The sequence below is a fragment of the Triticum urartu genome, chromosome 2A (genome assembly GCF_056163025.1).
Source record: "Triticum urartu cultivar PI428250 chromosome 2A, HENAU_Tu73, whole genome shotgun sequence".
NCBI lineage: Eukaryota > Viridiplantae > Streptophyta > Magnoliopsida > Poales > Poaceae > Triticum > Triticum urartu.
The window spans coordinates 331,162,674-331,306,852 of NC_141874.1; the positions used below are offsets into that span (position 1 = coordinate 331,162,674).

Here is a 144,179-nt window from a genome sequence, read left to right on the forward strand (position 1 = left end):
GCTAATACCTTCAAATATTCTTGGGCTCCCCTTGTGTCGAATCTATCAATTTGGGTTGAATACTCTACCCTCAAAAACTGTTGCGATCCCCTATACTTGTGGGTTATCAAGACCTTTTTTCTGGCGCCGTTGCCGGGGAGCATAGCTATATTTGTTCAGTCACTTGGGATTATTATCATACTATCACTATGAAGAATCAGAAGGATTCTAAAACTAAGATATTTCCGTCAAAGATGAGGGGAGGTAAGGAACTGCTATCCAGTTCTGCTTTAGATTCACATTCTGTTATAAGTAAACTTGCAACACCACCACATGCTATTAATTCTGATATGTCGCAAGTTATTGATGATGCTACTTCTTCTATGGATAATGCTTATGATGATGCTAGTACCTTGCTTAATGATGATGTGCCACTAGGTGACTTTCTTGATAAACAAATTGCTCGAATAATACAACATGATGTTGTTGAATCTGATGATGAGCTTGAAACTAAAATTCCTGAAACACCTGCTAGAACTAGCCCTCCTAGATGTGAACTGCCTAAGGTACCGGAAGGTTATGTTATGAGTGAGGAGACAACTAGAGATATTCTTGCTTGTAGAGATTACTGTTCAAGATATCTTCCGATATTCTGATAAATCGACCGATTTATCTCTTATCGTGGTCTGAACGATAAGATAAATTGGCCGATAAATCAACCGATACGGCGATAAACCGGCCGATATGCCGATAAACTGGCCGATTTACCCCTTATCATAGGTCGACCGATAAGTTCTCGATAAGCGATATCCCCAACATTGGCAGAGATAGAGATGATCTACACAAATTATTATGCAAGTATAAAGAAAAATCTCTGAATGCTAGAATGAAATGTGATCCTAAGTTTGCTACTTCACCTATCTTTATTGATGATAAGGATTATGAATTCTCTGTCAACCCAGAGTTAATTACTTTGGTTGAATCTGATCCTTTCTATGGTTATGAAACTGAAACTGTTGTGGCACATCTTACTAAGTTGAATGACCTAGCCACCCTTTTTACTCATGATGAGAAAACTTGCTATTACTATATTCTCAAATTATTTCCGTTCTCATTAAAGGGTGATGCTAAAGCTTGGTACAATAATCTTGCTCTTGGTTGTGTGCGTAGTTCCTAGGATATGATTTATTACTTCTTTGAAAAATATTTTCCTGCTCATAAGAAACAAGCTACCTTGCAGGAAATATTTAACGTTGTTCAAATTAAAGAAGAGAGTCTCTCACAAGCTTGGGGGAGGATTTTCCATTTACTTAATGCTTTGCCTGATCATCCTCTTAAGAAAAATGGAATACTTGATATCTTCTATAATGAACTAACCGATGCTTCTAGGGACTTCCTAGATAGTTGTGCTGATTGTGTTTTCAGGGAACGAACTGTTGGACAAGCTGAAGAATTATTGAATAACATATTGAAAAATTATGATGATTGGACTCCTCCTGAACCACCGGCTAAACCCACTCCGAAGAAGAGGGGTATATTATATCTCAGTCCTGAAGATATGCAAGAGGCAAAGAAATCTATGAAGGAAAAAGGTATCAAAGCTGAGGATGTTAAAAATTTATCTCCTATTGAAGAAATACATGGGCTTAATACACCACCACCTCCTAAGGTGGTAGAGGTAAATTCTCTTATGAAATTCAATGATAATGACAATCCTCACAATATGCATCCTAGCCAATACCTTTATGAGTTTGAAAATTATATTAGAAAACAAGATCACTTCAATGCAAATGTTATGAAACAATTGAAATACAATTCTGATATGATTGCTCGCTTGAGTGACTTGTTATTTAGAATATCAAATGATGTTAGAGGTGTTGGAAAGCATGCTTCTATGGTTCAAATTCAGTTAGAACAAGTTGCTAAATCTCAAAGAGAATTGCTTGATGAAATGAATAATAATATGCATGACTTTGTTGTTAGAGTTGCAACTAGAGGAGGTAAAATGACTCAGGAACCACTTTATCCCGAGGGACACCAAAAAGAATTGAACAAGATTCACAAAGAGCTAACACTAGTGCACCTTCTTCTAAAAACAAAAGGAAAAAGAAAAATGATAGGACTTCACATGCTCCTAGTGAACCTGAAATAGAAAAACCTCCTGATAATGAAACTTCTATCTATGATGCTGAAACTCAGTCTGGTAATGAACACTCACCTAGTGATAATGAAAAAGATAATGCTGTTGTTCATGAAGACTCTCAAACAAATAATAAAGAACCAGACAATGATGTTGAGATAGAACCACCTGTTGATCTTGATAACCCACAACCTAAGAATAAAAGATATGATAAAAGAGACTTCATTGCTAGAAAACACGATAAAGAAAGAGAACCATGGGTTCAAAACCTATGCCTTTTCCACCTAAGTCAACTAAAAAGAATGATGATGAAGAATTTGAACGCTTTGCTGAAATGTTGAGGCCAGTATTTTTGCGTACTCGCTTGACTGATATCTTGAAAATGCCTCCTTATGCAAAGCATATGAAAGACATCATCACAAATAAGAGAAAAATACCGGAAGCTGAAATATCCACTATGCTTGATCACTATACTTTTAAAGATGGACTACCTAAAAAACTTGGAGATCTGGGAATACCAACTATACCTTGCACTATCAAAATGAATTATGTGAAAACTGCTTTGTGTGATTTAGGAGCTGGTGTTAGTGTTATGCCTTTCTCTTCATATAAAAGACTTGATTTGAATAAACTCACACCTACTGAAATATCTTTGCAAATAGCTGACAAATCAACTGCCATACCTATCGGTATCTGTGAGGATGTGCCCGTTGTTGTTGCTAATGTTACTATTTTGACTGACTTTGTTATACTTGAGATGCCCGAGGATGACAACATGTCGATTATCCTTGGTAGCCCCTTCTTGAATACTGCAGGGGTTGTTATTGATTGCAATAAAATCAAGGTCACTTTTCATATCAATGGTAATGCGCATATGGTGCACTTTCTGAAGAAACAATTCCAAGTGAATGGTATTAATGTTATTGAAAAATCTTCGACAATCACTATTGGAAGTTTTCAAATACCTCTACCTACTGTTAAAAATAAATATGAAATGCTTATTGTTGGGGACATTCATATTCCCACTGAGGTAACTTAGTGATTTACGAAAGTTCTTTGGTTTCATGCTAATCGAAAGTGGTTGTTAATAAGACTTGATCAACCTTATTAATGGATCATTTTTGAACGGTATGAAGTTGATGAATTTAGTAAGCACTACCTCTGTCCCTACTTTTTACTCTCTGTTTTTAGTGGTTAAATAAAATAAAATTCCATGTTTTGTCTATTTTCTGTTTTTTCCATGCAATAAAAAATGACCCAAAAATAACGTTCTCAGAATGCCCTGAAAGTTTAATATGATTTTTTCTGAATTTTTCTGAATTTTTGGTACAAATAACATCAGAGGGAGGTGCACTAGGTGGGCACAACCCACCTGGGCGCGCCTTGGTGGGCTGTGGTCCCCACGTGGGCCCCCTCACTTATCTCTTTACACCACATCATCACCTACCTCCAGAAAAAAAAAATTCTCCATTGCTCTCTCCCCCATGTTCTTGCTCTCAAACCCGCGGATTTCGATCTCTTTGCTCAAAGCTCCGTTTCCGAAACTGTTTCGGCGGATTGTTGCTTGGTATGTGAGTCCATCGTTTGTCCAATTAGTTTTTGTTTTAGTGGTTTATATTTTTAATAATTAGCTACTCTTGGTGCTGCTGTAGATGAGCTTGCATGTTGAATTCTCAGTGTTCTAAGTAGTTTGAATGCTTACTATGGCCTCTATGTATCCCTATGAGTAGTTGGTATCATTTTTGTGAAGTTTTGTTGAGAAAATTTTGTGGGCTAATAAATTTCAGAATTTTGTTCATAGGAAAACCATGAATATCTTTAGGAAGTTTGGCTCTAAGAAGAACTCCAAGGGTGTTATTGGGGAGTCATCTGATAGTGATCTTCATCCTCGGAGGTTGGCGGAAGTACGGCCGTGTGAATGGCCGCACACCCCGTTCCTGGAAGAGGCTGGAATCCTTCAGGAGTTCACGCAATATGGTGCTAATGCCGGCCACACCAACTTCATCGCAGATGAGTGTGAACAGCACCAAATCCTCACAAACATCTTTGTTCAAAGCTTTACTTTCCTACCTAGGAATAATCCTCCTGAAGTGAGTTTTGATTTATATGCTGAAAACCATCAGATACCACTTACTGAATTTTGTAATATATGCATGATCCCTTCTGATGGGAGCTTAGCCGAGCCTAGGCCGGCTGAGTTCGAGGCCTTTTATCACACTTTTGACAGTGCGAGATGAGAGAGGGGTGTCAGCTATCACTGCCGCTGGCTTGCATTTTCCTGCGCTTCCTTACTTTGCTCTTTTCATTGCAAAATGCTTACTTGCTTGAGAGAAGGTGGGTGCGCTCAGATCACCAGACTTTGTTGTTTTGCATCGTGCATTAGAGGGCGAAAACACTTATAGCTTGGGAGCTATTGTGGCTCGTCGCCTCCACCTTAATAAGTCCAAGGGTAAAGTTCATGGTGGGATTTATGCTACTCGTTTGGCAGCCCACTTCAAGATTGAAATACGCCCTCATTATTACCCTCTGACCAAGGTTTACCTAGACCGTGCTGCCATGGATTACCACCATTTTACTAATGATAGATCTCCTGACATTCCTATTCCTTATAACCTGGTTTTAGTATTGAAACTCGTGATATTATTCCACTACCTGCTGCTGCTTTGTTTTATTCCATTACCAGGGGCGGATATAGGATCATGCCTGCAGACATCATCGCCTACCGGAATGCTCAGGTTGCTGCAGAGGCAGAGGAGGAGCCTCAGAAGTGGGATCAGTGGATGCCCGCTCCTCAGTACCCCTACTACCATCCAGGCTACTGATTGACTACCAAGTTAGGCCAAAAGCCTAAGCTTGGGGGAGTACGTGTTCTCACCGACATTACATTCATGTCCACTTATTCATCTTGTCAGTGTTCACACTTTTTATTGTATCATCCATGTTTAGATTTTATTTTCTTGCTTTCTTCTTGTGTGTTTGAAAAACTTTAGAAAAACGAAAAAAATTAGTTGTAGCTAGTTTACTTTCTATGCATGCTTAGCTGTAGTATTAAAAAGAAAACCCAAAAAGATTTCCTTGTTCTTTTTTGCTTGTTGGGAGCTTTCCCGTGTATATAGTTTTTCTCGTTTTTGCTTTTCTCTTTTATTTGCATGTTCAAGAAAACCAAAAACTCCAAAAATATTTCATTGTGTTTCTATGAATTACTTTTCCTTTTATTCGAGTTACACCAAGGAGAAGACCATGATGACAATGTTGAGTGGCTCTCATATGAATAATTGTTGATCTAATAAAGAGCACATTTTACCTTGTCTTCTCCTGTTGAATAAAATATTTGCAGATTGCAGCCTACTCCATGGCACTCTTGCACTATTATCATTTTCATATCGTTTGGTCGTACAAGTGAAAGGCAATAAAGACGATATTCGATGAACTGGCCGTGGCAGAGAGAAACTGGTATGAACTCGACTTGTTCTGTTTGTGTAAATATGTTTAACCTAGTATCCATGATTCAGCCCATTATGATTAAACATGTTTGCAATGACAATTAGAGTTTATAGTTTCTCATGCCATGCATAAGTAGATGGGAGTGGATAATGATTTATCTGGGATATCAACATTGCGTTAAAATGATTGTGATGTAGTATGATGATATCGTATCCTCCTCTGAATGCTCAAGTGGCTTTAGTTGGCACATGTTCATGCATGTAGTTGAATCAAAACCAACATAGCCTCTATGATATTTATGTTCATGGTGATCATATCCTACTCATGCTAGTGTCCAATGTTAATTATGCATAATGCATGATCATGATCGTTGTTGCTCTCTAGCTGGCCGCTTCTCAATCTAATTGCTAGCCTTCGCCTGTACTAAGTGGGAATTCTGCTTGTACATCAAAAACCTTGAACCCAAAAGTTATTCCAGATGAGTCCACCATACCTACCTATATGCGGTATTACCCTGCCGTCCTAAGCAAATTTGCATGTGCCACCTCTAAAAACTTCTGAAAAAATATCCTTTTTGTTTGCCTAGATCGTTCATGGAATGACAGGAGGTGGTCGGTATCTTCCATGCTAAGCAGGTTATTCTCAGGTTGAGTGTTTATTCACTCGCCATTGCATGAGAAAAGGGCGGTAATAGGGATGCCCAGTCCCAAACTACAAACACAAAAAGAGTTAATCTCTCAAATAATCAAACAAAAACTCCCAATGGAGTCAAAACCTTTACTTTTTATCGCTTGGGAACCGCCACTAGCTTGTTTAGCATGGGAGATATTGATAACTGATAGTCGTGAAGTAAATGAGAAGGGTGCATGTCTCAAAATATCATTTATATCTGTTTAAAAAACTTGAGCTCTGGCACCTCTGCAGATCACTGCTTCACTCTACGAAGGGACTATCTACTTAATTTTATGTTATGGCATCACTTTCTAAAACAAGTGCTAGAACCTGAGAGCACAACTGTCATGACTTATGCATTGTGTGTAGCTAATGTTGGGTGCATCATGACTGGATCTTTTCTACCATGAATTACAATGTTTAGCCGCTTCTTGGACTTTGGAGGTGCTCTGCATTTATGTTTTGTGGTCTCGGAAAGGGCTAGCGAGATACCACTATTGTCATATTATATCATGGTTGTTTTGACAACGTGTTGCCGTTTGAGATGTCTTATTATTGCTCGCTAGCTGATTATGTCATTGCTATGAGTTAATATAATCTTTAAGAGTTATTGTCGGCATGGTTAGTTATAATGTGGCTGAAAACCTGGGTGCTGTTTAAGCTTATTTATGCAAAAAAGAGCAGAAGAGTTTGTAAAAGTTTTTCTTTTTCACTTTCAGTTTATCAACTGAATTGCTTGAGGACAAGCAAATGTTTAAGCTTGGGGGAGTTGATACGTCTCCAGTGTATCTACTTTTCCTAATGCTTTCCCTCTTGTTTTGGACTCTAATTTGCATGATTTGAATGAAACTAACCCCAGACTGACGCTGTTTTCAGCAGAACTGCCATGGTGTTGTTTTTGTGCAAAAATAAAAGTTCTCGGAATGGAACGAAACTTTGCGAGGAATTTTTATATAATAAAAGAGAACTTCTGGAGCCAAGACCTACCGAAGGGGGGCACCTGGGTGGGCACAGCCCATCAGGGTGTGCCCCCCTCACCAGGCGCGCCCAGGTGGGTTGTCCCCACCTGGTGGCCCCGCAGACCCTGATTCCATCTCCATAAATACCTACTTTTCCAGAAAAAACCAGGGAGAAATAATTATCGTGATCCACGAGACAGAGCCGCCGTCACCTCCTGTTCTTCATCGGGAGGCCAGATCTGGAGTCCGTTTCAGGCTCCGGAGAGGGGGATATTCCTTCTTCGTCATCACCAACCCTTCTCCATTGCCAATTCCATGATGGTTCCCACCGGGAGTGAGTAATTCCTTCGTAGGCTCGCTGGTCGGTGAGGAGTTGGATGAGATTCATCATGTAATCGAGTTAGTTTGTTAGGGCTTGATCCCTAGTATCCACTATGTTCTTAGATTAGTGTTGCTATGACTTTGCCATGCTTGATGCTTGTCACTTTGGGCCCGGGTGCCATGATTTCAGATCGGAACTGTTTATGTTATCACCATTATATCCATGTTCTAGATCCGATCTTGCAAGTTATTGTCACCTACTACGTGTTATGATCCGGCAACCCTGGAGTGACAATAGTCGTGACCACTCCCGGTGATGATCGTAGTTTGAGGAGTTCATGTATTCACCGTGTGTTAATGCTTTGTTCCAGTTCTCTATTAAAAGGAGGCATTAATATACATGATGTAGATAATTAATCTTCAGGTGTGGTTGAATTGACAACTCAACTGCTAATACCTTCAAATATTCTTTGGCTCCCCTTGTGTCGAATCTATAAATTTGGTTTGAATACTCTACCATCGAAAACTATTGTGATCCCCTATACTCTTGGGTTATCAATCATATGCTAATCTTATGCTAAGTAATGACATCACATAAGGAAAACTGCAAGTGGTAAAATTTATTGGAGATTGACAAACATAGCATTGGTCAATGATGCAATTTAGGAAAGAATTAATAAGGGAAGAGAAGATTCACATGCAGATACACTATCTTTGACATCTTTTATGATTGTGAGCCCCCATAAAAATATTATATCCAAAATTGTTGACTTTGGACAAGGAAGACAACGTAATGATTTATGTTTGTTCATATTCACATAGAAGTTATATTGTCATAGATCCTTTAAGATGTGATGTTTGCCCAATATCCTTGCTAGCCAAAAATTCCGCACTAAGTAGAGATACCAGTTGTGCATCCAAAAACCCTTAAACCCACAATCTTGTTTGAGAGTCCACCATACCTACCTATGGATTGAGTAAGATCCTTCAAGTAAGTTGTCATCGGTGCAATAAGGCAATAATAATTGCTTCTAAACGTGTTGGATCATTTAGTGTAAGAGAAAACTTAGCGTTGTATGAACTTGTGATGGCAAAGTAATAAAGGCGACATATTGCATAATAAAGGTTGCTATCATAAGGGGCAGTACAACGTGACGCTCTTTTGCACTAAGAGTTTGAGCATACAAACCAAAAAGCGCATGACAACCTCTGCTTCCCTCTGTGAAGGGCCTATATTTTACTTTTATGTATTTACTTTTATGCTAGAGTGTAACGCCCCGTATGTAACTTGCCATATTTGTATTCCAACTCTTGCCATTTTCGGCTCTAAGTTATGTTATTCCCTCGTGGTTGGGTTTTGTCTCCGTTTTGCATTTTGTCCATGTCATGCATCTCATATCATGTCATCATGTGCATCGCATTTGCATACGTGTTCGTCTCATGCATCCGAGCATTTTCCCCGTTGTCTGTTTTGCATTCCGGCACTCCTATGTCCTCCGGCGTCCCCTTTTGCCTCTTTTCGTGTGCGGGTGTTAAACGTTCTCGGATAGGACCAAGACTTTCCAAGCGGCCTTGGTACACCACGGGTAGACCGCCTGTCAAGTTTCGTGCCATTTGGACTTCGTTTGATACTCCAACGGTTAACCGAGGAACCGTAAAGGCCTCGTGTGTGTTGCAGCCCAACACCCCTCCAATGTGGCCAAAAACCCATCCAAACCCCCCATCCTCTCGGTCGTTCGATCACGATCGCGTGGCCGAAAACCGCACTCCATTTGGAGTCTCCTAGCTTCTTCTATGTATAAATAGCCCCCCCCTCTGAAATTTCGGGTCCAAACCCTAGCTCCCTCTCCCATCCACGCCGCCGGACGTGTCCAGGCGCCGCCGGACAAAATCCCGCCACCGCCTGCCGCCACATGTTGCCTCCGGATTCACCGCCACCCTGCGCCCACATCCCCGCGCCGCCACCCGCGCGCCAGCCCGCCGGGCCCAAGCGGGGCCCTCCCGGCCTGGGTCGCCGCCCGCCGCCGCCTGGCAACTGCGCCTCCCGAGCGCCGCCCGCACCCGCCTGCCCCGCCGCCGCACGCCCGCCGCCGGCTGCCGCTGACCTCGCTGGGCCCCGCCGCCCCGCCGTGACGCTGTCCAGCTCCTCCGCCGGTGCCGCTCCTCCTCCGGCCAGATCCGGCCACGGGAGCACCGGATCCGGCCACTGTCAACCTCCCCGGCCATCTCCGGCCTCCTCCACGCCCAACTCCGGCATGACTCTGACGGACATCGAAAACCGTGCCAGATCTGGTTCGGGCAAACCCTAGGTCAATTTTGCCCAAGTCCTTTTCCCTACATATTTTTTTAGCTATGTTCATTGCATCATATCTCATCATCCGTAGCTCTGTTTTGCGCGTGTGAGATATCAAATTGTTCGTCTGGATGTGCTATTCATTTCATTCCATTGCATCATGCTTGTTTGAGTCCATCTTGATGCCTAAAATGCTGTTGCAAGAGTGCTATATAATGTTAGTTTCTGTTTCTTATCAGATTATGGACATTTGTCATTTTTGCCATGTTTAATGTGTGCCTCCTATGAACTTGAGCCCTACACGTGTTTTGGGCTATGCCATGCCATCTTTACAGGGGTGTATGCCATGTATTTTTGTGATCAATGTGGTGACTAGCACAAGCATGCAAAGTAGCTCTCGTGATGTTGCTGATTTCGGGGACTTAGAATTCTTCTAAGTCATTTCCTTGATGTTATTTTTATGCCATGTATTCATGTTGCTACAGAGTGATCCATGCCTCTTTTGAGCATGTTTAGTAAGGATGATTTTGATATATTGTTATGTTCTATCCATCCATGTCTTTGTTTGCAATTATGGAGTACCCTAGCATGACTCAATCTTGCTCTACGTTTGCTATAAAATGTTCCTGGCAGGTTGTTTACGTGTTAATCAATTTTGCCGAGGTTTTTATAGTTGATACGTGCATGCTATGAGATTGTTCTTTGCATGGTTAGCTTCTTGAACATGTATTGATGCTGGGTGTATTCTTAGTTTGTCATGCAATGCCATGTGGTGAGTGCATGGAGCTCGCAAACATGCCTACGTAACTCTGTTTTTGCCATGTCCAGTTTTTCTGCTAAGTCTGAATCTGTTAACGAAACTTGCTATGTTTACATGGGTGCCATCATATCTTCTGATCCCTTTTGGCTTATGGTCAGTAAGGGACTTTTGTTATATGCTTTGAGTAGTTTCATTCCATGCCTTGCTTTGCCATGATATGTTCCTGTAGCATGTTGTTATCTTGCTCTAAACATTGCTTCCTGATGTTAATTCCTGACATGGTATTTTCACCAAGTCTGTGAACCTGATATCTTTTGCACTTTTGCCATGCTTGTTTGAACCTGCTATTGTGTCATTTAGCCGTAGCTCAGTGTTCATCTTTTGTCAAGCATCTTGAGTGGATCACTTCCATGTGCTTTATTGCTATGTTAGAGTGCATTAGCTTAATTTCTTGTTGCATTCTAGATGGCATCGTGCTGTTAATCGCAGAATAGTGCAATTATTGTTTTGCTTGCCAATTGCAAACCGTGCATCCGATTTCGGTGATCTTTATATCAATTTCCATCGAAATCAACTCATCTTTGCAGCGGCACTCTTGGTTTGCCAAGTTGAGGCCTGGTTCAATCTTTCCTTTCCGAAGCACGCATATGCATTGCATATTACTTCCCGCATATCATGCCATGTTTTGCATCATGTTCCTTGCGCATTGCATCGTGGTTGATTTTGGTTCCCTTTGCTTGTGTTCTTGCTTTGGGTAGAGCCGGGAGACGAGTACGTGATCGAGGAACCCGTTGAGTACGCTTACGAGGATCAAGCTTACGTCAACTCGCAGAACTTTGCAGGCAAGATGACCATACCCTCGAAATCACTTCTATCTTTGCTTGCTAGTTGCTTGCTCTATTGCTATGCCTATGTCGCGATACCTACCACATGCTTTACCATGCCTCCCATATTGCCATGTCAAACCTCTAACCCACCTTGTCCTAGCAAACCGTTGTTTGGCTATGTTACTGCTTTGCTCAGCCCCTCTTATAGCGTTACTAGTTGCAGGTGAAGATTTGAGTTTGTTCCTTGTTGGAACATGTTTATTGTTGGGACATCATTATTATATCTTGTTTACTTTAATGCATCTATATACTTGGTAATGGGTGGAAGGCTCGGCCTTATGCCTGGTGTTTTGTTCCACTTTTGCCGCCATAGTTTCCGTCATACCGGTGTTAAGTTCCTTGATTTTGCATTCCTTACACGGTTGGGTTATAATGGGAATCCCTTGACAGTTCGCCTTGAATAAAACTCCTCTAGCAAGGCCCAACCTTGGTTTTACCATTTGCCACATAGCCTTTTTCCCTTCGGTTTCGCGGACTCAAGGGTCATCTTTATTTTAACCCCCCAGGCCAGTGCTCCTCTGAGTGTTGGTCCGAAACGGGCAGCCTGCGGGGCCACCTTGGGGAAACTCGAGGGATGGTTTTACTCGTAGCTTGAACTATCCGGTGTGCCCTGAGAAAGAGATACGTGCGACTCCTATCGGGATTTGTCGGCACATCGGGCGGCTTTGCTAGTCTTGTTTTACCATTGTCGAAATGTCTTGTAACCGGGATTCCGATTCTAATCGGGTCGTCCTGGGAGAAGGAATATCCTTCATTGACCGTGAGAGCTTGTGATGGGCTAAGTTGGGACACCCCTGCAGTGATTTGAACTTTTGAAAGTCGTGCCCATGGTTATGGGCAGATGGGAATTTGTTAATGCCCGGTTGTAGAAAACCTGAAACTTATTGTAATTAAAATGAATCAACAGCGTGTGTAGCCGTGATGGTCTCTTTTCGGTGGAGTCCGGGAAGAAAACACGGTCTCGTGTTATGCTTGAACGTAAGTAGTTCTAGGATCACTTCTTGATCGTATATTCTTGAACGTGCTTTGATTTCTCTTCTTGCTCTCATTTGCGTAAGTTAGCCACCATACATGCTAGTGCTTGCTGCAGCTGCACCTCTCATACCTTTTACCTACCCATAAGCTTAAATAGTCTTAATCGCGAGGGTGTGAGATTGTTGCGTCCCCGTGACTCACAGATTACTTCCAAAACCAGATGCCAATGTCGATGATACCATTCCAGGAGATGCGACTGAGCTCAAGTGGGAGTTCGATGAGGACTCAGGACGTTACTACGTTTCCTTTCCAGACGATCAGTAGTGGAGCCCAGTTGGGGCGATCAGGGATCTTATGCATTTGGGGTTGTCTTTACTTTGGTTCCGTAGTCGGACCTTGATTGTACCTGGATGATGTAATGCTATATTTATGTATTATGTGAAGTGGCGATTGTAAGCCAACTATGTACCTCGTTCTTATTTAGTACATGGGATGTGTAAAGATTACCCCTCTTGCGACATGCCTACAATGCGGTTATGCCTCTAAGTCTGCTCCGACACATGGGAGATATAGTCGCATCGTGGGTGTTACAAGTTGGTAATCAGAGCCTTCCCCGACTTAGGAGCCCCCTGCTTGATTGAATCATTGGCGTTGTTGAGTCTAGAAAAATGTTTTGAGTCTTTTAGGATTATATATATCAGAGAGTAGGCTTTTTTTACTCCTCAGTCCCTTCGTCGCTCTGGTGAGGCACCCTGACGTAGAGTTTTGACTCTTCTCTTCTCAAATTTCACTAAAAAAAATTTAGGATCACGCGGGTATGTTGGAATCGTTCTGATGGTTTTGTGACGAGAACATTGTTCTTGGTGCCTCCTGACATTCAGGGGTGTCCCGGGGAGTTGAGCTCTGAGGTGTTGTCATCACAATTTTATCGTTACAGTTGTGGAATACCTGAGTTTCGCCGACATCGAAAATCTCTTTTATGCAGTTGTTGGTGAGATAACCTCGATGCCACCCAGTACTGGGGCGGGAGTTCGGGAGTATTGCCATAACTTGTATAACGGATGCTTTTCGAAGGTTGAGGTCAATGATTTCCGAAGGTTTCTCGGTTGTGTGTTGAAGGATGGATACAGCTGGATGTAGGATTTGCTAGTTTGGGTGAGATATTATGCTTCCCCTATATCCCCAACACCTGATTGCATAACCAGAAAATTTCGGGAGTTTCATAGGTGGGAATTCATGTAGCTCTAGTATTTCTTCCGCAGATATTTGGTGTGTGCTTTGGTAATCCTTACTAAGTATTTGTTCATATCCATACCTTGTTGTATTATTCATCTACCTCTATCTAAGTGGCTTCTCAATTTATGGAAGTGTGATCATTTACTTTGGAATTCATTCGTTCATTCTTGTTCGAATGTTAAGGCTATATGTTGCAATTTCGATCCATTTGATTCAGCTTGAATATATGTCTGTCAAGATGCTAATGGATGTCACCCTCTTCAGGATGGCTCCTCCAACGCGTCAGAATCTGGAACCACCGTCACCACCTCCACCTCCGAAGGCATGGCAAGCCATGATGGACGCTACCAACGCCAACACACAGCTGATTATGCAACTCTTGCAAGAGCGCAACCATGGAAATCAAGGCAATGGCAACAATCAAACTCAGTTTGCTACCCTTAACCAGTTCCTTGCAAACCAGCCGAAGACCTTCAGTAACTGTGTCGAGGCCACAAACGCTGATGATTGGCTCGTGGATATCTGCAAACATTTTGAGTGCAGCAACGTCAGGCCTCAGGACTTTGTCAAGTTTGCTTCGTTCCAACTCAAAGACCAAGCTGCTGAGTAAAATCAACAATACAAAGATTCCAGAGGAGGTCGTGTGATTACCTAGGATGATTTCAGCCAAGACTTCAAAGCTCACCACATTCCTCAGAGTGTTGTGGAGAGTAAGCATGAGGAGTTCCGCAATCTGAAGCAAGGCAGCTTGTCTGTTTACCAATACAACATCATGTTCCAGAAGCTCGCTCGTTTCGCCAAGCAAGACGTCCTTGACGAGAAGAGCATGATTTATCAGTTCAGAGGTGGCCTCAGATAAGATCTGCAACTAGCCCTTGTGCTTTTTGAGCCGAAAAAGTACGATGAGTTCTACAATATGGCACTAAAGCAAGAGGCTGCTCAGCTCAAGTGCGATGCTTCCAAGAAGAGAGTCAGGAATGCAACTCCTTCTTCTTCTTCTTAAACTTAAGTGGCAGCTAAGCAGCAAAAGTACTGGTTGCCTCCTCCTCCTCTGTTCCGTTAGCCTTATCAGCAGAAGAGCAAAGGTGGCAATGGATCTTCCCACCCACCCAACCCAGGCTTTCAAAACAAAGCTTCGTCTCATGCTCCAAGATCAAGTGCTCCGTATCACCGGCCGCTCTCAGAGGTCACGTGCAACAAGTGTCAGCAGAAGGGTCACTATGTAAACAAATGCTTCAACCAGAGGCGTCTTCCTCCTCCTCCTGTGAGATCTGCTAGCAATGCAGTGGTCAAGCATAATCCCAAGCATACCAAGGTCAACATGATGAACGCATCTTAGGCAGAGGACTCGTCAGAAGTGATCATGGGTAACCTTCCTGTTAATTATATTCCTGCAAAAGTTCTTTTTGATACTGGTGCATCGCATTGTGTCATGTCAAGACCATTTTTTGCCAAGAACGAATTCACTTCTTCTCATTTGGGCAAATCCATGGATATCGTTTCTCTGGGTAAACGGTTGAGTGCCAGTTTGGTGGTTCCAAATGTTTCTATTAAGATGGGTGACTATAAGTTTCTGTCTTCTCCAATGGTCCTTGGTAACTCGGATATTGATCTAATTCTCAGCGTGACTGGCTTTCTAAGCACAAGGCTCAACTTGATTGTGCTGCCAGGCAGATTCAGTTGACACACTCGTCTGAGGATGTGATCGTCTTTGCCGCTCGTGATGATACAATTCGACTGTTTTCTCTCAATGAGAAGGGCGAGTTGGATGCCATCTCTCAGATTCCAGTCGTTTGTGAATATCAAGACGTCTTTCCAGAAGAGCTTCCAGGAATGCCTCCTCACCGGGTAGTTGATTTCGTCATTGATCTTGAGCCTGGCACGGAACCTATTTGCAAACGTCCTTACAAGCTTGGACTAGAAGAGTTGAAGGAGCTGAAGAAACAACTCGATATAGAAGAGCGTGTGGGTCTGATCCGACCAAGTTCTTCTCCATGGGGTTGTGGTGTTCTTATTTTCAAGAAGAAGGATGGAACGGACCGACTTTGTGTCGACTACCGTCCATTGAACAAGAAGACCATAAAGAACAAGTACCCACTTCCCAACATCGATGAGCTTTTCGAACAACTCAAAGGTGCTCAAGTATTCTCCAAGCTTGACCTCTGTATGGGTTATCATCAGATTCACATTCGTGAACAAGATATCCCCAAGACAGCATTCAGGACAAGCTATGGTTCCTATGAATACACTGTCATGTCTTTCGGCCTTGTCAACGCTCCTCCAACATTCTCTCGCATGATGAACTTCATCTTCAATCCCTACACAAATGACTTTGTCTTGGTCTATCTCGATGACATTTTGGTCTTTTCCAAGAACAAGGAGGATCATGCCAAGCACTTGAGATTGGTGCTGGACAAACTCAGAGAACATCCGTTCTATGCGAAGTTTTCAAAGTGCGAGTTTTGGCTCGATGAGGTTCTCTACCTTGGGCATATCATCTCCGCCAAGGGCATAGCTGTTAATCCTGAGAAGGTGTCTGCAATTGTGAATTGGGAACCACCTCAGAATGTGAAGCAACTCCGCAGCTTCCTTGGGCTCGCAAGCTATTGTCGAAGATTCGTTGAGAATTTCTCTAAGATCGCGAAGCCTCTTTCCAACCTTCTCCACAAGCATGTGAAGTATGTCTGGACGCCTGAATGTGACATCTCTTTCAACACCCTCAAAGAGAAGTTAGTCACAGCTCCAGTTCTGACTCCTCCTGATGAATCCAAACCATTTGAGGTTTTCTGTGATGCTTCCCTTCAAGGTCTTGGTGCTGTGTTAATGCAAGAGAAGAAAGTTTTGGCCTATACCTCTCATCAGTTGAAGCCCAACGAAAAGAACTACCCCACTCATGACCTCGAGTTGCCGGTAGTTGTCCATGCTCTTTTAACATGGAGACATCTCTTGTTGGGAAGAAAAGTGGACATCTTCACTGATCATAAGAGTCTCAAGTACATCTTCACTCAGCCCAACCTCAACCTCAGGCAGACTCGTTGGGTAGAGATGATTCAAGAGTATAATCCGAGTATTGAATATACTCCAGGCAAGGCCAATGTAATTGCTGGCGCTTTGAGCAGGAAGGCTTACTGCAACAGTTTGATTCTTAAGCCCTTCCAACCGGATCTTTGTGAAGCTTTCCGCAAACTTAATCTCCAAGTTGTTCCTCAAGGATTCCTTTCCAACCTCCAAGTCTCTCCTACTTTGGAAGATCAGATTCGTGAGGCTCAGCTTCTTGATGCTATGGTGAAGAAGGTGAAGATTGGGATTGCCAAGAGCCAACCCAAGTACAAGTGCTATCGCCTTGATGACAAAGATACTCTATTCTTCGAGGATCGCATTGTTGTTCCTAAGGGTGACCTTCGTAAAGTCATTATGAACGAGGCTCACAATTCACTCCTTTCTATTCATCCTGGCAGTACAAAGATGTACCATGACCTCAAGCAGTCGTATTGGTGGACTCTAATGAAGCGCAAGATTGCTCAGTTTGTGAATGAATGTGATGTCTGCAGAAGAGTGAAGGCAGAACACCAACGACCAGCTGGTCTCCTCCAACCTCTTGCCATTCCAGAATGGAAGTTTGACCATATTGAGATGGACTTCGTGACTGGATCTCCCAAGTCCAAGCGTGGCAATGATGCTTTCTTCGTTGTCATCGACAACCTCACTAAAGTGGCTCATTTTCTTCCTATCAAAGAATCTATCACAGCAGCTCAGTTGGTAGAGCTATATACCTCCAGGATTGTCTCCCTGCACGGCATTCCGCAGCTGATATATTCAGATCGTGGAAGCATCTTCCCTTCTAAGTTCTGGGATTCTTTTCAGAAGGCCATGGGCACCAACATTCGCTTCAGCACAACTTTTCACCGTCAAACTAGTGGACAAGTCGAGTGAGTCAATCAAATTCTTGAAGATATGCTCAGGGCATGTGTCATTTCTTTCGGTATGAAGTGGGAAGATTGTCTTCCATATGCCGAGTTCTCCTACAACAACAGCTTCCAAGCGAGTTAAGGCAAGGCCCCATTCGAGATTCTGTATGGCAGAACGTGCCATACTCCTCTTAATTGGTCAAAGACTAGTTAAAGCCAACTTCTTGGCAATGACTTGATCACAGAGGCTGAAGAAATGTGCAAAGTCATTCGTGAAAATCTCAAAGCCGCGCAATCGCGCCAGAAGAGTTACTTTGCCAGGCAGCGACGGGCGGCGACCCGGGCCGGGAGGGCCCCGCCTGGGCCCCGGCGGGCCGGCGCGCGGGTGGCGGCGCAGGGATGTGGGCGCAGGGCGGTGGCAAATCCGGAGGCGACACGTGGTGGCAGGCGGCAGCGGGATTTTGTCCGGCGGCGCCCGGACACATCCGGCGGCGTGGAGGGGAGAGGGACCGCGCCTCCCAAGCGCTGCCCGCACCCGCCTGCCCCGCCGCCGCTTGCCGTCTCGCCCGCCGGCCGCCGCCGCCGACCTCGCGGGGCCGCGCCGCCCTGCCGTGACGCCGTTGAGCTCCTCCGCCAGCGCCGCTCCTCCTCTGGCCAGATCCGGCCACGGGAGCACCGGATCCGGCCGCTGACAACCTCCCCGGCCATCTCCGGCCTCCTCCACGCCCAACTCCGGCGAGACTCCGGCGGACATTGAAAACCGTGCCACATCTGGATCAGGGAAACCCTAGGTCGATTTTGCCTAAGTCCTTTTCCCTGCATATTTTATTAGCTATGTTCATTGCATCATATCTCATCATTCGGAGCTTCGTTTTGCGCGTGTGAGATATCAAATTGTTCGTCTAGATGTGCTATTCATTTCATTCCATTGCATCATGCTTGTTTGAGTCCATCTTGATGCCTAAAATGCTGTTGCAAGAGTGCTATATAATGTTAGTTTCTGTTTCTTATCAAATTATGCACATTTGTTATTTTTGCCATGTTTAATGTATGCCTCCTATGAACTTGAGCCTTACATGTGTTTTGGGCTATGCCATGCCATCTTTACAGGGGTGTATGCCATGTATTTTTGTGATCAATGTGGTGACTAGCACAAGCATGCAAAGTATCTCTCGTGATGTTGCTGATTTCGGGGACTTAGAATTCTTCTAAGCCATTTCCCTGATGTTATTTTTATGCCATGTATTCATGTTGCTACAGAGCGATCCATGCCTCTTTTGAGCATGTTCAGTAAGGATGATTTTGATGTATTGTTATGTTCTATCCATCCATGTCTTTGTTTTCAATTATGGAGTACCCTAGCATGACTCAATCTTGTAATACGTTTGCTATAAAATGTTCCTGGCAGGTTGTTAACGTGTTAATCAATTTTGCCGAGGTTGTTATAGTTGATCCGTGCATGCTATGAGATTGTTCTTGCCATGGTTAGCTTCTTGAACATGTCTTGATGCTGGGTGTGTGCTTAGTTTGTCATGCAATGCCTTGTGGTGAGTGCATTGAGCTCGCAAACATGACTACATAACTATGTTTTTGCCATGTCCAGTTTTTCTGCTAAGTCTGAATCTGTTAACGAAACTTGCTATGTTTACATGGGTGCCATCATATCTTCTGATCCCTTTTGGCTTATGGTCAGTAAGGGACTTTTGTTATATGCTTTGAGTAGTTTCATGCCATGCCTTGCTTTGCCATGATATGTTCCTGTAGCATGTTGTTATCTTGCTCTAAACATTGCTTCCTGATGTTAATTCCTGACATGTTATTTTCACCAAGTCTGTGAACCTGATATCTTTTGCACTTTTGTCATGCTGGTTTGAACCTGCTATTGTGTGATTTAGTCGTAGCTCAGTGTTCCTATTTTGTGAAGCATCTTGAGAGGATCACTGCCATGTGCTTAATTGCAATGTTAGAGTGCAGTAGCTTAATTTCTTATTGCATTCTAGATGGCATCATGCTGTTAATCGCAGAATAGTGCCATTATTGTTTTGCTTGCCATTTGCAAACCGTGCATCCGATTCCAGTGATCTTTATATCGATTTCGACCGAAATCAACTCATCTTTCCAGAGGCACTCTTGGTTTGCCAAGTTGAGGCCTGGTTCAATCTTTCCTTTCCGAAGCACACATATGCATTGCATATTACTTCCCGCATATCATGCCATGTTTTGCATCATGTTGCTTGCGCATTGCACCGTGATTGATTGTGGTTCCCTTTGCTTGTGTTCTTGCTTTGGGTAGAGCCGGGAGACAAGTACATGATTGAGGAACCCGTTGAGTATGCTTACGAGGATCAAGCTTACGTCAACTCGGAGAACTTTGCAGGCAAGATGACCATACCCTCGAAATCACTTCTATCTTTGCTTGATAGTTGTTCGCTCTATTGCTATGCCTATGCCGCGATACCTACCACATGCTTTACCATGCCTCCCATATTGCCATGTCAAACCTCTAACCCACCTTGTCCTAGAAAACCATTGTTTGGCTATGTTACCGCTTTGCTCAGCCCCTCTTATAGCGTTGCTAGTTGTAGGTGAAGATTGGAGTTTGTTCCTTGTTGGAACATGTTTATTGTTGGGACATCATTATTATATCTTGTTTACTTTAATGCATCTATATACTTGGTAAAGGGTGGAAGGCTCGGCCTTATGCCTGGTGTTTTGTTCCACTCTTGCCGCCATAGTTTTCATCATACCGGTGTTATGTTCCTTGATTTTGCGTTCCTTACACGGTTGGCTTATAATGGGAACCCCTTGAGAGTTCGCCTTGAATAAAACTCCTCTAGCAAGGCCCAAACTTGGTTTTACCATTGCCACCTAGCCTTTTTTTCCCTTGGGTTTTGCGGACTCAAGGGTCATCTTTATTTTAACCCCCCCGGGCCAGTGCTCCTGTGAGTGTTAGTCCGAAACGGGCAGCCTGCGGGGCCACCTCGGGGCAACTCGAGGGTTGGTTTTACTCGTAGCTTGACCTATCCGATGTGCCCTGAGAACGAGATACGTGCGACTCCTATCGGGATTTGTCGGCACATCGGGCGGCTTTGCTGGTCTTGTTTTACCATTGTCAAAATGTCTTGTAACCGGGATTCCGAGTCTGATCGGGTCGTCCTGGGAGAAGGAATATCCTTCGTTGACCGTGAGAGCTTGTGATGGGCTAAGTTGGGACACCCCTGCAGGGATTTGAACTTTCGAAAGTCGTGCCCGCGGTTATGGGCAGATGAGAATTTGTTAATGTCCAGTTGTAGAAAACCTGAAACTTAATGTAATTAAAAATGAATCAATAGCGTGTGTAGCCATGATGGTCTCTTTTCGGCGGAGTCCGGGAAGAGAGCACGGTCTCGTGTTATGCCTGAACGTAAGTAGTTCTAGGATCACTTCTTGATCATAGATTCTCGAACGTGCTTTGCCTTCTCTTCTCGCTCTCATTTGCGTAAGTTAGCCACCATACATGCCAGTGCTTGCTGCAGCTCCACCTCTCATACCTTTTACCTACCCATAAGCTTAAATAGTCTTGATCGCGAGGGTCTGAGATTGCTGAGTCCCCGTGACTCACAGCTTACTTCCAATACCAGATGCAGGTGCCGATGATACCATTCCAGGAGATGCGACTGAGCTCAAGAGGGAGTTCGATGAGGACTCAGGACGTTACTACGATTCCTTTCCAGATGATCAGTAGTGGAGCCCAGTTGGGGCGATCAGGGATCTTATGCATTTGGGGTTGTCTTTATTTTGGTTCCGTAGTCGGACCTTGATTGTATCTGGATGATGTAATGCTATATTCATGTATTGTATGAAGTGGCGATTGTAAGCCAACTCTGTACCTCGTTCTTATTCAGTACATGGGATGTGTAAAGATTACCCCTCTTGTGACATGCCTACAATGCGGTTATGGCTCTAAGTCGTGCTCCGACACGTGGGAGATATAGCCGCATCGTGGATGTTACGAAGAGTCAAAGTATTCTTCCCTATTCCCTTTTATTTTTCTCTTTTTGCAAGCATCATGTGGTGAGGAAAGATCTAGGCACATATATCTAGTTGGATGTGAGTGAGCATGAATTATTATTGTTGACATCACCCTTGAGGTGAATACGTTGGGAGGCGAAACTATAATCCCCTATCTTTCTATGTGTCCGGTTGAAACTTTTTCTCATGGGCATGCGATGAGTGTTAGCAATCACAGAAGATTATATGATGGTTGAGTATGTGGACTTGCCAAAAAGCTCCGATATGAGACCCTTCCTGAAAAGATGATGAATTGTAGTTGCAAAGTTGACTGAGAACATAGTTTGTTGTTTTTTAATAGAGTTTATGCTTTTACTTCGATGTTGTGATGAATTATTACTTGTTCATGAGAAGTTATATGACAAATGTTATGTGATAAAGTTCTATGATAAAGTTTGTTGTTGTTATAATAATAAGCACGATGCTTCTATGCTCATATTTTGTTTTTACGGACACCTCTCTCTCTAAGCATGTGGACAAGTTTTTCGATATCGGTTTTTCGCTTGAGGACAAGCGATGTCTAAGCTTGGGGGGGGGGGGTTGATAGGTCCATTTTGCATCATGTTTTCCTACTGTTATTTACATTGTTTTTTATGCATAATAATGCTTTATGGAGTAATTCTAATGCATTTTCTCTCATAATATGCAAGGTTTACACAAAGAGGGAGAATGCCGGCAGCTCGAGTTGTGGACCTGAAAAAGCTATGTTAGAGTTACCCATTATGCGCATCTCCAAATGAGCTGAAAATGTATGAGAGTTATTTTGGAATATATAAAAAATACTCTAGCAAATAACTACCAGAGGGGGGCTACCTGGTTAGCACAAGACACCAGGGCGCTCTAGGCCGCCCCCCAGGCGCGCCCTGGTGGGTTGTGCTCAGCCCAGCCCACCTCCGCTGCCCATCTTCTGGTATATAGGTCATTTCGACCTAGAAAAAAAATAAGGAGAGGTCTTTCGGGATGGAGCGCCGCCATCTGGAGGCGAAACTTGGGCAGGAGCACTTTTTCCTCCAGCGGAGCGATTCCGCCGGGGGAACTTCCCTCCCAGAGGGAGAAATCGAAGCCATTGTCATCACCAACAACCCTCTCATCTTTGGGAGGCCAATCTCCATCAACATCTTCAACAACATTATCTCTTCTCAAACCATAGTTCATCTGTTGTGTTCAATCTTTGTACCAGAACCTCACATTGGTACCTATGGGTGATTAGTAGTGTTGATTACATCTTGTAGCTGATTACTATATGGTTTATTTGGTGGACGTTTATATCTTCATATCCATTATGGTATTTAATACCCCTCTGATCTTGAGCATGATTATCATTTGTGAGTAGTTACTTTTGTTCTTGAGGTCACGGGAGAAATCTTGGTGCAAGTAATCATGTGAACTTGATATGTGTTCGATATTTTAATGACATGTATGTTGTGATTCCCTTAGTGGTGTCATGTGAACGTCGACTACATGGCACTTTTCACCATATTTGGGCCTAAGGTAATGCATTGTGGAGTTTTATTAGATGATGGGTTGCTAGAGTTATAGAAGCTTAAACCATATTTTATGCGCTACTTCGTAAGGGACCGATTTGGGTCCAAATGTTTAATGCTATGGTTAGATTTTATCTTAATAATTTTCTTGTAGTTGCGGATGCTTGCGAGGGGGTTAATCATAAGTGTAGGTTTGTTCAAGTAAGAACAACACCCAAGCACTGTTCTACCCACATATCAAATTATCAAAGTACTAAACACGAATCAAACCAACATGATGAAAGTGACTAGATGAAATTCCCTTGCACCCTCAAGAATGCTTTGCTTATTATAAGAGACCGTTTTGGCCTGTCCTTTGCCACAAATGAACTGGACTACCTTGTTGCACTTTAATTACCGTTACCATTACTTGCTCGTTACCAATTATCTTGCTATCAAACTACCTGCTACCGACAATTCCAGTGCTTGCAGAAAATTCCTTGCTGAAAACCACTTGTCACTTCCTTCTGCTCCTCGTTGGGTTCGACACTCTTACTTATCGAAAGGACTACGATTGACCCCTGTACTTGTGGGTCATCAAGGGGGGCTGCCAGGTGCCCACAAGACACGATGGTGTGCTAGGCCCCAGACGCGCCCTAGTGGGTGGTGGGCACCCTGGCCCACCTCCGGTGCCCATCTTATGGTATATAAGGTCTTTTTACCTAGAAAAAAACAAGGAGAGCACTTTTGGAAGGAGCACCGCCGTCTCGAGGCGGAACTTGCGCAGGAGTACTTTTGCCCTCTTGTGGACCAATTCCGCCGGGGGAACTTCCCTCCCGGAGGGGAAAATCGAAGCCATCGTCATCACCAACAACCCTCTCATCCGTGGGAGGCAAATATTCATCAACATCTTCGACAACACCATCTCATCTCAAACCCTAGTTCATCTCTTATGTCCAATCTTTGTACCAGAATCTTAGATTGGTACATGTGGGTGACTACTAGTGTTGATTACATCTTGTAGTTGATGCCATATGGTTTATTTGGTGGAAGATTATATGTTCAGATCCATTATGCTATTGAATACCCCTCTAATCTTGAGCATGAATATTATTTTTGAGTAGTTTCCTTTGTTCTTGAGGCCACGGGAGAAGTCATGTTGCAAGTAATCATGAGAATTTGGTATTCGTTCGATATTTTGATGATATGTATGTTGTGATTCCCTTAGTGGTGTTATGTGAACATCGACTACATGAAACTTCACCATCTTTGGGCCTAAGGGAATGCATTGTGGAGTAGTTATTAGATGATGGGTTGCTAGAGTGACAGAAGCTTAAACCGTAGTTTATGCGCTATTTCGTAAGGGGCTGATTTGGATCCACATGTTTACTGCTATTGTTAGATTTTATCTTAATACTTTTCTCGTAGTTACAGATGCTTGCGAGGGGGTTAATCATTAGTGGGAGGCTTGTTCAAGTAAGAACAACACCTAAGCACCGGTCCACCCACATATCAAACTATCAAAGTAGCGGACGTGAATCAAACCAACATGATGAAAGTGATTAGATGAAATTCCCATGCGCCCTCAAGAACGCTTTGGTTATTATCTGAGACCATTTCGGCCTGCCCTTTGCCATCAATAAGGATTGGGATACCTTGCTGAACTTATTGTTACTATTGTTACTTGTTACTTGCTACAAATTAGCTTGCTACCAAATTACTTGTTACCGAGTATTTCAGTGCTTGCAGAAATTACCTTGCTGAAAACCACTTGTCATTTCCTTCTGCTCCTTGTTGGGTTAGACACTCTTACTTAACAAATGGACTATGATTGATCCCCTATACTTACGGGTCATCACACCCCATGGGATGACTAGATGTTGATGTCCCATGCGCAAATATGAGGTCTGATCGGCCTATGTTATCCCCACACCCCGAAAGGGGGAGTGAGTGATTTTTGTTTCTCACCTCATCCGAGGTCTCGGCTTCCCTCTCCATCCCTTCTTCCAGGGTCTCATGTTTTTCTATGGGCTCCGGTTCCAGCACCTAGCCCCGAACTCAATCCTCCACATCGCCACCTACATTACCTTCCATGAGGCCTTCCACCGCATGGAGCCCCACTTCGTGATCTGGCCGAAGTTGTTATGCGTTAAGCCGAACAACAGTGACTCTAATCTTGTGGAGTATGGTGGGGCCATGATGAGAAAGGTCCCCATGGTATCTTGGCCCGAGGGCACATTTATCGAGATTGTGAAGCTTTGGCAAGAGGAATGGTTTTACATGTCCGACATGCCATCATGGAAGCATGAGGGGGTCCCCGCCTTCTCGGCGGCGCCCCTACAACGGTTGCACTCCTGGACCGACAAGAACCTCGACCGGGAGAGGTGGAGGAGCTCCAGCACAAGGTCAAGGCCATCGGCAACACGGGTGTCACCTTAGTGGATGTAGTCCATGTGATGCTCCATTGCCAGATCCCACCCCTCTAAGCCTGAGCTATTCCAATGTGGGGGGTGAAGAAGACCAGGGCAAAGAACTTGGCCATCCAAGACAGTGCCTTGGATGCCCCTACCGAGAGTCAAGAAAGCTTACCCTATGAATCCAACTCTGACCAGTAGGAGGATTCCAGCCATCCATGCATGCTAAAACTTAGGGCGCTAGCGCTTCATTTATTTATGCTCAGGGTCTGCGCCTGGCACTGTAGAAAGGGTTACATGCCTTGCCGGCAAGGCTTGTACAAAAGGTGGTTTGCCGGGAGGCCCGACAACCGCGCCTCATGGGTAAAACTTATGAAGATGTTCGATGTTCCAGGAGTTGCTCACTGGAATACCATCTTCGGTCTCCAGGCAGACTGCGCCAGGCCTGGTGACTCGCATTACCTGATAAGGGCCTTCCCACTTCGGCGCCAACTTGTTGGAATTCTTGGCCGACTGAACGTGCCGAAGAACAAGGTCGCCTTCCTCAAAACTTCGGGCATGAACCTTGCGGCTATGGTAGCGGCGCAAGGCTTGCTGGTAGCGTGCAGCTCGCACAGTCGCCCGAAGACGATCTTCCTCAAGGAGCATCGCTTCATCTTGCCGCAACTGCTCTTGCTTGAGCTCATCATAAGCGAGCACTCGAGGTGACCCGTATGTGTGTTCCGTGGGGAGAACTTCTTCTGCCACATATACCAGGGCAAAGGGTGTCTAGTCGGTGGCTCGATTTGGCATCGTTCTAATCGACCAAAGAACTGCCGATAACTCATCAATCTAGCGCCTTCCACACTTGTGCAGCCTGTCAAAACTCTTTGTTCTCAGGCCTCGCAGTACTTCAGCATTTGCCCTCTCCACCTAGCCGTTGCTCCGTGGGTGCGCCACTAAAGCGAAATAGACCTTGCTGCCGAGGTCCTGGATGTACTACATGAAGGTGCGGCTTGTGAACTGTGTGCCGTTGTCGGTGATGACCCTGTTCGGCACACAAAAATGGCAAACTAGCCCCTTGAAGAACTTGACGGCTGACTATGCTGTCACCTTCCTCACCGCTTCCACTTCGGGCCACTTTGTGAACTTGTCGATTGCGACGTACAAGTACTCAAAGCCCCCGACAGCGCGGGGGAAGGGGCCCAGTACGTCGAGCCCCTAGACCGAAAATGGCCAGGAGAGAGGGATTGTTTGAAGGGCTTCAGCTGGTTGATGAAGCTTCTTTGAATGGAACTGGCAAGCTTCACACTTGGTTACTAGTGCAGCTGCATCCTGGAGGGCTATGGGCCAAAAGAAACCTTGCCGGAATGCCTTGCCGACACGGGCTCTCGACCCTATGTGGGAGCCACATACGCCTCTGTAGCGACCCGACCTCAGACGGTCAAGTCTCTGTGCTTCAGTGTCATCCCTGGATCGGTAATGCTGACACACACAGTACTCGAAGGATTTATAATAGAGTAGCAATCACACACTTATTCAAATGTCTCAAAAGAGAACTTATTACAATAAATATGGCATAAGGCCATCTAATTAAGATAACAACGGAAGACTTGGAAGATAAAGCGAGTCCATCAACTCCAACAGCATAGCTGAGTGCACGACAAAAGACCTAGCGCACCTTACTCTTCATCTGAAAAGTCTGCAACATGATATGTTGCAGCCCGAAACGGGTCAACACATGGAATATGATGGCAATATAACACAAGAGAGCAATGAACAGATAAATGCTATCACTACATGCATATATGGCTGGTGGAGGCTCTATGGTTATATTGTTTTGTGAAAAGCCAAATTTTCCCTACAACAAAGGAATATATGTTATTTAGCTATCATGGTAGTTGAAACATTGAGAAGGTTCCTCCAACTCAATCCCAATTAAAGTAGTCATTAACATCCCAACAAATTAATTTAGAGTGATGAGATCAAATCAATAATTCAAGTACCAGATACTCAAGATGTCCATAACCAGGGACACGGCTAACCATGATTAGTTTATAGACTCTGCAGAGGTTTGCACACTTTTCCCCACAAGACTCGATCTCCTGCGTTGGATTTCTCGCACTACAGGGTGTTTGAGAAAACAGATGACCGAGACATAGTCTTTCAGAAGCATTAACTCTTTACTCTAGGTGGACAGTTACACCTACTTTCCCCTACATCTGCTAGCCCACCACTGAAAGAGGTCACGCAACATACTCAACTATGCTAGAGCCCATAATGGCTTGTGGCTGCACACAGAAGTTTCTAGCATGAATAATCTTATGATCCCTTTGAGCCTGGGTGGCGGACCGTAGGATGATCACACGGGTACTCCGGGATATCCTTGGACAACACTGGATTCTCCAGGTGCCCACAAGCAATCCACCCAGATGTGTATTAAAGTTGCCACCTTAAGTTCAACCATTAATTAACAACTCACATCTGTCATGGAAACACTCAAACCCAATCCACCTCTACGACATAGCATGGCAAAATAAGCATAACATAGAAGTAACTCCCAAGGGTTTGATAATAAAACAGGTAATAGGTTCTACCACATCATCTACTTCCTAGACCCACATGCTAAGAGATCCTACTCATGTAATGTGTGAGGGTTGAACTAATGCATAAAAACTAGGTAATAAAGGGGTATGATCAAAGTTTTACTTGCCTTCCTGACGATCTGCAAATCCTAAAGACTCGTAGTAGCACGCTTCGCACTCCGGGAATTCTATCGCAAAAAACAATAGCATACATAAGCACTCAAGCAAAGATGCAAGGGTAAAACTCAAATAAGAAGATCTAACGAGAAAGTTCAACTGAAGAACTCCGGTTTGCAAAAATAATCAAATCAAACAAAGCAACGAAACTCAAACTACGAAAGAAACAAGATTCGATTACTAATCTAGACTAAAGTAAAATTTTACAGTACCAAAATCTTGTTCAAGTTGTTAAACAGAAAGAGGACTTCGAGACGAAGATCTAGGCACTTGTTTCACCTGATTTGGATAAACGAGCGAACAGATATACTAAAATGAAGATTAGGACAGAAATCACGATAAAAAATAATCGCAGAAAAACCCTGGGAAAAAAACAAGACGAACAGGCTAACAAACGAACGTTCGCTGTCTGCGGCTAACTAACGAACAGCGTTCGTTAAAACGAACGTACGGATGAACGTCCGAGATTTAACTAAACCGAAGAAAAACCGAACGAAACCGATCTAATAAAAAAACCAATCTAGGGTTTTTCTGAAAAAGAAAGAACCGGGGTTAACCGAAGAAAACCGACCGGTCAATGGCGGGGTCAACGGCGAGGTCTGACGCGGCGGCGGCGCCGCCGGCGACGGTGCGAGCTAGGGTTTGGGCGACGGGGCTGGCGGCTTGGGCCTTCAGGGCAGCCGGATTTGGAGGGTCCTAAAGGCCCCGGGCGCAGTGTCCTGGACGGATACGGCCCGTTAGGTCGGTGACTTTTTTTTATAAATCCTGACACGGAAAAAGAATAAAAGAAATACTAAACAAAGTCCAAAAATTCTGAAATAAATTTTCACGGTCCTCTAATAATATTGCGCACGAAGTGAACATTTATTTGGGCCTCTAATGTAATTTTGAAAAACACATTTTTTTCCTAATTCAAATAAAATAGCAACAAAAGTCCAAAAGAAATATTTATTGGATTTTAATATTTTCCTCCAATATTCCCTTTATTTTGGAGAAGTCATATTATCTCCTCTCATATATTTTGATATGAAATATTTTCGGAGAGAAAAATAATTAAAACCAAAGTGATCCTTGTTTCGATATTTGATAAAATTCAAATATGAAAAATGTGAAATCCCCAACTCTCTCCGTGGGTCCTTGAGTTGCTTAGAATTTCGAGGATCACAAAGCAAAAAAATGCAGTAAAATATTATATGCATGAGTAACCTATGTATAACATTCCAAATTGAAAATTTGGGATGTTACACACCTACCCCCCTTAATATGAATCTCATCCTCGAGATTCGGGTTGGCTAGAAAATAGGCGTGGGTGGTCTTTGCGTAGATCATCCTCTCGTTCCCAGGTGGCTTCATCCTCGGTATGGTGGCTCCACTGGACTTGCAAAATTTAATAACCTTGCTGTGGGTAACTCGGCTGGCAAACTCGAGAATCTTGACTGGTTTCTCCTCATAGGCCAGATCACTATCCAACTAAATTGCTCCCAGGGGCACTGTATCTCCCATAGGAATCTCAGCCATCTTTGCATGGCACTTCTTCAACTGGGAAACCTGAAACACATCATGAACTCCGGACAGTCCTTCGGGTACCTCCAACTTGTAGGCTACCTCTCTCATACGTTCCAAAACACGGTACGGTCCTACAAACCTCGGGGCTAACTTTCCCTTAACTCCAAAACGTTTAACACCTCGCAGTGGTGACACACGGAGATATGCTCTGTCTCCAATTTCATAGACTACCTCCTTGCGTTTTGAGTCTGCATAGCTCTTCTGTCTGGACTAAGCTACCTTATTTCTATCTCGAATCAGCTTAACCTTCTCTTCAGACTCCTTAATCAAATCTGGTCCAAACAACTGACAGTATCCAACTTCATCCCACATCAATGGTGTCCGACGTATTCTTCCATACAGGGCTTCGAACGGTGCCATCTTCTAACTAGCCTGGTAGCTGTTGTTGTTTGAGAACTCCGCGTAGGGCAAGTTGTCATCCCAACTAGATCCATAGTCTAGCACACAAGCTCTCAACATGTCCTCCAGAATTTGATTGACTCTCTGGGTTTGTCCATCTGTCTGCGGATGAAAAGCGGTACTAAACTCTAGCCTGGTACCCGAGGTCTGGTGCAGCTGGTGCCAAAACTTTGAAGTAAACTGCGTTCCTCTATCTGATACGATGGTCCCGGAACTCCATGCAGACATACGATCCTGGTCATATATATCTTGGCGAACTTCGCACTGGTATAAGTGGTCTTCACGGGGATAAAGTGAGCTACTTTGGTCAAACGATCCACCACTACCCAGATAGAATCATATCCCGGCCGGGTCCTGGGTAATCTGGTGATAAAATCCATGCCAAGCTTGTCCCACTTCCATTCGGGTATCGGCATAGGCTGTTGTAATCCTGCTGGCTTCTGATGTTCTGCCTTCACTCTCTGACATATATCACACATGGCTACATACTCGACAATGTCCTTCTTCATTCCAGTCCACCAGAAACGCTCCTTCAAATCCAAATACATCTTGGTGTTTCTGGGGTGTATCGAGTATGGTGAGTCATGAGCTTCCTGTAGTATCAACTTCCTGATCTCGGCATTATTAGGCACAAAAATACGGTCCTCAAACCACAAGGTGTCGTGCTCATCCTCATGAAAACCTTTGGCTTTACCTTCACTCATATTCTCCTGTATCTCGGCAATTTCTTTGTCATCCTTCTGAGCTTCTTGAATCTTTCCCAATAATGTTGACTGAACTTCCGTTGTTGTAACCAAACCTCTAGGAACTATCTCCAAACGAAGCTCCCTGAGATCTTCTGCTAACTCTTTGGCAATCCTTTGCTTACGAAGGTATTGACATAACTCTTCCAGCTCAAAGCGTCTGCTATGATGTTGGCCTTGCCGGGAAGATAGTGCAACTTCATATCATAATCCTTTATGAGCTCCAACCATCTCCTCTCCCTAAGATTCAAATCCTTCTGAGTAAAAATGTACTTCAAACTCTTGTGATCTGTGTACACATCACAACGGTTTCCAATAAGAAAATGTCTCCAGGTCTTGAGTGCATGTACCATAGCTGCTAACTCCAAATCATGGGTGGGATAATTCAAATCATGCGGTCGAAATTGTCATGAGGCATACGAAACAATTCTTCCGTCTTGCATAAGTACACTTCCAAGTCCTAAGCAAGAGGTGTTGCAATACACTTGGAAATCCTTACGTATATCTGGCAGAATCAGCACTGGGGCCATAGACAAATGTTTCTTCAAATCCTGGAAATTTTCTTCACATTCTTCAGTCCAATGGAACTTGGTGTCGTTCTTCAACAACGCCGTCATGGGCTTCGCAATCTTAGAAAAATTCTCAATGAATCTCCGGTAATATCTTGCGAGTCCAAGAAAACTGCGGATCTCTCCAACTGAGGTGGGTGCCAACCACTCAGTGACTTACTGAACCTTGGTAGGGTCTACGACTATACCCTCTCCTGATATAACATGTCCAAGGAATCCTACTTCCTTCAACCAAAACTCACATTTGCTAAACTTGGCGTATAACTGATGTTCCCTGAGCTTCTCAAGAACTAAACACAAATGCTCCTTATGCTCTTCTTCATTCTTCAAGTATACCAAGATATCATCAACGAACACCACGCCAAACTTATCTAGGAACTCCATGAACACCTTTTTCATCATACTCATGAAATAGGCAGGGGCGTTAGTCAATCTGAATGACATAACCGTATACTCGTACAACCCATACCTGGTGGTGAAAGCTGTCTTAGGTACATCTTGTTCTCGAATCATCAGCTGGTGGTATCCTGATCGAAGATCGATCTTGGAAAAGACTTTTGCTCCTTGCAACTGGTCAAGCAGATCATTGATCATCGATAGTGGGTACTTGTTCTTGATTATTACTTCATTCAATGCTCAATAATCAACCACCATTCTCAGAGACTTGTCCTTCTTCTCAACCAGGAGCACTGGGGCTCCCCATGATGACGAACTTTGTCGAATGTAACCTTTCTCCAATAACTCCTCAATCTGTTTCTTAATCTCCTCCAGATCATTTGCGGGCATCCGGTATGGTCTCTTTGATATTGGTCTGGTGCCTGTCAATAACTCTATCAAAAACTCAATGTCTGGAACCGGGGGCATGCCTGGTAGTTCCTCTGGAAATACATCTGGGTAATCCTTCACTACAGGCACTTCCTCCTGAACAACTCCCGAGATGGAATTTACGTGAGTACTCTTAGGAGTATACCTGGATACATACTTAATCCTTTTCCCTTCCAGTGTGGTGAGCAAAATTGACTTACTGGCGCCATCGATGTTTCCTCCATACATCGATAGCCAATCCATACCGAGTATCACATCCAATCCTTGGGATTCCAAAATTATCAAGTCTAAGGGGAAAACTTGCCTACCTATGATCAATGGCATCTGAAAACATCCCTGACAAGCCATATACTCCGCTCCTGGTGAGCTTACTAACATGGGTGTCCTAAGTACCTTGGTGGGCAACTTATATTTATCCACGAATCCCCTTGAAATGTATGAATGTGATGCACCAGTATCAAAAAGAACTATTGTGGTAAATGACTTAACCAAAAACTTACCGACAACTGCATCAGGCTGCTCTTCAACCTCCTCCACATTCACGTGGTTCACTTGTCCCTTGTTTAATGGGTTGGGATTCTTCCCAGAGCTTCCATTGCCATTCCCATTCTTTGCTTCAGAACACTCAGTGGCGTAGTGTCCAGTCTTCTCGCACTTGAAACAAGTAATGTGACTCAGGTCCTTCTTGGCGGGTGTTGCTGGGTTAGAGCGGTTCTGATTGCTTCCTGCTCCACTCCCATTTCCATTCCTAGGGCCGTGGTGGTTATGCGGAATTCATCCATTATGGTTTGGTCTCCATGGTTATGGGTAAATCCTCTCGGGTTCGGGGTGAAACAGGGTTTCTGTCGAGCTCCTGAATTGTACTTTCCTTGCCCATACTTCCTCTTGCGGCTCTCAATCTGCTGTTGCTTCCCTTCAATCATAAGAGCCTTGTCTACCAACTCCTGGTAGTTGTTGAATGTTGCCACCATGAACTGCATGCTCATCTCATCATTTAGCCCTTCCATAAATTTCTCCTGCTTCGCGGCATCTGTGGCCACATCATTAGGGGCATAGCGAGATAACTTACTAAACTCCTCCACGTACTGCCCCATAGTATGGTTGCCCTGGCGTAAGTTGCGAAACTCACGCTTCTTCATGCTCATAGCTCTAGTTGAGACATGGGCGGTGCGGAATGCTTGCTGATACTGCTCCCATGTAACATTGGCTAAGGGAAAGTGGCTGTGTAATTCTCCCACCATGCAGCTATGGGTCCATCCAATTGGTGTGCGGCAAAATGCAACTTCTCAGCATCTGTGCAACCGGTAGTGGCTAACTCCCTTCCAATCCTTTGTAGCCAATCATCCACAACTATGGGCTCGGTGCTACTGGAAAACACCGGTGGTTGTAACCTCAGAAAACGGGCTAAGTTGTCAACTTGAGGTGGTGGCGGTGGGTTGTTGTTGTTGTTGTTGTTGTTGTTGTTGTTGTTGTTGTTGTTGCTGCTGCTGCTGTTGTTGTTGCTGTTGCTGTTGTTGTTGTTGTTGTTGTTGTTGTTGTTGCTATTGTTGTTGTTGTTGTTGTTGTTGTTGTTGTTGTTGTTATTGCACTGATTCTGAACTAGCAACTGCATCAGTGTATTCTGCTGCTAGATCAACTGAGTGAGCTCCTGTGGGAAAGCAAATCCGGGGTCATGTCTCGGAGGCATCTGATGGGTTTAGAGGGGATATATTAGAATAGAATGAGGTCTAATGAGAAAGCACTACCCATATGCACATGAGACAAACACAATCATATCATATCACTCAATCAATCAAGCAAGGGCATACAATCGATCTAACTATCGTTACAATGCTCGTACTACTAATATTTACATGGGGGAATACTACTAGTAACATGGTGGTCTACTAGAAATTTTGATCGGTGGAAGACTCCATGATATCTGCTCCAGCTTCGTCTTCATAGTCATCATCACTACCATCGGGGTCGGAGTCGGTGTCGTCGATGATGATGTAGTCTTCAGAATGAATCTCCTTAGGTTCGTCGTCTTCTCCTCCTGGTGCGGGGTCTCCCATGAAAACTCCTAGCTTCCTTGTCAGGTTGTCATTCATCTCCACAAGTATCGTCATTTCCTCCTCATATCCATCGCGTGTAGACTTGAGATCCTCTTCTAGCTCTGTGATCCTAGTCATCGCCTTCTTCGAATCTATCATGCATGCGCATATCTGGTTCTCCTAGTGACGTATGACAAAGGCAAAGGTGTCTCGTCTTTTGATGAGATAGTGGCTATCGTTTTAGAGGAAGTCAACTTTGACGATCCGACTACGAACGTGCGAGGACGTCGCGCATTAGCAATCGCTAAACCAACTCCGAGGGGTTATTGACCACGCCGGAGCATGATCAACCTGACCACGAGGGCCTGTTTCCTGCGAGCAAACGAAGAACAATCAAGAAACTAAGATTGCAATCTGGATATTGCGAATATAAGATGAAAGCTTTATTGATCAAGGTGGGGTTCTGTGACATCTTGGTCTGGTTGTTGGACACAAACGAAGTACGAGAAGTTGCAGCTATGGCGAACTTTTAATCTAAACAAAACCCAAAGTCTAAACGACGCCCTAAGGGTTGTATATATGGAGGAAGAGGGGGGAATTTCGTGGCCCTTGGAGGAGGGGTCCGAAACCAACCCTAACTCTTGTTTCCCCACACATACGAACTCTAAAAATAGCCTATACTTAAGTATTTCGAAAATACATGGGCCTGGCCCAATAATAAGGTGACGCAGCACCTAAAATAGCTTCTGGACGAAATTTATGAAGTGGAATCTTGTATATTTCGTCCAAGGCTTCATGCACTCCTTATGGTGGCTTCAAAGTCCTGAAATCATCACTTGTAACTCCGTTCTGGATCCCCTTGCGCATGCCATCATCTCCACGCTTGAACTTGTTCCAAGGTTCATCTTTCTTGTCCAAGCTAGGCCCTTCATTTGTAAGCAAGACAAATGTATCAAATTTAGGCAGCATCATATTCTCACGAACATTATAATCGTTACCAAGAAACGAAAGTACCTGATAATTCAATTGGCGTGCGCGAGCTCTAGTAATTGGTCCAGTATGTATAGCAGCAGGGGCTGTGGGTGTAACAATGGTATTGATGTCCTCATCATCCTCCCCTTCTTAAAATGAAGTCGTCCTCGACAAAAGTTCATCGTCCTCACCCAAATAAGGCTTCAAATCTGCAATGTTAAAAGTGGGACTAACCCCAAAATCTGCAGGCAGCTCAAGTTTATATGCATTATCATTTATTTTCTCTAACACCTTAAAAGGACCATCAACACGTGGCATTAGCTTTGATTTGTGCAAATTAGGAAATCTATCCTTACGCAAATGTAACCAAACAAGATCTCCAGGTGCAAACACAACATGTTTTCTACACTTATCTCTAGCAAGTTTATACTTAGCATTCATACGCTCAATGTTTTCCTTAGTTAACTCATGCATTTTTAAAATCAATTCAGCACGTTCTTTAGCATCAAAATTAACCTTCTCCGAAGATGGAAGAGGCAACAAATCAATAGGTGCACGAGGTAGGAAACCATACACAATTTCAAAAGGGAACATCTTAGTAGTAGAATGCAATGAACGATTATAAGCAAATTCAATATGAGGCAAGCATTCTTCCCACATTTTCTTGTTATTCTTCAAAACAGCTCTAAGCATAGTAGACAATGTTCTATTGACTACTTTAGTTTGTCCATCAGTTTGGGGGTGACAAGTAGTACTAAAAAGCAGCTTAGTCCCCAACTTAGCCCATAAACATCTCCAAAAGTGGCTAAGAAATTTAGTATCACGATCTGAAACAATAGTATTTGGCACACCATGCAAGCGAATAATTTCACGAAAGAACAAATCAGCAACATTAACAGCATCATCGCTTTTATGACATGGTATAAAGTGTGCCATTTTCGAGAACCTATCCACGACAACAAATATGCTATCCCTCCCCTTCTTTGTTCAAGGTAAACCTAAAACAAAGTCCAGAGATATATCCTCCCAAGGAACACCAGGTACAGGCAAAGGCATATATAAACCATGAGGATTAAGTCGCGACTTAGCTTTTTGACACGTAGTGCAGCGAGCAACAAAGCGCTTGCCAAAAGAAATGTGTAGCAAGCATATCCTCCATCTTCTTGACGCCAAAGTGTCCCATTAATCCTCCTCCATGCGCCTCCTGCAACAACAAAAGACGAACAGAGCTAGCTGGAATGCATAGCTTGTTAGCACGAAACACAAATCCATCGTTAAGAACGAACTTGTTCCAAGTTCTCCCTTCCTTACAATTCTGCAATACATCTTTAAATTCAGCATCATGCACATATTGATCTTTGATGGTCTCCAAACCAAATATTTTAAAGTCAAGTTGTGAAAGCATAGTATAACGACGAGACAATGCATCAGCAATAACATTTTCTTTACCCTTCTTGTGTTTAATGACATAAGGAAAAGTCTCAATGAATTCAACCCATTTAGCATGTCTACGGTTCAGTTTTGCTTGACTTTTAATGTGTTTCAAAGATTCATGATCAGAATGTATAACAAATTCCTTGGGCCATAAATAATGTTGCCATGTTTCTAAGGTCCGAACAAGAGCATATAATTCTTTGTCATAAGTAGAATAGTTCAGACTAGCTCCACTCAATTTTTCAGAAAAGTATGCAACAGGTTTGCCATCTTGTAATAACACACCTCCTAATCCAATTCCACTAGCATCACATTCAAGCTCAAAAGTCTTATTAAAGTCAGGAAGTTGGAGTAAAGGAGCATGTGTCAACTTATCTTTCAATACCGTGAAGGCTTCTTCCTGTGCGGTACCCCAAACAAAAAACATCCTTCTTGGTAAGCTCATTGAGAGGTGCAGCAATGGTGCTGAAATCTCTCACAAAACGCCTATAGAAACCAGCGAGGCCAAGGAAACTCCTCACTTGTGTGACCATTTTGGGCTGCGGCCAACTCTCAATAGCTTCAATCTTGGCTTTATCAACTTCAATTCCCTGTGGAGTAACAACATAGCCAAGAAAAGATACTCGGTCTGTGCAAAAGGTGCACTTTCCAAGGTTACCAAACAAACATGCATCACGTAGAGAAATAAAAACAGCACGTAAATGTTCCAAATCTTCCTCCGAAGATTTGCTATAAATCAATATGTCATCAAAGTAAACTACCACAAATCGTCCAATGAAAGCACGTAAAACTTCGTTCATTAACCTCATGAAAGTACTAGGTGCATTAGTTAACCCAAAAGGCATGACTAACCACTCATATAATCCAAACTTAGTTTTAAATGCTGTTTTCCATTCATCTCCCAATTTCATACGAATTTGATGGTATCCACTACGCAAATCAACTTTGGAGAATATTGTAGAGCCACTCAATTCATCAAGCATATCATCTAGCCTAGGAATAGGATGACGATAACGAATAGTAATATTATTAATGCCTCTACAATCAACGCACATAAGCGACGTACCATCCTTTTTTGGCACTAAAATGATAGGAATAGCACAAGGACTAAGGGATTCGCGTATATAACCTTTGTTGAGTAGTTCTTGTACTTGACGCATAATCTCCTTCGTCTCCTCAGGATTGGTATGGTATGGTGCACAGTTGGGTAATGATGCACCGGGAATTAAGTCAATTTGATGCTCAATCCCTCGAATAGGTGGTAATCCCGGTGGCACATCTTCTGCAAAGATGTCGGCGAACTCCTGCAAAATGTTAGTGACAGCAGGAGGCAAAGAGGAAGGCACGTCCTCGAATGAAAATAATGCCTCTTTGCACACAAAAGCATAGCAAACAGATTTGCTGAAATCTAGATCATCAATATCAGATTTTGTGGCAAGTAAACATGCACTTTTCAATTTAATTTCAGAAGCAACACTAGATGGTTTATTATTAGGTTTCATTTGTTGCTCAAATTCTTTTGCCACAATCTGATTTTCACTCTTATTTTTCTCCTGTTTTGCTTTATTAGCTCTATTAATATCATCTTTCAAAATGGATTCAGGAGTCATAAGAAGCAAAGTAATATTTTTATCCTTATGAAGAAGAGTATACTGATTGTTTCTTCCATGGTGTATAGAATTTTTATCAAATTGCCATGGTCTACCAAGTAATAAGGAACATGCTTGCATAGGTACCACATCACAATCAACATAATCAGCATATGTAGAGATACTAAAATGCACACTAATAGTACGTGTTACCTTAACCTTGCCGCTGTTGTTGAACCATTGGATGTAGTAAGGATGTGGATGTGGTCTTGTGGTGAGAGATAGCTTCTCCACCATCTCCATGCTAGCCAAGTTATTGCAGCTCCCTCCATCTATGATGACACGAACAGAACGTTCCTTCACAACTCCCTTTGTATGGAACAAATTATGCCTCTGATTTTGCTTAGCTTGTGTAACCTGCACACTCAAAACACGTTGAGCAACTAAACATTCATACCTGTCAGCAACTTCAGCAGCCATGTATTGCGTCTCATGATCAGAATCCTCTCCTCCGTGTTCTTCATGTGTAATAAGAGCCAAAGTCTCCTCATCATAGTCACTAGCGGACTCATACCCACCATCCTCAGTAGCAAACATCACATGCTGAGATTGGCATTCTCTTGCAAAATGTCCTCTTCCCTTACAACGAAGACAAATAATATCACTTGTGTGCCCTGTTGATGCCATGGAAGAAGAAGAGCTCTGCGCAGGCCCGACAGGTGTGCTCTTGGCAGATAGTGGTGGTTGTGCCTGCTTTCTTGTATCATGGCTAGAGGTGGCACCTGATGGAGGTGCTGGTGGAGTGGAAGTAGAAGATGCACGTGGTGTCCATGATGAAGACCGACCTGCAGAAAAGTTAGTTCGCGCCAATGCCTGTCGATCCTGCACTTCACGTTCGGCTTTACTAGCAAGATGGAATAAACGAGTGATATTAGTATACTCCTTATACTCTAGAATGGTCTGAATCTCTCTATTTAATCCACCCATAAAACATGCAAGCATAGCTTCATTCTCCTCAACAATACCACATCTAATCATGCCAGTTTGTAATTCCTGATAATATTCTTCTACATAATTTTTTGCTTGTCGTAAACGCTGCAATTTTTGAAGTAATTCACGTTGATAATATGGTGGAACCCAACGAGTACGCATAACAGTTTTCAAAGCAGCCCAAGTAGCTGGAATAGGATATAATCTACAATGTTCAGACCACCAAACACATGCAAAGCTAGTGAAAGCACAAACAGCAGTAGGAACACATCTCTCCTCAGGATATTGTAAACATGTAAATCGTTGTTCAGTTTCTAACTCCCATGTAAGATATATATCAAGAACATATCTACCCTCAAATGGTGGAATATTCAATTTTAGTTTAGGAAGATGGTCATGTACCTCAGGTGGTGGTGCAGCCCTACCGTTGCGATGATATGCATGAGGACGACCTAGTGGTGGTGGTGCTGGTGGTTGCACGTAGTTCTGATTTTGTTCAACCTCATCCTCGTAATGGTCCTCCACCTCTGCAGTAGCAGCAGGAGCGGCAGAAGCAACAGCGGCACCAGAATTTTGCCCAGGGTCAATGGGAATGCGCTGTGCTCGTCCCACTTGATTTGGAAAGCGACGTTGTTGTTGTTGTTGTTGTTGTTGTTGTTGTTGTAGAGGTGCGTTAGGGGAAGCCGGTGGTGGTGGGGGAAAACGCGCGAGCAATTCATTAAACCTGTTATTGAGCTTTGTTTCGAACGTCTTCTCCATGCCATCTATCTTCTCCATGGCCTCTTCAAATCTTTTTAGCACATCTTGCACCTGTCCACTCATCATTTGCTGAAATTTATCATGCAACTCCTTATTCGTCAGGTTCTCCCAGTCAGTCTCGTCGGCTTGTGATCCTGCCATGGTTAGCAGCAATAGAAACACACAAGAATATGATCCTACAGACTGCTAACAAGAGGTGGTGGTGGATGTCACAAATCTGTCAAGCAAATCTCAAATTCTTACCAGTTCTTACCTAGCAGCAGGCGGTGATCGGCAACCGTCGTAGTCAAAACTCTCAAAGCTTGGATAGAGCGATTACCAGGGAGAGTCAAGCGCACGAGTAGATGTATGTGGAGCTGGGAAGGCTTATAATATGGTAGCAAAAAGGGTCAGCAATAATCAATTCAGAGATGCAAAGTTGAGTAAACGCTTAACGACGGTACCGTGCTGGTCCTAGGCTAGACCGTGCTAGAGACCCAAGCCTAGAACACTAACAAAATCACGGCGCTGCACGTAAACAATGGAGGAGCACACTCTGAATTTTTTTTCTTTTTTTTCACTTTTTTTTTCTTTTTTTTCCTCTTTGTTTTTGCTCCGCAACAATTTTTTTTGAAGAAGTCTACAAATGGTCTAAAAACTGCCTAGCCAGAATTTTCCAGACTTAGTTTTTTTTTAGTTTGGAACTATTTTTCTTCTGCGGGTAGCACGTAATCTCGGGAGTCCTACTCTGTCACGACTTGGAGTATGACGTGATCTGGAGCTCGAAAAAAAGCAACAAATACTGGACTCGGACTGGTGGCGGAGATGAATCTAGTGGAACTCGGACTATGGTGGTATATCTGGACTCGGACTGGTGGTGGTATATGGCGATGGTATATGTGGACTCGGATTGGTGGTTGTATATGGCAGCGGCGATGTATATGGTGGGGTTGTTGTATATGGTAATGATGATGACGATGGTGCAGCGGCGACGTGACAACCTGCGAATAGAACTCGAAACTCTAAGGGACTAGACGCTAAGACCAGCAACTCGACACGACGATGCAACCGCATATTCAACAAAGCAAAAACTCTAAAAAGACTATGCAAAGGCTCAGGTTGGTTCGGATATGATGACCTAACCCTAATTTTTTTTTGACTTTTTCGTGGACTATAGGTATGAAGAACAAACTCAACCTAAACTACAAAAAACTATAAAATCTCACCGAGCAACCTAGAAATCTGATACCACTTGATAGAGGCAAAGGTGTCCCGTCTTTTGATGAGATAGTGGCTATCATTTTAGAGGAAGTCGACTTTGATGATCCGACTACGAACGTGCGAGGACGTCGCGCCTTAGCAATCGCTAAACCAACTCCGAGGGGTTATTGACCACGCCGGAGCATGATCAACCTGACCACGAGGTCCTGTTTCCTGCGAGCAAACGAAGAACAAGCAAGAAACTGAGATTGCAATCTGGATATTGCGAATATAAGATGAAAGCTTTATTGATCAAGGTGGGGTTCTGTGACGTCTTGATCTGGTTGTTGGACACAAACGAAGTACGAGAAGTTGCAGCTATGGCGAACTTTTAATCTAAACAAAACCCAAAGTCTAAACGATGCCCTAAGGGCTGTATATATGGAGGAAGAGGGGGGAATTTCGTGGCCCTTGGAGGAGGGGTCCGAAACCAACCCTAACTCTTGTTTCCCCACACATACGGACTCTAAAAACAGCCTATACTTAAGTATTTCGAAAATACATGGGCCTGGCCCAATAATAAGGTGACGCAGCACCTAAAATAGCTTCTGGACGAAATTTATGAAGTGGCATCTTGTATATTTCGTCCAAGGCTTCATGCACTCCTTATGGTGGCTTCAAAGTTCTGAAATCATCACTTGTAACTCCGTTATGGATCCCCTTGCGCATGCCATCATCTCCACGCTTGAACTTGTTCCAAGGTTCATCTTTCTTGTCCAAGCTAGGCCCTTCATTTGTAAGCAAGACAAATGTATCCAATTTAGGCAGCATCATATTCTCATGAACATTAGAATCGTTACCATGAAACGAAAGTACTTGATAATTCAATTGGCGTGCGCGAGCTCTAGTAATTGGTCCAGTATGTATAGCAGCAAGGGTTGTGGGCGTAACAATGGTATTGATGTCCTCATCAATGTATGTGATGATTTAACTCCTGGATGAATGCTGCAATGGACCTGTCCTTCCTGGTGCTGATCATCTCCCATTGCTCATCTCGGCTCCCACATATCTAGTAGATAGTGTCCTTTAGCTCCTTGTGCTAAACTTCGCCGATGCGTCCCATAGCAATATGTGCTGCCATGCTCTTTCCTAGACTCCAGGTCGGTGCATCAGAAGAAAACTCTATGGGTTCAGTGAATGGCATGAATGTCCTTCCTGGAACTTGAAATCGAATCATCCAACGCTCCTCTTCTGGTAAAGTGGCGGTGTAGGTCCCGGTGAAGCTTGGTATTCCAATGTTCGGATACCTAGTGACATCCTTCAAGTGTCATCCAAAGGGTGTGTCTTCATCCGGCTGTGTAAACTTATTCCTTGAGTCCGCCATCCTAAAGAGTGGAAATGGAGAGGAGTCAGAAATGAGTAGGGAAGAGTGACCTATGGGTTATCTTAGTGGTCGTGTCCTACATTCAGCGTGTGCTTTGATACCATCTTGTAGCGACCCGACCTCAGATGGTCAAGTCTCTGTGCTTCATTGTCATCCCTGGATCGGTAATGCCGACACACACAGTACTCGAAGGCTTTATAATAGAGTAGCAATCACACACTTATTACATCGAATGTCTCAAAAGAGAACCTATTACAATAAATATGGCTTAAGGCCATCTAATTAAGATAACAACGGAAGGCTTGGAATATAAAGCAAGTCCATCAACTCCAACGGCATAGCCGAGTGCACGGCAAATGACCTAGCGCACCTTACTCTTCGTCTGAAAAGTCTGCAACATGATATGTTGCAGCCAGAAACGGGTCAGCACATGGAATATGCTGGCAATATAACACAAGAGAGCAATGAATAGATAAATGTTATCACTACATGCATATATGGCTGGTGGAGGCTCTATGGTTATATTGTTTTGCGAAAAGCCAACTTTTCCCTACAACAAAGGAATATATTTTATTTAGCTTTCATGGTAGTTGGAACATTGAGAAGGTTCCTCCAACTCAATCCCAATTAAAGTAGTCATCAACATCCCAACAAATTATTTTAGAGTGATGAGATCAAATCAATAATTCAAGTACCAGATACTCAAGATGTCCATAACCGGGGACACGGCTAACCATGATTAGTTTATACACTCTGCAGTGGTTTGCGCACTTTTCCCCACAAGACTCGATCTCCTCCGTTGGATTGCTTGCACTATAGTCTTTCAGAAGCATTAACTCTTTGCTCTAGGTGGACAGTTACACCTACTTTCCCCTACATCTACTAGCCCACCACTGAAAGAGGTCACACAACATACTCAACTATGCCAGAGCCCATAATGGCTTGTGGCTGCACACAGAGGTTTCTAGCATGAATAGTCTTATGATCCCTTTGAGCCTGGGTGGCGGACCGTAGGATGATCACACGGGTACTCCGGGATATCCTTGGACAACACTGGATTCTCCAGGTGCCCACAAGCAATCCACCCAAATGTGTATTAAAGTTGTCACCTTAAGTTGAACCATTAATTAACAGCTCACATCTCGCATGGAAACACTCAAACCCAATCCACGTCTACGACATAGCATGGCAAAATAAGCATAACGTAGAAGTAACTCCTAAGGGTTTAATAATAAAATAGGTAATAGGTTCTACCTCATCATCTACTTCCCAGACCCACATGTTAAGAGATCCTACTCATGCAATGTGTGAGGGTTGAACTAATGCATAAAAGCTGGGTAATAAAGGGGTATGATCAAAGTGTTACTTGCCTTGCTGGCGATCAGCAAATCCTAAAGACTCGTAGTAGCATGCTTCGCACTCCGGGAATTCTATCGCAAACAAACAATAGCATACATAAGCACTCAAGCAAAGATGCAAGGGTAAAACTCAAATAAGAAGATCTAACTAGAAAGTTTAACTGAAGAACTCCAGTTTGCAAAAAGAATCAAATCAAACGGAGCAACGAAACAAGATCCGATTACTAATCTAGACCAAAGTCAAATTTTACAGTACCAAAATCTTGTTCAAGTTGGTTAAACAGAAAGAGGGCTTCGAGACGAAGATCCAGGCGCTTGTTTCACCTGATTTGGATAAACGAGCGAAAAGATATACTAAAACGAAGATTAGGGCAGAAATCACGATAAAAAATAATCACGGAAATACCCTGGAAAAAACCGAGACGAACGGTCTAACGAACGAACGTTCACTGTCTGCGCCTAACTGACGAACATCGTTCGTTAAAATGAACGTACGGACGAACATCCGTGATTTAACTAAACCAAAGAGAAACCAATCTAATAAAAAACCGATCTAGGGTTTTCTGAAAAAGAAAGAACTAGGGTTAACTAAAGAAAACCGACCGGTCAACCGCGAGGTCCGACGCGGCGGCAGCGGCTCCGGCGATGGCGGGGCAAGCGAGCAGCGGCTGCGCGGGCGGCGACGCGAGCTAAGGTTTGGGCGGCGGGGCTGGCGGCTTGGGCTTTGAGGGCGGCCGGCTCGGGCAGGTCTTAAAGTCCCCGGGCGCAGTGTCCTACACAGACACGGCCCGTTAGGAAAAACAAATGAAAGAAATACTAAACGGAGTCCAAAAATCCTGAAATAAATTTTCACGGTCCTCTAATAATATTGCGGACAAAGTGAACATTTATTTGGGCCTCTAATGCAATTTTGAAAAATGCATTTTTTCCTAATTCAAATAAATAGCAACAGAAGTCCAAAAGAAATATTTATTTGATTTTAATATTTCCCTCCAATATTCCCTTTATTTTGGAGAAGTCATATTATCTCCTCTCATATATTTTAATATGAAATATTTTCGAAGAGAATAATAATTAAAACCAAAGTGATCCTTGTTTCGATATTTGATAAAATTCAAATATGAAAAACGTGAAATCCCGAACTCTCTCTATGGGTCCTTGAGTTGCTTAGAATTTCAAGGATCGCAAAGCAAAAAAATGCAGTAAAATATGATATGCATGAATGACCTATGTATAACATTCCAAATTGAAAATTTCGGATGTTACAGCCTCCATGTATCTCTGCCAACAGCTCTAGTCCGTCCTCTTGAGGAATGCACTTCAGCTTCACGCCGTTTGGCCTCCTTCTATACAAGGTATTATCCACAAACTGGTACATGTTGGACCGACGGGCTACTCTTTCTACTTCTTTCTGTTCCATAGGGAGTTCCCCTATTTGGAGGAAACGGACGGTGTGCTGCGCCCATGCCAGAACCTGGGGCTCGACGGCGAGGACGAAAAGCTCATCTTTGGCCGTAGGGGAAGCCGTCTCTATGGTCAGGGCCTGAGGCCCAGCCGGAGGTCGTTGCCCCTCGGCAAGCTTGGGGTACCCGGCAACCTCCTTGCCGGCGGCTCCTGGGAGCTCGGTGGGAAGGTACTTGCCAGGGCTTGTCTTCCTTCGCTTGTTCTGCCCTGCTGATGGCTCAACGGATGGTTGAATTAACTGAAGTACAAAGGTACCTGGTTCCACAGGCAACTTGAGGGCAGCGCGTTTCGACAGGTCGTCGGCAATGCTGTTCTCCGCTCGGGGAACATGCTCTGCCTGTAGGCCGTCAAAATATTCTTCCAACTTCCTCACTTCCTTCACGTAGGCTTCCATCAACGGGCTCTAGTAATCCTTGTTAACTTGCTTAATGACGAGCTATGAATCACCTCTGATGATGAATTTCTTGATTCCGAGGTCTGCCGCGATCCTGAGACTGGCAAGCAATCCCTCGTACTCTGCCGTGTTGTTCGTTGATTTTTCCCGGGGAAAGTGCATCTGGACTACGTACTTGAGGTGCTCTCTGGTGGGCGCGACGAGTAGCACGCCGGCACCAGCACCTTACAATGAGAAAGCACCATCAAAGTACATAACCCAATCGCGGCAGGTCTCCTTGCCGGGAAGGGTGGTTTCTTGAACCTCTTCGTCGGGCATTACGGTCCATTCCGCTATGAATTCTGCCAAGGCACGGCTTTTGATCATTGAAGTAGTTTCAAACTTGAGGCTAAAGCTCGACAGCTCCAATGCCCATTCCACAATCCTCCCTGTCATATCTGGGTTGTGCAAAATCCGTTGCAAAGGGAGGCGGGTGACAACAGTGATCTCATGTGCTTGGAAATAGTGACACAGCTTTCTCGAGGCCATGAGGAGGCCAAAAAGTAGCTTCTGTGTACCAGAATATCTTGATCTAGCCCCCTGCAAGAGGGAACTGACAAAATAAACGGGGTGCTGCACCACCTTCTTCTTCTGTCACACTTTGCCCATCTTCTCAGACTCTGCCTTGCCGGGATCGGACCTTGCCGGGGGTTCTGCCTTGCCGGCGTCAGGCTCTGCCGGGGAGGGCCCCAGCCCGCCATCTGACAGCTCTGCGCCACCAGTGCAACACTGACTACTTGATTCGTTGCCGCTAGATACAGCAGCAATGGCTCCTATGGCTTAGGTGCAACGAGTGTTGGCGTGGAAGAGAGGTACCTCTTCAGATCTTGCAGCGCTGCCTCTGCCTCCAGAGTCCATTTCATTGGACCCGCCTTTTTCTTTGAAAAAGGGGAGGGCGCACTCAGCAGATTTGGAGATGAACCTACTTAGGGCAGCAGCGCAGCCGGCGAGCCTTCAGACGTCCTTGCCCTGTCTTGGCGCTTCAATCTGCTCGATCGCCTTGATTTTGTCGGGGTTTGCTTCGATCCCACACTGTGACACGAAGAACCCAAGAATCTTGCCGGACGGAACACTGAAGACACACTTCTCTGGGTTCATCTTGAGGTTGATCTTGCGCAAATTTGCAAATGTTTCTTCCAAATCTTGCATGAGCGTGGCCCTGTCCTTGGTTTTGACCACTATGTCGTCCATATAAGCTTCCATGTTTCTATGCAGCTGGGGCTCAAAACCAATCTGGACTACTCGGGCAAACATTGAACCAGCACTCTTCAACCCGAAAGGCATTCGTACAAAATAGTACGTACCACATGGGGTGATGAACGCGGTTTTTTCTTCGTCTTACTTCATCATGAAGATCTGGTGGTATCCTAAATAAGTGTCGAGGAATGACAGCAGAGCACACCCGGCAGTGGAGTCCACAATCTGGTCGATGCGTGGCAGAGGGAAAGGATCCTTTGGACAGGCTTTATTGACATCTGTGTAGTCAATACACATCCTCCATTTCCCATTTGCCTTACGCACCACCACCGGATTGGCCAACCACGTAGGGTGGATCACTTCTCTAACCAAGCATGCCGCCTACAACTTGCTGATCTCCTCGATGATGAACTCTTGTTGCTCCAAAGCTTGCTTCCTAACCTTCTGCTTGATGGGCTGAAAGTGTGTTATATCGACTAGAGGGGGGGTGAATAGGCGATTTTTATGAATTCTTCACTGAGGAATTTCAGGGTGAGGAAATTCCTGAGTGAAGAACTACTTGCAGCAGAATACGTACTCAGAAGTAAACATAACAATGCATGAGCATGGTCTTCATGATGAAATGAAAACAAGCACAGAGTATAGAAAGCGTAAACACAGGATAAGACAAACAGACTGAAGAAATTGAACTGAGGAAATAGAGAAAGTCTTCAGTCAAAGTCTTCAAACAGATATGAACAAGCACATAACACAGAAATGAGGAAATGGAAGGGTTGAGGAAATGGAACCATGTAGCTTGGTGAAGACAATGATTTGGTAGACCAGTTCCAACTGCTATGACAGTTGTACGTCTGGTTAGGGCGGCTAGGTATTTAAACCTGAGGACACCCAGTCCTGAACACGCCACTCAGGACACTCGGTCCTCACCGTATTCCCCTTGAGCTAAGGTCACACAGACCTCGCCAAATCACTCGTGGTAAGTCTTTAGGTGACTTCCAAACCTTCACAGACTCGGTAACTCGGTGATCCACAATTTCCTCTTTGATGCTCTATACCATGACGCCTAATCGTCTGGAAGATGCACAGTCTTCAAAGGTAACAAGCGTCGGGTCCATGCAGGATCAATCTCTTCAGTGATGCTCAATCACTTTGGGTTTGTAGGTGTTTGGGTTTGGGTGTTCCTCACTTGATGATTTTCACTCAAAGTCCTCGGAGGATGGGATGCTCTCAAATGACAAGTGTCAGTTTCTCTCGGAGCATCCAACCAGCTAGTGGTTGTAGGGGGCGGCTATTTATAGCCTAGGGAGCAGCCCGACATGATAAGACATATATGCCCTTCAATGATATGACCGTTAGGTGGGTAGATATTTTGGGATAGCTGGCGCATAGCACAGCAACGGTCAGAATTTTGAGTATCAAATTCCTCAGGGCTATCATGTTCCTCACTGTGTAGGCAATCCGCACTGGCGAATTCCTAACTCCTCAGTTAGAACAAATTCCTCAGAGAACAGAAGAACTTCGTCTCTGTCACTGAAGAATATGACTGAACTGTATGAGATTTCCAATGGCTTCACTCGAAGGGATTGGGAGGTGTAGGATTTTGAGTTGAGCATCACATGGAAATTTTTCCTTAGTATTCCCTCGACCCCCTTTAACAGTACGGTGTTTCCTATGACTCAAGAAAGAGAAAATGAAACTATGAAAACAAAAGTCTTCATGCTCCATGTTCCTCGAATGAATACCAAGTCTTTAGGATTACACCAATTTGTTCACTTACAAAGTCTTCAGAAAGTCTTCAGAAATCCAAAGTCTTCAATTGAAGAACTTTATTTTTAGGGGTCGAATTTCACTGTAAATATCAAACTCCTCATAGACTTATAGACCTGTGTACACTCACAAACGCATCAGTCCCTTAACCTATAAGTCTTCAATACACCAAAATCACTAAGGGGCACTAGATGCACCTACAATATCCCCCTTTTTGGTGATTGATGACAATATAGGTTAAGTTTTCAACGGGGATAAACATATGAAGTGTAAATAATGGAATTGAGGACTTTGATTGCAAGATAGGGAAGAACTCCCCCTGAAGATGTGCATAGTGAGGAATTTGCTTTTGAAGCAATGCACACTTTGAAGAGTAGTATCATGGAGATCTCCCCCTATATCTTGTAATCCATACACGCATTGACATATAACATGAAGAATTTGAAATGCATGATGAAATATGGTGACTAATGTAATTCAGCATGCGTGAATTAACATTAATGAGGAATAAGCATGGAGGAAAACACAGCAAAAGTATCAGGCCACCATAGAGTTTAAGATTACAACTCGATCCAGCAAAGTCTTCAAAAGAACGAGAGTTGTATCTCAGAGAAAAAACCGCCCATATAGGTAGACCCGCTTGAAGATTAACTCAAATTTCTCCCCCTTTGTCATCGAATGACCAAAGGGGTTGAAAATGAGGACTAACGCCCCTGAAGAATATCAAGTTGATGGAGGAGCGCCAGCGTTGTTGGGGTCGTTTGTCGTTGGAGGGCCCGCCGTAGTGTCGTCCAAGTCTTCATACTCGTCGGTTTCACGCGATGAAGAATATGAGCTGGTCACCAAAGAAGGAACCTTGACCTTCTTGAATTTCTTCGGTGGAGGTGCAGACCAGTCAAAATCTTCCTTGAGACCCATTTTCTTCAGATCTTCTTCACCATACAGATGTGATAGGACAGCCCAGGTGCGACTGAAAACTTCATGGAGGTAGTAATGGTTTTTCTTCACTGCATTATGAGTAGCAGTCATGTTGTGAAGAATAGAACCAAACTGACGCTTAACCCATTTATGGTTTCGATCCACCTTCTGGTGAAGACTAAGAAGCAGCTCACGGTCAGTCATCACACGTGGAGTTGTGCCTTGAGGAGTAGACTTGGGTGCATTTGCAGCAGAATCATGAGTGGCAGAGTCATCATTGGTGGAATAAGATGCAGCTTTGCGAAACTGACCATCCAATGGACGAATGCCTTCATCAATGACCAGAGGTGCCTTGCCCTTTTCATCAGTGGAGGTATAAGTCTGCTTGAGGACTTCAATCGGGGGCAGGTAGCTGAGGTGATTCTGAAAATCAGCCTTGTAGTTGAGTGAAGACCTTGTTCTGAGGAATCTCATAATCCAAGGAGCATAAGGCTTCAACTCAAACGGAGAGAGAGCAACATTGGCTAGAGTCCTCATGAAGAAATCATAATAATTAATAGGAATGCTATGAATGATGTTGAATAGCAGATTCTTCATGATGCCAACTATTTCCTCATCAGATGAGTCGTGGCCTTTGATGGGACTCATTGTCCTCGTCAGAATGCGATAGACTGTTCTGGGCACACATAGTAAGTCCTTTACGAGGAATTTGGTCCTTGGGGCTTGACCGGGCTTCAGAGGCTTCATTAACACTTGCATGTAATGAGTAGTGAGTTCAGGTTCTTGGTACAGGCAGCGAGCTCCTTCACTGGGTGGACTGATGGGCAGGGCGTGAAGCAATTCAGAGGCCGGTGCCTTATAATGAGTATTATCGGTCATCCAGTCCAAGACCCAGGTGTTGATGTCTTCAGGATCACCGGTGATGTGCAATGTCGCATAGAACTGAAGAATGAGCTCTTCATTCCAATCAACAATGTTAGAGCAAAAGTTGAGGAGGCCTGCGTCATGAAGCACACCGAGCACAGGAGAGAAACAAGGCAATGATTCCATGTCCACATGAGCAATATGCTCATGATAGAAGAGTTTGTCCTTGTTGAAAAGAAGTGAAGAATAGAAGTTGGTCTGGCTTGCAGTCCAGAAACGCTTCCTCCTTAGACGAGCAGAGTCATAAGGGTTGTAGTCAGTGAAGAATACATGCTCGCCAAAGAAGTCATCAGCCTTGAATTTTTGTTTCTTTGAGAAGGGATCCTTTGGCTTGGGGTGAGGAGTGTCAGTCAATTGCATCACAACCTCAGGGATCTCGATCTCAGGTTCCACAGGCTGAGGAATTTCAGGTAGTTCTTCAGTGGCAGCCTGGGACTTCAATTCTTCATTTACATTTTCATCAGCACTAGTGGCCGGAATTTCTTCATGGATGGATGGAGTTTCACGAGGATCTTCCGATCCCATTTGATCTTCAGTAGTCACTGGGGACTGAGGAATTTGTTGCAAAGGAGTGAACAAAGGAGAATTGGGTTGCTGACTTTCCCAAAAGTCATCATTCAGCACTTGCGTGGTGCATCCAATGTCCACATCGACTTCTTCATCCATTTCTTCAACGCCGGCCTCTTCAGCAGTAAACTGAGGCATGGGCGAGGACACAATTAGTGTTGAAGGGATTGCATCCACTACAATTTCTTCATCCAACTGCTCTGACGAAGCAGCAGAAGGATTCTCTTCATCGGATTCACTTAGAATCACATAGTCTTCATCAAAAGGAACAAGGTCCTTTGATGGCATGGTTGAGATAGGAACAACATCAATTGGGTTGTCAAATGAGCTAGTCAATGGCTTCATCTTCTTCAGGGCTGAAGAATCTGATGAAGTTGATGCCTTCCTTTTCTTCACTGCTGCATGCTCTGCAGCCTTGGTCTTCTTCACATCTGATGCAGATGGAAGGATCAAAGTTGGTGTAGGCGCAGGAGGAGAAGAGGAATTTGGTTGAATTTCTTCAGGCGCAACTGATGCAGTTGCCCTAACATCTTCACTTTCTTCACGCACAACACTAGTGGTTGCCCTGACAATTTCTTCAGTGCTGGAATGTAGTCATCAGCCTGGAATTAGCATTTTCTTCAGCAGCCTGAGTGTCATCAGCGGTGCTGGCATTTTCTTCAGTAGGCTGAGCAGATACTTCAGCCTGAGGAATTTCTTGTTGCGTTGGGGCTGCAACAGTGGAAGTGAACTTTTCAGTCAATTTCACATACCTGACTTTGGCTCCAAGCTAGTCAGCACGGTATGCGTCAAATTCATCATTGAGTTTCTTGATCTCTGATTGAATTGTGGCAAGTTCTTCAGTTTTCATAGAGACAACGTTCTTCTTCAAGAAGCGCTCCTTCTTGTACTGCGCTTTCTTGATCTGCTTGGCCTTCTCAAACTTCCACTTTTCTTCCTGAATGAAGTGAGTCAACATATGACTTTGGCCAGGAGTCAGCTCAAAATTAGGCATAGGAGTATTGGGGTCCTTGTGCCATAGATCAATGTACTCAAGGATCAACTTTGGATCCAAAAGCAGAGGCACACTTGTGCCCTTGGCTCTAGCGGCCCTAACTTGCCTATCTCTGATGATTTCTGCAAGTTCATCATCATCAGCTTTGTCTTCATCGAACGGCACTTGGAAGGCGACTTGCCTCTTGTGAGGACTTGGGCGATAACCTCGTCCAGCAGTGGCCTTTTTCTTCAGCAGAGAGGGGCCTGCTAAGGAATTTGGTGCAGCTGAGGAACTAGTAGAAGCTCCTGAGGCAATAGAGATGCTTGTCATTCTTTGGCACGTGGCAAGATGCGCAGGTGCTGAGGATTTGGTCGGAGCAGCTGGGGACTTTGGGGGAGGAGCTGAGGACTTGGGAGCAGCATGACGAGTTGGCCATGAGGGCTTTGAAGAGTCTGGTCGTGAGGGCATTGTTGAGGAACTTGGCCGTGAGGGCATTGTGGGTGAAGCACTTGGCTTGGGAGCAGGCTTCTTTGGCATGGCCTTCTTTCACTTGCTTGCAGAGGCCTCAGCAGTGGCAGCAGCAGCAGAATCTTCATTAAATTTCCTCACTACTTCCTTAGCTACTTTGGCTAGCTTGGCCTGGCGCTTGGCCCATTCATCAGGATAACCCTCACCGCGCTTGAGGCTGGTGGGATCTGCTTCTTGGCCAGGTGCCAATGGAGGTCTTGGGCATGGAGGATTGAGAGCGAATTTCTTCATGTACTTGGGAGTAACATACATGTACTCCCTCCACTCTCTTGCCCATCTCCTCTCTATCTTTTGAATGCGCACCTTGCGCTGATTTTTGTTCTCCTCAGTGGGTGTGCAGTACCCAGCATAAATATCATCAAGGATTTCAAACGCTGTGTTGACCTCAGGCCTGTTTTCTCCTTTGTGTGGCTTCTTTCCATCAGCCATTTTCGTCAGATGAGGAATTTTAAAAACGGAATTCTTTGAAGATGTATGTAACTTTTCTTCCAGGAGCGCTGCAAATGAGTTAAGTTGATGAGAACCTAGTCATTCAGCAGCTGACATGAGTACCTGTGAACAGAGTATAGTTGCGAGGAATATGGAGAGGTCATATGCGTTCTCAGAGGTTTTTCAAAAAGAACAAGTTTGAGGAATTTGACTAGATGAGTCTTGAAGAATTTCACTAGGCATTCTTTATCTTAGGTTCTAGAGTTGTATAGATCGAAAATCCACACAATTGAGGAATCTTGAAGAAAAATATAGCTTAGAGAAATGAATGAAGAACAGATGACATGTGAGGTGTTATTGTGTGACGAATTTGAAGAATAAATACCTTTGAAGATTTTGTAGAAATTTGTCGAATCAAGGAGGGTAGTAAAAGTAACTTTTAATTACCCTGGACGAAGAACACGACGAACTGAGAGGTGTAGATGTGAAGTTCGTCAGTTTAGATCTTCCACGCCCTAACTTGGTAGAGGAAGACAGCTACGGCGGCGCCGGCGGAGTGAAGAAATCCGCAGCCGGCGCGAGTACGATGGTGACGAGGTCGAGGCAGTGAAGCTCTTCCTCACCGGCGACGATGAAGTAGCGGCGGCACTAGGGTTTGAGAAGCTCGATCTGGAGTGAGAACGAGCAGAGTAAAAGTGAAGTGAGGAAGGGAAGGGGTATTTATAGCCACCGTGAAAAAACTATTCGCCCGAAGAAATTGGACAAACGTGCCCCTGACCCTTCTCATTCGCTTGACATGTGTCACCCACGTACTGAGAAGTGGAGATCGTGTGAGATCATGGGTGAATAGATAAGTGTTGTCGTGGGGTGTGGAACGGTTTGAGCGGCAAAGCCGAAAATTTAGATAGGATAAGTCAAAAGTCCTGTTCGCAAATTCTTCAGCCGACAAGGACACAGTGAAGATTTTGAACGAGTTTATGTCCTCTACAACATTCACTTATATCTATTTCTTCGTATTGCCTTTTCTGCTATGTGAATCTGATCGGACCCTTCCCCCTCTATGCTATACTCAACCCAATCTATTCACAAATTCTTCATGTGCATTCTATTTGGAACTCGTTCAAAATCTTCACTGTGTCCTTGTCAGCCGAAGAATTTGCGAACGAGACTTTTGACTTATCTATATATATAGCCAATGAAGAAAAATGAAGGAAATAGTGAAGACAATGCAAGTTGAAAAACAACAAAGGAATTTCAAAGAACTGAGGAAAAACTCAATTGAAGATTTTCAACATTTTATGGTGGCGTGACCCACCGTATAAGAATGATGATTTCAGACACTGCGTACAATTGCCGTAGGGTTCCGAGAATCAAATTCTTCGTTAATTTCTTCACACTTAGAGTGTTATTCTTCATTGATTGAAGAAAAATGTTTCTTCATGTGTTGCACATCTAAGTCATCAATTTTGCATAAGTGTTAGGATGAGTGTCCTTCTCAAAGAACATTCAAAGATTCTAGGATATTTAGCTCACACCGCAACTTACTAAATCTCTTCTCATCCAAGGGCTTAGTGAAGATATCGGCTAGCTGTTCTTTAGTCTTCACATGCTCAATAGAGATGTCTCCCTTCAACACATGATCACGAAGAAAATGATGACGAATTTGAATGTGCTTTGTCTTCGAGTGCTGAACTGGGTTGTGAGCAATCTTGATGGCACTCTCATTTTCATAGTAGAGTGGCACATTATTCACGTTGACGCTGTAGTCCTTGAGAGTTTGCTTCATCCATAGTAGTGGAGCACAACAAGAACCAGCAGTGTCGGAGTAAATGACCACGGGTAGCCTAGCCGGCTTACCCTGGTTCTTCAGAAAAATTATAGGCCAATTGAGCCTCCAAGCGTCCAAGACGTGGGGCCGCCTTCCCCCAGCTGGCTACCTCTCAGGCCGGCTGCGTAAAGGTGGCCCTGCCCTAAAAATCCTTGAGAAACTAAACCACGAGAAGGCCGACTCCAAGAAGCTGGCCATGAGAAGGCCGACTCCAAGGAGCCGGCCCCTCAGCAGGCGGCCAAGACCGTGCCCTCAGAGTCCGCGCCCACCCAACGGCGACGGGATGGGGCGTGGCTACAGTGAAGCCTGCCACCCCCAAATCCCGGGATGCACACGGCCACAGTACGTCGTACAGGGCGACCATCACCCGTCCGGCGCGACACTGTTGCCATGTTGATCATGACGTCACCCACGACGAGCAGTCAGTACGACCCGTGGGTGGCGGGCCCCCTCAGTCAGGGAGACACCCAAAGGCGGCCAGGCCTCCCGCAGTCGGCCTGGGGTATGGCCGGCTCCCAATAGCCGGCCAGATCTCTCCCTCGAAGGAGGTGCCTCATTAAGGAGATGAGACGAGGTAGGGCAACAGTGATGAGCCGCCCAGCGGCGGCGCTGTAGCCATGCTTCCCACGGCGAAGCCCTCGTCACTAGGGGCAAGGCAATAGTAACCAGCCTCCGACAAGACTCCTGAGCGGTGGGACCGACCTGTCGACCAAAAGGCCGGCAGCCGGCGGGGTCCACCAGTCGGCGGGCCCCATCGGTCAGCGGAGAAGCCCGCGAGCGTCGACACAGACGGCTAGGGCCCACGCCCAGCCGAATTACCGCTGTACCCCTGGGGGTAGGCCTATATAAACCCCCCAGGGCGCCCATGCAGAGGGATCCCCCTTTCGATAGTTCCAGACACCTCATCAAGAGGAGAAGCGGGCTAGCCTTGCCCTTCCTCATCCTTTCACCAAACGTCTCAAGGAGCCTCTTGTAGCGACTTGTCAATCTAGTGACCATGTGGAGACCCCGCAGAGCAGCAGTAGGGGTGTTATCTCCACGGAGAGCCCTGAAGCTGGGTAAGATCCGCCGGCGTGCATGTCTTCGCCTTATCCCGTTTCCAGGCACCAGCGATGTTTTATTGGCTCCCACAATGATAAGCCACCCGTTGGCATATGTCGCACCAACCACCCGACATTTGGCGCCCACCGTGGGGCCAGGTGCACTGTCATCCGGAGACCTGCTCTGGACAGGAACCCTCTTCCTCCCCAGCATGAGTAGCCAGCCCGGCTCGCCTGATGGCACTTGCCCCGACGCGCTACAAGGCGTCGCTGATGCATGCGCGGTGAGCTGCCTCGCCGATCTTCTTGGCAAGGCTCGCATCTCCGATGAGCCCGCATCCGACGCGGGCACAGGCTGCCCCGAAAGCCACCTCGTCAGCCTCCTCGACCAACTCCACGTCTCCGGCGAGCTTGCCGCAGACTTGGAGTCGGTTGGCTCCACCGACTCGATGCTTGTCGATTCTGACACGGCATCGCTTGACGCCTTCCCCTCCAACGTGGTAATCATCAACGGCCCTCTTCCTCGAGCCGACAGCAGCGGCAACGCCATCACCGAGGTACTGGTCATCAGCCACGGCGCCGCCTCTGGCGAAAACACCCACGACGCCCTGCAGGCGGTGCTGCACGACTTGTCCGCCCCCATCTCGGCTGACGCCGACGCCCAGACACTAGAGGCGCGCCGCCTCACCCTCGTTGCAGAGGGCCACAAGCTAGCCTCCATGAGACGCCTCACCGAGGCTCACCAGGGCGAAGTCGACCACGCCGTCTTCGGCATGCCGCCTCCCGACGAGCCGAGCCGCGTCGGTATCATCAAGAAACGCGGTGTAGCTATCGCTGGCGCGCTGGGAGTAGATCGCGCAGTCTATGCCACGCCTCTCGAGAACCTACACGCCGCCCAGGCGGCCGTAGACGAGCTGGACGGACTGAGGGCCGACGAGCTCCCCTACATGACCAAACGCATCCAGCAGCTTATCGACGCGGCCACAGAGCGGCATGAAGCCGGTGTCCGCGCCGAAAGTCCTCCCCCGCGCCGAGAGCACGGTGCGACGTCCCGAACGTCGACGGCGGGCAACACCCACGCAAGGAAAGAGAAGGAGCCAGATGCCAGCCGCAGCCGGACTCGAATCTCCATCGAGTGTGACGCAGAAGGCCGCCCTCGAGCTATGGAATGGCGGGGCGATCCGCCTCACAGGGAGAGATATCCTACTCCGGCGCCTGTCACGCATCCGACTCTCAGTGGCCGACTAGGCTGCCGCGAAGGAGTCGGCGAGAATGATGCCTGCCACCGGATCGACTGCCTAGCACGATCCCTGGCTCTGGAAGAAGAAGATGATGTCGGCCCGCCCTGCTTTGGCCCCCGCATCCGCGACGAACCCTTCCCTAAGGGGTTCTCGCTCCCAAGAGACACGCCCAAGTACAACGGCTTTGTGAAGCCGGAAGACTGGTTGAACGACTACCCCACTACAGTTAGCATCGCAAACGGCAACAGGCGCGTCGCCGTGAAGTATGTTCCCCTCATGCTCCAAGGCACGGCGCGTACCTGGCTCAACAGCCTCAAGCCTTACAACGTCAACAGCTGGCTGGACTTCACAGAAGCCTTCATCTGCAACTTCACCAACACCTACAAGCGGGCTCCTAAGTCCCGACAGCTCTCCTTGTGTGTGCAAGGGCCCAATGAATTAACTCGCGACTACCTCACGCGTTGGGTCGAGCTCCGCAACTCCTGCGAAGGGGTGCACAAGGTTCAAGCTATAGAGTACTTCACCGCCGGGTGCCGAGAAGGCACCCTCCTCAAGCACCGACTCCTCTGCGACGAGCCGACTACCCTCGATAAGCTGCTGGTCATAGCTGATAAATACGCCATGGCCGATTCCTCGATGAAGACCGAGCTCCGAGTAGACGCCTCTGGGAAGGTGCTCGCTCCGAGTCCCAAGACGCCGGTCGGAGACTCCAGCCGACGCCCGTACCATAACGACCACAAGCGCAAGGCTCCCATGCCGCCGTCCACCAGTCGGCAGGTGGCCATAGTCGAAGACGAACAACCCGAAGGGTGGCCCATGCCCAAGAAGCAGAAAGGCAGTAGGCCGGCTTGGCAGCCTGCTTTCTCCTACGAGCAAGCACTCGATGCCCCTTGTAAATTCCACAGGGGCGCAAAGGCTTCAAACCACACGACCCGGAAGTGCCACTGGCTCACGCGGATCTCCAAGGGTGAGGGGATAGCGCCGCCTCCGCCTGACAGTCAGCCGCCTCCGGCCCCTCCGCAGCCGGCCGCTCAGCCAGTAGTCGGGGCCGTTCAAGGCGAGTTCCCCGACGAGCATGCCGCCTACGTCGTCTTTACAAGCCAACCAGAAGATCGGCGCAGTCGGCGCCGACAGCACCAAGAAGTCAACGCAGTCGCCTCCAACAACCCCGAGTTCATGCACTGGTCAGAAAGGCCTATCAGCTGGAGCCGGACAGATCACCCAGAGGTGATGCCGTCTCCCGTCTCTTATGCATTGGTTTTGGATGCCACCCTCGCAACAGAAAGGCGAGCTGCCCGTTTCTCCCGCGTGCTGATAGATGGCGGAAGCAGCATCAACATACTGTACTGTGACACCATGAAGAAGCTGAGCATCAAGACGAGACAGCTCATGCCTAGTCAGACTGTGTTCCATGGGATCGTACCCGGCCTGTCTTGCTCCCCAATCGGCAAGATCAAGATAGATGTCCTCCTCGGGGACAAGGATCATTTCCGCCGAGAGGAAGTGTGGTTTGAGGTAGTGGATCTGGAGAGCCCTTACCATGCGTTGCTTGGCCGACCTGCTCTGGCCAAGTTCATGGCTGTACCCACTATGCCTACCTCAAGATGAAGATACCGAGTTCCAAGGGCATCATCACCATAGCCGGAGACTACAAGAAATCCTTCGAGTGTGCGGCAGCAAGTAGCCGGCTGGCCGAGTCCCTCCTGATTGCCGAAGAGAAGAAGATATTGGATCGAGTCATGGCCATGACCGGCAAGCAGCCGGCCCTGTCCCCCGATCCCAAGGAGTGTGATGCCCAAGGCTCTTTCCAGCCGGCCAAAGAGACAAAGAAGGTACCTCTGGACCCGGAGCACCCAGAAAGGTTTGCCACCATTGGGGAAAACCTGGACAGCAAATAGGAAGGCGAGGTCGTCGATTTTCACCGTCAGAATCGGGACATCTTCGCATGGTCCCCCAAGGACATGCCGGGTGTTCCGAAGGAATTTGCCGAGCACAAGCTACATGTCTGAGAAAGTGCAAAACCAGTCAAACAGCCCCTCCGCCAACTATCAGAAGAGAAGAGAAGGATTGTAGGAGAAGAGATAGCCCGGCTTCTAGCAGCCGGCTTCATTATGGAAGTTTTCTTTCTAGAGTGGCTTGCCAACCCGGTCCTCGTGCTGAAGAAAAGTAACAAGTGGCGCATGTGTATAGACTACACTAGCCTCAACAAGGCCTGCCCCAAAGATCCCTTCGCCTTGCCAAGGATCGATCAAGTAATAGACTCCACAGCCGGATGCGAGCTGTTGAGCTTCTTGGATGCCTACTCAGGCTACCACCAGATAAAGTTGGACCCAGCCGACCGCCTGAAGACCGCCTTCATCACACCATTCGGAGCTTTCCACATAACAACATACGTTGTTCCCTTTGTCATCGGTATGCCTCCTCAAGCAGCTCGGCAAAAATGCCCATGTTTATGTGGATGATATTGTGGTGAAGACGGAGAAGCGCGGCACCTTGCTGGAAGACCTTAGAGAGACATTTGAAAACTTGCACCGGTTTCAGATCAAGCTCAACCCCGAGAAATGCGTGTTCGGAGTACTAGCCGGCTAGCTTCTAGGCTTCCTGGTCTCCGAACGCGGCATCAAATGCAACCCGATGAAGATCAAGGCCATAGAGAGAATGGAGATTCCCACCAAGCTGCGAGACGTCCAGAAGTTCATCGGATGCTTGGCTTCCCTGAACCGCTTCATCAGCCGGCTCGGGGAGAAAGCTCTCCCCCTCTACCAACTCATGAAGAAGTCCACTCATTTCGAGTGGAACGACAAGGCGGACCAAGCTTTCCACGAGCTAAAAAATATGCTGACCACGCCGCCTGTCTTGGCGGCACCGACTGAAAACGAGCCCATGCTCCTTTACATTGCCGCTACTAGCCGGGTGGTCAGCACAATTATCGTGGTCCAGCGCCTAGAAGAAGGCCGAGCTCAGCTGGTCCAGAGGCCGGTGTATTATTTAAGCGAAGTATTATCCACCTCAAAGCAGAACTACCCACATTAACAGAAGATGTGCTACAGTGTGTACTTCGCTGCCAAGAAGCTCAAGCCCTATTTTCAAGAGCACCCCATCACGGTCGTATGTACTGCCTCGCTCGCCGAGATCATAGGCAGCCGGGATGCATCCGGACGGTGGCAAAATGGGCCATCGAGCTAGCTCCCTACACGATCTTCTACCAGCCCCGCAACACCATGAAGTCCCAAGCACTGGCCTACTTCCTAGTCGATTGGGCCGAAACCCAGTACCTACCACCGGCCCCCGACTCCACTCATTGGCGGATGCACTTTGATGGGTCCAAGATGCACACCGGCTTGGGAGCCGGCATCATCCTCACCTCTCCCAAGGGCGACAAGCTCAAGTACACATTGCAAATTCATTTTGCCGCCTCCAACAATGTGGCCGAGTATGAGGCGCTCATACACGGGCTCCGGCTAGCCAAGGAGCTCGGCATCCGCCAGATCCTGTGCTATGGCGACTCGGATTTGGTGGTCCAGCAGGCATCTGGCGACTGGGACGCCAAGGACGCGAACATGGCGAGCTACCGCTTCCTCGTTCAGCAAATCGGTGGATATTTTGAAGGATGCGAGTTCCTTCATGTACCACGTGCCGACAACATGCAAGCAGATGCCCTGGCACGAGTAGGCTCCACCCGGCAAGCTACACCAGCCAGCATTTCTCTCCACCGCCTCCTCAAGCCGTCTATCAAGCCATCTCCAGAATCCGATTCCATCTTCGTGCCACCTGACCCCGATGTAATCGGATCCGACTTGGGGAACCAAGCAGGCGGCTCAGGGGCTTCGACAAGCGGCCCGGGGACTGCCGTAGTCGCGCCCGTCCCGGGGACTTCGGAACTCGGCCCGGGGGCTACTGCAGCCGGCCCAGGGACTGCATCGACACAACAGGCGGTGGCCGACTCCAACTCTTCACCACCCAGCCCACCCGCCCTGGTCACAGTAGCAGTTCTGACAATAGAAGGAGTCAGAGCTCCATCATGGGCCCAACCCATCCTTAACTTCTTGGTAAACAGAGAGTTGCCAACCGACGAGATCTCAGCAAGACAAGTTCAATGCCGAGCCGGAGCATACACAATAGTAAACCGAGAGCTTGTTAGGCGCAGTGTCACTGGAGTCTTTCAGCGCTGCGTCAAGCCAGAGAAGGGCATGGCAATCCTCAAAGACATCCACCAAGGCGAATGCGGCCACCACACGGCCTCACGATCACTCGTCGCCAAAGCTTTCCGCCATGGATTCTTCTGGCCGACTGCTTTGGATGACGCCAAGGAGTTAGTCAAACACTGCAAAGGGTGCCAAGTTTTCAGTTCCAAGCAACATCTGTCGGCTTCTGCACTCAAGACCATCCCCCTCACCTGGCCTTTTGCCGTCTGGGGGCTGGACATGGTCGGCCCATTCAAGATGGCACGCGGCGGCATGACACACCTGCTCGTCGCCAGGACAAATTTACCAAGTGGATTGAAGCAAAGCCGATCAAGAAGCTGAATGGGCCGACTGCCATCACTTTCATCGCAGATATTACAACCCGGTACGGCGTGCCGCATACATCATCACCGACAATGGCACAAATTTTGCAAAGGGAGCACTGGCACATTTTTGTGCAACACACGGCATCCGGCTGGACCTAGCGTCCGTTGCCCACCCGCAGTCAAATGGCCATGTCGAGCGAGCAAACGGCCTCATCCTCTCCGGCATCAAGCCCCGACTGGTCGTGCCACTGGAGCGTTCGGCCGGCTGTTGGCTCGACGAGCTGTCGGCCGTCCTCTGGAGTTTGCGCACTACCCCAAACAAGTCAATCGGCTTCACCCCTTTCTTCCTTGTATATGGTGCCGAGGCTGTCATCCCAACTGACATCGAGTTCGACTCACCTCGGGTCACCATGTACACGGAGGCGGAGGCCAAGGAAGCACATGAAGACAGCGTCGACCTGCTGGAAGAGGGTCGGCTATTAGCCCTCAGCCGGTCCGCCATCTATCAGCAGGGTCTGCGCCGCTACCACAGCCGGAAGGTCAGGCCAAGATCCTTCCAAGAGGGCGATCTTGTGCTCCGGCTGATCCAGCGAACAGCCGGCCAACACAAGCTCTCGGCCCCTTAGGAGGGCCCCTTCGTCATCAGCAGAGCTTTAGGAAACGACTCCTACTACCTAATCGACGCGCAGAAGCCGATGGCACGCAAGAGAGATGATTCCGGCAAGGAGTCGGAACGACCATGGAACGCCAATCTCCTCCGAAGATTTTACAGTTAAAAAGCAGTCTGTATCATGCTAACTTTTGTACTAAGTACGAGACAAAGGGTCCCCCGAGGAGCACTCGGGGACTACCCTCTTTTATCTATGAATGATGGGTATCATGCTTATGAATATGTTACTACATTTGTTTTTTCGTTTGGCACCGGGCCTGACCAGTCGGCCCGGGGACTCGCCGCCTTAAGTTATATATAAAGTTCTGCCTGCAGTCAGACAAGTAGTGTGCCGGCACCCAAGCCCCCTCTTGCCAAAAGTCGCAGCTCGAAGAATCGACTGTCCGACTGGCAAGAGCCAAGGGCAGGAAAGGATGCCCACACGAAAAACAGCTAAGGACCAACGAACTTATATAACGCGAGCCGGCCTCCCGCCCCGCCAGCCGGCTACCAGAGCAGCCGGCTGGCCGGCTTCCCGTTCACCTTGCTGCAATCTAAGAAAGCTCAAGTACTTGCCTTCCCAAAACGACCAAGTCCTTCTCCAGCCACAGACTGCAGAGCAGCTGTCCGCTGAGAAGGCGGCGGCCAAGGAAAGGCGGCAAAGGAAAAAGCTAAAAGGATGAAAAGCAAACATGAATGGAAGCCAAACACATGCATAATATTTACACAAAAGACCTTCGAAAGGCCAGCATTCAACATAGTCTGAATACACCCCTAGTGGGTGGAACTGCGTAAATTTAAAGATTGTTCAAAAGAGTAACAAGGAGGAAAGCAAGGACGGCGGATCAGGCCAAGGGAGCGACGGGCGAGTTGGGCAGGTTGGTGGAGTCGGCAGTGCCGGCTGGAGGAGTGACCGGCTGGCGAGTCTCGGCATCGTTGGTGGAGGCACGATCAGGCTGAGGCGGGCTGGTCACTTCGCCGTCTGGCACAACGTCTTCACCATCCTCTCCCTCTTCTCCTTCGCCCTCATCGCTGGAAGCAATCTCCTCCGTCGAGTCCTCACCTTCTGCCGGGTTCAGCCCGAACCACTCCTCCGGCTGAGCGGCGCCGGCATCATCCACCTCAGGGGCAAAGGCGCTGGTGTCGGTGTACTCGGCGATCGCCGAGGCGCGCTGGACGATAGCCGGCTGCACCGCATCCAGCTCCTCGTCAGCCTCCTGCCGCCAGGTGCTCAGCTGGTCCAAGTTCAGCCCAGGATAGCAAGCTCAGACGAACTCCAGTGCCCGCCCAGCGCCGGACCGGGCCGCTGACACCTTCCAAGCCTCGAAGCGGCCGACTGCGACCTCCAGCCAGTCGGCAATTCGACTTGGGGTGCGCGGGATCACCTCGCCGGGCCAGAGGGCGGCCAGCACTTGCGCCCTGGTGTGCTGAAGACGGCGGAGCATGCGGTGGGCCGGCTGCAGGCGGGCTTGAAGCGCCAGAAGCTGCTCCTCAAGTAACCGGCTGGCACCCAGTGCGACCTCGTCCCCCACCTGCCGTCACGCGTCGCGGTAGGCCTCGATGGCTTGGGTGGCGGCAGCAGAGTAACCGGGAAAGTAATCTACACAAAGAAGAAAGCAGTAGCACAAAATCAAAAGACGAACCAGATGGCAGGACGCAGGCAAAGAAACGAAGAAGAAGGCGGCCTACCGTCGATTAAGTCTTCCACCCAGCTGTAGCCTTGACACAACACCTGCCTTGCCTCGGCCCAGTTCGCCACCTCGGTCTCATATTCGGCTTTGAGGGTGGCCTCGCTGTCCTGCGCCGCCTTCAGGGCCGCCTTGTGGCTCTCCTCCTGGTCGGCCAGTTTGTTGGCCAGGAGGTCGCGCTCTTGAGCCAGGGCGATGCACTCGGCCTCCTTGGCGCGAAGGGCGGTCTGGGCTCCGCTTAGCTGGCTCCTCAAGTCAGCATTGGCCCCTGCAGATATGAAGAAAGAAGTCGTCAGGAAAAGATCCGACCCGACTGCTCAGCAGTCGGCCCGAATCTCGAGGACTACACCCAGTGGGTGTGCTGACGCGCCCCCACTTGAGACAAAAGATGAAGCACTTACTCCGGCTCTTGGTCAGATCGGTGGTTTTCTGATTCAACTCCTGGGCCTGGGAGTTGAAGGCAGCCGCGCGGAGGTTATGATACTCCTGCAGATAAGATAAGTGATACAAGTAAGAACAAGACGGCAATCGAAGTCTACCAAGAAGTTCCAAGCCGCCTGCTCAGCAGCCGACTCGGAACTCGGGGACTACACTAGTGGGTGCGCTGACGCGCCCCCATGGAAGAAATCAGGAGCAATCAACGAAAAGCGGAAGGACTCACCCGGATCTCCGTTCGCGTCGTGAGAAATTCTTGAGTGTACTGCTTCAGCGCGGTAGCTTGGGCCTGAAGCCGGTTCCGGACGTCCTACGCCGCCATGTTCAGCACGGTCGTCCCGCCGCCCGGCATCCACCCGGACGAGCTATCGCTAGCCGCTTCTAGGTCCTGGGCGGACGGGCCAGCGCCAGCGGCGTTTTGCGGATCCGGCGCTGAAGTCGCCTTCTTCGCGCGCCGACGAGACGACGACAGGACCACAAGGTCCGCCCCGACAGTCGGCTCACCTCCGGCCGGCTGTGCGGGCGATGCGTCGGGCCGGCTAACTTGGCCCTTTCCAGTCGGCGGCGTCGATTCTGTCTCCTTCCCCTTCGCCAGCTGGCCGCGGCTGGTCTCCTCCGTCGGGGGCACCGGAATGTCGGGAGCCGCGGCGCGAAGGGGGATGACGAGTAGCGGAGGCTGGTTCCGCTGGGCCTCCTCCTCCTTCTCCGTGGTTGCAGCCTCTGCCTGGGCCTTGGCAGCCGCGTCGGCCCGCGCCTCTGCCGACTTCTCCCTCGCATCCCGAGCCGCCCTCCGCTCCTCCGCCTCCTGCTCCTCCCGCGCTTCCCGCGCGTTTCGCTCCGTCGCCCCTAGGAGATCGGCACGGGGATCCACACGGCGGGAGCTTGAGGACCCTCCCGCGGGTCCGACTACGGAGGCGGCAGGGCCCCGTTCAAGAGAAAGTGGGGCCCTGTTTGATAAGTCAATAAGAAGGCTTAGAAGAATATCAACCGAAGAAGAAAAAGAAAGGCGTAAGAAAAATAACACTTACGCTGAAACCGACTGCGGCTGCTTCACCACCTTGCGGAAGCGGGCCGCCTTCGCGGCCGCCTCATCTCGCTTGGTCGCCGCCGCGGTACTCTTGGGCTTCTTTGGCCGACTGCCAAAGTGGGTCGACGTGGCCCGGCGTTTTTGTGCGCCGCCACGAGCAGCCGGTGCGGCGGATGGGCCCGCGCCTTGATGATCGGGCGCCGGCTGATGGTGCGGAACAACTTCGGCCTCATCATCATCCAGCCAATCCTCGAAGGCAGCCCCGAGCCCAGTGCCGCCTGCCTCGCCGCCTTCCCCTGCGATGTCGTCTTCCATGGCGGCCGCCCCCAGGTCCGGATCGTCTACGTCGTCCATCGTGCGGTCAGGGAGGAACCGGCGTTCCACCCCCGCAGCCCCGGTTGCCGGCGGAAGCATGGGGTTCTGCCAAAAACAAGCCAACTGGTCAGGGGTCGGCCATCATGAACCCGACAACAAGGAAATAAGAAAAGAAGAGAAACTTACCATAGGCGGAGGATTGGCGTGAGAGTACGGCTCCTTGCCATACTGCCACTCCTCGGTGAGCTTGCAGTTGGAAATATAGTTCACCATGTAAGACAGCTCGGTGTGAGGCATCTCCTTGGTGCTTAGCTGACACGGGTCGAAGCGGACGCTCATCTAGCAGATCATGTGAGGTCGGCCCTGGAGCGGGAGCACCCGGCGCTCCACAAAGACGGCCACTAGGTCGGCCCCAGTCAGACCCTCCGACTGGATCATCACCCGGAGTCGTGCAACGGAGCCGGCCCCACCCTGAGACAGCGATCTGGCCCGGAAGGACCATGAGGGCTGCCTCGCAGCCGGCGGGCCGGCTACGTAAGCCAGCAAATTGACGAATTCACCTTGCGGAGCGATGTTCTTCACATAGAAGTAGGATTTCTGCTAGAGCTTCACCGACTGTATCAGCGGGATGGGCGGAAACGGGTTGTTGTCGCTCGTCCGCCGCATGGCGATGAAGGCACCGCATGGGGCGGGCACGCCCGCGACGATGGTGCCGAGCTTGCACTGGAAGAATTCCCCCCAGAGTTCGAGGGTGGGGAGGACGCCAAGAAAGCCCTCGCACAGGGCGACGAAGGCCGACAGCAGCATCACCGTGTTTGGAGTAAGGTGATGCGGTTGGAGATGATAAAACTCGAGGAAGGAACGGAGGAACCCGCTCGTCGGCAGGCCGAAGCCACGTAGGCAGTGCGAGCGGAATATTACCCGCTCGTCCTCCTCCGGTGCCGGCGAGATCTCCCTCTCCGGTGCGAGACGGGCCCGCACGAAGTCCGCGCCTGGCAGCCGCCACGTCCGGCGGAGGAAGTCGACATGGTTGTCGTGGACGTTGGAGCCGTCCCAGCAGCTCGACAACGCCATGGGAACGGCGCGGCGATGAGAAAGGTGTGGCGGAAGAAAGGCGCGTGACCCTGCTACGACGAAGCAACAGCAAGCCAAGAAGATTGGTGGGAAGGCCGAGCGGCGGCGGGTAGCTGTGGCGATGGAGAGGAGGAAGAAGAAGGAAAGGGTGGAGCGAGGGCGAGCGTGCGAGCGTCTGGCGCTCCCCTCCTCTCCCCCTACTTATAGCCCCGTGCGGCGAAGCCGAGGAGGCAGGGCGTGGGGGTCGTGGGATTAACTGCGCCCACTCCCCCACGCCCCGCGATTATTGCGCCTTCACGGCGTGCGGAAACCGTCGCTGGGGGGCGCGCGGTCCATCCGGGACGCAGAAGATCTGTGCGTGGGCCAAGGCCCTGTAGTGGCAGGCCCCGGACTGCGGCGACGTCCCATCGCGCGCGTGGGTTGGCAGGCTCCTCCAGCCGTAGGGTGCCACATGGCGTGCAGGCGACGACCGATCAGCTAGCAGCCTGACTCGCGTGCCGACTGGTTCCCGCCTTCAAGCTTCGAAACCTCCAGAAGGCGGCACGCCTAGTCAAAGCCGGCTCCTAGTTTTCGGCTCCTCAAGATAGGAAGCTGACCAAGCTTCTCGTCTTTTTTCTGCCTCGGAGCCCAACCAGCTTCGGGGACTACTGTTGGAGTAAATGACCACGGGTAGCCTAGCCGGCTTCCCCTGGTTCTTCAGAAAAATTATAGGCCAATTGAGCCTCCAAGCGTCCAAGATGTGGGGCCGCCTTCCCCCAGCTGGCTACCTCTCAGGCCGGCTGTGTAAAGGCGGCCCTGCCCTAAAAATCCTTGAGAAATAAAACCACAAGAAGGCCGACTTCAAGAAGTCGGCCATGAGAAGGCCGACTCCAAGGAGCCGGCCCCTTAGGAGGCGGCCAAGACCGTGCCCTCAGAGTCTACACCCACCCAACAGAGACGGGATGGGGCGTGGCTACAGTGAAGCCTGCCACCCCCGAATCCCGGGAGGCGCACGGCCACGGTACGTCGTACAGGTCAGCCATCACCCGTCCGGCGCGACACTGTTGCCATGTTGATCATGACGTCACCCACGACGAGCAGTCAGTACGACCCGTGGGTGGCGGGCCCCCTCAGTCAGGGAGACACCCAAAGGTGGCTAGGCCTCTCGCAGTCGGCCTGGGGTATGGCCGACTTCCAATAGCCGGCCAGCTCTCTCCCTCGAAGGAGGTGCCTCATTAAGGAGATGAGACGAGGTAGGGCAACAGCGATGAGCCGCCCAGCGGCGGCGCTGTAGCCATGCTTCCCACGGCGAAGCCCTCGTCACTAGGGGCAAGGCAATAGTAACCAGCCTCCGACAAGACTCACGAGCGGTGGGACCGACCTGTCGACCAGAAGGCCGGCAGCCGGCGGGGTCCACCAGTTGGCGGGCCCCATCGGTCGGCGGAGAAGCCGGCGAGTGTAGACACAGACGGCTGGGGGCCACGCCCAGCCGGATTACCGTTTTAACCTGGGAGTAGGCCTATATAAACCCCCCAGGGCGCCCTTGCAGAGGGATCCCCCTTTTGATAGTTCCAGACACCTCATCAAGAGGAGAAGGTGGGCTAGCCTTGCCCTTCCTCATCCTTTCACCAAACAGCTCAAGGAGCCTCTTGTAGCGACTTATCAATCTAGTGACCATGCGGAGACCCCGCAGAGCAGCAGTAGGGTTGTTATCTCCACGGAGAGCCCTGAAGCTGGGTAAGATTCGCCGGCGTGCATGTCTTCGCCTTATCCCGTTTCCAGGCACCGGCGATGTTTTATTGGCTCCACAATGATAAGCCACCTATTGGCATATGTCGCACCAACCACCCGACAAGCAGCAATGTACTCAACTTCAGCAGTAGACAGTGATACGCAGTTCTATTTCTTCGAGGACCAACAGACCAAAGATCGTCCGAGGAAACTGCATGTGCCAGATGTTGACTTGCGGTCCACACGATCACCAGCATAGTCAGAGTCTGAAAATCCAATGAGATCAAAAGCCGAGGCCATGGGGTGCCATAATCCAAGTGTTGGTGTGCGAGCTAGATATCGAAGAATATGCTTCACAGCCTTATGGTGTGATTCCTTCAGTGTAGCTTGAAATTAGGCACACATGCAAACACTAAGCATAATATCTGGCCTAGATGCACATAGGTACAATAAATAACCAATCATGGAGTGGTATACCTTTTGATCGAAGTCAATACCATTTTCATTAGTGCATAGATGACTGTCGATGTCAAAACCGGCGGATCTCGGGTAAGGGGTCCCGAACTATGCATCTAAGGCGGATGGTAACAGGAGGCAGGGGACACGATGTTTTACCCAGGTTCGGGCCCTCTTGATGGAGGTAAAACCCTATGTCCTGCTTGATTATTCTTGATAATATGAGTAGTACAAGAGTTGATCTACCATGAGATCAGAGAGGCTAAACCCTAGAAGCTAGCCTATGGTATGATTGTATGTTGTCCTATGGACTAAAACCCTCCGGTTTATATAGACACCGGAGGGGGCTAGGGTTACACAAAGTCAGTTACAAGTAAGGAGATATAAATATCCGTATTGTGAAGCTTGCCTTCCACGCCAAGGAGAGTCCCATCCGGACACGGGATGAAGTCTTCAATCTTGTATCTTCATAGTCCAACAGTCCGGCCAAAGGATATAATCCGGCTGTTCGGATACCCCCTAATCCAGGACTCCCTCAGTAGCCCTTGAACCAGGCTTCAACGACGATAAGTCTGGCGCGCAGATTGTCTTCAGCATTTCAAGGCGGGTTCCTCCTCCGAATACTTCCTAGAAGATCTTGAACACGAGGATCGTGTCCGGCTCTACAAAATAAGTTCCACATACCACCATAGAGGGAATAATATTTACGCAAATCTAATCTGCTGATGTACCCTGTAGTGTGACATCACACCACACCCAGGTCTTTATTCGAATCGTTTTTCATAACCTATCTTAGCGTGTTTTGCGAGGCGGTTTCATTGGCACGTCTTATCGAAGCAGAGATCGTGTCCCCTTATTACGGGATCCCCATTAATACGGACGTGGGTAACCCAACCGCGCCTATTAGTAGGACTCCTAAATCTTAGGCAAGTCCCAAACGGCCACGAGGAGGACGCTTGATATTCACCCTCTTTATAAAGGAGACAGGGCCTTTCCCTCTCGATCGTAATCGTATCCGCCTCCCGCATCGAGTTCCAACACCCAAAGCTCAGGTTTAGGCGCTTCGGACCTTCGACTATGTCCGGATCCAACCTTCAAGGTCGGTGGATGCCTTCCTTCGTCACAGAGGAGGACATCAAGAAGTTGAGAGAGGCCAGATATCTGACCACCGAAATTTCGCATCGGCTGCCTGCCCGAGGGCAGGTCGTCCCTACTCCCGAACCCAATGAGAGCGTCGTGTTTGTCTCCCACTTCCTCCGAGGACTAGGCCTCGCTCTGGATCCCTTTGTTAGGGGTCTTATGTTCTATTACGTGCTAGATTTTCACGATCTGGCCCCAGATTCCCTTCTTCACATCTCGACATTTATTGTGGTATGTGAGGCCTTCCTCCGCATCACCCCTCACTTCGGCTTGTGGCTCAAGACCTTCGATGTGAAGCCGAAGATGATCAAGGGGCAGCACACAGTGTGCGGAGGCGCTTCAATAAGAAAAATTGCTGACGCTCCATGTCCTGAGGGTTACTTCCCAGAGGTGTCCGGATTATGGCAGCGGGAGTGGTTCTACATCACAGCTCCCCGAAGCGCCAAGTGGGTAGTTGTCCCCGCCTTCTGCTCAGGCCCCCCACCACAACTGATGTCATGGATCAGCAGGGGGCTGAGCTGGGATCCAGCCAAGGACGTGCCAGTACTGCAAAGCCATATCCGAGATCTCCTTGAGAGAGATATCAGTCTGGTTATGGTAGTGCAAGTTATGCTAGTCCGTCAGGTCCATCCTTGCAAACGCCGACCCCTTCGTATGTGGGAATTCAACCCGGAAGGACCGTGAGCTATCCAACATTTCCTCGGCATGACGCATGAAGAGATGTACAAATTGTTCTTCGGACCACAAATAATGTGTCCGTACATCACTAAGAATGCAGGTCTGAGCTGCAATCGCCCGGATAGCCAAGTAAGTAGCCCCGCATCCGAACACACTGTCCATTTTATTTATAGCAACGTTGCCCTAAAAAAGAAAAACCGCTCTTGGTCCAGGATTGGATAGCGAAGGCAAAGTTGATCAGGTGTACGGGCGCCCTCCCTGAGACCTCACCAAATCCCGTGCTAACCAGGATGCTGGAGATCGCGCCTTATCAAGCGCCCTTGGGAGAACATAAAGGGGGGAACAAGGAGGTTAGAGCCTCCGCGAAGGAGGTTAGACGGGGAGGAGGGACTGAAACTTCCTCTCCCCAGGGAAGGAAGAGGACCGCCTCCGAGGACCCGAAGACAATGGTCTCCAAACGGGGGAAGAAATCTTCGCCAGAGGGTCCTGCCTCGAGGGCTACCCTGGCCGCACTATGCCCTCAAGGGGATCAGCCCTCCACCAAGCTGTAAGCAAAAGGGTACTTAATAATGAAAATATCTCGCTTTGCTTCTGAGGAAAATTACCGAAGCATTTATCTTGCAGTTCGGATCTTAGCCCTTCTCAGCAGAGCTCGTCTTCAGGGGATCTTCTTCCAGAGATGATGGAGAGCAAAACGCCTCCCCCTGCCACACCGCCTCACGAGGCGGGCGACCCCGAGGTGTCGTCACGGAGGGTTTCTCCTGATCCGGCAAGGTCAGAAGGTAATCCTATGGCTGCCCGAAGTCCTCAGTATTCGGCTCTTGAAGAGAGCAATCAAAAGAGTCCGGCACCGTCTGGTGTGCGGTCGGACGTACTGAGGGATCTGCTAGAGCGAGCGACTATCTCAGAAGAGCACCGTACGTTGATGGGTACGGTGATTGAAAGGATTTCGTCCGCCGAAAGCGGGTTGCATGAAGCCTTTATGAGTCTACTGACGGGTTTTGAGGTACGTGAAATGATGTACATTTTTGACAGTACCGCACATTTTTAGATGTGCCCTGTGTAGATAGTAGCCCCTGAGACTCTGGTTGTCGTCGAAAACAGTGGCAAACAGAGGATCATAGTCCCAGGTAATAACCAGACCGCCTGTATGCGCAGGTGGTTGAAGCTCCGGTGGTTAGCCGGACTTATGGGTTTGTCGAACTAAAGCGGCAGCTAGATGCGGCAGATGCCGACATCGTGCTTGTCAACAAGCGGCTTGACGAGGCAGAGGGTAGGTGATTTTTCTGGTGATTGTCACGTAATAAGAGCAACATGATGCCAGTATCTTTAATATGTTGTGACTGCAGATGGAGCTTCCACCGTGGAGACCCTTCGGGCGGAGCTTTCCCGAGCCAAGGAGTAGTAATGCGGCCGCTTTAAAGGCGGCCGGAGAGTTAAGGGCCGAACAGGCCGCGCATTGCGAGAGCAAGGAGAAAATAGCCAAGATGGTTGTAGAGTTAAAAGATGCTGCTGACCGTTACCAGCTTCTTGAAGAAGAAAACCGTGCAAAGGCGACGGACCTGGAAAAGGCCCGGGCGGCTGCCAAGGAAGCCTGCTCCCAAATTAGAGCGACGAAGGAGGAGCTGCATCAAGTTGCGGATATTGTATCCGGGAAGCCCTTGTTGTTGCGGACTAAGTTCGGGGATCCGAAGTATGCACCTCTGGACCGGCTATGGAGTTCTGCGGACGCCTACGTGGATTTGGGTGCAAGTGCTGCTGATGCGGCCGAATACTTCAAGGATCGGAAAGATCACGAAGTGGAAAAACTATTTTGGTCACAGTTTCATGCTCCAGCCCGTCCGCTGCTGTTGAATGAGCAAATGGCTGAGTGGGCCGAGCTCCATAGATTATCCGGACTTGCCATGATGTCCGTTGTGGATCATCTGTGGCCGAGAGGGCCAAGGCCGAATAGCTACTTTAGCTTAGTGCAACAATTCCTTGGTGCTGTGCCACACATCGATGCTGTAAAGAGGTCAGCGTGCATAGAAGGCTTGTGGATTGATAGAGGCAAAGGTGTCCCGATGTTTTGTTGAGATGGTGGCTATCGTTTTCTGTGGGAGTCGACCTTGACGATCCGACTACGAACGTGCGAGACGTCGCGCCTTAGCAATCGCTAAACCAACTTCCGAGGGGTTATTGACCACGCCGGAGCACGATCAACCTGACCACGAGGGCCTGTTTCCTGCGAGCAAACGAAGAACAAGCAAGAAACTGAGATTGCAATCTGGATATTGCGAATATAAGATGAAAGCTTTATTGATCAAGGTGGGGTTCTGTGACGTCTTGGTCTGGTCGTTGGACACAAACGAAGTACGAGAAGTTGCAGCTATGGCGAACTTTTAATCTAAACAAAACCCAAAGTCTAAACGACGCCCTAAGGGCTGTATATATGGAGGAAGAGAGGGGATTTTCGTGGCCCTTGAGGGTGGGGTCCGAAACCAACCCTAACTCTTGTTTCCCCACATATACGGACTCTAAAAATAGCCTATACTTAAGTATTTCGAAATTACATGGGCCTAGCCCATTAATAAGGTGACGCAGCACCTAGAATAGCCTATGGACGAATATTATGAAGTGGCATCTTGTATATTTCGTCCATGGCTTCATGCACTCCTTATGGCGGCTTCAAAGTCCTGAAATCATCACTTGTAACTCCGTTCTTGATCCCCTTGCGCATGCCATCAACTCCATGCGTGTTCTTGCTCCAATGTTCATCCTTCTCCAAGCTAGGCCCTTCATTTGAAAGCAAAACAAATGTATCCAATTTAGGCAGCATCATAATCTCATGAACATTAGAATCATTACCAAGAAACGAAAGTACCTGGTAATTTAATTGGCGTGCGCGAGCTCTAGTAATTGGTCCAGTATATGTAACAGTAGGGGCTGTGGGTGTAACAATGGTATTGATGTCCTCATCATCCTCCCCTTCTTGAAATGAAGTCGTCCTCGACGGAAGCTCATCTTCCTCACCCAAATAAGGCTTCAAATCTGCAATGTTAAAAGTGGGACTAACCCCAAAATCTGCAGGTAGCTCAAGTTTATATGCATTATCATTTATTTTCTCTAAAACCTTAAAAAGACCATCAGCACGTGGCATTAGCTTTGATTTGCGCAGATTAGGAAATCTATCTTTACGCAAATGTAACCAAACAAGATCTCCAGGTGCAAACACAACATGTTTTCTACCCTTATCTCCAGCAAGTTTATATTTAGCATTCATACGCTCAATGTTTTCCTTAGTTAACTCATGCATTTTTAAAATCAATTCAGAACGTTCTTTAGCATCAAAATTAACCTTCTCCGAAGATGGAAGAGGCAACAAATCAATAGGTGCACGAGGTAGGAAACCATACACAATTTCAAAAGGGCACATCTTAGTAGTAGAATGCAATGAACGATTATAAGCAAATTCAATATGAGGCAAGCATTCTTCCCACATTTTCTTGTTATTCTTCAAAACAGCCCTAAGCATAGTAGACAATGTTCTATTGACTACTTCAGTTTGTCCATCAGTTTGGGGGTGACAAGTAGTACTAAAAAGCAGCTTAGTCCCCAACTTAGCCCATAAACATCTCCAAAAGTGGCTAAGAAATTTAGTATCACGATCTGAAACAATAGTATTTGGCACACCATGTAAGCGAGTAATTTCACGAAAGAACAAATCAGCAACATTAACAGCATCATCGCTTTTATGACATGGTATAAAGTGTGCCATTTTCGAGAACCTATCCACGACAACAAATATGCTATCCCTCCCCTTCTTTGTTCTAGGTAAACCTAAAACAAAGTCCATAGATATATCCTCCCAAGGAACACCAGGTACAGGCAAAGGCATATATAAACCATGAGGATTGAGTCGTGACTTAGCTCTTTGACATGTAGTGCAGCGAGCAACAAAACGCTCAACATCCCGTCTCATTTTTGGCCAAAAGAAATGTGTAGCAAGTATATCCTCCGTCTTCTTGACGCCAAAGTGTCCCATTAATCCTCCTCCATGCGCCTCCTGCAACAACAAAAGACGAACGGAGCTAGCTGGAATGCATAGCTTGTTAGCACGAAACACAAATCCATCGTTAAGAACGAACTTGTTCCAAGTTCTCCCTTCCTTACAATTCTGCAATACATCTTTAAATTCAGCATCATTAACATATTGATCTTTGATGGTCTCCAAACCAAATATTTTAAAGTCAAGTTGTGAAAGCATAGTATAACGACAAGACAAGGCATCAGCAATAACATTTTCTTTACCCTTCTTGTGTTTAATCACATAAGGGAAAGTCTCAATGAATTCAACCCATTTAGCATGTCGACGGTTTAGTTTTGCTTGACTTTTAATGTGTTTCAAAGATTCATGATCAGAATGTATAACAAATTCCTTGGGCCATAAATAATGTTGCCATGTTTCTAAGGTTCGAACAAGAGCATATAATTCTTTATCATAAGTAGAATAGTTCAGACTAGGCCCACTCAATTTTTCAGAAAAGTATGCAACAGGTTTTCCATCTTGTAATAACACACCTCCTAATCCAATTCCACTAGCATCACATTCAAGCTCAAAAGTCTTATTGAAATTAGGAAGTTGGAGTAAAGGAGCATGTGTCAACTTATCTTTCAATACTGTGAAGGCTTCTTCCTGTGCGGTACCCCAAACAAAAGGTACATCCTTCTTTGTAAGCTCGTTGAGAGGTGCAGCAATGGTGCTGAAATCTCTCACAAAACGCCTATAGAAACCAGCAAGGCCAAGGAAACTCCTCACTTGTGTGACCGTTTTGGGCTGCGGCCAACTCTCAATAGCTTCAATCTTGGCTTTATCAACTTCAATTCCCTGTGGAGTAACAACATAGCCAAGAAAAGATACTCGGTCGGTGCAAAAGGTGCACTTTCCAAGGTTACCAAACAAACGTGCATCACGTAGAGCAATAAAAACAGCACGTAAATGTTCCAAATGTTCCTCCAAAGATTTGCTATAAATCAATATGTCATCAAAGTAAACTACCACAAATCGTCCAATGAAAGCACGTAAAACTTTGTTCATTAACCTCATGAAAGTACTAGGTGCATTAGTTAACCCAAAAGGCATGACTAACCACTCATATAATCCAAACTTAGTTTTAAATGCTGTTTTCCATTCATCTCCCAATTTCATACGAATTTGATGGTAACCACTACGCAAATCAACTTTGGAGAATATTGTAGAGCCACTCAATTCATCAAGCATATCATCTAGCCTAGGAATAGGATGACAATAACGAATAGTAATATTATTAATGCCTCTACAATCAACGCACATACGCGACGTACCATCCTTTTTCGGCACTAAAATGATAGGAACAGCACAAGGACTAAGGGATTCGCGTATATAACCTTTGTCGAGCAGTTCTTGTACTTGACGCATAATCTCCTTCATCTCCTCTGGATTGGTACGGTATGGTGCACGGTTGGGTAATGATGCACCGGGAATTAAGTCAATTTGATGCTCAATCCCGCGAATAGGTGGTAATCCCGGTGGCACGTCTTGTGGAAAGACGTCGGCGAACTCCTGCAAAATGTTAGTGACAGCAGGAGGCAAAGAGGAAGGCACGTCCTCGAATGAAAATAATGCCTCTTTCCACACAAAAGCATAGCAAACAGATTTGCTAAAATCTAGATCATCAATATCAGATTTGGTGGCAAGTAAACATGCACTTTTCAATTTAATTTCAGAAGAAACACTAGATTGTTTATTATTATTAGGCTGCATTTGTTGCTCAAATTCTTTTGCCACAATCTGATTTTCACTCTTAGTTTTCTCCTGTTTTGCTTTATTAGCTCTATTAATATCATCTTTCAAAATGAAATCAGGAGTCATAGGAAGCAAAGTAATATTTTTATCCTTATGAACAAGAGTATACTGATTGTTTCTACCATGGTGAATAGAATTTTTATCAAATTGCCATGGTCTACCAAGTAATAAGGAACATGCTTGCATAGGTACCACATCACAATCAACATAATCAGCATATGTAGAGATACTAAAATGCACACGAACAGTACGTGTTACCTTAACCTTGCCGCTGTTGTTGAACCATTGGATGTAGTAAGGATGTGGATGTGGTCTTGTGGTGAGAGATAGCTTCTCCACCATCTCGATGCTAGCCAAGTTGTTGCAACTCCCTCCATCTATGATCACGCGAACAGAACGTTCCTTCACAACTCCCTTTGTATGGAACAAATTATGCCTCTGATTTTGCTCAGCTTGTGTAACCTGCACACTCAAAACACGTTGAGCAACTAAACATTCATACCTGTCAGCATCTTCAGGAGCCATGTATTGCGTCTCATGATCAGAATCGTCTCCACCGTGTTCGTCACGTGTAATAAGAGCCAAAGTCTCCTCATCATAGTCACTAGCGGACTCATACCCACCATCCTCAGTAACAATCATGACCCGCTTAGATGGGCATTCTCTCGCATAATGACCTCCACCCTTGCAACGTCGACAAATAATATCATGTGTTTGCCCTGTTGATGCCATGGATGAAGAAGAGCTCTTTGCAGGCCCAGAAGGTGTGCTCTTGGCAGATAGTGGTGATTGTGCCTGCTTTATTGTATCACGGTTGGAGGTGGCAGCCGACGGAGGCGCCGGTGTAGCAGAACGTGTGGAAGTAGATGATGCACGTGGTGTCCATGAAGAAGGTCGACCTGCAGAAAAGTTAGTCCGCGCCAATGCCTGTCGATCCTGCACTTCACGTTCAGCTTTACAAGCAAGATGGAATAAACGAGTGATATTAGTATACTCCTTATACTCTAGAATCGTCTGAATCTCTCTATTTAATCCACCCATAAAACGTGCAAGCATAGCTTCATTCTCCTCAACAATACCACATCTAATCATGCCAGTTTGTAATTCCTGATAATATTCTTCTACAGAATTTTTTCCCTGTCTTAAGCGCTGCAATTTTTGAAGTAATTCACGTTGATAATATGGTGGAACCCAACGAGTACGCATAGCAGTTTTCAAAGCAGCCCAAGTAGCAGGAATGGGATATAATCTACAATGCTCAGACCACCAAACACATGCAAAACTAGTGAATGCACAAACAGCAGCAGGAACACGTCTCTCCTCGGGATATTGTAAACATGTAAAGCGTTGTTCAGTTTCTAACTCCCAAGTAAGATATATATCAGGAACATATCTACCCTCAAATGGTGGAATATTCAATTTTAGTTTAGGGAGATGGTCATGATCTCGTACCTGAGGGTGAGCCCTACCATTACCATTATTTGCATGTGGACGACCTGATGGTTGCTGTGCTGGTGGTGGCACGTAGTTCTGATTTTGATCAACCTCATCCTCGTAATCGCCAGCAAAATCATCCTCCTCCGCATCAGCAGCAGGAGCCACAGAAGTAGCAACAGCAGCACCAACAGTTTGGCCAGGTGCAAGAGGGAGACGGCTCGCTCGGCGGAGGGCTGTTTCACGATGTGTAGGTAGTCATCGTCGTTGTTGTTGTTGTTGTTGTTGTTGTTGTTGTTGTAGAGGTGCGTTAGGTGCAGCCGGTGGTGGTGGTGGAAGACGCGCGAGCAATTCATTAAACCTGTTATCGAGATTTGTTTCGAACGTCTTCTCCATGTCATCTATCTTCTCCATGGCCTCTTCAAATCTGTTTAGCACATCCTGCACCTGTCCATTCATCATTTGCTGAAATTTATCATGCAACTCCTGATTCGTCATGTTCTCCCAGTCAGTCTCGTCGGCTTGTGATCCTGCCATGGTTAGCAACAATAGAAAACACACAAGAATATGATCCTACAGAATACTAACAAGAGGTGGTGGTGGCGGGTGTCACAAATCCGTCAAGCAAATCTCAAATTCTTACCAGTTCTTACCCAGCAGCAGGCGGTGATCGGCAACCGTCATAGTCAAAACTCTCAAAAGCTTGGATAGAGCGATTGCCAGGGAGAGTCAAACGCACGACGTAGAGGTATGTGGAGCTGGGAAGGCTTATAGTATGGTAGCAAAAAGGGTCAGCAATAATCAATTCAGAGATGCAAAATTGAATAAACGCTCAACGACGGTACTGTGCTGGTCCTAGGCTAGACCGTGCTAGAGACGCGAGCCTAGAACACTAACAAAATCACGGCGCTGCACGTAAATAAGGGAAAAGCACACTCTGGAACTTTTTTTTCGCGTTTTTTTTTGCGCTCCTCTTTTTTTTTGCGAAAAATTACTATAATGGCGAGTGTCTCAAAACTCTTCCCTCGTCAAACTGATAGGATGGGCACGAAATTTTTTTTTCACTTTTTTTTCGGAAATCAGGGCAGCGACGACGAAAAAGTGCGACAAAAAATCACTATGATGGCACGTGTCTCAAAAGACTCAGAAAAGCCTAAAAATAGGATAGGGAAAAAAATATTTTTGCCCGTGAAAATTTTGGCCTAAAAACTGCCCGGGGGTCTCCAGACTCTTTTTTTTTCGAGACCTACGCACGCAAGGAAACACGAATCGGAATTGAGATTGATCTCAAGAACAAACCTAATATGAGAAGAACTCGGATTGGTGGTGGATATATGGTTACAGATTGGTGGTGGTATATGGATACAGATTGGTGGTGGTATATGGATACGGATTGGTGATGGTATATGGATACGGATTCAGAACGGTGGCGGATAAGCAATGGTGGTAGATGGGCGATGATGATGGTGCGGCGGCGGCGTGACAACTTATGACCAGAACTCGAAACTCTAAAAGACTAGACTCTAAGACCAGCAACTTGACACGACGATGCAACCGCAAATTCAACAAAGCAAAAACCCTAAAAAGATTATGCAAAGGCTCAGATTGGTTCGGATATGATGAACTAACCCTAATTTTTTTGTGGCTTTTTCGTGGACTGTAGGTATGAAGAACAGACTCGATCTAATCTACGAAAAACTGTAAAAATCTCACCGAGCAACCTGGAAATCTGATACCACTTCATAGAGGCAAAGGTGTCCCGATGTTTCGATGAGATGGTGGCTATCGTTTTCTATGGGAGTCGACCTTGACGATCCGACTACGAACGTGCGAGACGTCGCGCCTTAGCAATCGCTAAACCAACTTCCGAGGGGTTATTGACCACGCCGGAGCACGATCAACCTGACCACGAGGGCCTGTTTCCTGCGAGCAAACGAAGAACAAGCAAGAAACTGAGATTGCAATCTGGATATTGCGAATATAAGATGAAAGCTTTATTGATCAAGGTGGGGTTCTGTGACGTCTTGGTCTGGTCGTTGGACACAAACGAAGTACGAGAAGTTGCAGCTATGGCGAACTTTTAATCTAAACAAAACCCAAAGTCTAAACGACGCCCTAAGGGCTGTATATATGGAGGAAGAGAGGGGATTTTCGTGGCCCTTGAGGGTGGGGTCCGAAACCAACCCTAACTCTTGTTTCCCCACATATACGGACTCTAAAAATAGCCTATACTTAAGTATTTCGAAATTACATGGGCCTGGCCCATTAATAAGGTGACGCAGCACCTAGAATAGCCTATGGACGAATATTATGAAGTGGCATCTTGTATATTTCGTCCATGGCTTCATGCACTCCTTATGGCGGCTTCAAAGTCCTGAAATCATCACTTGTAACTCCGTTCTTGATCCCCTTGCGCATGCCATCAACTCCATGCGTGTTCTTGCTCCAATGTTCATCCTTCTCCAAGCTAGGCCCTTCATTTGAAAGCAAAACAAATGTATCCAATTTAGGCAGCATCATAATCTCATGAACATTAGAATCATTACCAAGAAACGAAAGTACCTGGTAATTTAATTGGCGTGCGCGAGCTCTAGTAATTGGTCCAGTATATGTAACAGTAGGGGCTGTGGGTGTAACAATGGTATTGATGTCCTCATCATGGATGGCCCTTGCCCGTGTCAAAACATACTGGGCGGAGATGGATGCCACCACTATTGCGGCACAGTGTTCGACCATAGGCCGAGTGGCTGCCGAGCACTACTTTGAAGAAGTTCTTGAAGGCGCTCGTTCGATAGAGGCTCAGTGCTAGAAGAATATTATGTTTGAGTGACATGTATTCCCATTGAAAAAACAAGGTTTATTGAGTTTATCAAGGCTATATTTATACTTTTGCCCGAAAGTACTATGATGCCTCCTGTGCGGCCGTTTATGTATATATGTATATAACCTGATGCATACAAGGTTATACTCTTGAAGTATGCAGCTCTTGATGGCAGTCGTCGGCTTCAGCCCCCACGCATATAATGCGGGGGTGTTCGTAGAAGACGCATGTTGACACTTGATCCAATGTCTTGGTCCATTAAGGAGGTGATAGCGCAGCGAACTATGCAATTGGACTATAATGCTTTAACACTTTCACTTAGCCAGATGTTGCGACCCGACCCGAATGGATCAAGTCTTTGTGCTAAGTGTCATCCCTGGATCGGTATGCTGACACACACAGTACTCAAGGATTTATAACAGAGGTAAATCACATGTATAAAATAACGTAAATACTATTACCTCAATCCAAATAGCGGAAGTAACAAGGTTGTGGATTCCCATCAACACCAACGGTGAAGTTGAGTGTAGAAATCGTAACCCTAACATATCACTTACTCGTCGTAAGATAATCCTGCAACATGAGACGTTGCAGCCACAAAGGGTCAGTACATTGAATGTACTGGCAAATTCACACTATAGAGAAATGATGAATAATGGCTATCACTACATGCATATATGGCTGGTGGAAAAGCTCTATGGTTATATGTTTTTGCAAAAAGCCAATTTTTCCCTACTACAAAGGAATAAATTTTATTTAACTATCACGGTGGTTGTTGAACATTGAGAATGGTTGACAGCATTCTCAATCCCAATTAAATAACATCATTAAACACAACAAACTTAATTTAAAGTAACATGATGAGATTCACATGATAATCCAGGTACTAGATACTCAAGATGTCCATAACCGGGGACACGGCTAATCATGATTAGTTTATACACTCTACAGAGGTTTGCGCACTTTTCCCCACAAGACTCGATCACCTCCATTTGGTTTCTCGCACTACATGGTGTTTGAGAAGACGGATGACTGAGACATAGTCTTTCAGAAGCGCTAGCACCTTACGATGGATAGAACGTTACACCTACTTTCCCCTCCATCTGCTAGTCTACCCTGTAAGAGTTCGCACGACTTAATCAACTATGCTAGAGCCCATACTAGCTTGTGGCTGCACACGGAAGTTTCTAGTATGAATAATCTCATGATCCCTTTGAGCCTGGGTGGCGGTCCATAAAAAAACAAGCAATCCTGGTCTACCCAGGTGCCTAGACAGTCCTGGAATAACCAGGTGCCTCAATCCACCCAGATGTGTGTTTAAGTTGCCACCTTAAGTAAACCTTTAATTAAAAATCTCACATCTGTCATGAATACTCTCAAAACCCAATCCACGTCTACGAGCATAGCATGGGAACCTAAGCATAACGTAATAGTAACTCCCAAGGGTTTGATAATAAACAGGTAATAGGTACTACCTCAACTACTTCCCATCCCACAATTTAATTAGATCCTAATCATGCAATGTTGGAGGTTTGATCTAATGCAATAAAAACTGGGTATGAAAGAGGTATGATCAAAGTGTGAACTTGCCTTGCTGATGATCCGCGAAACCTAGAGATTCGAAGTAACAGGCGGCGCACTCCGGGTATTCTATCACAGACAAACAAACAAGCATACAATAAGTATTCATCTAATGCACGGGTAAAACTCAAATAAGAGATCTAACCAGAAGTTTCAACTTAAGAACTCCGGTTTGCAAAAAGAATCAAATCAAACGAAGCAACGAAAGTCAAACGACAAAAGAAACAGGCTTCGTTTACTATTCTGGATCTAGGGAAATTTTTACAGTGGAAAAAACTTGTTTAAGTTGGTTAAACGGTTAGAGGGTTTTGAGACGAAACTCCAGGCACTTGAATCGACTGATTCCGATAACCGAGCGAAAAGTTATACTAAAACAAAAATCGGATCAGGAATCACGATCATAAAAATCGCGGATTTAATCCGAGAAAAAGAAAAACGACGAACGTTCTCTAGAATGAACGAACGGACGAACGCTCGCTAATTCAATAAATCAGAAAAACCGATCTATTTAAAAAAACGAAACTAAAAAAATAAAACCCGACTTTTTTTTAACCATGACTTTTTAAAAAAAACCGGCGGCGAAAACGAGGTTGACCTGGGTCCGGCGGCGGCGGCGGCGACGACGGTGACAGATTAGGGTTTTGGGCGCGGTGAGCTAATGGCTCGGGTCGGGCGGCTTATAAAGGCTGCCCCGGGCGGAGTCCCGCTCGGGTACGGCCCAAAGTCGGTTTGCGTTTTTTTAATTATTCCGTGCAAAAAAACAAATAAAAGAAATACTAAAGGGACTCCAAAAATCCCGAAATAAATTTTCCCGGGCTTCTAAAATCAAGTCACACAAGGTGAACATTTATTTGGGGCTTAAATGCTGTTTTCAAAAACGCACATTTTTCCTAAATTCAAATAAAATACCGAAAAACTCCAAAATAAAATCTTGTTTGATTTTATTATTAAATCCTGAATATTTCTTTATTTTGGGAAAGTCATTTTATTCCCTCTCTCATATTTTTGTAATAGAAATAATTGATGATAAAATAATTAAAATCGAATGATCCTATCTTCAAAATTTGAGAAAACTCAAATATGAAAATAATGAATTCCCCAACTCTCTCCGTGGGTCCTTGAGTTGCGTAGAAATTTCTAGGATCAAACCAAAAGCAAATAAAATATGATATGCATTGATGATCTAATGTATAACATTCCAAATTGAAAATAAATTCAAAAGAACTTCGAATTTAATTCTTTGAAACTCCCAACTCATATTTCATATAATTTGAAGAAGTCATTTTATCTCCTCTCGTGAAAATCATTGAGTTGCATAACGTTTCAGAATTGGAAATATTTTCCAAACGAAATTCAAATATTTTCAACACCCCTTGTCATTTAAATAAATGGAAGAAGTCATGTCATCTTCTCTCCAGGGTTTCGTGGTGAAAAGAATTTGAATTCATGGAGATCACGAATGCAAAATGAAAGTTTGGGAAAGTCCTTTTATTCCCTTTCATTTAACTTTCAAAAAGGTTTCGAATTTCACTCAATTTCACACAATCAATCAAACAATCAATCAAATCTATCTATTTATTATAACATTCCAAAATTTAGAATTTTGGGATGTTACAAACCTACCACCCTTAAAATGAATCTCGTCCTCGAGATTCGGAGAGGCTAGCAAGAAATAGGTTAGGGTTTGGGGGTCTCCTCGAAATCCATCGATCATCACACGGGGTCTGGGGTGCTAGCACCCTTAGAAATATTGTTATGGTCCCATCAATACTCATATACTCCATCCTTATTCTTGACATGGCCGGTCTTCTCAGATCTTTAGTATAATTCCTTTCTCTGGGCTCTTCCGGTAACGGCATAACCTTTTCCTCAATTCTTTTGTCCTTTCATCTTGGTAAGGTTATTTCGAGACTGGGTCTTCTTACCTGACGGGTCTGGCGCCAGTACTAAACAAATAATCGATATCTCATGGTGGTCAACAATTTATGGTTTCTCCTGCAGGAAATGGGTCTGGGTTGAACCTCACCGGATAACCTATGGTTGGCAACAACTACCGTGTACAAGGGAAAAATACTTATACCATTCTAAGTTTAAACAGGGTTTTGATCATCGTCTCTTTGCTATAGGTAAGTCACTCAGATTTACCATCCCACATAGCAAGGCGAATAATAAGAGTAAGTCGGTATGGTGATCAATCCATCCCGCACCCAAATCATTACCCTGTATATGCTTTAGTGAATCTCGCATTCTAACACTCGGTCATCCTCACAAGCAGTACAGAATTTCTCTTGTCGACGAACCAAGTTCGGATAAATCCATAGATTCTGCAAGCCAAACAACCATCTATCGTTCCTTCACAACTCTCAGGTTTTGTGTTACTCCTATAAGATCGTCTATCGATAAGGGCATATCCTCTGGGCAACTTATCGTTATTCCAACATCCAACTTCCGGCTTCCTAGCATACTTAAAATCCATCCAATTGTATTGTCTCCCTTCCTTCTATTTGTACAAGACTAAGACGTGATTACTCAAACTCATCATGGAATTTCCATTGATCCATATTTCCAACATCATACCTCCTTTATATCCAATAGTAATTCATCTCTTCATCCTCGTGGGATATCCCACATACCGAGATAAAAACTTATACTTATGGAGCCCATATTCCACTTCATGGAACATCATTATCCTTTCTAGGGTCAAGCGTCCTTACAGGGGATTATTGGCCATCTCTGCATGTCACTCTTCAACTGAGAAACGTGAAACACATCATGAACTCCTGACAGTCCTTCGGGTAACTCCAACTTGTAGGCCACTTCTCTCATAAGCTCCAAAACTCGGTATGTCCTACCAATCTCGGGGCTAATTTTCCCTTAACTCCAAATCGTTTAATTCCTCGCAGAGGGAACACATGAAGACATGTTCTGTCTCCAATTTCATAGACTACCTCCTTGCGTTTTTAAGTCTGCATAACTCTTCTGCCTGGACTGAGCTACCTTCAGTCTATCTCGAATTAACTTAACATTCTCTTATGACTCCTTGATCACATTTGGTCCAAACAACTGATGGTCTCCACTTCATCCCACACACTCTTGGGGTATCACACATATCGAGACAAAACTCATATTCATTTTGTCCGAAATCCACTCAGTGGAGTATCCTTATCTTTTCTAGGGGTCAACGGTTCTTACAGGGTACTACCACCCTTAAAATGCACAAATCTTCCATAGAACATATTTCTCATATCCTCAAAATGGCCAAAATTCTTCTTCATAGAGTAACAACTCATAAAATCCATATCAGTACCAACGATGCTAACTTTATTCATTGTCCAATGATTACAATCTCTCGCTCTTCCATTACATGTCTCAACTCAACGCCTTGATACAAAAGAGTTGTTCTCACTTCTACTACTATACTTCTCACAGACTCAACTATTTATCACAAGTCTCCTTCTCTTTGGGACAATCTCTGGCAAAGGTGCCCTGCTTCATTACAATGAAAACATATTACTTCTGACAAGTATCGAGGTTTCCTTTTTGGGCAATTGTTGAGGTAGTGCCCTGACTCCTTGCACCTGTAACAGGTGATATGACTCAGGTCCTTCCTGGAATCCAATCTGCTTCTCTTCCTGGACCTTTCCATGCCAATCATGGCTTCTATTTCCTGTGGGTCATATTCTACTTCCTCTGTCGGGAATTCTACTAGATCCCCATTCATACAATTTTGGGAGATGTGTCCTTCTTCTCCACATGAATAGCAAGACTTAGTGTAGGGTTTACTCGGGTCTTCTTCAGATGTGTCCTCCATCTCTTCCTTCATCACAACTTCTTCTAAAATTTCCATGAGGGCTCCTTTCATTTCTTCTTTCTTCTGCTGGATGGTTCATTGTACCATGGGGTAAATGTGACACTGAGCAGGGTAGTAGGTGGTCCCTTCACACAAGAAACAAGTAATCTGCCTAGTTGGGCATTCTTCAACTGGGTGACTTCTTTCACGACTAGGGCATTCATCCTTGTGTTCTTTATGAGTGTGTCCTATTCCACCACAAATCTTGCATGCACAAGGTTTCTTCATATCCTTTCCATAAGGCTTCAACTTCTGGGACACAAGCCGAGGCTTTGGCATAGTCAACTTAAATTCTTTCCAAGTGGTTACTCCTTGCCATCCATTGATGGTTTGGTACATCCTCCACCAAGTAGTAGCACCGCTTTCAAAGCACTGAAGAGCATGTTGGGTCATATCCTTTCCGACTATAGGTTTATTCTTCATGTGATCCTCCATGTTCTGAATCCATTGGTCCGTCTCCAATTGACTCATCGGTCCAGAAAATATAAGCTCATCTTCATTCATCCTCTATAGGGTCCATGGGTTTGGGGTGAGATAAGAGAGATAGAGAGGGATTCACACAATGCAAACAACAGTTTTGAAAAGACAAATTTTTATTGTGGCTGTCGAAAAAAACATCAAACAAATGACAGCTCACAATCGTCGCATCTAACGTAGGGATATAACTGGGGTTTGGTCTTCTAAAGGTCAATAAATCTTTAATGTAGCCAAACTCTTCAAGCCTTGTTCATGCCTCCAATGGCTTCTTCCGATCATGCTTGTCTTTCTCAAGTTCTTTTGCCAGATCAACTCTGTTGACGTGAAGTCTCTCGTGACATCCTTTAATATTCTAGAGTTGTGTTCCAAACTTCTGGTTTCAACATCCTTCGCATGAACCATGGTCATACTGTCCTTCAGTTCCTGACAAATATCCGGTATCTCGAGGTTTTGCTCCTCCAGCTTGGCTACATCAGCTTCTTGGACCTCAGTTCTTCACGAAATGCTTCCTTGTCAAAATACGGCTTCCTGTGGGTCCGTCTTAAAATCCCTGATGTAATTCTCCAGATCCTGGTGATACACCAGCTAAGGTTAAAACTGCATCCTTTGCTGATAGATGCTCCATCAGCCTTCTACCATCCAATCCTTCTGAAGAAATGCATGCTTAGCTCAGCTCGGTGACCATAGTATCAGCGGCGATGACATCACGGATAACCGTGTTTCTGCTCTTGTCATTCCCATGAGCTATCATTCCATAGTTGATATCTCCTGCCTTAGGGTTTTCTTTGACAAAACTTCGAGTTCTCATGCTCCTTGTTCCAGTCTTTCTCCAACACACCTTGATCTCGGGTATTGACAGTTTCCATAGTCTGCCAAGTTCCATAAGGATAGCCTTCCTAGTCATACAAATCTGGGAATTCTTCAGAGCCTTCAAATTCTACTTGTCTTCGGTCTTCAACCGTTGTAGTTTCCATTATTCAGATGCACGGAAAATACTCTTCATTCCGAAGTGGTCTTAGTTGTCCGATATCTTGTACTTCTTGGAGTGGTCTCATCAGTCGAATCTTAGTGTGGTCAAAAGGGGAAAGGGGTATGGTCTCACTAAAGGGAATTTTTGAATAAGCTCAGAAGAGAAGAGAGGTAAAAGATCTTTTTGAAAGGGAAAGTTGTAGAGAAAAATCTTTGCTATGGGCTTGCCAGTTTCTAGGGCCACGTCCTACAGTCAACATGTGCTCTGATACCATCTTGTAGCGACCGACCCGAATGGATCAAGTCTCTGTGCTTAAGTGTCATCCCTGGATCGGTATGCCGACACACACAGTACTCGAGGATTTATAACAGAGGTAAATCACATGTATAAAATAACGTAAATACTATTACCTCAATCCAAATAGCGGAAGTAACAAGGTTGTGGATTCCCATCAACACCAACGGCAAAGTTGAGTGTAGAAATCGTAACCCTAACGTATCACTTACTCATCATAAGATAATCCTGCAACATGAGACGTTGCAGCCACAAAGGGTCAGTGCATTGAATGTACTGGCAAATTCACACTGTAGAGCAATGATGAATAATGGCTATCACTACATGCATATATGGCTGGTGGAAAAGCTCTATGGTTATATGTTTTTGCGAAAAGCCAATTTTTCCCTACTATAAAGGAATAAATTTTATTTAACTATCATGGTGGTTGTTGAACATTGAGAATGGTTGACAGCATTCTCAATCCCAATTAAATAACATCATTAAACCCAACAAACTTAATTTAAAGTAACATGATGAGATTCACATGATAATCCAGGTACTAGATACTCAAGATGTCCATAATCGGGGACACGGCTAATCATGATTAGTTTATACACTCTCCAGAGGTTTGCGCACTTTTCCCCACAAGACTCGATAGCCTCCGTTTGGTTTCTCTCACTACATGGTGTTTGAGAAGACGGATGACCGAGACATAGTCTTTCAGAAGCGCTAGCACCTTACGATGGATAGACTGTTACACCTACTTTCCCCTACATCTGCTAGTCTACCCTGTAAGAGTTCGCACGACTTAATCAACTATGCTAGAGCCCATATTAGCTTGTGGCTGCACACGGAAGTTTCTAGTATGAATAATCTCATGATCCCTTTGAGCCTGGGTGGCGGTCCATAAAAAAATAGGCAATCCTGGTCTACCCAGGTGCCTAGACAGGCAGTCCTGGAATAACCAGGTGCCTCAATCCACCCAGATGTGTGTTTAAGTTGCCACCTTAAGTAAACCTTTAATTAACAATCTCACATCTGTCATGAATACTCTCAAAACCCAATCCACGTCTACGAGCATAGCATGGCAACCTAAGCATAATGTAATAGTAACTCCCAAGGGTTTGATAATAAACAGATAATAGGTACTACCTCAACTACTTCCCATCCCACAATTTAATTAGATCCTAATCATGCAATGTTGGAGGTTTGATCTAATGCAATAAAAACTGGGTATGAAAGAGGTATGATCAAAGTGTGAACTTGCCTTGCTTAAGTTGGTTAAACGGTTAGAGGGTTTCGAGACGAAACTCCAGGCGCTTGAATCGCCTGATTCCGATAACCAAGCGAAAAGTTATACTAAAACGAAAATCGGATCAGGAATCGCGATCAGAAAAATCACAGATTTAATCCGAGAAAAAGAAAAATGACGAACGTCCGCTAGAATGAACGAATGGACGAACGCTCGCTAATTAAATAAATCGTAAAAACCGATCTATTTGAAAAAACGAAACCAAAAAAACCGCAACTTTTAAAAAAAACCGGCGGCGAAAACGAGGTTGACCTGGGTCCGGCGGCGGCGGCTCTGGCGGCGCCGGTGGCGGCGGATTAGGGTTTTAGGCGCGGTGGGCTGATGGCTCGGGTCGGGCGGCTTATAAAGGCTGCCTCCGGGCGGAGTCCCGCTCGGGTACGGCCCAAAGTCGGTTCGTGTTATTTTTTTTAATTATTCCATGCAGAAAAACAAATAAAAGAAATACTAAACGGACTCCAAAAATCCCGAAATAAATTTTCCCGGGCTTCTAAAATCAAGCCGCACAAGGTGAACATTTATTTGGGGCCTAAATGCAATTTTGGAAAACGCACATTTTTCCTAAATGCAAATAAAATACTGAAAAACTCCGAAATAAAATCTTGTTTCATTTTATTATTAAATCCTCAATATTTCTTTATTTTGGGAAAGTCATTTTATTCCCTCTCTCATATTTTTGTAATAGAAATAATTGATGATAAAATAATTAAAATCGAATGATCCTATCTTCAAAATTTGAGAAAACTCAAATATGAAAATAGTGAATTCCCCAACTCTCTCCGTGGGTCCTTGAGTTGCGTAGAAATTTCTAGGATCAAACCAAAAGCAAATAAAATATGATATGCATTGATGATCTAATGTATAACATTCCAAATTGAAAATAAATTCAAAAGAACTTTGAATTTAATTCTCTGAAACTCCCAACTCATATTTCATATAATTTCAAGAAGTCATTTTATCTCCTCTCGTGAAAATCATTGAGTTGCATAAAGTTTCAGAATTGGAAATATTTTCCAAATGAAATTCAAATATTTTCAACACCCCTTGTCATTTAAACAAATGGAAGAAGTCATGTCATCTTCTCTCCAGGGTTTCGTGGTGAAAAGAATTTGAATTCACGGAGATCACGAATGCAAAATGAAAGTTTGGGAAAGTCCTTTTATTCCCTCTCATTTAACTTTCAAAAAGGTTTCAAATTTCACTCAATTTCACACAATCAATCAAACAATCAATCAAATCTATCTATTTATTATAACATTCCAAAATTTAGAATTTTGGGATGTTACACCAGAGGAGTTTGACAGTGGGGCTACTATATAGCCCCTGGTGGCTCCTCACTCATCCGAATTCGGGTGCATACATGCCTGGCCGGGAAACGGCCCTTCGTTAAGGCGGAGGAATCCCGAAGATTCCGCTAGGTCATCGAGTGGTTGACCAGTCTCACGCTATATCATGACAATCAGTTTACGGCTTTCTATACTGAGGTGCTCGTCCGGATGAACCAGGGCACAATCGTAGTAGTTCTCCTGGTGCCGCCTTAGCCGATAGAGCAGAATGTAAGGCAGCAAAACACAGGAGCCGGGCAAACCCAACATTTGACCAAAGTCATGATTCGGAGCCGATGCATATAAGGCCAAACTCGCGACGCCGAACACTCCCTAAGGTATTGGGTCTTTATGGTGGAAATCGGGCTTAAGCAGTGCCCTTTGTAATAAGCCCCTGGTGTCCAGGTACGTGCAATATTATGACATGGCCACATGCCAATACGTCAGCATCCTTCTCAATTGTACTCAGAATCCGGGGGATGTGTATCAACAGGAGACAGTAAAAAAGGTTTACGCAGGGTCTTAATCTAAAAAGAATCCTTGGAAATGGTCCCTGCTGCATGTCTGCGCCTGTGTCTCCGTTGTGCCGTATCTTGGACAGGTGTAGCACGATGGTCATCTGTATCAATTACATATAGCTATGCCGGACTCGTCTAACCGCGGCCATGGTCTTAACGACCTGTCAGATGCATTACTTGGTCAGGCCGTTTAGTGTGCGGCTGACAAGGCAGCCGCACGGTCTTCCGCACGCAAGGAGCGCTCAATATTTCCATTTACTATAATGATGCCGCGTGGACCGGGCATCTTAAGCATGAGAGAAGCGTAATGCGGTATTGTGTTAAAGCGAGCGAAAGCTTCGCGTCCGAGTAGTGCTTGATAGCCACTTTGGAACGGAGCGATGTGGAAGGTTAACTTTTCGCTGCGGAAGTTATCGGGAAAGCCGAATATAACCTCTAGTAGCAGGGAGCCCGTGCAATGGGCTTCTGGGCCTGGCTTTACTCCTTTAATGGTAGTATTGCTATGGCTGATTCTTGTTGGGTCTATCCCCATTTTGCAGACTGCGTCATGGTATATCAGGTTTAAACTGCTGCCGCCGTCCATCAGGACTCGTGTGAAGTGGTATCCGTCAATTATTGGGTCTAATACCAAGGCAGCCCATGCTGCATGCCGGATACTTGCCGAGTAATCCCGATGGTCAAAGGTGATCGGTTGGGACGACCAATGGCAGAACTTCACGGTGATAGGCCCTGGGGCATGTGTCTCTAGGAGTGTCGCTTTGTTTCTCCCCTTTGTCACGTGTAACACATTTACTGTTTTGACTTCTGGTGGGAATTTCTTCTGTTCCCCAGTGCTTTGCTTGTGAGGCTCGTCTTCGTCTTCGCTTGAAGTATCCTTCCCCTTGTGTTCGGCATTGAGCTTGCTGGACTGCTTGAAGACCCAACATTCTCAATGGGTACGATTTGCAGGTTTATCAGGGGTGCTGTGGATCTGATATATTTTGTTCAGAATCTTGTTTAGGCTGGACAGTTTGTCTCTGTTGCCTTTGGAGGGCAGCTTTTGCTGACCTGGCCGAGAGCTTCTGAATCCGGCGTTTACCGCCGTGCTCTTCGGGTTGTCTTCTTTATTTCGGCGCTTGTTTTTGCTGCGTCGTGGCTTCCCGTTTCCGTCCCTGACTTCGGATGTACTTGGTCGCTGGTGCTACATTGGGCTAATGAGCTGTCCTCGCCTGCACAAAAGCAGGTCATGAGGCTTGTTAATGCTGCCATTGTTCTCGGCTTTTCTTGGCCGAGGTGTCTGGCAAGCCATTCGTCTCGAACGCTGTGCTTAAAAGCTGCTAAGGCTTCGGCGTCCGGGTAGTCGACTATTTGGTTCTTTTTAGTGAGAAACCTGTTCCAAAGCTTTTGGGCTGACTCTCTGGGCTATTGAGTTATATGACTCAAATCGTCTGCATCCGGTGGTCGGACATAGGTCCCTTGAAAATTTGCCCGAAAAGCGTCTTCGAGCTCTTCCCAGCTTCCAATGGAGTTTTCGGGGAGGCTTTTAAGCCAGTGCCGAGCTGGCCCTTTGAGCTTGAGGGGTAAGTACTTGATGGCGTGGAGATCGTCTCCTTGAGCCATATGATATGGAGGATGTAGTCCTCAGTCCAGACCCCAGGGTCTGTCGTTCCGTCGTACGCCTCTATGTTTACGGGTTTGAATCCCTCTGGAAATTCATGGTCCAGCACCTCATCGGTGAAACATAGGGGGTGTGCGGCACCCCCGTATTTGGGTGTACCGTGGTGTTGGGATGTTTATTGTGTTGCATTGCATGATGGAGCGCGCTTGTGTGGCCCGTAGATGGATCTGGTTGTGCCGTCCTTTTGATGCGAGCCCTCACGTGGATCGCGTACTGGCTTATGTGCGGCGCCGTTTGCCGCTCTATGTTGGCCACGAGATCGTCTATCCGACCGGATGGCCGTTTTGTTTTTGGGTTGCGGGGGATCTAAGGCCTCCTCATCGAATTCAGGTAGCAACTTTCGCTTCGCACTACTAGGAAAAGGGATATAGATGAAATTGACACTAATGGAGCACCAGAGAAGTGGTGCGCCACTACTATATACTAATGGCGCACCATGTGGTCATGCGCCATTAGTGTGGAAGACACTAATGGCGCACCAGGCACAAGGTGCGCCACTAGTAACATTTTTTTTTCATTTTTCCAAACATACTAATGGCGCATCTAGGCAAAGTGCGCCATTAGTAGTTCTAACTAGTAATGGCGCACCAGCCATAGAGTGCGCCACTACTGTATTTTTTTATTTTTATTTGCAAAACTACTAATGGCGCACCGTTGCAAAGTGCGCCATTACTAGTTTAAACTAGTAATGGCGCACTATGCCACGGTGCGCCATTAGTATATATATATATATATATATATATATATATTTTACTTTTTTGCAAAACTACTAATGGCGCACGGCCAGGAGGTGCGCCATTAGTATGTTGGGTTACTAATGGCGCATGGCTGTGTGGTGCGCCATTAGTAACCTGGGACTAGCTAGATATTTTGGACAGCCACACCTACACACTCACTTTCCCCACTTCATTCCCTCCACCTCCTTCTCCAAGCTTGTCGGCTGCCTCCTCCTCCTCACCTCATTTGCACCATAGATTCATCAAAATTAAGTGGTGAAATTACCTTTTTTTGATAGGTAAGTATGGGGAAAGCTATCTTCATGTTGTAGATCTACTTTTTTTCTCCCTAGCTCGCTCCAACAACGTGCACATGCACTTTTTGTGGCCTAGCTAGATCTATGTATGTTTGTGGTGTTGCATATGTTTGTGGTGTTGCATATATGTTTGTGTTTGCAGGTACCAGTATTTGAAATGCGATAGTTGCCAATATTTTGCCGGAATGTTGATTCATTTCCGTTTCGGCGAGAATTTTGGCACTATGCATTCTTTTTGGTCCTATTTTTAGGGAAAGTCATGCCAAATTTTTTCTTGGTTCTAAAATATCGTTTTGCTCTACCCTGCAGGAGACCATGGTCCGCACGATGACCGAAGGCATCGTGAATAGGTTTTTGAGCTCCGCGAAGGCCGAGATGCTTCAAAAGAACGATACGGAGATAAGATGTTCGTGTCGAAGATGCAAGATGAAGAGCCTTATTGCGGACCCGGATTCCGGGCAGGTGCGGGACCACCTGCTCTTGCGTGGTTTCATCGAAGGCTATCGGTGGCAAGGTGATGAAGATGACTATGAAGTCGTCCATGGGGGCTGGGCAAGAAATGAGGAAGGTCAGCAAGACAACCACCGCGGCTCGGGCGGGCGAGAAGACGAAGAATCTCCAGGACATGATTACGACGGTGATGCTGTACACAGTCATCATGTAGAAGATGCTGGACATGATGATGAGGAAGATGCCGGAGCAGACGAAGGGCATGATCATGAAGATGAAGATGCCGGCGGAGCAGACGACGATGGACCATCGATGGGCTGGGTGCAGGACCCTCATATTTAAGAGTTGCTTCTCAAGAAGACGGATAACGCAAGAGCTACCGCCCGAGAGAAAGCCAAGCTGGATCAACTGGAGATAGACGCGGTTACTCCATTGTATGAAGGATGCAGACCCGAGGATACCCGCCTGAAAGTAACGCTCATGGCTTTGGAGATGAAGGTAAAACACAAAATGACCGACGCATGCTTCGACGAGAACATGTCATTGTGGCACGAACGTCTTCCCAAGGGGAACAAGTGCCCGACCAGTTTCGAGGAGGCGAAGAAAGTCGTGTGTCCTCTGGATTTACCGCACGTGAAATACCATGTGTGCATGAACAATTGCATCATTTATCGAGGCGAGCACGCGGTGTCTACCATATGTCTGGTGTGCGGCACCACTCGATACAAGAAGAGGAAGAAAGCTCCACGAAAAGTGATGTGGTACTTTCCGATCACTCCTCGTCTGCAGCGGTATTTCGCGGACCCTAAGGTAGCAAAGCTCCTGTGTTGGCACACGGATAGGGAGGAGAAGAAGCGAGAAGATGACGCAAATGATCCGGAGATAAATAAAAAAGACAAGATGCTGAGTCACCCTAAGGATGGGAGCCAGTGGCAAGCGTTGAACTTCGAACACCCAGAATTTGGGAATGATCCAAGGAACATCATGCTGGGCGCGAGCTCCGATGGAGTCAATCCGTTTGGTAGCCAGAGAAGCACACAATAGCACCTGGCCTGTGTTTGTGTGGATGTACAACCTTCCCCCCTGGTTGTGCATGAAGAGGAAGTACATTCACATGAGTATGCTAATTGAAGGGCCGAAACAACCAGGGAACGACATCAATCTGTATCTGGGGCTGCTGAAAGAGGAGTTAGACACGCTGTGGAAAACGCCAGCCAATACGTGGGACGCCGCAGAGAAAGAATATTTCCCTATGAGAGCCGCACTGCTCACGATGGTGCACGACTATCTCGGTTACAGATATCTCGCAGGGCAGGTGGTCCACGGATTTTCTGGATGCGTCAGGATGTTGTATCTCGGTTACGGATGACACAACGTATCGCCAGCTAGATAGAGATCCCGGGTCTTTGAAAACCATGTTCATGGGACATCGAAGGTGGCTTCGCGACGATGACCCGTGGAGGAAACGCAAGGATCTGTTCGATGGTGAAACTGAACCCCGAAGATGCCCGCGTACGAGGAGCAGCGAGGAAATAGACGGGCTGTTGAAAAATTGGAAAGATTGCCCACTGCCGGGAAAGAAGCAAAAGGCGCCAGAGCCAGGAAAGAAGCGAAAGGCGCCAGAGCCGCTGCTGAATGTATGGAAAACGAGGTCTGTTTTCTGGGACTAGTCGTACTGGAAGATCCACTATGTGCCTCACAGCCTTGATGCCATGCATATCACGAAGAATGTGTGCGAGAGTTTGCTTGGTACCCTGCTCAACATGCCAGAGAGGACCAAAGATGGGCCGAAAGCAAGGGCAGACTTGAAATCAATGGGCATCAGGCAGGAGCTTCACGCTAATGATGATGATGATGATGATGATGATGATGATGATGATGATGATGATGAGGCGAAGCAGGACACAGAAATTCGTCGCAAAGGCAAAAGGGACAAGAAGACCAGAAATGACTACCCTCCCGCATGCTTCACTCTAAGTCAGGAGGAGATCGAGCAGTTTTTCACCTACCACGTAGGAGTAAAACTTCCTTACGGTTACGCGGGGAAGATAAGCAGATACCTAGACCCAGCAAAGCAGAAGTTCAGCGGGATGAAGTCTCACGACTGTCACGTGCTGATGATGCAGATACTTCCAATTGCAATCCGTGGGATCATGGACACGCATGTCCGTGAAATGCTATTTGGCCTATGCAACTTTTTCGACGTCATCTCTCGGAAGTCGGTTGGCGTGAGGCAACTCAGAAGGCTACAGGAAGAGATCGTGGTGATACTATGCGAGCTTGAGATGTACTTCCCGCCCGCATTCTTTGATGTTATGGTGCATCTGCTGGTCCATATCGTGAAGGATATCATCCAACTCGGGCCGACGTTCCTACACAGCATGATGCCGTTCGAAAGGATGAATGGTGTCATCAAAGGATACGTTCGCAACTTGTCATGTCCAGAGGGAAGTATAGCCAGGGGCTTTCTGACCGAAGAGTGCATCTCCTACTGCATGAATTATCTATGCATCGAGAACCCCGTTGGTCTGCCCGTCAACAGGCACCTCGGTAGGCTCGCTGGATGGGGTCACCGTGAGGGTCACCGCGAAATGCATGTCGACTTCGAGGGTCGACTCGCCGACTTTGAAAGAGCAAACCTAGTCGTGCTACAACACATAGACATGGTCGATCCTTGGGTGGTAGAGCACAAAACCTTTATTGAGAAGACGTACAATGACCGAGGACAACAGAGGACGGACGGAGATATAATCAAAGAGCACAACTCATGTTTCACGCGTTGGTTCAAGCAGAAGCTTCTGTCGTACCCTTTACATGAGGATTCTTCCACAGAAGAACAACTCATATTCGCGTTGTCACAGGGCGCCGAGCACAACCTGATGACCTATGATGCGTACGATATCAACGGCTACACATTCTACACCTAGGACAAGGACATGAAGAGCGATGGTTATCAGAACTCTGGGGTAACGATGGAATCCTACACCGGTAACGACAAGGACAGATACTACGGAAGGATCGAGGAGATCTGGGAGCTGAGCTACGCTGGAGAGAAGGTCCCGATGTTCCGTGTCAGATGGGCCAAGAGCGTCCTAAAAGAAGACCGGTATTTCACCACCATGGTTATACCCGAAGCCAAATCCAAGACCGTGGGTGCAAATGTCACCGCGAAAAATGAGCCATGGGTAATGGCTTCCCAAGTGGACCAATACTTCTTCATTACCGACCCGTCAAAGCCCAGTCGTGTTGTCGTGAGGAGAGGCAAAAGGAAGATCATCGGAATGGATGGAGTAGCCAATGAGCAAGACTTAGACAAGTACGGCGACCCGAAGATCGAACATGACGACGACGATGAAGTAGCAGCATACACCACAAGAAGAAGCAGGACCACCCTACCTAAAGGACGTCCGTTCCACAGAAGAACTCCATTTGCGAAGAAGAAGGGCAAGAAGATTGTGAACAGATAGCTAGCTAAGATCGATTGTATTTAAATCGTAGTGTTCATTTCTCGATAGTATTTCATGGGCACTTTTTGATATCATGAATATTTTTAAATTTCATGGGCACTTTTTGAATTCATGAGGACACTCGATCTCGATCCCCCTCCATCTTGATCTCGATTCCCCCTCCATCTCGATCTCGATCCCCCTCCATCTTGATCGCTATCCCCCTCCATCTCGATCTCGATCCCACCCGCACCCTCCCCCGCTAGCTCCACCGCTGCCGACGACCCACCGCACCCTCCCCCGCTCCACCGCCGCCGACGAGCACCCCCCGCACCCTCCATCTCGATCTCGATTCCACCCGCACCCTCCCCCGCTAGCTCCACCGCCGCCGACGACCCACCGCACCCTCCCTCGCTCCACCACCGCCGACGAGCACCCCCCGCACCCTCCCCCACTCCACCGCCGCTGATGAGCACCCCCCGCACCCTCCCCCGCTCCACCGCCGCCGCCGATGATATTTTCAAATAACAAATTTGATGATATTTTTTAAAAAATTATTACTGTTTTTATAAAAAACTATTACTGTTTCATATTCATATTCATTTTCTAAAAAATAATAATAATAAATTGTAGACTACAATTGTTGTTAAACAACAATTATTACTGTTTTTATAAAAAAAATTACTGTTTCATATTCATATTCATTTATTAAAAAATAATAATAATAAAATATACTAATGGCACACCAGCCTGGTGGTGCGCCATTGCTATCTAAAAAAAGATTTCTAATGGCGCACCGGCTGTTATGTGTGTCTATGTCGGTGAGCTTGTGTTATGCACTTCTGCATTTTGATGTCCCCCCTTACCTTAGTTTTTTCATCTCACTGGTCCTTTTCATTGTATTGGTCCTTTTCATTTTTGTCAAAGAGGCCCCGAATTCTCTCTTCACTTGTGTGGTGATTGTCTTGGTCCTTTTCATTTTTGTCATGGCATTCTTGAGGTGTTGATGTGTCTGAGGGCATGAACCATGATCAGGTTGAGTTCAGATTTCATTACATTAGATGGATTATCATGCCTTGTGTCCTGATAGTTGGATATTTGAGTAGTATTGTCAACAATAATAACTTTTACATGTTTGCATTGCTTCCAAGAGTAACAGCAGGTGCTTAGGACACCTTTAGGAGATCTACTCATCTCTAATAATGCTACTCAAGGATAGGAACCGTAGGCTTCTCTATATATTTTTCCAGTGTCCTTTATCGGTGGTTCTATGATGTAGTCCAGATGAAACCAATTGCATGCATTGAGAAATAGAGTATTAAAACAGAACTTGACGTGGTTTTCCACTTAGCTATCTGAATTGAGAAAAAACATAGCTTTTGCGGTCTCTGGGGCAAAACTTGCTACTCCATATACAACTAATACTACTACTAGACAAGATACTACTCCATATACTACTAATACTACTACTGTATTTCATTTCAAAGTTCAAAATGCTGGTACTGAGATTTTCATTTCCAATGAGTGATGTTTTTCCTAGCAGTAGAAAAAACATAGCAACTTCTCTAATTTTATAAAGTTGTTCTTATATGGGTGAAACTTCACTTGTTTTTAGGCTAGTGCAGGGTGTTGCTTCTTCTGTATGGGCCAACTATGTCACAAATAAATTGTTCCTTCTTCTGTATTTGACAAGTAATGACTTGCAAAGATGATGATCATCTTGCTAGTTTGCTGGGTTTTGTCTCTGACCATTGTGTTGTGATGAATTTGCAGGTACCCCGAGAGGCCCTTGAGTTTGTCGAAATGTCGATTAACTTCCGTTCCGGCAAATTCAGGTACTCCATATGTCCTATTTTCAGCAAAGGTCATGCTGAAATTTTCCGTGAATTTTAGCATGACTTTGCTAAAAATAGGACATATGGGGTACTTGCGACTAATGCATGGGCCGGGGTATCTTAGTACTTAGTTAACTAGGATCAACTGCCCCGCCATTCTTGCTGCATTAAACCATAGGTGGCAATAGAGCCAAGTGATTAGGCCCAACTTAGAATTCTCCTTAGCATCAATAAACCCTAGATGATAAACCCAACATAGGTGGCAATAGAGCCAAGTGATTAGTGCCAAGTGATTAGGCCCAACCTAGGGTGCCTCGGCATCGATAAACCCTAAATGATGAAACTTAACTTGGCTTCTATAGGGTGCCTCGGTGTCGATGAGAACCTAAATGATGTACGCTTAGGCTTTTAGGGTGCCTCGGCGTCGACAAACCCTAAATGATAAAAGCTTAGCTTTTAGGATGCCTCGGTGTCGACAAACCCTAAATGATGAGACCATGATCTTGTTCCTTGATAATAACCAACTTTTTGAACAAACTTTTTTCTATTTAGAGCGAAACATGGCCCACAACGATGAGGCCGGCGGTTCGGGCGGCAAGCCATTCTCGGAGCTGTCCCAGGAGTTGGAGGAAGAACCTCACCGCTATGAGGACGCCGCGGAAGACACCGATCCTGACTACACAACCACTAGTGGCGTCGGGGATGACACCACTGATGGCGCCGCCGAGGATGCCACCACTGATGATGGCAGCGCACGCACAGATGGCAGCCAACCGAAGAGGCAACGGAAGGACCGGCGCCCGAGCGTGCTCGGCACCGCCAGGGAGGAATTTACTGAAGTGAACTCCGACGGGCATCTGACGGCGCCCAAACAAGTAGTCAAGGGGTACTCGGTTCAGCTCGGGTGCATTCTCCGGAGCACCGTATCGATCAACACCGAGAACCTAAGGCATAAGGACCGAGGGAATTTGCGCAGCCTCCTCTTCACGAAGCTGCACGAACGATACAAGTTCCCCGCTGAGTTTGCAAACACATGCTTCTCAGGGAATAAAGTGAACAGTGCCGCCCTCACGAAGATGAGCACGAGCCTGTCTACTTGGAGAAGCACGATGAAGGCAATGATTGATAAAGGTGATAGTTATGACAAGATCAAGGCGAAATATCCTTTGATGAGCGAAGATGACTACAAGGAGTTCAAGATCAAGTGCAAGAGCCCCGCAACCTCTGAATCAAGTCGGTGGGGGAAAGAAATGCGGTAGTTGAACTTAGGGGTCCACCAACTCGGTCCCGACGGTTACAGAGTGGCGGAGCCTATATAGGACAAGGAGGACGCGGAGCGTGCCGAGCAAGGCCTACCACCCCGCTTCGAGAAATACAGTGACAAGCAGACCAGGAACTTTCTCAGGGCCCGGTACAAGGAGGACCCGGTAACAAAGGAGCTTACCACGGATCCGAAGACCAAGCAGCTTGAGCTTTTTCTAGTAAGGAATACACCCCCGCGTAATTAGCTCCATATGATTGCATTCTAATTAATCCCCAATATTTCTAAATGGTCCACGTTCCTTCCGTAGGACAAAGAAAGCAGTAGCGCGGGGTCGTCTCAGAGCTCCCCTTTCGACACCCCTTTGAATAGGGCGTTGAACGTAATGAGAAACAAGGATAAGCTCAGTAAGCCGACGTTAGCTGGTCGTGTGGCCGACAAAGGCTTGTCCACAAAATGGTCGTCATACTATACCGCTGGTGGGCGAAAGGAGAAAAAGACCAGCTCGGAAAGCCAGTCGCGCGAGGTTGAAGCACTCAAGGCACAAGTGGCACGGATTCCGGAGCTTTTCCAAGAGCAAGTGGAACAACAACTGGGAACGAAGCTCAACGCCATGGTGCCTACGTTGATTCATGGGCTGACGACGTGGATTGCGGGCGGCCAACAGGGGCCTCCCCCGGTTCCCAGCTTCACGGCCAGCAACTCACACAACGCGCAGGCGGCGCCATTGGTGTCTCTGGCGGAGGTGGTATTCGTGTCTCCAGCGCCGGCACGGGCATTGGAGCTTAATGCACCCGGGTGTACGCCGGCCGGCACCTCGCTAGTAAGCGGCCCCTCCGTCAGTTGCACGCCCGCCATTGGCGGTGCCTCGACATTAGCCAAGCTCGACGGCATCACAGTAACCAAGCCTCTCGGCCGATGACTTCACCTCCTTGCCTTTGACTGGGCATCCCTGATGCCCTACATGTTTTCGCAGGGCGCCGCCGATGTTCCTTGCACTCTCCTGCACTTCGTGGGTGGCGAGTTGGTCGATATCGCCAAGGGCAGAATCGTTCAACCGGGCAACCCCGTGTTCCACGGTAATCCGATGCCACCCACAGTGTATAGGGTTGAAGTGGTTCGGGTGCTTCCAGGCTGCGACGAGCTGTTACCTCCGATTCAACCCGCTGGGGCCGACGAAGAAGATGAGATGACCCTCAGCGCCTGCGTAAGCTGGCCCCTGCTTTGGCCGAAGAGCCAGATTCGTTTAGGGGCAGGGGACAGCACCCCACAGACAAGACCGCCAGTCGTGCCGGCGCCAAGCCATGGCAAGAACGCCGCAACGCTACCGGACATGTCGGACATCCCTATGGCACAGGATCCGGACATGCATATGGCACAGGATCCGGACGACGACGACAACGACGACGGTACATTTACCAACGTCGATAAGTACTTTGCCAAACATGGGTACGGTGACGAGTTCTGCGGGCCTCCTTCTCAAGAACCCAACCAAGACGACCATGATCTAGCTGGTACGGCAGAGAAACACAGTTGCAACAGGCATCGTCTGGCATTCAGTTCTCAGGAGACACCTCCAGCTGCCGCCTTCACCGAGCCTCAGATAGCTGAGGTGCGAAATATTATCAGCCCCAACACGCTCAAGAAGGCGGTCTGTGAGCAGAACTCGGTCCCATTACAGCAGATCAAGAAGAAGAGCCAGAAACGGAAGACTAAAAAGGGCGCCGGTGCGAGCCAGCCAGCACCGAGTACGATCCGTGCTCAGGACGGGCCACCTTCACCTAAGGATATCTTGAGGAGGGTGCATGTGGCGGGTAGGGCGATGCTACCGACAAATATGCTCAATGCTGCAACCGGTGCTATGCGGAGTCTGCATGACAGTGTTCTTTCTTTGGAGAAGCGGTGTCTCAAAGAGAATGATGTGGCATACCCGGTTTTCGTGGCCAAGGTGCCAGCGGGCAAGGGCTTTGTGGATGCCGACATCGGGGGTACGATCGTCATGCGGTTTGATGACATCTTTGCTATGTTTAACCTTCATCCGCTGCACTACACCTTCGTTCGGCTGTTTTTGCTGAGTATGGAGATGTGGATCATTAGAGACAAGACCCCGAACATCGTGATAGTCGACCCCTTCTACATGCGTGCGAAGCTCTTGAGCAGCGCTGGGGACCACCAAGTCGCGAGTTCACACCTCGAAGGCGTCATTCTGGCAAACCCAGATAAGGATAACTTCCTTGTGGCTTACTTTCCCGAGTAAGTCATCCCTTAACCGCCCCGTAACATATGATTTCTTAGATTTCGATCGTTCTTTTTTTTTCTAACATTCCGTGTTCTGTGCAGTGAGACACATTGCACACTCATCCTCTTAAGCCCAAAATATTCCATGGCCACGTATTTCGACCCGAACCGTGACTCCAAGATAGACTACACAGATATCAAGAAAGTTCTTGATGATGTTCTCCTCGGCTACGCCAAATCTGGAGGCACCTTCACCAAGGCAGTTCGTAAGTACGGCAAGCACGTGTTCACCCACAATACGACGTTCTGCTGCGTCAAGCAACCGCATGGCGGTCAGAAGGATGCCTACTACGCCCTCCATCACATGCGGGCGATCGTAAGGGACCTTCATCACCTTCTGCTACCAGATAATCTCAAAGATTGGGTCGTGAGCTTGTCGGCAATCCAGGACGCGGACATCAGACAAGAATTCTTTCGCATCCAGTCGGAGTTTGCGGACATCATACATCAAGATGTCCTTCATACCATGAGGCAGTTCTTCCTCAGATATCAACCGTCCAACAGTGAGATAGACGGAACGCTACAAATGCAGGCTAGCAACGCCCGCGATTTCATGACCATCACGACAGACGGCGGCTTCATCCACGCTCCCGTCCCATGAGTCGAGTCGAAAGTAGTGATGTGTAGTTCTAAAACATTGATTGGCTCATGTTGTAATTAAACTTTAATGAATTGTATGTCTCTTTGGTTTGGACAGTCGTTCAACTTAGATGTAATCGATGTTATTTATTAGTAGGACCATGAATCGTGCTATTAATGTCTTGCTTTTATCTTCCGATCCTTTTGTTGCATACTTATATATTGCTTATGTATGTATTGTTTGTTGTTTGGCTTGTGCATAGAGATGCCGTCGTATGTCGTGTACAAGGGTAAGGTTCCCGGAGTCTACGACGACTGGGAGGAGTGTCGGAGACAGGTTCACCGTTTCAGCGGTAACAGTTACAAAGGGTACACCACTAGGGCGGAGGCGGAATCTAGATACGCCCGCTATCTAGCGGGAGAGAGGAGGGAGCGTTGGAGGAACTGGATGAAGACCAGTTTCATCGCGATGATGCTCATCGTGATGACCGCAGCTCTCTTCTATGTGATGGTAGTTTACATGATCGATATCGACTTGTAATGTGAAGACAAACTCGATACTCGTGGTCTCGAGACTTGTAATGTTTTATCTTTGTTCGGTCTTTTGAATTCGGAGACTAATATGATGAATTGTATTCGGAGACTAATCTTCTATTGTATTCGATGAATCTGATGTTGATGTGTGCTGCTGTCTATATTCTGTCAAATAATATATTTTGTAACCTGTGCAAAAATCAGAAAAGTAAAAAAAATAAAACCTAATATTCATACTAGTGGCGCATCACTACAGAGTGCGCCATTAGTATGCCAAAGTATACTAATGGCGCATCACCCAACAGTGCGCCATTAGTATGCCAAAGCACATTGTTAAATATGGCCCCCTAGGAGGCATACTAATGGCGCATGGTGTTCTATACTAATGGCGCATTGCGTGGTGCTCCATTAGTATACCAGATATTAATGGCGCACCAGTGGTGCGCCATTAGTAAGAAATACTAGTGGCGTGATACTAATGGTGCACCAGTAGTGTGCCATTAGTAGGCAAAACTGGTGCACCATTAGTAGGCCTTTTCCTAGTAGTGTCGGGTAGCTCTTGGTGTGGCGATTACCGTCGTACTTCGCTGCAGTGTTAAGTACTTCACTCCATCTGGTTCTGAGTGTGTCTTGTGCAGCCCTGAGCCTTTGCTTCTGCTTTTTCAGACTCCTCGCAGTGGCAACAAGCCTTTGATGGGCATTCTGTTGCTCCGGGTGCCTGTCCGGTGTGATATCGTCCGGACTGTTATCTTCGACGGAGTCGGGTTGTTCGGTTTGATTCTCCATGTTGCCATGGTTGGGCGATGGTTCACCCTGCTCTATCGCTGGGTCTATATGATCGCTGTTTCTGCCGAGGCGGGATTTCGAGCGGCGCTTACGCCTCCGCTTTGACTGCTTCTCGAGGGAACAACCCTTCGCTGCGTCCTTCCGTTCCTCGTCGTCGTTTTCTTTGGGTGTGTCCACCATGTATACATCATATGATGAAGTGGGCGTCCAGTGCCCTGTGGGCAGTGGTTCCTGTTCGTCTCCTGCATCGTCGTCCATACCGTCGATGTCTTCGGAGTCGAAGTCGAGCATGTCGGTCAAATCATCGGCAGTGACTACTAAGTGGGTGGTGGGTGGGCAGCGAATTTCTTCGTCATCCGCATCCCAATCCTGCCGAATGTAGTTCGGCCAGGACTCTCCTAACAGGGAGAGAGGCCTTAATGAGCTCAGTATGTCGCCGAAGGGAGAGTGCTGAAAGATATCCGCGGAGGTGAACTCCATGATCGGCGCCTAGTCGGATCCGATAGGCACGGGCGCAGGCGGTTCAGAGTCCGTGGCCGGGGAAGAATCTGGCAGTTTGGTGCCACGGCTCTTGTGAAGGGTAAGGTTGATACTCGGCTCGATCGCCGATGAAAATGCAGCCTCCATGGCGGGGTCTATCCACTAGTCCCTGGATGGTGCAATTGGCTCCGAATTGAGTGTCGGAGCGGTCGCCGGTGCGATCTCCCGAACACTGTCCGATGGTAGAGCTAAATCATGCTCATCGTGACTGTGCGGCGCACTCAGCAAGGGCTCGAACCCGTCGAAGATCAAGTCTCCGTGGATGTTGGCTGTGTAGTTTAAGTTTCCAAATTTGACCTGATATCCAGGGGCGTAGCTCTCGATCTGCTCCAGATGGCCAAGCAAGTTGGCCCGCAGTGCGGAGCCGCTGAATACTGAGATCTGTCCAGGGAGAAAAGTCTCACCCTAGACTGCATGGCTATCGATGATTGAAGGAGCCATCAAGCCTAATGATGACGACATAGAGGAACTCTCAATGAAAGCACCAATGTCAGTGTCAAAACTGGCGGATCTCGGGTAAGGGGTCCTGAACTATGCGTCTAAGGTGGATGGTAATAGGAGGCAGGGGACACGATGTTTTACCCAGGTTCGGGCCCTCTTGATGGAGGTGAAACCCTACGTCCTGCTTGATTATTCTTGGTAATATGAGTAGTACAAGAGTTGATCCACCACGAGATCAGAGAGGCTAAACCCTAGAAGCTAGCCTATGGTATGATTGTATGTTGTCCTACGGACTAAAACCCTCTGGTTTATATAGACACCAGAGGGGGCTAGGGTTACACAGAGTTGGTTACCAGGAAGGAGATCTAAATATCCGTATTGCCAAGCTTGCCTTCCACGCCAAGGAGAGCCCCATCCGGACACGGGATGAAGTCTTCAATCTTGTATCTTCATAGTCCAACAGTCCGGCCAAAGGATATAATCCGGCTGTCCGGATACCCCCTAATCCAGGACTCCCTCAATGACCATTTGTGGGCATAGGGATTTTGACTCCTTTGCAGTCTTGCATGCCGAATTTCCTCAGTACATCCTTGAGGTATTTCTCCTGAGATATGAATATGCCATTGCGTTGTTGGCGAATTTGAAGACCTAAGAAGAATTTCAATTCTCCCATCATAGACATTTCATATTCCTCCCTCATCATATAACCAAATTCATTAGTATAACGTTGGTCAGTACAGCCAAAGATAATATCATCAACATATATTTGGCACACAAACAATTCACCATCATAATATTTAGTGAAAAGAGTTGGGTCAAGTGAACCGGGTTTGAAGCCTTTCTTCATGAGGAATTCCTTCAAAGTATCATACCCCTCCCGTGGGGCCCGCTTGAGGCCATAGAGGGCCTTATTGAGTCTGAAGACTTTGTCAGGATGCTTTGGATCTTCAAAACCTGGGGGCTGAGCAACATATACTCCTTCCTCAAGCTTACCATTGAGGAATGCACTTTTCACATCCATTTGATATAATATGATATCATGATGGTTAGCATAAGCAAGTAATATGTGAATAGCTTCAAGTCTAGCAACAGGTGCAAAAGTTTCATCAGAATTAATTCCTTCAACCTGTGTGTAGCCTTGAGCTACAAGCCGTGCCTTATTCCTCACCACAAGGCCATTTTCATCTTGCTTGTTGCGGTAGATTCACTTTGTGCTGATGATATTGTGCTTGCGAGGATCTAGATGTTTGACCAGTTCCCAGACGTTGTTGAGCTCGAATTGATGTAATTCCTCTTGCATAGCTTGAATCCACTCAGTCTCCAGAAATGCTTCATCTACCTTAGTGGGCTCTGTGCTAGAAACGAAAGCAAAGTGCCCACAAAAGTTAGATAAATGTGAAGCTCTTGAGCATGTGAGAGGACTTGGAATGTTGATGTCACTGATGATTTTCTCAATTTGCACTTCATTTGCAACGCGAGGATGAGTGGGTTATCGTTGCGGAATTTGAACAGTATTTTCTTCTGCACCATTTTCTTTAGGTGCACCAGCATGACGTTCTTCATGTTCTGGAATGACTTCATCAGCAGATTCTTCAGTAGGAATGACATCCTCAGTAGCCTTGAACTTAATAGATTCCTCAGGAGGTATTTCATCTGTCACAGGACGTAGATGCTCTCTTTGTGAGCCATTAGTCTCATCGAACCGCACATCTACAGTTTCAACAACCTTGTGATGACAGGTGTTGAAGACTCTGTAGGTGTGCGAGTCCTTACCATAACCGAGCATAAAACCTTCATGTGCTTTCGGTTCAAATTTAGAATTGTGATGAGGATCTCTAATCCAACATTTAGCACCGAAGACTTTGAAATAACTCACATCGGGTTTCTTGTCAGTGAGAAGTTCATATGCTGTCTTCTTGAAGAATTTGTGAAGATATACCCTGTTGATGATGTGGCACGCAGTATCAATAGCCTCAGGCCCGAAGCGGGGAGGCGTCTTGTACTCATCAAGCATAGTGTGGGTCATCTCAACAAGAGTCCTATTCTTACTCTCCATGACGCCATTTTGCTGAGGAGTATAAGGAGCAGATAACTCATGAGTAATACCAAGTTCATCAAGATAGTCATCAAGGCTAGTGTTCTTGAACGCAGTTCCATTATCACTTCTGATGTGCTTGATCTTCACACAAAAGTTGGTTGAAGCCCTCGAGGAAAATCGTTTGAAGGCTTCCTGCACTTCAGTTTTGTAAGTGATAATATGGACCCATGTATATCGAGAATAATCATCAACAATGACAAAGCCATATAAAGATGCAGCATTGGTAAATGTGGCATAGTGAGTAGGGCCAAAGAGATCCATGTGAAGCAATTCAAATGGTCGAGTAGTAGTCATGATAGTCTTTGCTGGATGCTTGGCCTTGGTCATCTTTCCAGCTTCACAGGCTCCGCATAAGTGATCATTGAGGAATTTGACATTTTCAATGCCAATGACATGCTTCTTCTTCGCGAGCGTGTGCAGATTCCTCATGCCAGCATGACCAAGTCGTCGATGCCATAGCCAGCCTTCTGAAGCTTTTGCAAGTAGACATGTAGCAGGTTGTGGTCCTGTATAGAAATCAACAATATACAGAACTCCTCTCCTAAATCCTTCGAAGACTTTGTAATTGTCAGCTTCCATGATCACAACACAACGATACTTGCCAAAGACAACAACCATATCAAGATCACAAAGCATTGAGACAGACATGAGGTTGAACCCTAAGGACTCGACAAGCATGACTTTGTCCATGTGCCAATCCTTTGAGATTGCAACCTTACCTAGATCCAATACCTTGCTTTTGCCTTTGTCAGCTTAGGTGATATGCTTCTGATGTGATGGAGATAAAGCAGAGTCCATGAATAAGCTCATGTCACCAGTCATGTGATTTGTACATCCACTATTGAGGACCCACTCAGTGGCCTTGGGTTGATCATCCTGCAGATGAATTAGTCCAACTTACGAACTCATATACTTCATCAGTGAAGAATATGGTATCAATTTGATCAGATCAATTTCATCAAGCAATAGAACAGATAAAGCAGTATAAGGATGTGAGAAATGAAAATTCATTTCTTCATGATTAGCTTGCGTCCTTTCAAGGACATTCAGGTCTCCAGCAAATTCTTCAGACGATTAAGTTTGTCTGGAGACCTGTCCCTGCATAAGAGATTAGTTCTTTTTCTTCACCACCCACATCTGAATGGGTGGCAAAGAGTTCATCATTCTACGAGCTCCATAAGAGAAGGGTGGCATAGATGCCAATCCACTTCGTTTCACATAAGAGGGATTAGGGTAAGCATAAGAGTAAGCAGAGAAATTCTTCGAGGACTTCTGAACATAATGATTTGAAGAATAATGCACATATCCATAATCCTTAGATCTTACCTGCGAAACAGACGGGTTAGCACGATGATGCTCATATGAGGACTTTGATCCATGTGAGGAGTTTGGTCCGTATGAGGACTTGGATCCATATGAAGAATTTGGTCCATATGAAGAATTTGATCTGGGGTTCCTATTCTTCACAGGTGGTGTCATGATGACATTCACCTGAAGATTTTCAAGGCATATTTTGGGAACCCGGATTTTCTTCATAGGAGAACCGTTCCTGCAGTTAGTGCCAACATATCTAGCAAATACTTCACTGTTCTGATTTTTGAACAGTTTATAGTTGGAGTCAATTGATTCATCAGAAGAATATGAAGATTCACATGTAAAGCCAGATAAAGTAGATGGATCCACTAAAGGTCCCTTTGCAGCAACCCATGAGGTTTTGGGATACTGCTCAGGTTTCCAGTAGGTCCCATCAGCATTGAGTTTCCTCTCAAATGCAATACCCTCTTTCCTAGGGTTCCTGTTGAGGATCTGCTTTTTAAGCACATCACAAAGAGCCCGATGCCCTTTGAGGCTTTTGTACATGCCTGTCATATACAGTTCCTTCAGCCCTGCATCATTAGTGATACTAGCAATGTCCTCAGATGAGGAATTAGTGATAGCAAAGGCAGTTGAAGAATTTGCAGCAATGTAAGTATTTGAGCATTCAGGTGAAGAATTAGCAGTTTCACGTTCAATGCACTTCAAACATGGAGGAACAAATTCATCCTGAGTAGCACCGGTCTGTTGAGCAAGTAATGAATCACGCTCCTTCTGAAGATCTTCATAACTCACTCTTAACTGCTCAAGATCTTGCTTTCTTTGAAGAAATTCATAAGAAAGCTTCTCATGATCAAATAGGAGAGTGTTATGATGACCTTGAAGATTGTCAAACTTGGACTGAAGTCTCTGAAGATTTTCAGTCAAGATTTTAGTGCGATCCACTGCCTCACCCAGCATATCATCGCTTTTATCCAGCATGTATTGAACTTTTTCCAAAGCTCTTTGTTGTTTAGTGGCAAGGGAAGCAAGTTTGACATAATTGGGTCCAAATTCATCACCAGATTCATCATCACTGGACTCAGATAAGTAGCATTCAGTTACCTTGGCACCTTTTGCCATAAGACATGGTGCAGAGGATGATGATTCTGGATCGAAGGTCATAGCCTTGCGCGATTCCATGAATTCTTCGAACCAGGGTTCATGGTTAGATCGATGACCCTCATAGACCTCAGAGAGTCGGTCCTAGATGAGTTTCACATGGCTGAGATGCATAACGTTCCTGAACTGATTTTGTGACAAGCTGGAGTAGATGATGTCCTTCGCTGTGAGGTTGAGAAGTGTGTATTTGCGAATATCATCAGCATCCGCCATCTTGCATAGGTCAGTAAGACCAATCTCGGTGACGGTCCATAGTTCACTGTTCATCGCCATGAGGCGCTTCTTCATCATGGCCTTCCACTTGGGATAATCATGACCGTCAAAGATGGGGCAAGTCATAGTCTTCATTCTTGTGGTCGACATAACTAAAACTCCAGGTGGTTAAACCAAAATCACACAGAACAAGGGAGTACCTTGCTCTGATACCAATTGAAAGTGTGTTATATCGACTAGAGGGGGCTGAATAGGCGATTTTTGTGAATTCTTCACTGAGGAATTTCAGGGTGAGGAAATTCCTGAGTGAAGAACTACTTGCGGCGGAATAAGTACTCAGAAGTAAACATAATAGTGCATGAGCATGGTCTTCATGATGAAATGAAAACAAGCACAGAGTACAGAAAGCGTAAACACAGGATAACACAAGATAAGACAAACAGACTGAAGAAATTGAACTGCGGAAATAGAGAAAGTCTTTAGTCAAAGCCTTCAAACAGATATGAACAATCACACAACACAAAAATTAGGAAATGGAAGGGTTGAGGAAATGGAACGATGTAGCTTGGTGAAGACAATGATTTGGTAGACCAGTTCCAACTGTTGTGACAGTTGTACGTCTGGTTAGGGCGGCTAGGTATTTAAACCTGAGGACACACAGTCCCGGACACCCAGTCTTGAACACACAGCTCAGGACACTCAGTCCTCACTGTATTCCCCTTGAGCTAAGGTCACACAGACCTCGCCCAATCACTGATGGGTATGTCTTCAGGTGACTTCCAAATCTTCACAGACTCGGTCACTCGGCGATTTACAATTTCCTCTTGGATGCTCTAGACCATGACGCCTAACTGTTTGGAAGATGCACAGTCTTCAAAGGTAACAAGCGTCGAATCCACGCAGCATCAATCTCTTCAGTGATGCTCAATCACTTTGGGTTTGTAGGTGTTTGGGTTTGTGTTTTACTCACTTGATGATTTTCACTCAAAGTCCTTAGAGGATGGGATGCTCTCAAATGAAAAGTGTCAGTTTCTCTCGGAGCAGCCAACTAGCTAGTAGTTGTAGGGGGTGCCTATTTATAGCCTAGGGAGCAGCCCAACATGATAAGACATAAATGCCCTTCAATGATATGACCGTTAGGTGGGTAGATATTTTGAGATAGCTGGCGCATAGCACAGCAATGGTCGGAATTTTGAGTATCAAATTCCTCAGGGCTATCATGTTCCTCACTGTGTAGGCAATCCGCACTGGCGAATTCCTAACTCCTCGGTCAGAACAAATTCCTCACAGAACAGAAGAACTTCGTCTCTGTCACTGAAGAATATGACTGAACTGTATGAGATTTCCAATGGCTTCACTCGAAGGGATTGTTAGGTGTAGGATTTTGAGTTGAGCATCACATAGAAATTTTTCCTTAGTATTTCCTCGACCCCCTTTAACAGTACGGTGTTTCCTATGACTGAAGAAAGAGAAAATGAAACTACGAAAACAAAAGCCTTCATGCTCCATGTTCCTCGAATGAATACCAAGTCTTCAGGATTACACCAATTTCTTCACTTACAAAGTCTTCAGAAATCCAAAGTCTTCAATCGAAGAACTTCATTTTTAGGGGTCGACTTTCACTGTAAATATCAAACTCCTCATAGACTTATAGACCTGTGTACACTCACAAACGCATCAGTCCCTTAACCTATAAGTCTTCAATACACCAAAATTACTAAGGGGCACTAGATGCAGTTACACGGGCCATGCATGAGGACAGACAGCAAGACGGTGCTCAATCACCTCACTAGGAACGCCGAGGATGTCAGATGCTTTCCATGCAAACACATCAACATTCGCCCACAGGAAGGTAACGAGCGCGCTTTCCTATTTGCTGTTGAGGGTGTAGCTTATAGTGAAAAGCCCCACCCGTGTCGTCCTCCTTGACGGACACCTTCTTGGTTTCTGGTCGTGCAGCCTTGGATTTCTTGCTCTTGCTGGTGGAGCTCTCTGGCACGTCCTCAACGAGAGCGTAGCACTCCGAAGAGGCGCGCTTGCCGGAGCGGGTGCAAGAGGTCTTGCCGGAAGAGGTCTCGCCGAAAGGGCTCTTGCTGGCAGAGGACCTGCAGGCGTTCTTCCTTCCCGGGGCTTGAGCGGCAGGAGCAAGTGCCTTGGCGGCAGTTGCTGCAACTGCCTCTCGGTAGAGTTGGTCGGCGCAGATGAGCGCGTCTTTCTTGTCAGAGGGGGCGGTGATGATGGTCAGCGGCTTTGACATCTTCAGTGTGTTGTAGGCGTAGTGTGATGCCGCCATGAACTTGGCCAGCGCTGGGCGGCCAAGAATCCCATTGTATGGCAAGGGGATCTTGGCGACATCGAAAATGATCTTCTCCATCCTATAGTTCAGCTCGCCGCCAAATGTAATGGGCAGCATGATTTTTCCTTCTGGCTGTCTCCTTCCCGGGTTGACCCCTTGAAACGCGCCCGTCTCCTCGAGATCTCCATTAGGAATCTGCAGCCTCTTGATCACAGCGGGCGGGATCAAGTTCAAACCGGCCCCACCGTCAACCAGCACTTTTGTCACTTGAGGTTGCGTATTGTTGGTGAAACCAACAACGGCAAACACCCGACCACAGTTGTGCGATCAGGGTGATCCTCGGTGTCAAAAATGATGGGCGTGCTGGACCACTTTAGTGGCTTCTGGGCATTGATCGATGGCTCCGCCGCAGCGACCTCTCGTGCCCACTGTTTTAGTTGGCAATGAGAGGTGTGCAACGAGGCGCCACCGTCGACGCACATGGCCTCTTTAGCTTTTTGGAACTCGTGCTCACCGGACTCGTCGTCCTCGTCGTGATAATCATCTTCCCCCTTCTTATCGTGGCCCCCGAGCAGGCCTCTCTTGTTGATTATCTTTGCGGCGGTGACCTCCTTGGCTGCCATGCTTCTTGTCGGACCCCTCAGCACCATCCTGACCCTTCTCCTTGTCCCGCCTTCCATATTCAGCCTTCTGGTTTTCTGCAAGCAGCTCAACCTGTCGGTAGTTCTGGAGGTCATGGCCCTTGGTGCGGTGGATCTTGCAGTACTGCTTGTCGGAGCCTCCTGGCTTGTCGGCGGCCGCCATGGCCCGGTAGGCGGTGCACCCGGCAACCTCCTTTCCGTGGTCGTCAGCCTTGGCCTTCTTGGTGGCGTCGGGGTCGCCGGATCCCTCAACGGCAAGCACAATCTTGCCCTTACGCTTCCTGTTGCGGCACCAGCCCTTGTTCGTCGGGACGGCAACGTCTTTGTCCGCGGAGTCGGTTTCCGCACCGGCATCCTCGCCGGGGTACTTCCTTCCTTCTTCAGCCTGAGAACATCTATCTGCCAGAACATAAAGTTCGGTTACATCCTTGACCTTGCTCATTGCCTGCTCTTCACGCATCTTATGGTTGCGTACGTTCTGATGGAACGCACTGATGACAGCGGCGGGATGAACATCTTGGATGGTGTACAACACATGGCTGATTCTCTGTATGTACTTGCGCCGGGACTCGCCATCCTTCTGGGGGATGACATGCAAGTCACTTGCCTGGCCAGGAGCTTGGTGGCCTTCGGTAAAGGCGTCAATAAACTCGTGGCACAGATCCGACCAGGAAGAGATGGAATCCACTGGCAGGTGCATACCCCACGACATGACATTGGGCTTAAGCACCAACAGAAAGTAGTTGGCGAGCACCTTGTCGTCGTGAGCCCCAGCAGCTTTCATCACGATGGTGTAGATGCCGAGGAACTCCGACGGGTGAGTCTTGTCGTTGTACTTTTCCCGAACATCAGGCCTGACTGTGCGGTGGGAGGGCCACTGGAACTGCCGCAGCTCTCGGGTAAAGGCCGGACAACCCACCTTGTAAGGCAGGTCGCCAAAGCCCCTCGGCGCTGGGTGGTCCATAGCAGGCCCCGCACGCCGATCCGACTGATGGAGCGCCTCCCTCCGTCGCTCGATGGTAGTCCGAGCGTCTTCCTGAGCTCGCTCTCGAAGAACTCGATGTTGGTCACAGCGGGTTCGCGAGTTGGATGATGTTGTGGAAACGTTGTCACAGGCGTCGGCCCGACGAGCCGGTGGCTGCTGTCGCGGCCGTGGGGGAGGAGAGTGCACCATGGTCGCAGCATCTCTGGTCCTCCCACCACCGGCATGCACTGGCTCGACAGAACACCGGCACAAGGGTCCCGCTAGGAGCGGCTCATCTTTATTGGTGAAGCTGATGAGGCTTTGGATGGTGGCCCTCCACTCGTCGAGCTTCTCCGCAGCAGGGGGAAGTCGAGGAGCAGTTGCACGCGCGCCAACACTTCTGCTGGCATGGGAGGTGGCGAAAGCCGCGTGGACCGCGACGCGCTCCGACTTCTAACCAAGTTAGAAGGAGCTCTGTCACGGTCTCGTGGTCGCACGCCACTTTCGCCGGCATCCGTGTGCGTACGCCGGCCTGGTGCGCCCTGAGAGTGTGGCATAGGGCTCTTCCCGCGGCGGTGCCCGGGAGCTCTGGCATCATGGTGTTGCTCATCGCGTGCGGCCTGGGAAGGCCGCAGCGTGGGTGCCAGCTGGGCGCTGTAGAGGTTGCCGCGGCGCCCGTGGGTAGCACGTCCCCGCCCCGGACCCAGCGGCACGCGGCTCGTCGTCTCGGATCCAAACGAGCCGCTTGCCTAGCTCCGATTGCTAGGATGTCGTGGATGCTCGCGGGCCACGTCTTTGGCACCATCCGTGGCCACCCGGTTGCCTGCTCGTGCTGGCGCGGACGGGCCAGCTCCGGACGACCCGATCGTTGTGATCCCCTTTTTCTTGGGGGCCATGGTGATGATGAAGTCGATGCGCTAACTTCCAAACCGGATTTTCATAGCTTGCGCCCCCTACCTGGCGCGCCAAAGATGTCGGGGTTCAGGAACGTCACCTATGGGATCACAAGGAATCCCTACTACTGTTGCTGGGGCGCGGGGCTGTAAAAAGAGTGGGTTTAGAAGATCAACGCAGGGGGAGTTTATCCAGGTTCGGGCCGTAAATCATGCGTAATACCCTACTCCTGCCGGTTTGTGTTTATCTAGTGTTCTTGGACTAGCTACAAAGTGTGCAGGGTCCAAAAAGTCTGAATCCTCTCATAATACGCCACGGGCCTCCTTTTATAGTCAAAGGGGCTGCCACAGTGGCACACAGGAGGTGGAAAGTTGTACAGTAGTCGAGTTTATCGCCTCACATCACGGGGCAAAATGCATTAAATGCGCTACTTAGGTGTCCTCTTGCTTTATCGGGGACAGTAACGAAGCCCGTCCCGTCCGTCGCTGCTTCACCTTGCTCCGACACGCATCCAGGCCAACGAGGCATGCAGCGCCATGTAGGCTGGCAGGCTGCTGAGCTGGCGTGGTGGCAGGGTCTTCACGAAGATCTACATGCCACCATGTAGGTTCTTGACTAGTTGGCTTAGGAGCCACGTACTGCCACGTGGGTACCTTCTTAGTTGGTGGGTCGACCGCTGATCTGGGGTGGCGACGGGGCGGCAAGGCCTTGTCACGGACTTGCTGATCTTCCCAGCAAGGTTCTTGTCGGGGCCTTGTGGGCGCCCTCGACAAGAGTCTTGCCGGGGCCTCGTGGGTATCGTTGGCAGGCGCCTTGCCGGGGCCTCGTTGGCATCCTCAGCAAGGAGCCTTGCTGTTTTCTTGTTTCCTGGTTCCTATCTAGGCCTCGCAGGCCCTTTGTCTTCACAAAGATCTGCATGCCACCATGGAGGCGCCTCAAGAGCCTTGGTTCAGATGTGGTCGATGGCGTCGGGACTCTTAGACTCAAGGGTGGCGGCCTTGTTGGTGTTGGGCAAGTCGCCTCGGCAAGGCTCTTGCTAGGGCCGTGAAGGCCACCTCGGCAAGGGTCTTGCCGAGGGAGTTTCACCTCGCCCCTCTGCTCTTCATGCCTCTGGCCTCGAGCACGGCTTTGGTAGTCTTGGGTCTTTGCTTCCTCTTCTGTCCCGCCAAGCGCGACCGCAGGCGTCTGGCTGTGACTGCCCGCACACAAGTAAAGGGGTACAAAAAGGACCCCTACTTTTGTACACCGACAGTGTGTGTGATATACGGCATACGGTTCACTCGGACGAACTGTTTTCGATTAGGGAACACAACAGAAACGGTTCAACTTAACAAGATATGTGTGATATGCGGCATATAGTTTACATAGATGAATTGTTTGCGATGAGCCAAAAGAATACAAACGAGTCATGTAAACAAGATGTGTGTAATATGCGGCAAAAGCCCACTCAGATGAAATGTTTGTGATGAGAAACTACAACATAGACGGTTACTACAGTTAATTCGTGTGTGATTATGTGTGTACGAAAAACTTTGAAAACTGGAAACTAGTTGCTTGCGGTGACTAGGAGTATCGCACACGATGTGACTGCGAGTACTCGTGTGCGATTATTCGTAAGTTACACATACGTTTCCTTATGTTAACACATGTGTGAATTTGCAATATGTACAATTAATATGCAAACGCCTTCTGGACATTGGTGCTGATCGCGGCGTCCAAAACATGTGCGTCCTCTACTCTACCGCTCTACCGGACACACGCTTAAACTCAATGAACTGTGTACAATACTAATACTTTCCATGAAAATTTAAGAACTTGGCGAACAACATTTGAGTAACATATATATAGTGTTTACACTATTCGACCCGATCTTCGTAACATGGTTTTGACAACCATATGGTCCATATCTACATACTTAACATAGTAACAACTATCACATTTTAAGAGGCTAAGGGCCAACAACCATATTGTCCATATCTACACACTTAACATAGTAACAACTGACACATTTTAAGAGGCTGAGGGCCAACAACCACAACTATCCACTGGAAGAAGCTTGATCACGGCGACTCGGCATCTCGTCTATGAAAAGGAAGAGCCCTCCTGTGCCTCGGTAGAGCATGAGTAGAATAGTGTCTCCAATTTTCCAATATGGATGCATTGCGACAACAAGTGAGAACTTGTTGATTTGAATGGTTCCATTTCCGTGGGAAATGCAATACATTGCAATCACTTTGGCGTTATTAGCATGCACATGTGTAATTCAACCACGCCGGGAAATCGATCCAGGAACAACTACAGTGGGCAATTTCTATTGAAATGTAGAATAAAAACCAATTGTAACATATCATTGAAGATATATATATAGATATATATAGTTTGTGAGCATCAACATAAAAATAAGACTTTGTACCAACGTTTTGTGCACACAATTGGTCTTGTTCAATGTGTGCACCATAGGTATAATTAATCCCATCCAAAATCCAGGGTTCATACGCTGTGCTATCTCTGTCAGATTATCAACAAAGTTTATGACATGCTTCAAGTCCTTCTAGTGAAATTTGGTATGCTTAGTAACAAACAGATCGTTCACTATGCATCCAACATATCATGTTTAAAAGGTGGAAAGGTATTATTTATTCAGAACATGGCAAAAGAATATGTAGTGCACATAAATTGGTAAATAGAATTTGTTACCGCCTAGGAACGGAGTCAGAAAATGAAATCACAATTGGTTGCTTAAATAGTGATCAATTAGTAAGAACAAATACCCCAATTTTGCTAAGTAATATGCCAGCATGGAGAAAGTTGAAAGGACACTAACCTCGATCAGACTTTGATCGGCTGATGACGTTGGAGAAGTAAACATCCATGTTAATTAGACCAGGCTGTGGTGCACGGACTAGAATTTTATTGCTAGCTTTCAGTTCATAACACTTAGACATTTTTCTCAAAAGGTCCGCATCAAAATAGGAGTGACCATCATTATCAAATTTTACGCTAATTGTTGTTGTAAATCCATGCTGCATTATCAATATGACATCCGTGGAGTCATCAACAAAGGAAAGCCCAAGATTTCCTTCTACTCATGTTCTTGCAAAGAAAGGGATGTACTGCTTGAAATGAAAATTAAGATCGTAAATTAGATATATTGAAATAATAGAGCAAGATGCAAATATGGGAGTAACAGATAGAACAATCAATATATAGATGAAAGCAAAGTACAAAAACATATAATTAAAAAAAGATAATGCAACAAAGATTTGATGAAAATAAGAGAGTAACTAAATGAACAATACATCATAAATTTGCCTAATATAGGTGGAAAAATTGACTTCGACATCTAGGCTGGACATGTCACCGTACCTTTTATCCAAATGTAGGAACTGACGGTATATGTTCACAAATTTAGGCCATTCTGACCGTGGTAGGGTGAGATTGAACATACCGAGCGCTCCCTGAAGTCATCCAAAAAGGTGAGATAGAACTTTGTTTCTGACTGGCCGCAAACACACTTGCCCGATTTTTGCTCACACTGTGGACACATGAATGAAAACCCTCGAATCAGCTAGAGGAAAAATGAATCCACGGTGATTTCCACTGGTTTATTAACAGCAACGGACGGACTGCGATAAGAGATGAGTGAATATTTTGCTAAATTGATTACCTTCTCCATGAGAAAAATCCCCGGCCAATCCCACAGAAAACCCCAATCGGCCAGGAGTCTAGAATGTCGGTGCAAGTCGGTGCAGATAGGCAGCGGCAAGCGGTAGGGGCGAAATCCCGCGCCGTTTGGAGCACGACCTCCGCCTATTGATAACAACCGTCGAGCCTAGGGTGGCCGCCGCGATAGAAGTTGATGCGGTGCAGAGTTGTGGAGGAGTCTGCGGCGAGTGGGTGGGGACGAAGTGGGCGAGGGTTTTCTTTTTTCCTTTTGCATGTGTGGGTGAACACACACGGTTTGCAGAGGTGACGAAGATGAATCGTGCGATAGTAAATCACCGAGATTGAAGGGGAATCCAAATTTCCATTGTCATAGTATTCAAATTTGACACTTTTCCGGGTTCATTTATAATGATTATGTGCATTTTCTAGGCATTAATGCACATAATTCAAGTTCAAAATTGGTGCAAGAAAGGGTGCACAAGAACGGCCTGGAAAACCATGCTCGTCCCATTTAGTAAATTCTCATGCCTTTTACAAGGAATGGGCAGATATTTCGATGAAATGTGTGGCAATAGTCAACCGCAAACGTTTGTTTATTGGGTTTTCAACTATAGAAAAATGAAAGAAATGCTTGAAAATCATGACGCCTGGCATGGTGCCATAGTATGGCCTCACCATGCCCTGGTAAAAATTTGAGAAGGTTTGGCTTATGTCGTCATGCACGCCCTTCATAAATCGAACCATCACCGAGGAAGTTCAATGCTTTCAAGAGGGAAATCACCAAGATTGAAGGGGAATCCAAATTTTCTTCGTTCTTTTCCCTGGAGTTTTTTTCTACAACGAACATACACCCTGCAAATCACCGTGTTCAAATGTGGCATTTTTCCGGGCTCATTTACCATATTTAGGGGATTATTTGCATTTCTAAGCATTTAGCGCATATAAATCCAATCCAGCTAAAGCTACATGGGTGTGATGTGAGGGACATGGATTTCTGTTCGATCACGGCGCATCCTACGGTGCACATGCGTGATCCGCGTGTTCTGACAAATCAGAAAGCAACACACAATAGGCTCAGTGCACACTGTTTCGGGAGGCGACGGAGATGAACCATGTGCGATAATGAACGAGCGAAATTGTAAGGGAAGCCAAATTTCATTCGTCGTTTCTCGTTGAGCTCTTAAAAACCACTGCACTGTATGGCTACCTGGGCACTCCGTGCCAGAGCTCTCTCCAAGCATCGTTCAGGGCACCGCGATGCACATTAACTAGTAAGGAAGCGATGGCATCCTACTGCGCCGCGTTCCTTGCCGCCCGCGATGACACATATTGTAAGGAAGCGATGGCATCTAGCCGCGCCGAGTTCATCACTTCCAGCAGCCACACAGTTATGTGGGCAGACTTTGAAGCTGCCATGGACGAATGGGCGATGGATCTAGAGGTGGCCAAAGCCGCATAGAAGGAGTGGAAAAGGTAGAAATCAGTCAAGAAAAGAGAGTCCCACCACCGCAAGAAATAAGAGGCCGCACGCCATGCTGAGGAGAGCTTGACGGAGATTGAAGCACGGTGGGCTGCCGCCTACAAGGCCGGGAAGGAGAACGCCGGCGTCCGGCTAGCATGCCCGATGGCAGCATGTGAGAAGTAGTTAGTGCATATGTCGCCCGTAAGTTTGTATAATTAATTATGAGCATCTACCAGTACTACATACTTACTAGTTTTAGAGCAAATTACCAGTAGTACTTTAAGTTGGTACTATCTATTATTAACATACAATGTCGGTAAGTGCATCCTTTGAGGAATTTGAGCATTGATTATCATGTGTTCACTGAAGTTTTGTAGCCGCACCCCGGCCCTAAATACTCCCGAAACGTCCGCCCGCAGCCACCGAAGGAGACTAGAGCTGGCCACAGCTAGTTTTTAGTCCCACCTCGCCGCGCGAGTTGGCCGCACACCGGCTAAAATTGCTGCGCCGGTGGATGGCAAGAAGCTTCTCTCTTGTTGCATAGGATCAAATCTGGCTATGCCAGCGAGGCATGTTGACACTTGATTGCATTTCATAAACCGATGATTGATCATCGGGTGTCACCTTGCCTTGTTCATGTACATTGAATAACCCTAATACAATGAAAGAGATTTTTTAAATTAGGTGCGGTTGGAGATGCTGATAGATATAAGAATTATTAGAACATCACAAAACACGCGGTTTTTATGGCATACCCGTGTGCGTTTTTTCGTGTTAATGATCCATAAGTTAGTTACATGTGCGATGTTTCCTAATAAACTAGGCGTACCATTGACCAAAAAAAATCAACTACACGCGTACATATTTTGGAGACGGGATCTGCCAATTTTCTCTTTTCTCGCATACGAGTATTTTACGCGCTTCTTCTGCGTTGTGTGTTTCCCTCGCCCAAGTTTCAAGTTTCGCAGCAAAAAATTTATTAGGTGCGTGATTTTAGAATTTATTCCTCCCACCACATCCCCACCCATCAAATTTCCTCAGTATCTCCCCCTCCCCCTCACCCCTACCGACAGCTCAAACCATCGTTGCCACAACCACAGCTTCAACCACATCTACGTTCTGCTCGAGCATCATCGATCTAGTTAGGTAACCCACCGATCTCTATCACGGCCCCAGCCTGATTTCTTAACTGGCGCATGCGAAACATCCTCATGCCTCCAAATCCCCACCGCCCCTACCTCTCGAGCATCGTGGCGCAAGCCCAACCACATATCACATGGAGGTCGAGGAGCTGATGGCGGTCGATGGCGCGATGGTCGCTCTATGTGTTGACCCGGAGGAACACCTTGCCTCCGCCGCTGACTTGGTGCAGGCTTTGGCCCAAATGAAGTGCCCCAGCGACTACCACCTAGGACTTACAAGGTATGATCTTACCAACTCAATCTTACCAATACCACTTGCAATGGCTATGTTTTGTATGGTTGATGTATTAAGCATGTTCGTGCCTTGTTTATTTTAGTACTGCACACTGTGTGATGTTCAAGTATTAACTGACCAGCTCAATTTCACCAATACCAGCAACAAACTTACAATACATGACTCAGCATATCACTAGAGATGCTGCCCATTTGCTATTTTTGGTGGATGCTAACCCTGTTGTACTTAACATGCCTATCCATGTACTTACGCAGGGTCATAATGGCTGATGTAGTTTTTTTTGCATCGAGGTTAGCTGCATCCCATGTCTCAATATTTCACATCATTTGTGCAATTGTAGTTTAACTTCTTACATTTACTGGTTGCCTGTGGGTACATATGTTAGTGGCATTGATCCACGCTTCAACCCAGAGGAACAGCTCGCCTCCGCCGTGCTGACTTTGGGCGGGCTCTGGCCAAGATGAAGTGCCCCAGCAACTACCTCTCAGGACTTACCAAGTATGAACTCACCAGTTCAATCTTACCAATACCAGTTGCAATTAATGGCTATGTTTTGTACAGTCGATGTATTAAGCATGTTATAGTAAACATGCCTAACACGTTTTAGCTATTTCCCTACCTTTTTATAGACAACTGGGCCATTCTCTGCTCTGGCAGCACATGCCTTGTGATGTTTAACTCTGCCAATTGCATTTTTATCAGTACCGGTTTCAATGGCTATTAAGCCTATTGCAATTAACATTTGTATCCATTTTTAAACAGTTGTATTTCAATGGCTACAAACTTACAAAGCATGACTTAGGATGTTGTTAAGCCTGTTGCAATTAACAATTGTATCCATTTTTTAATCTGCCCCTTTGCTACCATGCTACTCTCCGCGATGAAGATATACTAGAGATGTTGCCCATTTGGTATTTTTGGTGGATGCTAACCCCATTGTACTTAACATGCCTTTCCATGTACTTACGCAGGGCCGTAACAGGCGATGCTGTTGTTTGCTGTCGAGGTTAGGTGCATCCCATGTCTTACAGTATTTTACATCATTTGTACAATTGCAGTTTGGCTTCTAACATTTACTTCCTTCTTGTAGGTACACATGTCGGAGGCACCGATCCACGCTTTGACCTAGAGGAACAGCTTGCCTCCGCCGCCACTTACTTTGGGCAGGCTCTCGCCAAGATGAAGTGCCCCAGCAACTACCTCTCAGGACTTACCAAGTATGAACTCACTAGTTGAATCTTACCAATACCAATTGCAATTAATGGCTATTTATGTTTTGTAGGTCGATGTATTAAGCATGTCATAGTACACATGCCTTGCACATTTTAGCTCTTTTCCCTACCTTTTCATAGACAACTGGGCCATTCTCTGCTCTGGCAGCACCTGCCTTGCGATCTTTAACTCTGCCAATTGTATTTTTATCAGTACCGATTTCAATGGCTATTAAGCCTGTCGCAATTAATAGTTGTATAAATTTTTAAATAGTTGTATTTCAATGGGTATAAACTTAAAAATCATGACATAGGATGTTGTTAAGCCTGTTGCAATTGACAGTTGTATCCATTTTTAACCCGTCCCTTTGCTACCGTGCTACTCTCCACAATGAAGATATACTAGAGATGATGCCCATTTGCTATTTTTCGTGGATGCTAACCCTGTTTTACATAACATGCCTTTCCATGTACTTACGTTGGGTCATAACGAGTGATATTGTTGTTTGCCATCGAGGTTGGCTGCATCCCATGTGTTACAATATTTTACATCATTTGTGCAATTGTAGTTTGGCTTCTAACACTTACTTGCTTCTTGTAGGTACACATGCCGACGACACTGATCCACTCTTCAACCCGGATGAACACCTCGCCTCCGCTGCGGCCAACTTGGGGCGGCTCTTGTACATATGAAGTGCCCCAACCATTACCCCTCAGGACTTACCAAGTATGAACTCACTTGTTGAATCTTACCAATACCAGTTGCAATGGCCATGTTTTGTACGGTTCATGTATTAATCATGTTGAAGTAAACACGCCTAGCCTATCTTAACTATTTTCCCTGCCTTTTAATAGACAACAGGGCCATTCTCTGCCCTAGTAGCACCTTCCTTGCGATGTTTAACTCTGACAATTTCATTTCTATCAATACCAGTTTCAATGGCTATACTAAGTTGTTTGTTTTAGTAAACAATTCTATCCATTTTTTAATCCGTCCCTTTTCTACCGTGGTACTCTTTCGCAATGAAGATATCACTACAGATGCTACTTTTTGTTACCATTTGCTATTTTTCGTGGATGCTAACTAATACGTCTCCAATGTATCTATAATTTTTGATTGTTCCATGTTATTATATTGTCTGTTTTGGATGTTTAATGGGCTTTAATATGCACTTTTATATTTTTTTGGGACTAACCTATTAACTGAAGGACCAGTGCAAATGGAACGAAACCTTCGCGAGGATCTTTTTTGGAACAAACGTAATCCGGGAGACTTGGAGTGGAGGTCAAGGAAGAAACGAGGTGGACACGAGGTAGGGAGGCGCGCCCCCACCCTCGTGGGCCCCATAGAGCTCCACCGACCTACTTCTTTCGCCTATATATACTCTTATACCCTGAAAACATCCAGGGGAGCCACGAAACCACTTTTCCACCGCCGCAACCTTCTCTTCCCGTGAGATCCCATCTGGTGACCTATTTCGGCGATCTGCCAGAGGGGGATTCGATCATGGAGGGCTTCTACGTCAACACCATAGCCTCCCTGATGAAGTGTGAGTAGTTTACCATAGACCTTCGGGTCCATAGTTATTAGCTAGATGGCTTCTTCTCTCTCTTTGGTTCTCAATACAAAGTTCTTCTCGATGTTCTTGGAGATTTATTCGATGTAATACCTTTTGCGGTGTGTTTGCCGAGATCCGATGAATTGTGGGTTTATGATCAAGAATATCTATGAACATTATTTGATTCTTCGTTGAATTCTTATATGCATGATTCATATCTTTGCAAGTCTCTTCGAATTTTCGGTTTAGTTTGGCCTACTAGATTGACCTTTCTTGCAATGGGAGAAGTGCTTAGCTTTGGGTTCAATCTTGCGGTGCTCGATCCCAGTGACAGAGAGGGAACCGACACGTACTGTATTGTTACCATCGAGGATAAAAAGATGGAGTTTATATCATATCGCTTGAGCTTATCCATCTACATCATGTCATCTTGCCTAATGTGTTACTCTGTTCTTATGAACTTAATACTCTAGATGCATGCTGGATAGCAGTCGATGCGTGGAGTAATAGTAGTAGATGCAAAATTATTTCGGTCTACTTGACACGGACGTGATGCCTATGTTCATGATCATGCCTAGATATTCTCATAACTATGCACTTTTCTATCAATTGCTCGGCACTAATTTGTTCACCCACCGTAATATATGCTATCTTGAGAGAAGCCACTAGTGAAACCTATGGCCCCTGGGTCTACTTTACATCATATAAGTTTCCGATCTATTATTCTAGTTTAGTATTTATTTTGAAGTCTTTACTTTTCAATCTATACAACAAAAATACCAAAAATATTTATCTTAGTATCTTTATCAGATCTCACTTTTGCGAGTGGCCGTGAAGGGATTGACAACCCCTTTATCGCGTTGGTTGCAAGGTTCTTGATTGTTTGTGCAGGTAATAGGCGATTTGTGTAGAGTATCCTACTGGATTGATACCTTGATTCTCAAAAGCTGAGGGAAATACTTACGCTACTTTGCTGCATCACCCTTTCCTCTTCAAGGGAAAACCAACGCATGCTCAAGAGGTAGCATCAAGAAGGATCTCTGGCGTCGTTGCCGGGGAGATCTACGCCAAGTCAAGACATACCAAGTACCCATCACAAACTCTTATCCCTCGCATTACATTATTTGCCATTTGCCTCTTGTTTTCCTCTCCCCCACTTCACCTTTGCCTTTTCTTCGCCTCTTTCCCGTTTGCCTTTCTTTCGCCATGGCCGAATCAAAAAGGGCTAGGGGCTCTCTCCCGGGTTTTAGTTTGGACAGTCCCTCTGTCCTTTCTAAGCTCACAAATAGTGATGCTATGGAAAGACCTACCGGGGTGATCGATGAGAGTTTTAATAATTTTGATGACGATGACCCAGGAATTTTTCGTTATTTGCTTGATGAGTCTTTGAAAGATGCTTGGGATAGGCTATTAAGGATCCATGCCAGCTATGTTCCCCAATATCAAATTGAGATATACCTAAAAAGCTTTTATGTTGGCTTACCCTCTTCGTTCAAGAAAGTTTTAGATTCTATTTTTGAAGAAGGTTTTATTGAGGGGGATGCCATATATACCTATGAAAAGATGAAAACTATATTTGGGCACCCCATGAATGAGAAGGTTGAATCCACCTCTCTATTGTGCTTTTATCAAAACGAAATTATCAAAGAGATGAAGGCTAGCTTAGATGCAAATTTCCGTAGCATGCTTAATCTTTCTTCCACCATTAATGGCCACACGCTTTCTCAAAATAGAAATATAAATGCTATAGATAAGTAATTTTATCTTTTCTTCCCAACACCAAAGATGGCAATACCTAGATCTATTCTTGTTTTTATGCCTAGCTAGGGGCATTAAACGATAGCGCTTGTTGGGAGGCAACCCAATTTTATTTTTGTTCCTTGCCTTTTGTTCCTGTTTAGTAATAAATAATTCATCTATCCTCTGTTATTATTGTGTTTTTTATGTGTTAGTTAGTGTTTGTGCCAAGTAAAGCCTTTAGGATCTTCTTGGGTGATTGTTATTTCATCTTGCTGAAAAAACAGAAAGTATGCGCTCACGAGAATAATTTTCATTTTTTACCAGAGAGCGATAAAATACCAATTAGAAATGAAGTAGATCAATATACAAATTATTTAGGACATCCTAATTTCCCAGGATTTTTTGAGTTACATAAGTATTCGAAACCTACAGATTGCTACAGACTGTTCTATTTTTGACAGATTCTGTTTTTCGTGTGTTGTTTGCTTATTTTGATGGATCTATGGCTAGTATCGGGGGGGTATGAACCATAGATAAGTTGGAATACAGTTGGTTTACCACCAATATAAATAAAGAATGAGTTCATTACAGTACCTTAAAGTGGTGGTTTGTTTTCTTATACTAACGGAGCTCATGAGATTTTCTGTTGAGTTTTGTGTTGTGAAGTTTTCAAGTTTTTGGGTAAAGATTTGATGGATTTTGGAACAAGGATGGAAAGAGCCTAAGCTTGGGTATGCCCAAGGCACCCCAAGGTAAAATTCAAGGACAACCAAAATCCTAAGCTTGGGGATGCCCCGGAAGGCATCACCTCTTTCGTCTTTGTCTATCGGTAACTTCACTTGAGGCTATATTTTTATTCACCACATGATATGTGTTTTGCTTGGAGCGTCTTGTATGATTTGAGTATTTGATTTTTAGTTTACCACAATCATCCTTGCTCTACACACCTTTTGGAGACACACACATGAATCGGAATTTATTAGAATACTCTATGTGCTTCACTTATATCTTTTGAGCCAGATAAATTTTGCTCTCGTGCTTCACTTATACCTTTTTTAGAGGACGGTGGTGGTTTTATTTTATAGAAATTATTGATCTCTCATGCTTAACTTATATTATTTTGAGAGTCTTTTAGAACAGCATGGTAATTTGCTTTGGCTATAAAAATAGTCTTAATATGATAAACATCCAAGATGGGTATAATAAAAAAACTTTCATATAAAGTGCATTGAATACTATGAGAAGTTTTGATTCTTTATGATTGTTTTGAGATATGAAGATGGTGATATTAGAGTCACACTAGTTGAGTAGTTGTGAATTTGAGAGATACCTATGTTAAAGTTTGTGATTCCCGTAGCATGCACGTATGGTGAACCGTTATGTGATGAAGTCGGAGCATGATTTATTTTTTGATTGTCTTCCTTATGAGTGACGGTCGGGGATAAGCGATGGTATTTTCCTACCAATCTATCCCCCTAGGAGCATGTGCGTAATACTTCCTTTCAATAACTAATAGATTTTTGCAATAAGTATGTGAGTTCTTTATGACTAATGTTGAGTCCATGGATTATACACACTCTCACCCTTCCACCATTGCTAGCCTCTCTAGTACCGCGCAACTTTCGCTGGTACCATAAACCCACCATTTACCTTCCTCAAAACAGCCACCACAGCTACCTATTATGGCATTTCCATAGCCATTCCGAGATATATTGCCAAGCAACTTTCCACCATTTCGTTTATTATGACACGCTCCATCATTTTCATATTGCTTTGCATGATCAAGTAGTTGACATCGTATTTGTGGCAAAGCCACCGTTCATAATTTTTTTATACATGTCACTCTTGATTCATTGCATATCCCGGTACACCGCCGGAGGCATTCACATAGTCATATTTTGTTCTAAGTATCGAGTTGTAATTCTTGAGTTAAAAGTAAATAAAAGTGTGATGATCATCATTATTAGAGCATTGTCCCAATGAGGAAAGGATGATGGAGACTATGATTCCCCCACAAGTCGGGATGAGACTCCGGACAAAAAATAAAGAAACAAAAAAAAAGAGGCCATGAAAAAAATAAAAGGACCAAATTAAAAAAATGAGAGAAAAAGAGAGAAGGGGCACCATGATAGAGAGTCTCTTATGTTGTCACTTTCCTATACTAGTGGGAATTTTTCATTATAGAACTTGTCTTGTATATTCCAATGATGGGCTTCCTCAAAATTCCCTAGGTCTTTGTGAGCAAGCAAGTTGGATGCACACCCACTTAGTTTCTTTTGTTGAGCTTTCATACATTTATAGCTCTAGTGCATCCGTTGCATGGCAATCCCTACTCACTCACATTAATATCTATTGATGGGCATCTCTATAGCCCGTTGATATGCCTTGTTGATGTGAGACTATCTTCTCCATTTTGTCTTCTCCACAACCAGCATTATATTCCACCTATAGTGTTATATCCATGGCTCACGCTCATGTATTGCGTGAAAATTGAAAAAGTTTGAGAACATCAAAAGTATGAAACAATTGCTTGGATTGTCATCGGGGTTGTGCATGATTTAAATATTTTGTGTGATGAAGATAGAGCATAGCCAGACTATATGATTTTGTAGGGATAGCTTTCTTTGGCCATGTTATTTTAAGAAGACAGAATTGCTTGGTTAGTATGCTTGAAGTATTATTGTTTTATGTCAATATTAAACTTTTGTCTTGAATCTTTCGGATCTGAATATTCATGCCACAATAAAGAAAATTACATTGAAAATTATTTTAGGTAGCATTCCACATCAAAAATTCTGTTTTTATCATTTACCTACTCGAGAACGAGCAAGAATTAAGCTTGGGGATGCTTGATACGTCTCCGATGTATCTATAATTTTTTATTGTTCCATGCTATTATATTATCTGTTTTGGATGTTTAATGGGCTTTAATATGCACTTTTATATTATTTTTGGGACAAACCTATTAACCGAAGGCCCAGTGCAAATTGCAGTTTTTTTTGCCTATTTCAGTGTTTCGTAGAAAAGGAATATCAAGCGGAATCCAAAGGGAACAAAACCTTCGCGAGGATCTTTTTTGGAACAAACGTAATCCAGGAGACTTGGAGTGGAGGTCAAGGAAGCAACGAGGCGGCCATGAGGTTGGGAGGCACGCCCAGGGGGGTAGGCGCGCCCCCACCCTCATGGGCCCCATGGAGCTCCACCGACCTACTTCTTCCGCGTATATATACTCTTATACCCTGAGAACATCCAAGGGAGCCACGAAACCACTTTTCCACCGCCACAACCTTCTGTACCCGTGAGATCCCATCTGGGGACCTTTTCCGACAATCTACCAGAGGGGATTCGATCACAGAGGGCTTCTACGTCAACACCATAGCCTCTCCGATGATGTGTGAGTAGTTTATCACAGACCTTAGGGTCCATAGTTACTAGCTAGATGGCTTCTTCTCTCTCTTTGGCTCTCAATACAAAGTTCTCCTCGATGTTCTTGGAGATCTATTTGATGTAATACTTTTTGCAGTGTGTTTGCCGAGATCCGATGAATTGTGGGTTTATGATCAAGAATATCTCTGAACATTATTTGATTCTTCTCTCAATTCTTATATGCATGATTTGATATCTTTGCAAGTCTCTTAGAATTTTCGGTTTAGTTTGGCCTACTAGATTGATCTTTCTTGCACCGGGAGAAGTTCTTAGCTTTGGGTTCAATCTTGCGGTGCTCGATCGCAGTGACAGAAAGGGAACCGACACTTATTGTATTGTTGCCATCGAGGATAAAAATATGGGGTTTATATCATATTGCTTGAGTTACTCTGTTCTTATGAACTTAATACTCTAGATGCATGCTGGATAGCGGTCGATGAGTGGAGTAATAATTGTAGATGTAGAATCGTTTCGGTCTACTTGTCACGGATGTGATGCCTATGTTCATGATCACGCCTAGATATTCTCATAACTATGCGCTTTTATATCAATTGCTCGGCAATAATTTGTTCACCGCCGTAATATATGCTATCTTGAGAGAAGCCACTAGTGAAACATATGGCCCCCGGGTCTACTTTACATCATATAAGTTTTTGATCTATAACTCTGGTTTACTATTTATTTTGCAATCTTTACTTTTCAATCTATACCAAAAAATAACAAAAATATTTATCTTATTATCTTTATCAGATCTCACTTTTGCAAGTGGCCGTGAAGGGATGACAACCCCTTTATCGCGTTGGTTGCAAGGTTCTTGACTGTTTGTGGAGGTACTAGGCATTTTGCGTGTAGTCTCCTACTAGATTGATACCTTGGTTCTCAAAAACTGAGGGAAATACTTATGCTACTTTGCTGCATCACCCTTACCTCTTCAAGGGAAAACCAACACATGCTCAACAGGTGGCATTAACCCTGTAGCTAACATTGGCTTTCCATGTACAACAGCATCCGATGTATTATACACCATCTGTTCCTAAATATAAGTATTTTTAGAGATTCCAATATAGACTACATACGAAGCAAAATGAGTGAATCTAGATTCTAATCTGACTACATCTATAATTCTATATACATCCGCATGTAGTTCATATTGAAATCTCTTAAAATACTTGTACTTAGGAATGTAGGTAGTTGTATTTTACATCATTTGTGCAATCTCAGTTTAGCTTCTAAAATTTACTGGTTTCTTGTAGGTACATATATGAGCAGTAGTGATCCACTCTTCGATCCCTTTTGCATATGGGGCAATGAGATATTCATGAACAAGCATCAAGTGAGGAAACCAAGAAAGATTGTTAGGCGAAAGAAATGGGTGATGGGAATTAAGCTCTTTATTTACACTTTGTCCAAGACAATAGGGAACTTTCAGATGGTAAGTAATGTGTTGCATTTTCCCCTGCCCGCAACAATTTACTCTATTAGACCTCAGTGTCTGAATTTTTCTCTTTTCAGTGGTTTCTAAAGCTTTTTACCGATGATTACCTTGCAAACTACATGACCCGAGTGGAGGCAACTAATGTTAAAGTATATAATTCATGCTACCATGATAATGCTCTAGAAGTCTTCCTGAAGGTGGTGAAGGATGGGCGGGCGATCGTCACAAGGGGTTGGACAAAAGTTGTTCGTGCTTATGGCATGCAGGACGACACATTATGGGCATTCCGCTTCTTCAACACCATCGATAGCCAAAATGATTTACACTTGTCTCTTCACCTTTACCTCCTTTAAATATTGTTGTTCATCATAGTTAATTGTTGTCTAATCCTGTAATTACTGAACATGTTGTACTGACAATTTTATTTATGGATTCATTGTTGAACCATTATGCTGAAAATTTGAATTCCCATTTCATATTTCAAAATTTCCAATTCAAATAATAAATTATAGGGAAAAATAAAATTATACAGGAGCGAATAAAATAATGTGCACATGATTAGAAAGAAAACAACGTGTGGGGTGAAAAATAGAGAACATACGGTTCATTGACGTGAAACGTTTGTGATGCCTGACGGACGCACACACGGTTTCGTCTCATATGCGTGTGCGATTCATGGTAATACGACAAATGTTTCAAACCAGTGTGTGTGTGTGTGTGTGTGTGTGATAGGGATACCTATCACACACAGTTATGAAAATGGACACGTTGGCGTTAATAGAGGCACCACACACATTTTACATTCTTGAACTATGTGCGATAACATACCTGTCACAAACATATTGGTAGATTAAATGCTGATGTCCACCTTTTTCACACAACTATAACAGTGTAGGATCGAAAATATATCTAGAGGGGGGGTGATTAGACTACTTGACCAAATAAAAATCTAGCCTTTCCCAATTTTAAGTTTTGGCAGATTTTAACAACTTAGCACAAGTCAAGCAATCAAACTACACATGCAAGTCTAAGAGTATAGCAGCGGTATGTAAAACATTTGCATATGAAGTTAAAGGGAGGAGTTTGGAGGGAGCAAACGCAATGTAGACATGGAGATTTTTGGCATGGTTCCAATAGGTGGTGCTATCGTACATCCACGTTGATGGAGACTTCAACCCACGAAGGGTAACGGTTGCGCGAGTCCACGGAGGGCTCCACCCAAGAAGGGTCCACAAAGAAGCAACCTTGTCTATCCCACCATGGCCATCACACACGAAGGACTTTCCTTACTAGGGTAGATGTTCACGAAGTAGGCGATCTCCTTGCCCGTACAAACCCCTTGGTTCAACTCCAAAATCTTGTCGGAGGCTCCCAAGTGACACTTAACCAATCTAGGAGACACCACTCTCCAAAAGGTAATAGATGGTGTGTTGATGATCAACTCCTTGCTCTTGTGCTTCAAATGATAGTCTTCCCAACACCTAACTCTCTCTCACATATTTGGATTTGGTGGAAAGATGATTTGAGTGGAAAGCAACTTGGGGAAGGCTAGAGATCAAGATTCATATGGTTGGAATGGAATATCTTGGTCTCAACACATGAGTAGGTGGTTCTCTCTCAGAAAATGTATGCTGGAAGTGTAGGCACGTTCTGATGGCTCTCCTTACTTATGAAGGAAGGGTGCAGGGTATATAGCCTCCACACAAAATCTAACCGTCACACACAAATTTTTTTTGGTGGAACCGACATGTCAACTCGGTGGGACCGATTCCATTAGGGTTAGGGCATAACGTAATCTCGATGAGACCGATTATAGAAACTCGATCGGTGGGACTGATTTTGCTAATAAGCTAACCAGAGAGTTGGTCAGGCAAACTCGGTGGGACCGAATAGCTCATTTCTGTGAGACCGAAACGTTACGATAGGGAAACAGAGAGTTTGCATTGCGAACTCGGTGGGACCAATTGCTCATCTCAGTTGGACCGAAACGTTACGAAGGGAAATAGAGAGTTTGCAATCCCATCTCGGTGAGACCGAGATCCCTATCGGTGAGACCGAAATGACTAGGGTTTCTGGCAGTGGCTATGTCAAGTGAACTCGGTGGCGCCGGATAGAACATTTCGGTGGGGCCAAGTTTGACTTTTGCTTTGGGACATATGTGGATATGAGAAAGTGGTTGAGGGTTTTTGGAGCATATCACTAAGCATTTTGAGCAAGTAAGTCATTAAGCAACACCTCATCCCCTTTTAAAAGTATTGTCTTTTCCTATGGAATCAATGTGATCTTGGATCACTAAAATTAAAATGTAGAGTCTTGAGCTTGAACCAATGTGTGTCCTTAGCATTTTCAGGGGGTCCACATTCCTATCTATGCCATGCCAATCATTGAACTTTCTGAAATGATCATCTTGAAATAGTATTAGTTCAATGAGCTATATGTTGTTAGTAATTACCAAAACCACACAGGGATAGTAGCACTTTCAATCTCCCCCTTTTGGTAATTGATGACAACATATAGATCAAAGCTTCGACAAATGATAATAAGATTTAAATTACATCGTCGCTTTGAGAAGTATGTTATAAGCAAGAGCTCCCCCTAAATTTGTGCGTTATTTAAGATTTGCTTTTGAATGCAACTGCACAATCGATTAGGATCATGGGTCACTCTTCCATGTCACATACATCTTGGTGGAGCGCTCAAAATGACAGGAATTAAAACATGCACTCTTCACCAAGAAAAGTGAATGATCATATATGGGATATAAAAGATAATATCATCCATGCAAGCATTAAAGTAGAATATGATCAAACACATGATCATACAAGTATCTCACGCGGACATAAAGTATCAAATGAGCACACACAAACACAAAAGTTCAACAAATAGCAAGAGAGACAAAGCAGCAAAACACTCTCTCTCGAAGCCTATGATCTATACATTTCTCCCCCTTTGGCAACAAGTTAACAAAAAGTTTGAAAATGCATAGTGCTATGCATCTCTTAGGCTTGGTCTTCGGGAGGTGGTGTAGAGAGAACTCCAAGGACGAAGGCATTAGTGGATGATGTTGGAGCTGGTGGAGTAGGTGCTGGAGGTGGCACAAAAGCTGTTGCTGGTGCAGATGAAGTAGCTCTTGTATCTAGCATTGGCACTGTAGCTGACCTCTGACTTCTTGGCACTCGCTGAAAAGCATCCGTAGTTGCCTTCCCTCTCTTCTCCTCTGCTTCCTCCTGGAGCTGCTCGACTGCAGTCTGTATCTCAGTCACCTTGAGATCAAGATCATAAAACTTTGTCTCAACGATCCTCTCCAAGCTCTCCTGATTCTGAGTCAGGCTGGCCAAGCCCTTATCAATCCTCAATGTTGCCTGAATCAGATAGCCTAGGTGATCTTGTTTGATCTTTAAGAACACTTGAGATGCTTTCTCAGCACTTGGCATCCTTGCAGCCTTTTCTTCCTTTGACTTAGCTCTCTTCTCTCGTGCTTGTGCCGATGAAGGATCATCCTCATTCATCACAACTACGTTATCCTCAAATTTTGGGCGCAATGGTAAATGCTCCTTGTCCAACAGGTAAGTGCCTGTGCCCATCTTGGAATTGATGAGCACTTGAATGTGTGGAGCATACCCACAAGATCTTTTCTGATCTGCTACAGTCCTCTTGATTGCCTCAACAATCATACTCTTGACTTTGAATTTTTGAGGAACATCAAATATCTGCAGCAGGTTGATTGAATGTTCTCTTATCATCTTGTGATCTCCAGATTTTGGTAACAGAGTATGCCTTAAGATTGTGTTGATTGTAGGTAGACCAGACAGCAGATAATGCACAGATCCAAGCTTGTGTGTCTCCAAAGCTTTGTCGGGTATCTCCTTGTACATGTTTGCCATTGAGTTGTGGTCCTTCTTCTTCTTGGCATACACATCCAAATCATCCTCATGCTCTTCTGGGGCATTGGTCAACTTGACCCACTCATCAACAGTTGATTGGTACCTTGTACCCTCAGACATCCATATAATTCTACCATCTGGATAGAAATGAGTTGTAGAATAGAATTGCATAATGAGCTCATCATTCCATTTGGTAAGCTTCTGTCCCACAAACTTATCAACTCCACAAGCTTTGAAGCTTTCATGCACTCCTGGGAAATAGTCTTCATTCTCATCAATGAATTCCCAATCAACCCACTTCATGTCATAGACTATAGGTTTCTTATCCAGCAGAATGGTTTCATAGAAATCATGTTGTTCCTTGGTCTGGAACCTATAGTCCATTGCAGTCCTCCTCCTCACAGCATAGGGATTAGACTGTCTCCAAAGTCTCAGTCTAGCATCCTTCCTGATGTTCACGTCCTCAACCACTTGATGAGTGTCATTATGTTCTAGAATCTTTGATTTTAGTTTTCTCCGCACTTGGGCTTCTGCATATTCTTCTTCAACTTCAGGCACTGGGGCCTTGTTCTTTTCTTCAGCTGGGATGTTCCTGGTGGTTCTGTTGGCTTAGAAGGCTTCTAAGCTTGAGCTGCAGCCTTGGGGGTAGTCTTGGGCTTTTGAAGTGGCAGCCCCTGACTTGATGGCATCCCCCATAAGTTTCTGGGACTTGGGTGCTGGTGCAACATCCTCTTCCTCCGCATCTTCTTCTGGATCTCTCATTATTGAGGATCTACCAATGACTCTGGCAGTGGTCTTCTTGACCCTCTCCTTCCTTTTCTTTACCTCTCTAGCAGCTTCTTCAGTTGGCTTAGAGATTTCAGCAGTTGAGGGTCTGGCCTTTAGGGTTGGCACCCTATTGGCAGGGGTCTTCTTGTGCAATCCAGGCTTAGTTGTTGCAGTAGTGCCATACTCTTTTTTCAGCAATTTCTTTTTGGAGCTAACTTCCTCCTCAACAGCCACATAGTCCTCATCTTCAGAATCTGAGGTTTTCTTCTTCCTTGTTCTGGTGGCTGCCTTGGGCAAATTACTGGGAGTGCTCTTGCTGCCCTCATCATAGCTTCTTGAGGGACTAGTGCCCTGACTTAATTGCACTTGCTCTTCTCACCTGTTCTGACTATCACTTTGGTCAGACATCCTGGCAATCAAACTGACAGCAAACCCTGTGAATGGATATGGATGAGGTAGAATAGATGAGCATCACAAAGTGCAGAGTTTTTGCAAAAACAAATGAGTCAAAAACTTAGTTTTATTTCTCCATAGAAATCATTTCGGAGCTACCGATTTGTTAAACTCGGTGATACCGAAGCAACTATTGGAGTCTAAACTAGTGAACTCGGTCAGACCGAGTCACAATTCGATGGCTCCGAGATTGCTAGTGTTTCACAGAGAATCGAATTCAGTCCCACCGATTTGCAATTTTCGGTCAGACCAAAAAGCGCATGTGCAATGGCCTAAGATAAATCGGTGGGACCGATTTCTACAACTCGGTCGGTCTGAGATGATTTCGGCGGAGACCTAACCCTAAATTTTTGAATCAAACCTAACCTAAAGGGAGTTTTCTCTGGATAGATTGATTTCATACATGGTAATGATCATGGCAAAGCAATGTGCTAAGAATCGGAATGAGGAATTAGCACATAAAGTGGAACTCATAACCTAGTTCGGCGGGAGTTTGCTATGACGACAACGGCGGGGCAGAATCCTGTTGACAGCGATGGAAACCAGCGGTGGGAGGTCGTTGGCGACGAGGAGACGATTCGGAGACCTGAGGCGGAAGAGCAGGACACGCGCGGGCTGAGAAGGTTTGAAGGAATTTCCAAAATCTCACCTGTGGGTATATATATCCTGACCCTGTCAGCGTGACCGAGTGGAACAACTCGGTAGCACTGAGATGCAGAATCGCAAGAGGTTGCTGCAACTCGATGTGACCGAAAAGTTCAAATCGGTTGCACCGAGATTGAAAACCTAGATCAACTCAGTGAACTCGGTGTGACCGAAATGGATGGATCGGTCAGACCAAAATGCACAAAGAGGTTTTGGAAGTTTAAGTCTATGACGAATCGGGGACTTCGAGTGCTCCTCACACAGAGTGGTTCGAATCTGACTTGATCAAACTTTGTGATGTAGCAGGAATATAGTTTGAGACGAGAAAAGCATAGATAGCTAGAGAAGGTTCTTAGGCATTCTTGTCCATCCACTTGGCAAAAGAGAAAAAGCCAAACAATCAAAACAACAAGTGGATGTCCTCGAATGAGTAAAATATGCAATCAACATGCTCACACAATAAAATGGCAAATGAAATATGTGGCAAAGCATGCACAAACACTCTAGCCTCTATCAAGCAATTGGCGATGACTAGGTCATCTATATATGAGTATATTGACTTAGGAGTCAAATGAGAACATCTGATCGTAGGTCATACTCATCGTTTAAGCACAAGTGGGGTTACCACTTTTACATAAAGCATTGTTGTGTTCACACCATTAGAGTTGCTTGAGCTCAATTGATTAGAGTAAAGCTCCCCCTAGATGTGATATCCCCCCTAAGAGGGATGAACTAACCTTGGGTTTTATCGATGATGACTTCATGTAGGTGTTGAAGATGTGGATTCTCAATGTTGATGTAGATCATTTGAAGCAATCCATTGGAGTGAGTTGCACTTTCAACCTACACGGGTTAGTCCCACAAGGAACAAACAAGGATATCCATGGACCTAGAGTGATGTTCACACAAGATGATGTCCCTGAAGGAAATAGGTTACCTTGTCCCTTGTCTTACCAACAAGAGGGTCTGTGACTCCTTGAACTAGTGCAAGATGTGGAAGTTGTTTGCACTTGTCCTCGCCAAAAATGATATGAGTGAAGTATGTTGGCGGAGTCACCCTCAAGAACTCTCTAGTTCTTCTTCTTCGAGATCCACATCGTCTTGATGGGAATCCTTGGAGTTGTAGTCATACTTGATGAAGTAGAACTTGATGTAGTCTTGGGAACCACATGACCAAGGCCTTAGGAGCTTCTTCAAACGCATCAATCTCCTCTTGAAGCTTGTCCTTGCCTTTTTGCTTGTGGTCTTGTGGTGGAAGATCATCTTGAGCTTGTGTTCCTTGGAAAGAAGTAGGATCATACTTCTCTTTTTGAGGAATAAACTTTGTCTTGGGGTATTGATCTTCTTCCCACTCAACTCCATTGGCATTGAACTTTTGTTCAAAACCAATACCTTGATTCTTTCGGTGCCTTCCTTGCTTGCGTACAATTTCCTCAAATTTCTTACTCCCGGCAAGGCTCTTGTAAACACATTTCTCTATAATTCCCTTCAATAAGCTATTTTCTTGCTCAAGTGTAACTTGGCTAAGAGAATCATTAGTGGAATCAAGAGAACTACTAGAAGCAACAACATTGCATTTAACATGATTATTGTTACTACTAGAAGAAGAATCTTTCTTACTCTTGTTGCTAGATTTAACTTGTGGCATGTAAGTAGACAAGAGTAAACGCTTGGCAATGTAAGAAGAACTTTTCTTGCGAAGATCATCATTGATTGCTTTTAAGAACCCATGCTCTTGCTCAAGGTTGAGATTTTCAAAGCGTAACTTGTCATGAGTCTTTAAAAGCTCTCGATGATTTTCCAAGGTAGTTTCATGAGCTAACTTAAGAGTGTTTAGTTCTTTAGTTAGACGCTCAATCTCCTTCTTATCATCATCATTCGTTTTATCTTGAATAGTATGATTAATAGCATGTTCATCATAGTTTTCATCACTAGAGTTGTCAACAAGTAAATCATCATCACCTAGCAAATCATCTTCATCACTATTGAAATCAACATACTCGGGGTGTGATACATTTGGACCTTTAGCCATGAGGCATCCTCCAATTCCTTCATTTGGTGAGTCAAATATGTCGTAGGAGTTGGTTGACACAAGTGCTAGACCGACAACACCTTCATCTTGAGTATATTCGGAGTCGGAGTGATAACTTCTCTCAGAGTGATTGTCGGAGTCGGAGCCGGATACCCACTCACCAACATGAGCTTGATGTCTTCGTTTTGTGTAGCTCCTTGATGACTTGTCCTTTCTTTCCGAATCCTTGCTTCTCCATGATGTTCTTCATTCATAATGATCATCTCTACTCCTTCTCTCTCTTGGTGGTGATTCTTCTCTTCTACTTCTCCTCTTGGGGGAATCTTCTCTTCTTTTGTGGCGGGCCGTACAATCATTGGAGTAGTGTCCGGGTCTTCCACAATTGTAGCAATTTCGTTCACGACTCGAAGATCTTTTGTCATTGTAGGACCTTGACTTGGAACTTCTTTCCTTGCTTCTAATCTTGTAGAACTTGTTGAAGTTCTTCACCATTAGGCTCAATTCTTCAGTGAAGGCTTGTTTCTCACTTGATGATGTAGGGGCATCACATGAGGCTTTGTAAGAACCACTTGACTTGTTCTGAAGCTCTTCCTTACCCTTGAGTGACATTTCATGAGCAACAATTCTTCCAATCACTTCCGTTGGCTTGAGATCTTTGTAGTTGGGCATCATTTGGATCAATGTGCACACGGTATCATATTTTCCATCCAAGGCTCTTAGAATCTTCTTGATTATGAATCTATCGGTCATCTCTTCACTTCCTAAGCCGGCAATCTCATTTGTGATGAGAGCAAGCCTAGAGTACATTTCAGCGACACCTTCACCATCCTTCATTTTGAACTTGTCAAGTTGACTTTGAAGCACATCCAATTTGGATTCCTTGACGGAGTCGGTACCCTCGTGCATATCAACCAAAGTATCCCAAATTTCCTTTGCATTCTCAAGACGGCTGATTTTGTTGAATTCTTCGGGGCACAATCCGTTGAAGAGGATATCACAAGCTTGAGCATTGTATTGCAGCATCTTCAACTCTTCCACACTAGCCTCACGGTTCGGTCCTCTCCCATCAAAGAATTCACCTTGCAAGCCAATACACACAATAGCACAAACGGCAGGGTTATGTCCAAGAATATGCATTTTCATCTTATGCTTCCAAATAGCAAAATTAGTACCATCAAAGTAACCTCTATGATGGTAATTTCCCTCGCTAGACGCCATACTCTCCTAGGTTGTGAAACCAAGGCTATGAGCACCAAAGCTATGGAAATCAAGGCAAATGGAGACCAAGGCTCTGATACCACTGGTAGGATCGAAAGTATGTCTAGAGGGGGGGTGATTAGCCTACTTGACCAAATAAAAATCTAGCATTTTCCCAATTTTATGTCTTGGCAGATTTTAACAACTTAGCACAAGTCAAGCAATCAACCTACACATGCAAGTCTAAGAGTATAGCAGCGGAATGTAAAACATTTGCATATGAAGGTAAATGGAGGACTTTGGAGGGAGCAAACGCAATGTAGACACAGAGATTTTTGGTGTGGTTCTGATAGGTGGTGCTATCGTACATCCACGTTGATGGAGACTTCAACCCACGAAGGGTAACGATTGCGCGAGTCCACGGAGGGCTCCACCCACGAAGGGTCCACGAAGAAGCAACCTTGTCTATCCCACCATGGCCATCGCCCACGAAGGACTTGCCTCACTAGGGTAGATCTTCACGAAGTAGGCGATCTCCTTGCCCGTACGAACTCCTTGGTTCAACTCCACAATCTTGTTGGAGGCTCCCAAGTGACACCTAACCAATCTAGGAGACACCACTCGCCAAAAGATAGTAGATGGTGTGTTGATGATGAACTCCTTGCTCTTGTGCTTCAAATGATAGTCTCCCCAACACTCAACTCTCTCTCACACAGATTTGGATTTGGTGGAAAGATGATTTGAGTGGAAAGCAACTTGGGAATGCTAGAGATCAAGATTCATATGGTTGGGATGGAATATCTTCATCTCAACACATGAGTAAGTGGTTCTCTCTCGAAAAATGTATGCTAGAAGTGTTGGCACGTTCTGATGGATCTCCTTACTTATGAAGGAAGGGTGGAGGGGTATATATAGCCTCCACACAAAATCTAACCGTTACACACAATTTACCAAACTCGATGGGACCGAATCAGAAAACTCGGTCAGACCAATTCAGTTCAAAATTTGAATGTTAGGCTTTTCGGTGGGACCGACATGTCAACTCGGTGGGAACAATTCCATTAGGGTTAGGGCATAACATAATCTCGGTGAGGCCGACTACACAAACTCGAATCAGAAAACTTGGTCAGACCGATTCAGTTCAAAATGTGAACGTTAGGCTTTTCGGTGGGACCGACATGTCAACTCGGTGGGAGTGATTCCATTAGGGTTAGGGCATAACGTAATCTCGGTGAGACTGATTACACAAACTCGGTGGGAGCAATTTTGGTAATAAACTAACCAAAGAGTTGGTCAGGCAAACTCGATGTGTAACATCCCAAAATTCTAAATTTTGGAATGTTATAATAAATAGATAAGTTGATTGTTTGTTTGATTGTTGTGTGATTGATTGAGTGAAATTCGAAACTTTTCGAAAGTTAAATGAGAGGAAATAAAAGGACTTTCCCAAACTTTCATATTTGCTTTCTGATCTCCATGAATTCAAATTCTTTTCAAATACAAAACCCTTGAGCGAAGATGATATGACTTCTTCCATTTAAATTAAATGAAAGGGTATTTGAAAATAATTGAATTTCATTTGGAAATATTTCAATTCATAAACTTCATGCAGCTCAATGATTTTCATGAGAGAAGATAAAATGACTTCTTCAAATTATATGAAATATGAGTTGGGAGTTTCAAAGAATTAAATTCAAAGTTCTTTTGAATTTATTTTCAATTTGAAGTTATTTGAGTTTTATTCAAATTATTTTTCTCCAAAAATAAAATATATGGAAATTAGGGTAACATGATTCCCTACAACCGAAAATTTGAGAGAAATAAATTTGAAATCATTTTGATATTTTTAAAATGATTTTTATTGGATTTTATTAGACAAGTAGCACTCCTTGAATTATCTAAATTTGTGTGAATTTTATTTAATGCTAGGAAAATATTCATCTTGTAGAAAATCTTTTTCTGCAAATTTTGGTATATTATATGCCTATATAAAAATTTTATTTTATTTTGTTATTCGGTTTACCTTATGTTTCTATTTTTTTTAAACTGTACGTCCGACCCATATTTATTTATCGCCTACATGCGTAGTATAGTAGCTTCTGGCGCCCCATTGTTTTTTTCTCTTAAATAGGCTAGGCCCAGCCAGCCTTTTTTTCTTTTTATTTTCTTAGGCTGAATTTTGTAAAAAAAAAACTGCACCGTAGTGTGCGCGCGGCCGGCCGAAGGGCTTTAGGCCCATCTGCCTCTTTTCTTCTCTGTTTCGTATATTTTCGTCTACGTTTAGTTCCACATTGCCTAACCTTTAACCCCTAAACCTCTTTTCCACCAATAAATATAGACTCATATAGCCTCCAAAAATCATCCGATTCGGGTTAAATCAATATTTTGGTTTGACTAGATCCATTTAAGAAAAATATTTTTCTCCTCTCCGGCGCGACTTCTGGAAGTTGTCTCCTCTCTCCAAAGTCGTCTTTTCTGTGCCTTATAAAGGTATCTTTTTTTTCTTCATATACTTCCGTAGTTTATTATTTTTAAACTAATATGATAGAATAATTAGATTATCAATTAGTCTACGTATTTATATGTTAGACCTTAACCGTAGCTATTTTTTCTTTCGTAAAACAGCTTGGCCCTGATTTTTCAAATAGCCATAACTTTCCACTCGTTTATCCAAATTAGATGAAACCAGCGCCTATAGCTTCATCTTGTTTTCACCTATCCAGTGAACCTGTCACATCAACTTTTTGAATTTTTCAAATTTCGAATTTTGTTCAGACTCATATTCAAACTTCTTTTGATCATATCTTTTTATCCGTAACTCCGTTTGAGTTGATTCTTTTTGCAAATTAAAGCTCTTGACCTAAACTTTCTGATAAGGCCAAATTCACATAATTTTGGTACTGTTATAAATTGTTTTATGTTGCAAGAGCTATTTGCTTGGTTTTGATATTTTCCGAATCGACTTCTTCGATCTTTATGGTCTTTTGAGTGATTGCTTATGTGTGGTTACTATTGCTTGCTTACGATAGATTGACCGGAGTGTGACGAGTAGAACTATCAAGAGTTATGAGTGCGAATCATCTTCATCAACATTGCAGGCAAGTTCACACTTTGACCATATCCCCTTTCATACCCAGTTTTTATGCATTAGTTTCACCCTCAAACATTGGATGAGTAGGATTGATAACATGTGGGTATTGGGAAGTAGTTGATGAGGTAGGAACCTACTGCCCTACATTCAAACCTTGGGAGTTACTATTACGTTATGCTTACATTGCCATGCTATGCTCGTAGACGTGGATTGGGTTTTGAGAGTATTCATGACAGATGTGAGATTGTTAACTAATGGTTTACTTAAGGTGGCAACTTAAACACACATCTGGGTGGATTGAGGTACTTGGG

At 45.7% G+C, this 144,179-nt stretch overlaps 1 pseudogene; it reads right to left on the bottom strand.

Moving 5' to 3' along the window:
* Nucleotides 1-134,849: 134,849 nt before the first annotated feature.
* On the bottom strand, nucleotides 134,850-140,798 carry LOC147985002 (uncharacterized; annotated as a pseudogene).
* Between the last annotated feature and the right edge of the window lie 3,381 nt (nucleotides 140,799-144,179).